Source organism: Miscanthus floridulus, chromosome 11, assembly GCF_019320115.1.
Source record: "Miscanthus floridulus cultivar M001 chromosome 11, ASM1932011v1, whole genome shotgun sequence".
NCBI classification, from domain to species: Eukaryota; Viridiplantae; Streptophyta; class Magnoliopsida; order Poales; family Poaceae; genus Miscanthus; species Miscanthus floridulus.
The window spans coordinates 23,270,104-23,414,282 of record NC_089590.1 but is presented as its reverse complement, the minus strand read 5'-3'; the positions used below and the strand labels follow the sequence as shown (position 1 = coordinate 23,414,282).

Below are 144,179 nucleotides of genomic sequence, written 5' to 3'. Positions count from 1 at the left end.
TGATCTTTTGCCTTTACCTACCATTGAGAGAATACATAGTGATGCTAGAGAGCGTGCTGATTTTATTCATAAGTTGCATGAAACAACTAAAGCAAATATTGAAAGTATGAATGAAAAGTATAGAATTGCTGGTAGTAAAGGTAGAAAAGAGATTAAACTTGAACTGGGTGATTTGGTTTGGTTACATTTAAGAAAAGATAGATTTCCTAAGCTACGTAAGTCTAAATTAATGCCAAGAGCAGCTGGTCCTTATAAGATTATTGAGAAAATAAATGATAATGCATACAAACTTGAGTTGCCACCTGAGTTCGGGGTTAGTCCCACATTTAACATTGCAGATTTGAAACCTTATTTGGGAGAAGAAGATGAGCTTGAGTCAAGGACGACTCCAATTCAAGAGGGGGAGGATGATGAGAACATCACTCCTTTGGATGTACCAACTGATCCTCCAACCGTCATGCAAGGTCCAATGACCCGGGCTCGAATGCGTCAACTCAATTTACAGGTGAGCTTGTTCTTAAGCGATCCTTTTCATACTTTTGAGAATAGACTACTACCTAATGATGTTATCTTGCTTAGGAACATTGGAGAGCATCAAGAGGGACTAAGAGGACATGGAGGAGGTGATGATGACCAGCAAGGACGTCCAACACAAGCCGGAGGCCCAGTCCAACACGAATTCGAGTCTGCCTCGGCCTTTAGGACCAGTCTGCCTTAAACTAGTCGCCTAGGATGCATCCGGACTCCATTTTCGATGATCCACATATGGATGGAAAGCTAATTTGATAAGGAAGCCAATCCAAGTGGTTTCACGTCAAAAGCTATTCGGAATCAACAGGAATCATCGAAACAAGTTAGCATCCAGAATCTGCCAGGGTGCTGCGACACCGTCTTTTGGTCCGTTGGACCATGTATCGAGTTTGGGCCCATTAGGGGTGCATCCAGTAGTCTTGCACGACCCTAGAGTCTTCATAAACAGCCGCCGCCCCTCCATTAGGGTTTGGGTTTTGCTTAGATTATTCTGTCAAGAAATAGTTTCACCGTTCTTCGATTTGTGAGACCCCAACTCGTGAGATTAATCATACATTTGCAATTTGGTTGCGATCTTTCTTGTTCTTGCTTGTGTTCTTTGTTGCACAGGTAGGGATTAGCCTTCTTGGCGAGGTCAACCTGGTCCGTAACTCGGTTGATAACCAGAGGAGCTGTGGTGCTAAGATTGTAGGTTTCGATCTTTCGATCTAAAACCGGATCGGTGTGTTATTCTCTGCCACAACGATAGTTATCATCACCTGACAAAAGATCGGGATCCCCGTCTCCATTAGACCCCTTCATTTTCCCTTATTCAAGCCCATCGTCCCTCTCCTCCTCTTCAACACAGGAAGAGAGCAGGGGCACTGGGGAGGTGACGGGGCTAGCTGGTTGGTGGCCAGTAGTGGTAGGGAAAAGGGCTAGCCAGCTCTGCCATGGACGGATGTGGCTTTAGCCTGACCGTCTAGAGCCAATAGCGGCATAGCTACAGCAGCAACGGACAGAGGCGATGGCAGGGCGGCACACCGGTGGCAGCAGGCGAGGGCGAGCGCTGGAGCTTAGTCGGCTGGTTGCGAAGGAGGTCCGTGGCCACGCTAGGGCCCTGGCTTGGCCAATCGCAGGTAGTAGCAGCCCAGCCATGGCTTGTGTGAGCGGCAGTGGGAGCTGGCCGGTGCCATCAATGGCGTCCGCATCCTGGAGCACGCGTGCGACGCCAGAGAGCGAGGGAGGGAGCTGCATAGCGAGTGAGGGAGAGAGGGAAACACGGCGTCCACTTCAGGAGAGCTCTAGGACATAATAGGGAGGCAAGGCACATGACAGCGGCATGCAGCAATGGTGGGGGCGCGCTCGGTGCAAGGTTGCCACAAAGGCAAATCATCGGACACCTGGTGTGCGTAAAACCGACCTGCTTTGATCCTATTTTTGGCATATTCCACTTGGATCCAGACCTAGGAGCCTATACCAAAGTTGTTGCCCTGTAAGTCCTCTCCAACTTTTGTTAAGGGTAACTGGCCATTAAGGATTGATAGTGGCTAATTAAGCCCCAAAGTGATAGTGTTAGTGTGTTGACAGCGGTTCAGGAAACCCAAGATTGAGGACCAAAACAGAGTCAAACTTAGTCCAACTTTTTATATGCTCTTCTCCACAATGTATGCTCCAACTTTTATCTTTGGACGAAATTGAGTTGCTTCACAAAATTTGGAGAACACAGAATGCCAATGTTGTTGCTTAGTGAAACTCCCAAACTTGAATATTTTTGGACTCTAAAAACAACAGCAGATTCAAAGTTTAAGCCTCGGTTAGACTTTCTTACAAGTTGATCTGGCTCTTGGTCTAAAAACAAAGTTTGTTCTACTCCACTCAAACTTAAACTTTTATTTAAGGTGGAACTCCATACAAGCACTATAAGCAATTGGTCAACATAGGTCAAAATAGTATCATGGTAAAGCATAAATTAGAGTTTTAGACCAATTAAGGCATTTTCTTGACTTCTGCTCAACATCAGCCCTTCATGACTTTTGTTGTAGAGTTCAATTAGATTCATTTGAGCAAGGTAGCAAGGTTTGGTTGATGATCTATAATTCCATTCACTTAATAAAGCAATCCAAGAAAGATTATAACTTATCATTTCATGTGACTTCTTGATTCCAAACTTCATGAAACCTTTCCACAGGTCATGATGGATGCATGTTGATGTAATGTACATGAAATAAGCATGTTTAACATTACTCTAGCATAATCTTAACAAGGGTCCACATGGAAGTAGGGTGTGTTGTCCAAGTTTAAGTTGTAGCTCACTCTTATAGATTTGATCTTGACACCTTCATCGCCACTTAACATGTCATGTTTGGGCTCAAACCCATTGCTTAGCTGGTGACAAACACCTGGGGTGTTATAACCCTCCCCCTTATGAGAATCTCACCCTGAGATTCGGTGCAAAAAACTTTTAAGGGAAGAGAAACATGTCATCCATTTTCCAACATCAGTGATATCCTTAGGCTACTTAACTTCGGAGTATCAGAGAGGCTAATTTGGTCAAGACACTTTCTGATACTTGCTCTTTGTAGTAAGTTTTGTCTAAAGAATTTCCTTCGCTAGCTTCTATGAAGCATTGTTACTTTGGGAGGAATCCAAGATAGCACATCACTTCGTTCTTGAGATATGTAGAGTACTATGGAGTATAAACTAATTACCCATAATCTCTATTTCCCTAGTGAATATAACATGGACCATGTGAACTTAGCAGTAGACTGCAAGCTTCTGAAAACTACTCATTACAATTGTTCCATGTTTATTCACAAAATTCAAAAAGCAGTCCTCTACCAAAGTAGCTTGAGTACAACCTTTCATAAGGGATGAGATCACAGGCAGGGTTAACATTCTCTGAGGTTGTGAGAAACTGAGTAACCAACAGACAATATCTATGCCGATTGTAACCATTCAATCACTCAGATGCCAACTGATGGAAAACTACATAATGTTCCATGTGTGTAGTTCTACTTCTCTAATGATAACACTATATAATCTGAGTCTGTTGAGTAAGTGGTGAATGTGATAGCTGACTCTGTTGACTCAGTGTTTTTGATGATCATTATTTAAGGGAATCCTTCTATCCAATCGGCAACAGTTATCTGGGTTGGATCTGATGCAACCTCATGGGTAAAAACACATACAATGTACCAAGGACAAGTCTGCCTTGGAAAACATTGCTAAAGAAGGATGACAACAAGGTCTGAAGGTCAACAAAAGTTGCAAGTATACACCAACTAGAAAAACAGGTTGAGCACAATTTGCCTTCATGGTGCAGTGGCGTAGTAAGTTGGGTTGACTTGCACTATAGCAAAACTAGCTTTGTGGGACTACTTTTGATATTGAGGCTTCCTTTCTAATGTCAATCAACAACTCATAAACAAAATCTAAAATCTATTGTTTGACACTTTTCCAATTGTTAGCGACTCGCAAAGGCACAAATTGACTTGTAGAACACCTTAACTGCTCAAGCATTGTTGATATGAGACGGCAAAAGCAAGGCACAAGGGGTGCAAGGAGTCTTTTCTAGGGCATCTAAAGTATTAACAATCAACACATTGCCAACATGACCTGAACTACAATACAACCTACTAATATGAGGGATGCAAGTAGTCAGCAGAGAAATCACAGATTTTGTACCTCTCGGTAATCAGTTCATATCCTGCAAACTACTGCTCCATTGTGCACAAATTTTGGTAGGTATTTAGATCCAAGAGTCCTTTAACTACTAACCAAAATTCAGCTCAAACGGATACCATTTGACTATCCAAACAAATCATCTACCAAAACTGCTTTGCTTTGAAATTTTGTGACCAAACTGTCAAAACATCTCTCAAATCTGATGCTTTACTCAACCAATCCTCAAAAAAACTTAAGACATTGAAGTACCTTAAGCAAGGAATGGGATCACCAAGTTTGGTGTGAATTCAACCATTTTTTATCCACTAATCACTGGCTTAAAGATAAACGGTTTAGTGCCATGAAATCTCGATAGATTTTCTGCTCTCCTTTTCCTTTGATTTACACATTGGGAAGTGTGTTCTATGCTCTCTAATTCTCTTTATGATAGTGGTAGATTTATCGCTGAGGATGGAGGCTAGGTTTTTTTCCTCATATGCTTCCAAGGGAACAACTTCAACCATTGATGTAGGCACCAGCTCACAATGCACCAGCATTGGACTGGTGGGCTATTTTTGCAGGGCACAATGCATACTTCATGTGGAGGGGTAGTCCTATAGGATAAGGGATGTCTTTGATTATCCTTCTGTGCTTCATCCAATAAAATCTAGAACAATCCTTTGATAGCACCATATACATAACAATGCTGACCAAAACTAGGGACGTGGTTTCTCTAGCTCTCTACTTAGCTGATATATATCAGCCCCTGCCACCCCCCAAATCAATCAAGAATGAAAACCCTGATCAAGTCATTTGAGAAGATAGAAACCCTAATCATCCTTAGAGCTCCACCATATTCTAGGGCATAGCTAGCTAGGCTAGGTCTAGAGGGAGAAAAGCTTCACTTGGATTCCTTATCGTGTCAAGAGCATGGCTTGGTACAACCTTTGTACCCCCTCTCCTTTGTATCTCTCATTACTTTTATATGTTTGGTACAATTGTTATGACATTATTGTCCAAATCATTCATGCTCCTAGTTATAATGTTCATCGTCTACTTTGATTATATGCTTAGTATAGTTAGATTATCATCATGTTCATGCATAAGTTCGTATAGTGCCCGCTCTTTGGATCCAAGGGTGAGTGGTCGACATTGTGTAAGCATGGTGATTATATGTTGTTTACCTTCGGATGCACCCTATATTCTGGTCCAAGTGGTAGATCATGGATGTGACACTCATGTTGAGTCCTTTGTAGTCCACTCCTCGAATATAGGACAAGTAGGATCTAGTTAAGAAGGAAGACAAGCTCTGTTCTTAATCTTCCTTAGTAATATCCCTTATGTGTAGATATGAAGTTGATCTTAACCATGATTACTAAGTGTAATTGCACTAATCAACGCATGCTTTGACTTGTAATTAAGAATGACTTAGTAATTATTCCTCTAATATTCTACTTAGCCATGGTAATGACATAGAAAGGAGTACTCCGAGTGATCAATGATTAGTTATTATTCACCATTCATATATATTTATCTCTTGACTTACCCCTATTGTGAGTAGAAGTTTGGTTATGGTTTATTTCTCCATCATGTGTCTAAGTTATCAATATATTCCCACTGCCCGTCCTTCTCTATGGTAAAAATATAAATAATGATACCTGGAATACTCCCGGGTGAATTGGTACAATGGTATATTATTTGTGCGCTTGCGGATCCCTTTCATCTTATTATACATATTCTATATAGTCACATGAAATACTAAAAGTACTTCTTAGTGTCATTCCAGAAGCGGTACTAGGTAGCACCAACAAGCATTTCTGGCACCATCGCTAGGGATGACAACTTAGTAAAAGTGATGCTAGGAAATGTCATCTACATTAGGTGGCTACTTAAACAAGTGCAAGTTAATAAAAAACAAGAAGCATTTCTAGCGCCATTGCCGGGGAAGGTAGCTAGGCAAGAAGGAAATATTGATAAATTTATACCTATTGATGTGATCGAGATAACCATTGACCTCTGCTCAAACAGACTTACCTTTGTTCTGTCTACTTTTATATCTTATGCAGGGTAATGTATGACCAGTTTTGACCTTCTAACAAACTATGTTGAAGATCTAGAAGCATTAAATGGAGAACTAGAGCTAAACTCAAGAAAGTCTCTGCTTTAGAATCAGAAGACAACCAGACCAGGCGAAGCTTAACACTAGTTTTTGAAGCCATGGGTGACAAGTGTCGTAGAACCGTCTAATTTATAAGAGCTCAAGAACAAAAACGATCATCGAAACGATCAAATTCTCACACTTGAGCCCATATAAACCCGGTAGTCAACTAAAACCACGAAGGATTTCAAACCAACTCGCATACAACCAAGATCACAGTAGTTCAACATAACACATCACACGTTGCAATATTTCACAAACAGTTCATAGATAGATTACAACACATCAGAGCCATAGTTATTACAAACCAAGTTTTGCAAAGTAGTGGAAGCAAAGAGTTTAACTCAGACACACGAGTTCAAATACAAGTACTAGCTTGCCGACCACATCCCACAAAAGCATACGGATAAGATAAGCAGAGATCATGCCGGTGATCTAGTCTTCGTCACCCGCCGGGTGGAGATAGTACTTACAGAAGCATTGATAAAGGAGGTCATCTGCAACAAGAGGGAATAAACCCTGAGTACGAGAATGTACTCAGCTAGACTTACCCATCGGAAACCAAAATAATTGACACCAAGGATCATGCATAGCTTAATTTAGTGGATCTGGCTAACACTTTCATTTTGTGGAAAAGCATAAGTAATAATGATCAACTCTTAACCTGAGCTAGCAGTGACTTTTAGCCATTAACCTGTCATCTATATTAGTACCTGTGCTAAGCAATCACTTGATTAAGATGCAAACATTATTAACCATAGCAGGTATAAACTGTGGCAACATTATCATCATTCTCCATTTAATCATATCATTAAATTAAGTGAATCTACGTTGTCGCTGCTCAGTCAAGTTCTCACTATCCGAGAGAGATGGCGATTCGAATCGATTCATATCTAGCTGGAGGGGTATTCCTAACACAAACCCTGCTTCCCCCGTTAGGGTCGCAACAAGTCACCTTTGGTACAATTCAGGAGTCGCAGGTATGATCAGTGCCGCAAAACCAGAGAACCACTCTACCATGAGTGCTCGGTGAATTAACTCGCCCTTGGGCTTACGCCAATGGTTCTCTGCACATCCTTACTACCATCCAGATTGCGACCAACTGCTTGTGCTCTCGGCCTGAACCGAGCTACAAGGCTTCACGATCGGAATGACTTATCCGGCCAACTAAGTGTTAAGCAATGTTCAACATGACATGGAGACGTACAGCGTATCAGTCCTTAAATGACACAGACGGAGTCACTATGTCCAAACCTACACAAGACTCTGCCCGATCTTAATTCATTATTAACATGGTTCTTTTCCACGATAGCAAATATAGCCAACCGTGACCCACCTCATCCTAAAGCTCACAGGTGATAGGAAATCACCCGACTTCTACCACACTAAGCATGGCTAAGCATTTAACCCGTTCCTGAACTTAAATTGGATTCAAGTGCGATATCTGGACAAGGATAGATATATAATGCAACAATTGGTTCCAACCAATTTCTATACTTAATGCATCATCAATAATAAAAGATACTCAATATATTTGTAAAACATGGGAGACTTAGAATGCTCCAAGGCTTGCCTTTCAACAAAGAGGATGGGCGGTGATCAGGGCACTCGGGCAACTCCTCCTCGCCAGCTGCTTCGTCAGTTGCCTGAATCTCAGGCTCCTCCTCCTGGCTCGCTCCCTCAAACTCCAGAAGCGTCACTCCCTCCGGCACACCTATTGCATGTATGCACAAGATAAATATCATGGATGCACATGAATAAAGTTAGGGATGCTCGGGGAATGCACATGCTTACTGCAGTCCGCATATTCTAACATAAGCTCCATTCAAATCACTTTAACTTACCAAGTTTATACAACCTAATGTACAATTGCTCATCTTCAGTTAAGGACCTAGTACCTGCATCTATGCATGTTCTCAAGTTAGGCTAGCACCTAAACAATCAACAAGAACATTGCAACAAAGCATACACACAAACATTCGCATTTCAGCAAAACAGGAACTATACAGCGGTACAATAAACTGATCATAACTGGAGATCTACAAATTGAAATGACAAGCAACATGACAATTTGGAAAGCTGATGAAATTGCCTACAATTCATTTTCAGACCTCAAGACATGATTCCAACCTTTACCAGGTCGAATTTACATAACCACATACTCAGGTCCAAACAAGACAGAGAGCAAGCAAAACTGTGATCCAACTTTGAATGACTGTAACTCTTAAACTACTAGGCTAAATGCCACCAAATTTTAACAGGAGATAGATACATAAGTTATTAAAACTTTGGTATTCACGACTTTCCCAGAAAACCAAATTATCATGGTGAACTTTGCAAAGTTCCCAGAACTATCCAGAAAGACATAATGCAAGAAAATAATTATTAACTTATGTTGCAAACATATAAATGGACAAAACCAACTTTACTAACTCATTACACATATCAACATAACAGTAGAAAGTAAAGTGTTCACCACCAATTCATTTCTTTTAATGCCTTTCTTAATTTATTTAATTATTTAAGAGGAATAATAAACATATATGAAAACTGCATCACTTAATCTACAAAAATTACAGTAGGTACTACATGCTCAATGTAGAGTACTGTAAAATTTGATATCATTTGAACAAGTATAACATCCTACACAAAAATGGCAAGGCATAAAGGCTTAAAATAATATAAATAGGAAACCCTAGTGAAATGTGTCAAGCAACATATTTTATATTTTTCTTAGCATCCTTAAGGTACTAGGACAACCTCCAATAAATTTCATAGTCATTAGATTCATAGATTAATTAATAAATTCACACAAGGATCATCTAATGATAAAAGGAAAATCTATAACTCAAAAACTATTCATGCACTGACTCTAAAATTTTGACCAGAGCTTCTACTCATCAAGAAGAACTCACCGTCCAAATTTCGTAATTTTTAGAGAACATGAACTCTAGATATGAATTAAACAAGTTTGCATTCATTTCAAAACACATTTCAAGTTTCATTTTAATTCTTCCAGAAACTCTACTATAAGTGCTAATATTATATTTTTCCTAAATACTACACTTCGCCAAGATCCTAACAAAATTGGAACCACCCAATTGGGATCTACAAAACAAGAGATATAAATTTTACAAAACAGCATTTAAAACTGAAATATTTGAACTAGCTTTCAATCCTTAAGTCACTAACAACCGGGGTCCACCGGTCAGCCGGGTCCACGCATCAATGACTGAAAAGTAGAGCCACGGCGCGGGACGACGTGGTTCGATCGGAGTTCGCCGATGGCGAGGTTTTCCGATGACACCAACGACACGACGAGCATCCCCATGACATTGCGCACCTACCGAGCTACCTAGCTCGGCCTATTGCCGGCGCTAAGCACGATGGCGGCAGTCATGGCGGCACGGCGGTGCGGCTCAACGGCGTGGCGCCGGAGCTGGCAATGAGGGCTCGATCCAAGGGTCGGCCAAGACTCTATAGACCATGACCAAGCTAGTGCACATGCTACCTAAGCAAGTGGCGGTCAAAGATGAGCTGGCCACAGTGACGGGATGCGGTGGCGGAAGAACAGCGAGGCCCGCGCGCGGCACAATAGCTCACCTTGCGATTCAAGCGAGCAAATGTGGGTGCGGTGCGATGGTAGGAGTACGGCAAAGCTGCTGTGGTGGTGATTGAACGACAAGGCGCGAGCAGGGGCCAGCAATGGCGACAGCGGCATGCTCACGCTGCGCTGTGCTGCGGCGGACGCTGCGGGGAGCGAATGGAGGAGCAGGAAATGGAAATAGAAGCACTGGGAAACAAGGGGGGATGCTGGGGCCTGTGTTGGCGCGCAGGAGCCCAACTTGGCCTAGATGGTCAGGCCGGCAGCGATGTGCGGCGCCACGCAATGCTGAAATTCTAAAGTCGGTTGGCTACTGTAGACACGATTCAGAGTCCTCGTTCAGAGCCTGACAACGCAACTTGATAGTGTTAAAACTCCTAAACCGTGATGATCTAGCTCATGGCATAGTTGACAAAGTTGGAGATCTAAATGAGGACTACAACTTTGCCAATTGGAGCTAGAGCTGGTTCGGCTTGGTTAGTGAGATACAAGGTTCCAAACATCGACACATGAAACTGAAAATCAGTTCCAAGACTTAGAAAATTTCTGAGTTTCTAAATAGACCTCAAAACTGACTTGTGGGCCCTTTTTGAGCATGTTCTGCACATTTTCATGAGATGGTCATAAAATAACTTTTGTTCCTTATAAAATTTTCTACAACTTTGCTTTAGGTTGCTCAGACATGCAAATAGACTAAGCTATACTTTTTAAATAGTCAAACAAAAGAGTTCTAGGGGTCAATACAAGTCAAACCATTACTTGAAAGCATAATTAGGCAATATGGTCAACATGAACATTGTTCCTAATGACATTCTAAGTGTAGCTAAGTTGTTTAAGAGGATAATTAGCCACACCACACATGGATCACACAAAAGTCAAGCCTCACATGTATTGAAACAAGGAAGAACAAGTGAAATGTTACTTTTGTTTCAAAGTCATGTTTCATATGTTTCTTGAGTTTGTGGCATAGTACTAACTAACCATGTTTCACTAAAGTATGTGACACATTTCAAGGGTGAACTACACATGTTGCACTTGAGTGTTGCACACTATTCATTTCATAAAACAAACACACATGGAATAGAAAAATATGTTGCAATGTTTTAAAAGCATGTTTCAACAATCCAAGCTCATGAATGGATGAATGATGCTCATGTTTATGAAACGCCAGTGCAAATGTGGAAGCCAAACACATGGGGTGTTATAGCCCTCCCCCCTTATAAAAATCTCGTCCCGAGATTTGACAAGCGTACCATTGTTGATAGAATTCCTTATAACCCTCCCTCAAATAATCTTCTCTTTCCCAAGTTGCATCGCGTTCACTACCCTAATTACTCCATATGACCTTGTAAAACTTGACCACCCAACTTTGAGTCACTTGCTCATGAGTGTCAATTACTCGGACTGGTTTTTCTTCAAAAGTCAAATTAGATTCTAACTTGATATCCCCCAGTGGGACACTCTCTTCAGGGATGCGAAGACATTTCTTCAACTGAGATACGTGAAAGACATTGAAGATAACACTCATCTCAAGAGGTAATTGGATCTTGTATGCTACCTTACCACTCTATCCTATAATTTGAAACGGACCGACATATCTCGGCGCAAGCTTTCGCTTCACACCAAATCGTTGGACACTATTCATGGGTGAGACTTTTAGATAAACAAAGTCTCCAACTTCGAACTCGATAGGTTTTCTATGACGATCAGCATAACTTTTCTACCTAGCTTGAGCTACGGCCATATGGGTTTGGATAGTACAGACTTGTTCTTTAGCTTCTTGAACAAAATCAATTCCATAATATCTCCTTTCACTAGCTTCAACCCAATTCACCGGCTTGCATCGGCAAAGTTCCACCGTGAGTAGCCATGGCACCACCACACATGGCCTCATCGTCTACTGCCTGGTCGAGCCATTTCCAAGCAATTTCAAGGCAGGCGTGGACATCCCCGTCCCTACAGCGCACATGCATGTAGGCATGCTGCGCACAACCCTGTGCCCCTCCCTGCATGAGCATGTGCAGCACCAAGGCCGAGCACCGTGCTCCTGCCTCGCTCCTTGCTAGCTTGCTGACATCAGCATGATGTGTCTTAACTTTATGGTCATTTTCCTTTAGAAAAAGAAATACAATGGAAATACACCAATACAAACCTCTTCACTCATGGACTGGGTCCATGGTGGACTGCTCACACACACTTCCACCGGTCCATGGCCAGCAGACTCGGTCCATAGTATAGTGCATGCGCACTTTGCATTCTAACCCTTATACTTATCTGTAATCGAGCTACTGTTTTGTGAGTCTCATATATCTTCCATGATAATTCCTAGAAGCTATAGTTAATTATGTTTCGGCCCAGTACAGAAATGTTTTCAATTAAATTGACGTTATAAATATTTATTTCCAAAAAATATTAATGATGTATAAATATACCTTTTATATGAAATGTTTATAAATATATTTTGTCTTAGTAAGAGAAACTGTTAAAAACAAATTTACACATGTTTTATATATCTACAAAAATGTTAATACCACGCTTTTCTTTTATAAAACTATTTAGAGACATGCTTTTTCAATATCTTGTCTTCATAAAAATAATTATGAAAATAATCTATTTTGATTTTATGAAGGAATTATAAAAGAGATGTGTATTTTGTCTTCATAAAATGATTAATGATGCCATAAAAATTATATCTATGATGACACTAACGTGTTCCTATTTATAAATTAATTTTAAAAAAAGACAAATGATCTCTTTAGCTTTTATAAAATAGTTTTGGGGTCCAAATATTTACACTTTGGACCCTGTCTTTTGAAAAGTAATTACAACTAAGCTCTTTTAATTATAAATAAATCCCTGAAACTTCAAAAGCTTATAACTTTTTAACGGTAGTTCCATTTTAGTTAGTTCTTACACTCACAAGTTCGTAGCGACAAGTAGTATATGTTAGTAATCTTTAAAGTATGCTTTTTTAATGATTGGTGTACTATTTTTAGGTTCTTGTGATGCTTGTACCAGTGGATTGCTATCGTTAGAAGAGGAGCTCTGCAAGAATATCAAGTTGGATAGCAAGCTTTTGGAAGGCAAGTGTAACATGAGTACCCTTGTTACCTAATAACCTTATATTCACATTTCATGTGCATGTGTCTAATTTGATGAACCCTTAAGGACTTTACCTAGAACTATTGTACCCTATATTCCTTAATTAGCTTAGGGTTTATGCATATGGGTAGTTGCTTAGTCTGCAATCACCAAACTATATAATGTTAAGCTTGACTAATGGATTATGGAATCAATGTTAAAATGATGCTTTTTAGCAACATGAATAGAAGGGGGCTAGAGCAATGGGACTTTTTGGGTGCTCTAGTCTGCCCTCCAAAAAGACTGAATCTTAAAGCAGCAACCCAAGACTTACCGTACAACCATGAGAACTATATGGCTCTGGTCTTAGCCTAGTATCTTGATCTGTTCTAGTTCATCAGTAGCTTACCAAAAGGGCAAGAGGGGGCACTAGTTGGTATGTTTCTTTTCCTGTCAGGGTGTGTACTATGCCATGACCATGAGTGGCACTCCTAGAGGAGGGCTGCATATGGCTAGATGGTAGAAATCTTAGTGGCTACTACTTATTAGAATGACTAGTGAAAAGCTTCGTAGTGATCCCTACCGACTTACCTTGGAAGTGAGTCAAGAGGCTGATCACCTCGGGCAAAGGGCAATCATGGCTCACGGTGAAAGTGTACAAACTCTTAGAGTATAAAACTAATATATTAGTCGTGCTCACAGACACGAGCGGCCTAGATCCTTTTTGAGATAGATAATTCTATGGATGGTTTGGGATATGATCAACCTTGATGTTAAATATACTTTCACCTTGGGAGCTTAAGCATAACCTAGCAACATAGGTTTAACAAATAAAATATGACCAACTAAAAGTGTTTACCGCAGTTCAGTCGTGTCTAGCCTTTTGAGCCTTGCAACCCCTCATGTTATACTTGTTGAGTGTGGTGCATGCACACTTGCTTTATAATCAACAAAAAAATCCTGGATGGGTACCAGATGGTGATTCAAAGGAGTTCCCTAAGATGTTACAAGAGTACTAGGAGAGCGCTCACCTAGTCAACCGTCCCTATGGAGTATGGAGTCTCGAAGAGAAGGTTAAGAATTAGTTTCCGCTATGCTTTTGTAATACTTGTAAGTCCTGTTGTAACTATGTTCGATATATAATAAAGCATTGTCTTTGATAATCTCCATATTTGTCACTATATGTGTTGTGTGGATATCCTAGGCACACATATAGTTAGTGCTTGGTCTTCTTTGGAAAACCAAGTGCAACAGGTACATAGCCTGCAACCAAAAAATTAACAATATTCATGTACCAGGGGTTAGATTTTGTGATCTTGAAGAGCATGTCGTTCCATAGTGAATTGTTGATAGGCAATTCCTGTGGATTTGTAAACTGCATTCTGGACAAATGATTGGCAACAGAAGTTTCTACTCTCTTTTTTATCTTTTATTTCTAAGTCAAATTCTCAGAGTAGCTAAATCCATCTTATAAGTCATGGTTTAGCATCTTTCTTAGTGAGCAGGCATTTGAAAGTAGCATGATCAGTATAACCAATCACCTTAGCTCCTACTAACTAAGATCTAAACTTATCAATAGCAAAAACTATAGCTAGGAGTTCTTTTTCACTTGTTGCATAATTAAGTTGAGGTTCTATCAAAGTTTTGCTAGCGTAAGCAATTGCATTATTCTTCTTATCTTTTGTTTTACCCAAAACTGCCCCCACAACATAATCACTTGTATCACACATAATTTCAAAAGGTAGCGACCAATTAGGGGTTGAATAATTGGTGCAGAGATGAGTGCTTTCTTTAGAATTTTGAAAGATTTCAAGCATGCATCATCAAATTTAGAGGGAACATCCTTAGCCAAAAGATTTGTAAGTGGTTTAGCAATATGTGAAAAAACCTTTTATGAAGCGGCGATAAAACCCTGCATGACCAAGAAAACTACGGATCCCTCTGATATTTATGGGAGGTGGTAATTGTTCAATTACTTCAATTTTAGCTCTATCTACCTCAATCCCTCGTTTGTACACCAAGTGTCCAAGCACTATGCCTTCTCTAACCATGGAATGACATTTTCCCAATTAAGGACTAAGTGCTTTTCTTCAATTCTTTGCAAAACCTTGTCTATTTTTTCAAGACAATCATCAAAAGTTTTCCCATAAATAGAAAAAATCATCCATGAAAACTTCCATGATTTCTTCAATCATATCAAAAAATATAGACATCATGCATCTTTGAAAAGAAGCTAGAGCATTACATAGTCCAAAAGACATTCTGCGATAAGCATAAGTTCCATATGGGCATGTATAGGTCATTTTGCTTTGGTCATCTGGATGGATCAGAATCTGGTGAAAACCTAAATACCCATCAAGGAAATAGAAGAAAGAGTGATTTGCTAATCGCTCTAACATTTCATCAAAGAAGGGCAATAGAAAATGATTTTTCTTTGTTGCCTTGTTAAGTTTTTGGTAATCAACACTCATCCACCATCCAGTGATGGTTCTCTAGGGGATTAATTCATTCTTTTCGTTTTTAACAATAGTCAGGCACAACCTAAATAGGGCTTACCCACTCACTGTACGGAATGGGGTAGATGATCCCAGCATGTAGGAGTTTCAAAACCTCTTACTTAACAACCTCTCTCATCACATTATTAAGCCTATGTTGTGGCTCCCTAGAAGGTATAAAATCAGGATCTGTAGGGATGCGATGGGTGCAAAGAGCAGGGCTAAATCCCTTAAGGTCTTGGAGCGAGTAGCCAAAAGCAGAGCGGTGCTTTTCTAAGATAGTTAGCAAGCAGAGGGTTTCTTTCTAAGAGAGTTTATCACTTATGATCATAGAAGAATCCTTATCATTATTGAGAAAAGAATATCTAAGGCTAGAAGGTAGGGGTTTAAGCTCAATGGTGGGCTTAGGTGGTTCTAGCAATTCATCTAAGGGTTCAGGTTCTGTAGGATTTTCATCTTCTTCTTCGATCAAGAACTGGGCATAATCTTCAAGTTTGGGTTCGATCAAGTCATCAAGAGATGCAACCATAACTTCCTGCGTTTGATTTTCCTCGGGAATTGGCTTAGTCTCAGCATTTAGAGAATGAGTAATGAGTATAGAAATTTTAAAGTTTTTCCTAAGGCTTATTTTTCATTTCCCTATTTGTCCTTCTTGGATAAGTCTTTCAATTGGTTGTCCTATCAATAGGTCAAACTCTATGATATCAAAGATATAAAAGCTCAAATGAACCATGGTTCCTTGTACCTAGATTGGGAGGACATACAGAATTCCAAAACTTGGGAGAATGTGTCCTAAAAGACTTTTCAATAACTTTATTGTTGGGGTTAATGGTATGTCTATCAATAAATCATGAGCAAAAGATGCAGACATGATATTAACACCCACAACTGGACTATAAAGAGCATCTAAAGGAGCTTTGTCAATTTAGCAATCTGGGGTTCCTCCTCTAATGGCTTCTTTTTTACTTCTTTAGGGGTGTTCTCTAGAATTTTAGTAAGAATGCTTCTCCCTGAATTGGTAGAAACAAGAAGGAGCGAGCCTCCTGAGGCGGTATCAAGACACTTCAAGGTTTCCCTATCAAGACCCATGTAAAAATGTTGAAGAAGAATGGGTCTTGAATGGCAAGGTCAGGGCCAGTATTAATGAGAGCATTAAAACGTTCCCAAGCCATGCCTAGTGATTCTTTTTCTTGTTGTTTAAATGATAGAACCTCTAAACGAAGGCTAACAACTCTAGAGATGGGAAAGAAATGCAAGAAAAAGCTTGAACACAAGGCTTCCCAATCTCCCTGTCTACTTCCTATAGTGAGCTTGTACCAACGTTTGGCTTTTTCCTATCAAAGAGAAAGGAAAAAGCTTCCATCGTAATGTTTTGTCTGACATGCCCATAATGCGTAGGCATGCACAGGTTTGCTCAAACTCATTTAGGTGGAAGTAAGGATTTTCATCATCTTCGTCTAAAAAAGATTGATTCTAGACCATGTTGATTAAACACAGGCACAGCTCATAGCTAGGTGTTAGGATAGGCTTTGAAGATTCTAGTGGCTCTAGGTGTGCGCTCGTAGGTGCAACATATTGATGGATAGGAGTGGATTCTAAATCCTTAATAAAAAGAAAGGAATAAAAAGATAAAAGAATAATGATACAAGGTTATGCTAGGTTCAAAGTTAACTCAGCAACCGTTTCCCCAATAACGGCTTCAGAAATGCTTGTTGGTATATATTAACGCAAACAGAATAATCCGCAAGTGCACCGATATTATACCGATGTAGCATTTCACCGGAAGTATCCCAGTTTTATATCGAACTCAAGGAAATGTGTGTGAGAATAACTAAATCTAACTTAACCCAGCTTTGTAACAAGGCTTAGATAACAGGAGTGTAAAGGAGATCGCAAAGGTCTTCTAGTTCCAACTTTGGTAAGCTATGTCTTCTATTGTTCAATTCTAGGGATATTACTAAAGAAAACATAGGCATAGTATGTTTTCTATAGTAACTAAGTCCTACTAGGCCTACAAATGGGAGGTGGACTACAAAGGATTCAACAAGGCTGTAAGAGTCACCCTCGTGAGCTACCACTGATCCGGAAAGTAGGGTACATCCACAAGTAACCGAGTCTAAGCACCACGCTTACACTATGAATACTACTTTAACCTAGGAGCTACATGGATTAAAGTACTCTAAAGAGTTTGAAACCTGAATAACAATATGAACAAGATGCTTACTTGAATTAGAAGTTGATTACTAGAGAAATCTTAGAAGCAAGCTTAAGAAGAACTTGATCGCGCCAAGGTACAAGACGTAGAGAGAGCACCAACAGGCTGACACATCCTCCAAACTCTTCCCTATCACTCTATCTCTCTATTTCTAATACAAGACTAGATCCTATTGAGGACTAATCTTCTCTTGATTCCTAGCTCTAATTTTGGTTGAAATATGAATTAGGGTTTCTGGCCCTTAGGCTCTTAGGATCATTGCCTTCTGTATATCCTAGAGGAGGGGGTACAAGCAGGTATATATTGGGCCCTTTAAGCATCCTAGACCCTTAGATCAAATTGACTTAAAAGAACGGCGTAGATGTGATCCTAGAGGTGGTGGAGAACTGACATAGCGAGGAGAGGCCAATAGGTGGGACCCATAGGCTGGCTAGCCTATCAATGGAGCCGACTGGCCCCACATGGTAGTGGCTTTAGGCCTGCTTTGGTGGAGAGCCTCTTGGAGTCTTCTAGAGTCTACCTACATTGGTCCCGCTGTGAAATTATGTGATTTCCTTTGACGAATAGGTCCTCCTTGGTAGTTTTCTGATTAAATCCTGCTGGAAACATAGATTCTCCAAAACTCATGGAATTTGTTAGTTAAAACCCCTAAGTCTATGTTGGTGATCCATTTTAGTCATTTATGCAAGGTATATTGATAGTTTGTGATTAACATTAACTACCTTCAATAGACCACTTACCTTAAGATGTTACCTTCATCATTGGAGTATGAGGGCACCATGTGATGAAGGGCAGATGACTTGTGGTGATCTTTTCTTGCTTGACTAACTTCGCATCTTGAGATATTCATGAGCATCTTGTCTCATATGGTGTACTCCTTCTTTCTCATCCTCTTGTCATGCCATCCTTTTTGTCCTTCCTTTTTGGATCTTTGCACTTTGTTTGGACCTTATGCTCCTCTCATTGTTTCATTCCTATCAGTGAAGGCTTGTAGTTCATTGAGTAGGATCTTCTCTTTTCTTTGTACCATTCGAGCAGTTACTTGTTCTTCTCTCATCAACCCTTCTTGATTTTTGTTGGTTCTTGGTCGACAAATTGGTGTTCATTGGAGATGCAAATTCAAGTTCCTCCTTGATGGTCTTTGTCTTCTAGCGGCATGGCAAAGAGTTGTTCTTTGTTTGCCAGCTGACTTGATGGTCAAGGAAGGAACCTCATTGGTACATGCATGAAAGCTTCATCTCCAATGACTTAGGGACATCATCTTGTAGCCATGGTTGTTCATGGTGTCACGAGACATAGTGGGTAGTCCACCACTGATTGATGTTTGTTGACACAAGGATACATGCCATGCTATAATGGCATCTTGTCATTCTTGTCCTTGCTGCCAACGTGCAAGATGTTGTCTTTGAAGATAATGAAAGCAGGTCTCAGATTGGCTAATATGAGGTGAGTTGCACCCTACTTCACATCAGCATCCTAATTTGAATTTTGGAAAGACTCAATGCTAGGCTACCTTCAACGTTGCTCATGGCCTATCACTTTGTTCATCAACTTCCTATGAGTGAGTGCTTTTATTGTGGACCTATTTTATGGTACTCATCTCCTTCTTCTTTGTTCCATTGATGAAGTGGTGGTTTGGCAAGTTCATACCAAAACATGAACATGCACAACGTAGATTTATTCTTTCTTGCAAAATGTTAATGGACACATACCTAAAGGAATACAACAAATTTGAAATACAGGTTGTTGTCCATAATTTATGTGTTTTTCATCTATGCTAATGAAAGGATGGTTTTAGGATTATTCAACATAGATTTTGTTTATTGTGTTTTATGTGTTTGCTGGATTCTAGCATGGTTCAAGGCAAAGGTAACTTGCAGCAAAAGAAGTGAATAAACTTTGATCATTATAGTTCTTCCATCCATGAAGGATGATCTGTGTCTTCTTTAAGCAAAGTTATTTTGAGTTTATAATGTGCCTTGCTTCATCTCCAGTGTGAGTTCATCTCTTGACTTACCAAAATTGAATTTTGAGAGTTTTCTAGAGGGATTAGTCTAACAAAATAACCAGTGTCTACACAAGCAATTTTTAGTTCAATAACCAAACTAGACTCCATGTCTAATTGATTAAGGAAGGCTATTTAACCTAAGCACCATGCTTAATTGAAAAGCCTTGGGAAGTATGTCCAGTACTTCCAAACCAAAGCATACTATGGTAGACAAAGGTAGCATGAAAGCATTATAGAGATTTACCCAAATGAAGATGAAAGAGTATGATCATGGTGAGGATTTTCTTTTTTTTAAATGCAAGAGACATGCATGCAAGGAACTAAACATGCTATGAATTTGAAATCAGGAAACATAAACTAAATGGACTAGATGCATGGATTATTCAAAATAAATATGTAGAGGAATGCACAAATTAGAAGATAAATACTCATCAAATTTAAAGTCCATGAGCAAGACTATCTCACCTCTCTTGATCATACTTACCATGACTCACAAGATGGAATTTGTGAGTAGTGCAACTTCTATTTTTGTCACTTGAGATGTGAATTGTATTCTTGTGATGTTGACCTTTTTCTCCAATCTACATATGGTTAGAGAATATATATATGTTTATACAAACCTATGAGATGGCAGGGTTCCAGTGTTGATGGATCTTGAATGCTCAGGCACCCTGGGTTCTTCAATATTTTCTTATTTTCTTGTGGAAGCTTGTCAAGAGGTCAAAACGGCATCTGTTGTTCTGTCTATTTCATAATACAATAGAATAGGGGTAATCTTACTAAAGCTAGTGGTATGTTAATGATCTAAATCTTTACGCCAATTGTTTCCCCAACAAGGGCGCCAAAAATGCTTATTGGTATTTATAAGTGCAAATAGAATATGAAGGATTCCACAAGCGCACAGATCATCATTGTAGCATTTCACCGGGAGTATTCCAGGTATCGTTATTTATATTTTACCATAGGGAAATAATGGAGTAAAGATTATTGAATAACAAAGGAGAATCTACTAATCAACATACCAGCATAGCTAGAGTAGGGGTAAATGTAATGATAGGAATTATGTATAATGACACTCAGTGGATAAATCAATAAAGATAAATAACTAGTCAACTCAGAAGAACAATGGGTGAGGTAGATTCCTATAATATTCTTATTACATGGTCAAAGTATATATACACCTAACTATAGCTAAGACTAACTCTACTCCTATGCACTTCAAGACGTCGCTAGACAACAGAGCTCCACAAAAGATAACTCTATTGACGTGACTACGGTCCTACAATTTAAGAACCTGCTCACATAGGGTGGACTACAGAGGATACATGGGGCTATCACCACCTATTGCTACCACATGGCTAGGGAACATGGTGTGCTCATAGGCAAAGCATCATATAAGCACCATGCTTACACGAGGCTCGGCTACATAATCCAATTGATAAACTAACAGGCTAAGCGCTCTATGAACCCGCATACAAAAGTAAAGATAACCTTAACTAAGCAAGATACATATATTCAAACTAAGCATAGCCATGTAGATAGGAATATGATAAATTGATAATAAGTCTTACAAGATGTAAAAGTGAAGATATAAGGCTTTTTCGAGCCTTCAAGACTAGATCTAGAACTTGAGCATGAGCCCAACTCGACCCTCACTCCCAAGCTATTAATCTACTACAATAGAGAGTTCTAGATCTAATCCTCCTAGTGTGTGTTGATCTGAATGAGAGATTCCTCAGGAGGGGGGTAGGGGCTAGTATATAGGGGGAACCATCAATTCTGAACCCTCAGATCAAACTGACCTTGAGCAACGGCATAGATTTGATCTTCAAGGCGGTGGAGAACCGATATTCGAAGGAGGGGCTAACCTATGGGACCCACTAGCTGGCCGGCCTACACATGGGGCTAGCCAGCTCGCCTTGTCTACCTCTTGGCTCAATCTTTGGTGGAGAGTCTTTTGGAGTGTTTTGGAGTCTTCCTAAGTTGGTTTCGTCATGGATAAACATGATTTAATATGATGATTGGGTCCACCTTGACAATTTCTGAATAAATCCTCCTACAAACATAGATTCACCAAAACTTATGAAATTTATTAATTTAAACCCCTAGACCTATGTTTGGTGATGAAATTAAGTACATATGCATGATATGTTGACGATTTATGATTGATGTTAACGACCGTCAACAATCGTATTTATCCTCAGGGAAGCAATGGTTAAAGAAATTGATAGTTAACCATCATGTATCTGCTAACTAGTATACCGACTAGACTAATGTGGCGGTAAGCCATGAAAGATAGGAGTGCTTGATAAATTGCACACACAGGAGAACTCCATGGTAAGATACAATAGTAGACAGGCTAAGCTGGGTGGACAACGGGAGAGTTCAAGGTTCCTTTATACTTCTCTATTACTTATAGTTCTATTCTAGAGCATACCAGAGGGATAACTAAACATGAGTAAGACATAGCGATCACACCATAACACTTTGGGACAACAGAACACTAGCCACGGATAGGGATGAGAAGGGGACTAGGAAGCACTGACCACGGTCCTATAAACACCAACCCGAACGTGGTGGAATACATCGGCCATCAGGGTTGTCACCACCTGAGGCTACCACAACTATCCGTAGGGTTGGGTGCCATCTCAGGTAACCTATAGACTAGACACCATATCTAGTATATCGATTACTACTCTAGTCATGATCTATAGCTAGAGCACTCGATGTGAGCGGAGATCCCATGCTAAGGTGTAGTCAACTATATTTACCAAGCTTAGCTAAACACTATAGCATGACTAGATAACAAAAATAGACATTCAAGTAATTAGAGAAGATAAATATATATTAAATACTCGAGTCTTACAAAGGTACGATAAAAATATACCAGACCTTCATGGACCACTCTAGAACATGAGCATCTCTCCCTAACTCCCAACTAGCCTACACTACTTTTACATCTTGGAAATGGAAAGAGGGGAGAGCCCTTTGGTGTATCTTTACTAGTGTAGAGGGGTCCTCTATTTGTAGGTGGAAGGAAACTTGAGCATGTGGAGATGCTCCTTAGGATCCGGTGGAATATTCCTAACACTAGGGTAGGAACCAACGTTCCCAAGTCAGTCCTAGTGCCAAAAATCACTCCCACCATATCTCCCACCATCATACGCTGAGAACTAACCAATGCTACTGACCCTACTGCCATGTATGCTGGGCTCTGTGTCTGTCCTCCACGCTAGGCTGCCTATGCCTGCTTACTATGCAAGACATGATTAGCTAAATGGCATGCTTACTATGCATGATGATGACATGATCATGTTTTTAGTGATGCTTAACACCAGGGGTGTTACACCTAATGATGAAGAAGATGGCGCGGACAAGGATCTTCACGGGACTCCTCATCCTCTCGGATGTTAGAGGGAGTTCCATGAGGTGGTTCTTCCCTAGACTTCTTCTAGGCATCGTCCCTGCTCGTGGCAAAGATCTAGAGGCATAGTGAAGGTTTAGGTATGCCTTCATTCGGCTTCTATGCTTCATGAGACGTCCATCGTTGAGTGCAGGAATAAACCTAAGCTCATCGCTGAAATTAGACTTATGCTTATGCTTATGCTGAATTATTGTGAGAGAAAAACAATGTTCGTTCACTGAAAAGTACTACTAGAGTAGTGCTGAAGAATAGGGCCAAGGTTTTGTCATCATAACTATAGTTGCTGATAGATCCAAGTTATTGTACGCCGTGTGAATGAAAAGTGTAACAGAGTTAATTGAAAAAAGAATGTCTTTTGTTGATTTTGAATGTTGTTACCTCACTGAGATGCTGGTGGAGTGTTGCTTTGTATGTGCAAAGCATCGTATGGTACAACTTTGTTATCACCTGTATTGTTATTGTAGAGATCAGTACCTTTATTATGCAACATCAACTGACAAACTTTGTCATATTAGCGTCCATTGTTATTGTAAAAAGTATGTTGTGTGTTCAATAAACTATTAAGCCTCAGCTAAATTAGTATCAACATTGTACAATTCTATCACCATTGGATATAAGCGTCGTTGAAAAAATTGTATCACCGCCGCTATTCGTCGTTAGGTGCTAACATCTTCTTGCTGTAACCTACAAAAATAATGTTCATAATATTTTGTTCCTTTACAACGTTCCATTTTCATATGTCATGCCTGTCGTTAGGTGCTACATACCATCTTCTTTAAGACCCAATCACCACCGCTGGTAGCCTTCACTGTTGATATTGTTAAAATTTGCAAGCCAGTGTGAGACTCCGACGCATTTTCAGAATTTTTGGTGGAAATGTCTATTCCCGCAAGTCCTACTTTATAGTTAGCTTACAAAGACCTCTACCCACCTAGCCACCCTGTCCATCTCCTTCTTAATTGCTGCTATTCCTCACCTACTCATGGGCATAGATCCACTGCTAGTATGCCTCATCGACACACCCACACAGATCCACCAGTGACCAGGCCAGTACTCATCACCGCCATGGCCACTCGAGCTCACTGCTGCATGATCCAAAGGCAAGGGTAATGCTTTCTCGCACTTCCCTTTTTCATGTTAATTTATTGGTGTTTTATTCCCCTCTTATCTCATCTGAGTATGAATCAAGCTTCCATCTGATCATTAAGGAGCCCACGAGCACATCCCTGTAGGCCCTCCTACTCTGACTTAGGCGACAACGCTGCCAATTCCATTGCTAGCCCTGCTCCACTAGATCCTAGTGAAGATGGAGGGGGCCACCAATAAGAGGAACGAAGTAGACATCCTGACCAACGAAGTCTTGGTCCTTATCCTCCACCACCTCGCCACCCGCACCTTGTGCAGCTGCAAGTGTGCCTATCGCTCCTGGTACCACCTCACTCCAAATCCGAGTACCATAAGGAGCTACCCCAATTTGTCGTCGGATTCATGTATGGCAACAGGAAAGGCAAACACTGATTCACCTGCTTCACTGGTGAATACCACTCCTTTTCCTTCTTGCCCTTCCCCATTCAGGATTTAGTCATCTTAGATTGTTGCAGAGGCCTCTTCTCTGCTAGTGTATTGGGCTTCGCTATGTTGTCTACAATCCGATGATAAGCAAATCAGTGGTACTGCTGCATAGCAACCTTTGTTATGGTTTAACTTGCTTGGGGTTCAATCCCACAATCTCCTAGCACTTCCATGTGGTAGAACTATAGGTAAGGTAGCCTAGGGTGTTAGTTATCAGCATCTACTCATCCAAAACTAGAGCATGGATGTGTAAAGGATCTGAATGGGGAGACGATATTCTAGTATGTAAATTTTTAGGAACTATGTTTCTTAATGGTTTTATGCACATACTGGAGGTGTCCCAGATAGTTACTATTGATATGGAGAGAAAGACATGGAGGAAAATTCTTAGGCCACCAGGTGCTACAAAGTCCATCCATGGAGATCAGGGTCAGTTGTGTCTATGTATTGCTGATATTTTCAATAGGTCTGACCTTTCAAGCTGGATCCTTGAAGACTATGGTACTAGTAAATGGACATTGAAGCATACGGTGAACATGGTGCAGCTATTTGGACTGAACAATATTCAACTCGGTTCCAAGGCTACCAATGCAGACTATAAAGTGATTGTAGTTCACCTATAATGGAATTTGATTTTCCTTGTTGGGGAGGACAAAACACTGATGGCATATGACATGAGCCACACAAAAGTTCATGTCCTCCCTGCCCAAGTCGTTCTCTATCCTAGAAGTATTTGGAGTATTTATTTGAATGGACCTCACTATCTGCCTTATGTTCCCTTGTTCATGGGGTCATTAGCAGAGCAGTAAAGGTGCATATGCTGTATTTTGTGGTTAGGACATGTCTTTGTTTAGGTAGGGAGTTGTTTTGAGTCTATATATATATATATTCCAATTTTGTTCAGAGCAATAAAGTTTTGCATTGTGTAGGTTTTGGAGTGTCAGTGCTTTTGAACTATTTTCCTGCAATGGCTATGGGAGGAAGAAGAGGGGTTCCATGGTGCATTGGTTGCCAAGCTGATCAAGGAGTGCCAATCTGAAGGAGCAGAGCACATCTACCTCATTTTAGTTACGTAAGTCTTTAGGGAGCAGAACCTTTATTATGTTATCTATGTACTGCATGTGTTAATTCATCAGTTGACATAGTTATTATGTTAGTGTTGAGCATTGTTTATAACAAGTACTCTGCATTGTGGACATGACGAATGATGTGTAATGATTATATCTGTATGGTGTGTGTTCAGTAAGTTATTAAGGCCTAGTTGAATTAGTAAATACATTGTAAAAACCAGATGCAATTCTATCACCATTGGATGTAAGGGCCATTGGTTGGTTTGTAATCACCATCGTGCCACTCGCTGATGGTGAACCAGATGGCCATCACTATAGCTATTTGTCTGATATGGTAGGGGTCAATAGTGTATCACTACCGAATCATTTAGTAACCCAACACCGACTAAAGGATCATCACCAGCGGATCATATGGCAACACAACGGTGACCATGCCCTATGACTAGATGGTTCATACATAGAAGCAACAGTCAAGTTTGGCTCGATATAGGCAGGTTGTGCTCCATTGTGATAGAATAAGTATCTGATCATGGATGGATCATAAGCCATGTGGCGGTGTTAGTGCATACTCACACAGGCGGGTCATACTCCAATGTCACAGAAGTAAGGACCTTATCACAGATAGATGATAAGCCAATATGGCGGTGTAGTGTACACCCCAGTCAGTCTTAGATATCAATGGTGAATGCTATGAATATCACTGCTGGTAGCTTACTGCCGACGCCAAAATTGGATTGCGATAGGGGTTACGACATGGTTGTGAAAGGTCCGAGTGTAGTAGTGACTGTTAGCAGTGAAACCTTAGTGGAGGTGTAAAATGGGCTTGGAGGGGCTTTGTAAAGGCCTTGTAGTGTGACCCTACTGAGCACCTATGTAGTGTTTAGCATGATAGGGAAACATGACTTGTGGTGATAGTGTGCAACCTCTACAGAGTGTAAAACTAATATATCAGTCGTTCTCATGGTCAATAGTAGCCTAGACTTCTTCATGATTATTGGATCTGTGAGGATGGATGGATTAGATGAAGCTTGGATGGAATCCAAGTGTGGTTATGGTTTGGTTCTCTAAGGAGGTGGTGGTTTCACCTAGTAAATGGTGCTAAGGATTTAAGGTAAACTAGGATGTGTTGCGTAAGTGCTTGTGTCAAACATTGTAAGCCTTTCCTTGCTTTAAGCCTCATGTCATACTTTCTTATAGATGTGGAGTACATTTTGATGTACTCACCCTTCTTCTTTGTCCCCCTTGCTACCCCACCCAACAGTTTAGACTTGAAGATGGAGTTTCATGAAGATGGTGCTGATGGCTAGGCTGGTGTACCCCTAATCGAATGCCTGCAGGGATGGAGACCCTGCTTCGCTGTGACTTTGATGTAATTTTGTTTTAGACCCTCTAGTCATTTTGTAATAAGTATGCTTTTGTACATAACACTATAATGTATCACTATAATTATCATTGCATGTATGAATAAACAGATCCTGGCATACAAGTGATGTTCATTCGGTTTTGTCTCTAAAACCGGGTGTGACATTGGGTGTCGGGCGACGTCCTTAGGTATCAACCAATGTTGGATGTCACCGCCTTTGCATCATAGGGCCTTGATTGCTCCTTAAAGAAGGTTGCATGGTAGGTAGGTTGGTTACATTGGAGAAAGGTAGTTTGTAGGTCAGTTTAGCCCTCCAAGTCAATGATAGTGGTGCCATGTATCCAAAGCAGCTTAATCTTGTCTCTTGAATCAAACCAACATAGATCAATGCTAGTGAGACCTTCTGGAGTCCATCCCATAGATCACTCACATGGCAGGGGCCTGGGTGGCATTGGGTGATGCCATGTAGCATCAACCGACGTGGCCCTATGGGCCCTAGCCTTCTTGCCACGTCCAGTTGCCTCCAATGCAAATATTTTGTAACATTTTTGCCAAAATTCATGCATACAAATAAATCTCCAATTACAAGTGGAACTATGTGAATTATAAAGAAAATTGGACACATGTGATGATGTTTTACCTCACTTTATCTTGCTTTTGGGTGAGATGTTGATGGTCAAAATGGGTGTTAGTGACCATCAACAAAGTACTCGACGACATCCCTCTCACATTGGTAGGCGCTCTTGATGTTTCCAAACACCATGATGACACCACTTGGTCCTGGCATCTTTAGCTTGAGGAGGCATAGTTTGGGACCACCATGAACTTGGCATAGCATGGCCTCCCGAATATGGCACTATAGGGTCCCTAGAAATCAACAACTTCAAAGGAGAGTGTCTCCTTCCAGTAGTATACTATGTCATTGAATGTCATAGATATATCTATCGTACCAAGGAGCATAATGCGCTGCCTAGGGATGATGCCATGGAAGGGGGACTATGATGCATGTAGCTTCCTTATGTCCATGTTAAGCTTGTGTTGGTGCTTCTTAGCATAAGCAGAAAAGTCCACAAATGCATGGAAGTACCGTTGTAGCACTTTACCTAGTGGTATTCAGGGTATCATATTTCCATGAGGAACAGAGGTGTAAGTAGTCTCTTCGCTAGTTTTCTTAGGAGAACTAGATGAAGGACAACTCGGGTAGTGAGGTTCTTCTAAGTGTAGACACCTTAAGCAAAGATAAATTTACTACTACAGACTCACTTTAGGCATTGGATCGCACTTGGTCAGCCAAGTGATGTCGGCCTACAGCTCTATGCTGTATCCAAATGTGGGAGATTATGAAGGACGGATAGGGTTGTCACCACTTGCTGCCTACCTCTCAACCGAAGGACATGAGGCAAACAAAGGTAACTTTTAGCTTAAACACCCCATCTATGCTATCGGTCACTACTCTAGCGTTGGCTAGGAACTTCCGTCTTTATCAGTAGTCCTCTACTAGAGCACCCAACACAAGGATGGATGACGAACCCACAAGTCAGTAGTAACAATGATAACTTTACTTAAAGTGTCAATACCAAAGTTGAACATGAACTTCTAACTCTAAGTAGTAAGACAAACGTAGAGGTACAAATGTAGAGGGAGCCAACAAGTCCTAAACTGCGTCCACCCAATGTACAAGGCTTGTCGAGTACAAGAAGTAGAGGGCACCCGCTACTCCGCTATTCCTCTAACTCTTTCCTCTCTCAGCCCCTACTCTAGTATAGCAAGAAGCTAATGGAATGTGTGTAGCCATTCTTCTTCTCCAAATGTGTATGATTATCCATGGAATGTGAGGAGGGGTCTTCTTATATAGCTTGAGGATGCTTGGTTTGCTAATGTATTTTAGGAAACACCCATGCAACCAACCTCGCCCACATTGAATGCATCGCCTGAGCAAGGTGGGGCTGGGCGGAGCTGGGGGTGGTGCACCCACACCATGGGTACGGCCGCACCCTGGGCCAGTCCTTTTGCCACCGCCTTGCTCTGGTGGGTTGCTAGGTGGGCCTAGACCCCTACCATGCTGTTGTTCTACCCAAAAATGAAGTTGGATGGGCTTTGCTTTGTGTTTTGCTTGAATGCGCCTTCTAAGTTGCCCAAAAATGAAGTTGTGCATTTGAATGCGCCTACAAAACATATACATACCAAAACTCGTGGAGAATGTTAGTTAAAAACCCTATTTCTAAGTTTTGGTTCTCATATTTGTTTAATTTGTTTCAAATGCTGGCGGTAAAAATATGAGTTAAGCATTGCCAACAAGCTCCCCCACACTTAGTCCTTTGCTTGTCCTCGAGTAAAGTTCAATGGACTAAGCAGGTTCATCTCCTTGATTTGAAAAATCTACATACAGGTTATTCCAAGCTTCACCTAAACCTGTGAACTTCCAAGTGTCTACCAAAATATCTTGGGTAATTGAAAAATGGAACAACTTTGATTCAAATCTTCTCACTCTATCCCTGCTCAGAAACTTGGGTTTTTATGATTTTTGAAAACAATAAGATAGCTTTTGTTCCTTGAACGATTCTCTCATGGCTCTCAAATTTGTAGTGGTTCCTTACGAAGGCATATTCTAAAATTTTGCCTTCTCTTTTGATCATCCTACTTCTAAGAAGCTTATATGGAGCTTTGGGTAGGGATGAAAATTGTGAGGCACACTTACCTTGCATATGTTGTCAAGTCAAATCTCGGACCTCACTGGAGAGAAGCGTCATACTCTTAGATCAAAATTGTGCAAGTGTGTGGAATTTTTGGCGGAATTATACTCCTCTTATTTGATATGATCTCTTCTTCTAGCTTTTGTTTTGAGACATGGCTATTTTCTCTATGAGCCTTCATGTGCTCATCAATTTTTTTCTATACTTTAGGACCTTCATGTGTCCCATTCTTTCTTTTTCAATACTTTTTTCCTAGCCTTGCGGTCTCTTTCTAGAAATATGCTAGGAAGATCATATTTTAGAGCATGGAGTATTTATTTGTTGGTGATGGAAAACATGTTGTACTATATTCCCACTGCAGGAATAGCTTGGTTATTTGTGGCGTGTATGTGAGTTTTGATCTTGGGAGCATGAAACATCTCTCAACAGGGGTCACAAAACTTGACCAAACTCCATACAAAGTAAGAGGCATATATGGAAGGTTTTGTCATGTATGATCATATATGGCCTTGGTAGGTATTTGAATGTCATTCAAGGAACATGCTATTTGAATTTTGGTTTGTAAAATAAATCCCAAGTGCTTTTGCAATAAATGAGCGAGTGTCATGTCATCCTACTATATCTCATTTGTCCATTACTTAGATAAAATGGGTTCCCTATTGATAAGTGTTCATAAGTTTTTAGGAATATTATCAAGCAATAAAAAGTATGCAAACTTTCTAATCATAGGAAGACATGGAGATGGAGCATTTTCTTTATTTTCAAATTTATTCAGTTTTAAAGCTTCTATTAAATATGGAGTGAGAGAGAAAGTTGCACAAACTGAATTTGAAATTTGGCCATCTTTTGTGCAACTAAGTCAGAGGTGAGTGCGATTCCTCCCCACACTTGTTTTCTTACCAGTTCTTATTTGAAACAAGGAGAAAAAGAAAACAAGTGCACAAATATTTCTAATAATAAAATCTTTATTATAAAATGATAGGCGCATTACATGATGAAATTCAAACTGATAAGAATGAAAAAAACTTGAAAGATAAAGAAGCGCCTAATTTATTTAGCGGGAGAGGTCTAGAAAGGTTGATATAAAGCATGCTCTACTCCCACCGCTTTTGCCACCCTAGCAACTTTTTCTCCAAAGCTATGGCGATGCTCATTGATCTCATCACTGAGCTCCATGATTTTCATTAGACTCTCGACGAGACGATCATTGGCCTTTTTTATGCTTCCGCGTAGGCTTTTGTTGCTAGTGCTAAGTGAGGCGAGCGTAGGGCCTTGGGGTGGCTGCTCATCCTCACTATCGCTAAAAATTCCAGCAGGTAGCCCTCTAATAGGAGGCTTCACTATCCTTTTGAATCTAAGAGGAGCACCCGAGGATTCTGACTCTTTCCTTGACGGAGCCGGCTTGTTTACTAGCATTTTAGCTGGTTTGCGCATGAGCTCCTTCCCATACCCTCCTTTGGGTTTGTGCACTCCTACCATGGTGTATGAAGGGCTAGGCCTAATAAAAGGTAGGGATGAACTAGTGTGGGAAACCGAATGGCCTGAAGGCATTACAAAAGAGCGCTTGCTAGGTCCGCTAACTTCGGGGACCTTTCTCTTGAGGCCGATGGCATCGATGGTTGGTTGTGCTGGCACCACCTTCTTCTCCTTGGCACCACCAAGGGGTGCCTTGGAACGCACCGTGGTCTTGAGGCTAGAACCACTACTTATGGCATAGCTAGGTGGTGTCATGATAGCGAGTGGCGCTTCGCTGATTAGCCTTGCTTCTTCCCTCACATAGGATCTCTTGGGCACTAGATCGATCGAAGCTGGCACTCTTTCAAGGTCATAGGGAGAGCAGGAGGCCATGTACAAAGCGAGGGCATGGCTGGCCATGCTAAGCTTAGAACTTGAGTGCTAAGTGGAGGGAGAGAAGAATGCTTGAAGCTTGGTATGAAGCAAGGGAAAGGTTTAGAGGTGGTTTATATAGGTGATTTAGACTCTACCGTGAAGGAAACAAACCAAGCACCACCATAGACATGATTCATAGGAGATCAACGAGATGTGGATGAAGATTGGCGGTGAGAGGAGCCACGAGTGGTGTGGGCAAACCACCCCAAGGTCGTCTCTCTGCCCTAAGTTTGTGTCCAGATGCACATGCATGCGTGGGGATCCTAAGGATGCTGGTGCTTGGTTTTGATTCAACAGTATCAACAAGTGATTGAGTGAAGAGTACTTGGAATCCTATTGAATCAAGATTATTCAAGTTGCAAAATTCACATGATCTTCTAATTAAGAGTGGAATATCATGTGATCAGCATGTATCAGGCAAGACTGAGCAAGAATCATGTTTGTCTAGTGAGGGTATTACTGATGGTCACTAACACCTGTTTTGACCATCAATATTTCACCCAAAAGTATGGCAAAGTGAGGTAAATCATCATCACATGTGAAGAATTTTGTTTATAATTCACCTAGTTTCACTTGTGCTTGTAGAATTATTTATACACAGGAAATATGGCAAAATTTGGCCAAAATGGTGACAAACATGGACCAAGGAAGCAAGTGGAGTGGCAGGGCCACTTGGGCCCATTGGGCAGTGCCACCTGGTGTCACCTAGGTGCCGCCTGGCCCCCCAAGGTGCCACCTTAGCACTTTACCATGTCATCGATCCATGGGAGCTCCTCCAAAAGCATTCTCTTGCGCTGATCTAAGTCGGTTTCAACCGATGGACGAGATGGAGTGACGTGGATCCACTGGCCCACCATCATACACTTGGAGGCTCCAATCGACCTTGGAACCACCTAACTGGCCAAGTTTCACCATGTGCTGGCAGTGCAGCCACCTTGGAGGAGCAACTAGCACCCTTGAATGCAAAGGTGGTGCATCGAAGGGCTAGCCGACACCCTACCGCCATCGACTAATGCCCTACTGCTATAGCCCAATGCCCTAGGTCCTCCACTGACCTTGCCACTGCCTACAAATGCCCCCATGCCTCTCTACACTATAAATAGAGGGTGTGGAGCTTGGTGGAGAAGTGCCCCATTCATTTCCAAGCTCTCCAAGCTTCTCTTAGCTTTGTAGCTTAGCTTAGCTATAGAGTAGTAGTCTAGTAGTGGAGTAGAGCAAGAGTGGAGCTACTCTCAAAGTCTGAAAGAGTCTTATGGGTCTGGTATGGCTCCTTTGTAATTCTTTCATTTTAGCATTTATTTTATTCAGTATTTATTTAAGTACTTTATTCTAGTATTATTGGTTTGCTTTACTTTAAGTACTTAGTCATTAGTGTTCATCATTAGTGAGCTTAGGTGCTTGTTGTTTGGCATTAGTAGCATAGGTTATCTTATAGTTAGTAGTCTTTTGTTAGTACTGGTTTCACCGTCTGGTTAGGGTGCTCTGATCTTATTTCATCGGAGCTCAGATTGAAGTAGTAAGTTCATAGATTAAGTGTGGTGCTTAGCCTATAGATTACCTGTGGATACAGCTAGGCCTCCGGATAGATTGTGGTAGGTGGCAAGTGGTGACAACCTTGTCCATCCTCTATATTCCACCACAATAGGTCTATTTATTAAATCATAGGGCTCGTGGCAGACCTTGTCTATTTAACTCTCCTAGTTGGTTGGCGGGCTAGGCCCCAAAGTACTATTGCAATTCTCCTAGTCACTTGTTTACCCTTAGTTACTAAAAAGATAAATCGCTCGCTCTGCCACCTAGCTATCTCTAGGTTAGCTTGTATTTAGTAGTTAGTTTGGGTAGTTTACATTCATCCTTCACTATCGTTCACCAACCTAGGATCAACTTTAGCCTTCCTTTAGCAAATCCTAGTCCAATTATAAATTCTAGCCTTCCACCTTCCTGTGGAAAAAAATATAAATTTGACACTCGGTACTCATCGAGTGGAGTGCTACGTGATAGTTCTATGTGCTTGCAAAATCCTCCAATAGTCATTAAGAAATATCAACAGGCATTTCTAGCGCTGTTGCTAGGGAAGGCAACTGACCTCAGATTTATATTGCTAGATTTGTTAGCTAGGTTGTTTTTAGTTATCCTTAGTAGTTTATCCTTTTTCCTCAAATCCTTCACTACCCTCCACGACCATGGATGACAAGTCCATTCATGATTTTTCGGCACCTTCGGCTGCTAATGTAGCCACTGGACCTAATGTTATCAATGGGGACGCTAACTTTGAGCTTAAGCCAGTGTTAATTACAATAGTTCAAGCTAGTCTGTTTTGTGGGAAAGCCCACGAGGATGCAAATGCTCACCTCAAACATTTCTTGGAGATTTGTAGCACTTTCACCATTACGGGAGTGAGCCAAGAGGCTATATGTCTTCACCTTTTCCCCTTCTCTTTGTTAGGAAAGGCTAAGCAATGGTTTTACTCTAACCACAATGATGTAGACACCTAGGACAAGTGTTCCAATGCTTTCCTAGTGTTGATGGTAGTTAACATTCACCACAAACTATCAATATAACTTGATAAATAGCTAAGATGGATCACCAACATAGACTTAGGGGCTTTAACTGACAAATTCTATGAGTTTTGGTGAATCTGTGATTCTAGCAGGATTTAATCAGAAAACCATCAAGGAGGACCTATTCATCAAAGAAAATTACAGAATTCCACTATGTAAATAGCGTGGGAAGACTCTAGAAGACCCCAGGAGGCTCTCCGCTAAAGCAGAGCCTGTGCCCCTGACATGTGTGGTCCATCTGGTAGCCTCTTGTTGCCATGTCAGTTCTCCACCACCTTAAGGATTGCCTCTTTGCCATTTATTCAAGTTGGTTTGATTTGAGGGCTCAGGATTGATGCTTCGGCCTATATATACCTACCTGCACCCCCCGTCCAAGGAATGCCAAGTTAGATCTTGAGAGCCTAAGGGCCAGAAACCCTAATCCATATTCCCACCAGGATCATAGCTAGCAATCAAGAGAAGATTAGTCCTTCATAGGATCTAGTCTTGTATTAGGGATAGAGAGATAGAGTGAGAGGGAAGAGTTTTGGAGGAGTCCCAGCCTATCGGTGCTCTCTCTACGGCTTGTACCCTAGCAACATCAAGTTCTTCTTGAGTTTGCTTCTGAGATTTCTTTCTCTGGTAATCAACTTCGAATTCAACTAAGCATCTTGTTCATATTGTTCTTTAGGTTTGTGACTCTCTCTGAGTACTTTAATCATTGTAGCTCCTGGGTTAAAGTAGTATTCATAGTGTAAGAGTGGTGCTTAGACTCGGTTACTCATGGATGTACCCTATTTTCCGGATCGGTGGTAGCTTGTGAGGGTGACTCTTATAGCCTCATTGAATCCTTTGTAGTCCACCTCCTATTAGTAGGCCTAGCAGGACTTTGTTCCTATAGGAAACATACTCTCCCTGTGTTTTCTCTAGTAATATCCCTAGAATTGAACAATAGAGATAAAGCTTACCGAAGTTAGAACTAGAAGACCTTTGCGATCTTCTCTACACTCATTTTATCTAGCCTTGATTGTGAAGTTGGGATAAGTTAGATTTGGTTATTCTTACACATGTTTCCTTGAGTTCGATATAAAAGTGGGTACTCTCGGTGAAGTGCTACATCGGTATAATATCCGTACGCTTGTGGATTATTCTATGTGCATTAATTTATACCAACAAGCATTTCTAGCACTATTGCTAGGGAAACAGTGGTTGAGTTAACTTCGAGCCTAGCTTATCCTTGTATCATTATTCTTGTATCTTTTATCTTTTTATCTTTCCTTTTTACCATGGATCTAGAATCCACCCCTATCTACCAATATGATGCACCCACAAGCGCACGCCTATAGCCACAAGAGTCTTCAAAGCCTATCCTAACACCCGGCTATGAGCTGCACCCATGTTTAATTAACATGGTTCATGATCAACCCCTTTAAGGTGAAGATGATGAAAACCACTATTTCCACCTACATGAGTTTAAGCAGACCTATGCATGCTTGCGCATTGTAGGTGTCAACAAAATATCATCGGTAGTCCTTTGAGGGGTATCCCACGAAGGTAGATTGATCGGCAAAGATGCGTGTAATCAAGAACAAGAAGGCAATAGAGACACATGAGTTAGATAGGTTCAGGCTATTAGTATGACGTAATACCCTACTCCTATGGTTTGTTGGATTGTATTGGCTATCGTATGATATTATGTGAGTTTGGAGGGGGTCCCTGTCTGCCTTATATAGTCCAGGGGGTAGGGTTACAAGTTCGTTAGATCTAAGAGATAACCAGTAAGTAATAATAGATTACAGGAATCATGGGATCATATGTATCCTAACAGATCTCTTAGTATCTTTAGGATATCTTCCTGGTGTCTTATGGGAGGTGCCGAGCAGTGTCGTGCCCCGCAAGGCTTTCGTCTTGTGGGCTGGGCCGCCCCTAGGGGCATAGCTCATATGGTCCACCATGGGTATCTAGGGTTGTACCCCCACAGCAAGTCCCCACGTGCCTTATACCCATTGTGCAATGCCGTCTTGAGCTTGTTCGAGCAAGTGCAAACAAAGCCGAGCAGTTAAACTCATGGTCCGACCACCATGATGAGTAGCTGGGTAGTTGTGAGCAGTCGCTGAGCAGCGCGAACTGTCGCCGAGCAGCGTGAACTATCGTCGAGCAGCGTGAACTATCGTCGAGCAGCATGAACCATCGCTGAGCAGTGTGAGCCATTGCCGAGCAGTGTGCACCATCGCCGAGCAATGTGCACCATCGTCGAGTAGTGTAACCCAAGTAAGGCTTGACAAAAGGGTGTAAGGAGCTCAAGTTTAGAATCAAAAATTTCCTCACATTGGACCAAGTGTGCCCACTTAGAGTCTGACCACGAGAAAGGGAGATAGTCTTCTTCAGCTTCAAGAGACACAGAGTCTTCCAGATTAAAGCAAACACACTCGCCGCAAGGTGAAGTGTGCCCACTTAGTCCCTAAGCCTGATAGTAGGTGACGTAGTCATGTGGTGCTAGGGTCCAAAGTAGAAGAAAAGTAGAAAACCAGTCGAGCAGTAGTCGGTCCCTAGGCATAGCCCCAAAATGAGAAAAAGCACATTCACTGCAAGGTGAAGTGTGCCCACTTAGTCCCCAGGCATGATAGTAGGTGACGTGGTCATGTGGTGCTAGGGTCAGAAAAAATAGTCAATTAGAATAAATTCCCCAATGCGGTGAGGAACCGAGATGTAATGCTGACGCAGTCCCCAAGCCACAAGAGGAAATCTTGGAGAAAACAAATCGCGGAGAAAATACCGAAGTAATGGTTGTACAGTAGTAATTACTGATCCATAATAGTTAGCGGAGAAGTCGACAAATATTCAATGAGCAGTAACAAATTGCGGCGAGAAGTGAGCGATATGGGTTGTATTTGTGTGAAGGCCTAGGTAACGGTCCACCACACTATAGTAGAGAATTCGGAGAGGTGCAAATCATGGGAGCGATTTCCCAAAAACCCTCGAATGCGAAAAGGTAGAGGGAGTGCTTTATAACTATGCCGCCGCACCCTACGCTCCCACCTTTGCCACTTTGCCATTTCATCTTCCTCCTCAGCCATCACACTTCTAGATTCATATGCGCTTTCGTTGCCAATCCCGAATCATATCTGAGAAATGGCACCGAAGAAGGGAGCTGTGAAACCAAAGAAGGCGGCCGCCATAGCCAGCCATGATGAGGAATGGGTGCCATCAAGGATGGGGGAGGCAGAGGTCAATAGGATGGTGGAGGTGGGCGTTCTCTCTGACCAAGTCACCGCCAGATGGTAGCTAGCCAGCGGTGAGCCCTCCCTCATGCCTCATACTGATGAAGTAGTGGTGTTTGAGGATTACTTCTGGCGTGGGTCGGGATTTCCTGTTCATCCTTTCCTAAGTGATCTATTGGAGTTCTGGGTAATTAGTCTGTGCAATCTCCATCCAAACACCATCTTGCACAAATCAATCTTTATCCACTTCTACGAAGCATATATGGGGGTTCTTCCACACTTCAACATCTTCAGACACCTATTCTGGTTGAAGAAGAAGGGCGGCAATGGTTCTAAGGTGGTCGGCGACGTATATCTATAACTCTAGGATGGAATGGTGAGTGAGTACATACTATACCGCTAAATACTTCCCTAAAGGGATGGAACGCTAGGTGGTTCTACATGAAGCAGAGCCATCCTACAATCCGCTACAATGTCGACCACATCCTGGAGAGCCAAAAGAGCTGGTCAGAGAAGTCAAGCAGTGTCGACATGGAGCAGGTGAGGGAGCTCCTTGACCTGATAAAAGGCATGGAGATTAATGGCGGACTGGTGGCGGCAAGCTTCATAGTGCACCGTGTCTAGCCCTACAAGGAGAGGGCCCACCTGAGCTTTGACTTCAAGGGCGACGACGGCACCCGGGAGAGAACAGGGAGGCTGACAAGGGATGATGTGCTAGAGCAGGCCACAGAGCTCTTCACTCCAAATGCCTTGTTCAGCGTGTCAAGGCTATCAAGGGCCTTCAACTGTACAAATCCGCCTCCTCAGGTAACCATCCCAATTGTTTTGTTCATGATGCTTTTTATCCATGATTGTTGCCAAGCAGTGAACTAATTCACTTATGCAAAGATCCATTCATAGGAAAGAGTAGTGTACTTCTCGGCCATGCCAAGGGGTGATTGGCCACAGGCAATAGATGCCTAGCCACCAAGTCGACCTAAGGAAGATGCGGCCAACACCTCATCGGAGTCTGAAGGTGTAGATGCTAGTTAGGTGGAGAGTACCCCCCGATGTTAGAGAAAATCCAGGGGAAGAGGGCAGCGGCAGATGAGCTGGCTCGGAAGAAAAGGAAAATGGTGGGTGTTGTTCCCGCAAATCGGGCGGCATCACACTTGGTGGTGACCAGACCACTCGGATACGAAGTGCGGCGATGTCCGAGTGGCCAAATGACGATGGGGCTCTAGTAGCTCCTCCGAGCAATAAAGCTCCCCTACATAGCTCGTGCATGGAAGAGCAACTGAAGGGAGGGGAGGTAGTCCCTGAGCAGTAGGCGACGGGAGTCTTGGAGCGATAGGAGGAGGCGAGGCCAACAATGGAGGCCATGAGACCTCAACCACATGGTGCAGGAGTTGACCCCAAGAACACGCCTAGGGGCTTTGGAAGGCAACGCCAGTTTAGAAAAGTATACCAACAAGCCAACACGTAAGTATCCTTGCCTTGGAGTTATTTTGTTGCCATATCCTTATCTCTTTTGGCAACTGACAAGCTGATCTGATGTAGTGCAAGGCATACGGAGGATCTGACCCCATTCGTCCAGACTCACGAACAGTTGAGGGCTGGTCCTAAGGTGGAGGCAATGTAGGCAGACCATGTCTCGGAGTCCCCGGGTGCTCGGCAGCCTGCGAAGGAGTCAACCGCCGCTGCTGGCATACTTGGCAGCGACGAACAGTTGGTGCCAACGGTAGATAGGTCAGCGGCGATGCCCAAGGCAATGGCGAAAACCACTGTGTCTTCAGCAGCAAATGTTGGAGATGCTGGTGCCGCACCTAAGTCTAGGGTGGAGAAATCTATGGTGCCGAAGGAGCAGACGGCGCGCCCTAAATCGTCGAAGGGCGTAGTCGGACATGCTGTCTGACCATGGAGCCACCTAGTGGTGCCTCCATCTATGGAGGAGGAGGACGAGGTGGAAAAAATTAAGCGTGAGGATTCATGACTTCAAGCTGTCCGAATCCTCCACAAGCAAGGCGGCGAAGTGGTGGTCGTTGAGGAGGAGGACACCACCAGGGAGCTCAGGAGGCTGGAGTCCACCCTTTTTGGAGTGATGAAGTAGATCAAGGTTAGAACTGCACTTGGAATGCTCATCTTTGTCATTGGTGATTGGAGTTCTTCATAATCATTGTGCATTTGCAGGGGATAACTCGAACTGCCAAGCAGCGCCACCAGTTGATCAAGAGGATGGAGACCCTCACTGAGGAGAATGAAAATCTCAAAGAGGCAATGAAGCTTATGGATCAGAACATCCAAAGGGCCTAGCGTGAGCGAGACCTTGATGAGTCCATCGCGTAGGACCTGGAATACCAGAAGGGTGTCCTATCCGAGCAGCTGGCAACCGTGTCCAAGCAGCTATAGGGAAAGTCTGGGCAACTACCCACTGTCTCTGAGCAGGCCACGAGACTTGCCGTGCAGCTAGAACGCAAGTCCGAGCAGCTCAGAAGTGTCTCCGAGCAGAGGAAAGGTATGGCATATCGGCGAACTTGGTTGGCATTGCTGAAGCATTATTGTTGCTGACAACTATTGTACTTGTAGAGCAAGATGCAGAGCTCGGCCAGCTATGCCAAACCATCGAGCAACTCCAAGAGGAGAAGGCGAAGGAATTAGGGCAAGTGGACAAACTGGCTGAGGAGCTGAAAGATGAGTACTTCGTGATCGGAGTTACTGTTGGAGTAATTTCCTTGCTTGATGGAACCTTGTAATGCCTACAGATTACCGTCGGTGGGTTAAGTCATAGTTCGATGTGCTAGAGCAGGAGGCCAGGACGTAGAGGAACAAGTTTGATGCCAGAGTCAAATTGGTGCTCAACTGTGTCGACCTAGACGTGGCTCCTCAACCCGACGGTAGGCGGACCGTGTCTAGACACCATCATCAAAAGGTGCAAGGTAGCGTGGGATAACTTGAAGAGCTTCAACCATGATGCCAATGTCACCGTCATTACACACACCCCGACGGTGGTCTGGTCCCATTACTCGACCATTGACCTTCAAGTAATAGGGGCAGATTTGCCGGTGGAGCAGGCATGACGGAGCACCAGCAGCTATAAGATGAGGTGGAAGACGCGGTGAAGAAGCTGGCCAGCGACATCGACCTATTCGGCGAGATGGATGGTGATGGCGAAGCCCAATGATCTGCTCGAAGAACATGTTGTAATAACTGAATAGAGTAGTTAAAACATGCAAGGTCATAGACAGACATTTATGTACATGTATAAATGTTGACATGTGCATGTTTATGCAGTTTGCTAATAGCGTGGCGAAAAAATCATTGTAGTGTTAACCCTAATGCAATTATACATAGTATAAGTAGCGTCCGAGGAGTTAGTTCATTACAGATCTCTTTGGTCTTAGCTAGCCCATAGTCCATAACATCAAGTGCAGAGCCCATGCACGTGTAGGCAGAACAGGCGTGACCAAGGAACCACAGCCGACCACCCATAATGCAGAGTGCGGAGCCTATAGCATGTGTAGGGAGAGAATGGAGACTGGGTCTTCTCCATAGAGAATAGAGTGGAACGTATGCTGCTCAGCGGTTGGTGAATAAACTTGGAGATATATGTAGTATAAGTGGCGTCCGAGTAGTTAGTTCTGTTACTAAGCTCTCGGCCTTGGCTAGCCCATAGTCCATAACATCGAGCGTAGAGCCCGTGCACGTGTAGGAGGAATAGGCGTGACCAAGGAACCATAGCCGACCACCCATAATGCAGAGCGTGGAGCCCGTAGCACGTGTAGGGAGAGATCGGAGACTGAGTCTTCTCCATAGAGCACAGAACAAAACGTGTGCTGCTTGGCGATTGGCGAAACATTTTTAGAGAAACGCAGCGGAGTGTTTATGGTGATCTCATGTTGGAGATATGAAGAAACGTGGTGGAGCATTTATGGCGATCTCGTATTGGAGATATGGAGAAATGTGGCGGAGCATTTATGGTGATCTCGTATTGGAGTTTGTTAAGGAGTAGCTTAGAGCTCGACGACCGTAAGTGGAGATTAAATCGTAATAGAGAAATAATGGAGACAAATTATGGTGACCAAAACTTTATTCATCATAGAGTGGAGAATACATATCTAGAGCGTTTCAAGGAGAGAAACGTATAAGGTGCTCGATGTGCCATGAATTGGGGATATCGATTATTTCCAAGTCACATAGCCGATAGGACACTAGTCGGGTCACCTCTTTGATGACATAAGGCCCGTGCTCGATGTGCCATGAATTGGGGATATCGATTCCATCCAAGTCACATAGCCGATAGGACACTAGTTGGGTCACCTCTTTGATGACATAAGGCCCTTCCTAGGAGGAGGAGAGCTTATGCATCCCTTTGGTTTTTTGCTTTCTGCGGAGAACAAGGTCACCGACAACAAATGAATGACCTTTGATGTTGCGGTTGTAGTATCTCCCCAAGCCTTCTAGGTATTTGGCTATGTGGACACAGGTGATTAGGCATTCTTCCTCGGCCCTATCGGCGTCCTCTATCCGAATAGCTGCGGCTTGCTCTTCATCATAATTTTCCACCCTAGGTGCTCGGAAGGAAACATCCACTGGTAGTATGGCTTCTGAGCCATAGACCAAGAAATATGGCAACACATCGGTGCTACGACTAACTTGAGTGCACAGTCCCTAGAACACAGCTGGTACCTCTTTGAGCTATCTGCCCGGATGCTTTTCTTCTTTCTAATATAGCCTCTTTTTGAGGGCATCAAGGATCATGCCATTCGCCTGTTTGACCTGGCTATTGGCTCTAGGATGGGCAACGGAGACATATTTGATGGAGATGCAATGGTCTTCATAGAAGTTGCAAAGTGATGACCAGTGAATGCAGTTCCGAGGTCAGTGATATTGCTGTTTGGGCGACTGAATATGTGGATGATATCTTCGAAGAGCTCGACTGCTTTCTTTGTAATGGCCAAAACAAGCAGTTTGTATTCGATCCACTTGGAGAACTTGTCAATGGTGATGTACACATACCAAAAACCACTTGGCACTGGTTTGAAGGGCCCGATCATATCCAGTCCCCAACATGCGAAGGGCCAGGAAGCTAGGATGGTCTACAGTTCTTGTGTCGGCACGTGTATTTGCTTGGCAAAAAATTGGCATCCTTCATAATGTCGGACGAGGTCTTTAGTGTCGGCAATGGCCATGGGCCAGTAAAAACTAGCTCATAAAGCTTTGCCGACTAGGTTTCTCGAGGCCACATGGTTGCCATAGGAACTAGAGTGAATTTTGAGAAGTAGTCTCACTCCCTCCTCTTGGGTGATGCATTTCTACAGTATCCCTTCCTTGGCACTTTTCCACATCAAGTTGCCATCCACCATCATGTAATGCTAGCTTCGACAGATTAGGCATTTAGTTTTAGTCTTGTAAATGGGTACTTCGGCGCTGGTGAGGTACTAATGAACTATTCCCTCCAATCATTGACCAGTGAAGGTACTGTAAGTACCAGCTGCTCGGTGGGGGGAACTTCTTGAACTTCCTTCTCTTTCTTAATGGATGGCGCCAAAAGATCTTGGATGAAGACCCTAAGTGGAATCATGGCATGAGAAGAGCCTATCTTGGATAGGTGGTTGGCAAGCTGATTTTGATCTCGTACCACGTGGTGGTACTTGATACCGTAGAATTTTCCTTTAAGCTTCCTGATTTCGGCGCAATATGCATCCATCTTTTCACTGGAGCAGGACCAATCTTTGTTGAGCTAGTTGATGACCAGCGTAGAGTCCTCATATACCATTAGGTGTTTGACGCCAAGCTCAATGGCTATACGAAGTCCGTGGAGAGATGCTTCATATTTGGTGACATTGTTGGAGGCTAGAAAATGTATTCGGAGAATGTATCAGAGTTTTTCATTGGTCAGCGTAATGAACAGAATGCCCGCACCAACACCGTTGATGTTGAGGGCGCCGTTGAAGTACATTGCCCAGTGCTCAGAGCAAGTAGCGGCCATAGGCTCTTGGATCTCGGTCCACTCAGCGACGAAATCAGCGAGCGCCTATGACTTGATGGTAGGTCTGCTTCTAAATTTGATGGAGTAAGTGCCAAGCTCGATAGCCTACTTGATGATGCAGCCATTGGCCTCTTTGTTGCAGAGAATGTTCCCCAGAGGGAACTCGGTGACCACGACGATCTTGTAATACTTGAAGTAATGGTGGAGCTTGCATGACGTGATCAGAATAGCATATAGTAGTCTCTGAACTTAAGGATAACGAGTCTTGGGCTTGTTAAGGACCTCACTGATGAAGTAGACCGGACGTTGCACCTTATAGGCGTGCTCGGCCTCCTCACGTTCAATGACGATAGCTATGCTAATGATGCGAGAAGTGGCAGCGATGTAGATCAAGAGAGTTTCATCTAGTCGAGGCACCATCATGATTGGAGGCTTTGTTAAAAACAACTTGAGCTGCTCAAAAGCTACATCTACCTCCTCCGACCAGGAGAAGTGCTCGGAGGCCTCAAGGAGTTTGAAGAACGGTAGTCCCTTTTTGCCAAGGCGCGATATGAAGCGGCTTAGAGTAGCCATGCAACCCATAAGCTTCTAAATATCCTTGATGGACGTTGGCCATTTCATGCTGGTGATGGCAAAGACCTTGTCAGGGTAGGGTTCGATGCCATGAGCACTAACAATGTAGTCCAAGAGTATTCCGGATGGAACCCCAAAGATGCACTTTGAAGGGTTGAGCTTCCATCGGTACCTTTTTAGGTTGGTGAACGTTTCTTGGATTTGACAAGCACATCATCGATGTAAGATTCAATGTTGTGGCCTATCTGTTGATCGTGGCACATCTAGATGGCCCTTTGGTAGGTCGTCCTAGCGTTCTTGAGTCCAAAGGACATGGTGGTATAGCAGTACGCACCAAAAGGCATGATGAACAATGTCTTGATCTGGTCTTCTTCCTTGAGGGAGATCTGGTGATAGCTAGAGTAATAGTCGAGGAAGGAGAGTAGTTCGTAGCTAGCGGTGGAGTCTACAACCTCATCTATCCGAGCCAGAACAATGGGGTCTTTAGGGCAGTGTTTGTTAAGATCAGTGTAATCAACACACATTCTTCATTCTTTATTCTTTTTTTGAACGAGAATAGGGTTTGCTAACCACTCAGGATGATACACTTCTTTTATGAATTTGGTAGCTAGGAGCCATTTTATTTCTACCCTAATAGCCTCCTTCTTGTCTGGCGCGAATCGTCAAAGTTTTGGCTTGATCGGTTTGGTGGTTGGTGAGACATACAAGGAGTGCTTGATCTTCTCTCGTTGTACCCCTAGCATGTCTGTAGGTTTCCAAGCAAACACGTCGGTGCTAGCATGTAGGAAGGAGACAAGCGCACTTTCCTATTTGGGGTCGAGGTGAGCCCCAATCTTCATAGTATTGGAGGGGTTGTCGAGGCTGAGGCTGACCTCCTTAGTTTCCTTAGACTTGGCGGAGGTGTGAGGAGGCTCTAGTAATGGGATCTCTATGTCATCGTAGGGCACCATATTGGCATCAGTGACCACACTTGCCATTTGGATGGAGAGGTCAGTGGCTTTGGCAAGGGCGAGACTCTCTATCTTGCTGGCATAGGCGATGGAGAGGTTGGCCTGTAGAGCCAGGATTCCTATAGGCAAAGGCATCTTCAGCACTAGATAAGTGTAGTGCAGTACAACCATGAACTTGGCCAGAGCTGGCCGACCAAGTATGGCATGGTAGGCGGTGTTGAAGTCGGCGATGAGAAGTTGATGTGCTTGATGTGGTAGTTGCTTACCATGCCAAACTATACTGGAAGGGTAATCTCTCCAAGCGGTTTGGATGCCCTGCTAGGTACCATACCCCAGAAGGAGTCGGAGGGTGTGAGATCTGTTATCCCGAGGCCCAGCTCCTTTAGGGCTCCAGCAAAGAGGAGGTTCAGAGCGCTCCCACTGTCGACGAGCACTTTTCTGAAAAGCACTTTCTAGACGGTTGCATCAAGGATGAGTGGGAAACACCCCGTGTAGGGGATGTCCACCCACTGGTTAGCCCTGCTAAAGGTGATAGGGACCTTGGACCAAGGGTGATAGCTGGGGTTGGTGGCAGCATCTTCCGCGGTGACGGCGAGCACTCGGTGGGCGGTGAGCTTCCATTCTCTTCTGCTCTCGGTGGAGGCGAGGCCCCCAAAGATGGTGGCGACCACCTTGTCGTGATCCTGGAAGGCATTGTTGTTGCCCCCAGGTGGTCGACGGCCTCTGGCTCCATCATTGTTGTCGTCGTTCAACTTTTTGGCCAGGAATTCCTTAGCCAAGCTGAGGCAGTCCTTCATCTTATGCTTGGTGTTCTTGTGGAGAGGGCATGGGTTGTTGAGGATCTTCTTGTACTGCTTGTCATAGTTGTGCTTGGCTCGTGGTTCTTTGATGGTAGTGATGATGTGGTTTAGTCAGCAGCGGTGATATTGACCAAACTTGGAACCTTCTTGCCGATCACAGGCACTATCCCTATGGTGACTATGGTTGTCATAGCGGCAGTCGCTGTGGTGCCAGTCATCAAGGCGATCGTCGCTGTGGCGAGTTGTGCAATGAGTGCCCGCATCCTCGTTGAAGCACACCTTGGCTTCCTCGGTGTCGATGTACTAGTTGGCGGTCATAATCATCTCGCTAATCCCCAATGGTGCTTGCGGTTGAACTTTGAGCGGAGATCATGGTGATGGAGTCCTTGGACGAAGGCGGTGATGACCTCAGCTTCCATGATGTTAGGAATAGAATTCCTCATCTCAGAAAAGCATCTAATGTAGCTATGGAGGAGCTCAGACAACTTCTGATAGATGCGGTTCAGATCATGCTTGGTGCCTAGCTGAGTACACATAGCCATGTAGTTGTCAGTGAAGACCTTTTTTAGCTCTTCCCAGGATCCGCTGGAGTCCAGGGCAAGGCTTGTGAACTACTTCATTGCGGTTGGCATGAGCATGATGGGAAGATAATTTGCCATGACACTGGTATCTCCTCTGGCAGTGCACACAACAGTGGCATAAGCTTGTAGCCACTGTGTGGGGTTCATCCTTCCCTCGTAGGGCTCGACCCTAGTGATTTTCAAACCACGAGGCCACTAGAGTGTTTGAAGTGCCCTCATGAAAGCTGGGGGCCCATCAAGGTTGTTGGCACCATGATCTTAGCATTGCCGGTGTTGAGCGGCTCGAGAGCTAAGTCCAGGTTACCGAAATCTTGCTCATACTCTTAGCGGCGGCATACTTCTTCTTCATGGCAACCAAAGCAGTGCTCGTCGATACGTCGTCGTGCATCTCAAAGATTATTGAGGTGCACTGGGATGTCCTAGTCGACCTCCTAGTCATGTTGGTGAAGGTGTTCGATGTGGTTTCCCCTAGCTCCCCCTTGGAAGGGTTGCCTATCGTCGCGGTACTGGTCAGTGAAGTGACTTGGGCGGCAATCAGATCTCAGCTCGACTGATCAGTGAATCGAGCTTGTGGAGTAGGAAGGTCTCTGGTCCTAGTGGATCTTGTTGACCTGGTAGTGCACTGCTTTAAGCATGGCAGCGACCTTGGTGACCTTTGGTGTCTGCGAGAGCCGAGCGAGCTCATTAGCGGCCATGGCCAAGTTGGCGCTTAGAGTCTTGTAGATGTCGTGGCCATCAACATAGACAAACTCATCGACAAGGTTGCATTGGAGCTGGCGTGACCTTACTTGCGAGTAGAGCTGAGCCTCAGCCATCGCAAGGGCAGCCTCATTTGTCCGGCGCTATGCATGGTTGATGTTCCTATTGATGCAGGCAGTGTGGTCCTCCTTGGTTTCCCCTTCCCATGGGGGCTGTCGATGCTGACATTGAAGATTGTGCCTCCATGGAAAGGAGGGAAGGGAGGTTACTCAGAGGTGGTTTTGGCAATAGTCTCCATAGAGCCCTGGGACTCAGAGTCTGAATTCTCCTCCAAGATGGTTTAGAGGGACACTCTAGGGCATCGGCCAATGTGTAGCACATTGACAGCCGGCGAAAGCTGGTCGGTGGGAGGTTGGACATCTCCAACCTGGTTGGTGAACTTGCCCCTTAGGGCATCTTGGTAGGTAGCGGTGATCTTGGTGAGCCTGAAGGGTAGAGCCACAACCCCTAGAGTTTCTCGAGCAGCCTCCGACAAATCTAGATCAGAGAGAGGTTGGCGTTGAACTAGAGTGTCTAGAGCCGATTCTATGATGGAGAGGCAATCAACGAGCTTCTGACCTACCTAATCGATGGATGTGATCAGATCGTCATTGTTGATTTGCCTCCTTTGGTAGCGAGGAAGCGGGCGGTGAGTTGTCAGTGAAGACGACCTCAGAAGCGGTTCCAAGATCAGATCTACAGTCGCAGGTGTTGGGGTGATCGGCACAGTATTGATCTACACCAGCTCGATGAGCTCTCTGACTTCGTCAGTGGTGATGATCCATGAGATCAATTTGACCATAAAGATCTGGTTGGGCTATGGGAGGGATGAAGAGCCTACAAAATGTACCATCTTGTTCGACATGGAAACAACATACACACCCCTACCTGGCACGCCAACTGTCGATAGAATATCATCGACAATCCTCCAAGGGGTATCCCATGAAGGTAGAGTGATTGGTAGAGATGCGTGTAATCGAGAACAAGAAGGCAATAGAGACACACAAGTTAGACAGGTTTAGGCCATCAGTATGACGTAATAGCCTACTCTAGTGGTCTGTTGGATTGTGTTGGCTATCATATGATATTGCATGAGTTCAGAGGGGGTCCCTGCCCACCTTATATAGTCCAAGGGGTAGGGTTACAAGTCAGTTAGATCTGAGAGATAACCAGAAAGTAATAATAGATTATAAGAATCATGGGATCATACGTATCCTAACAGATCTTGTAGTATCTTCAGAATATCTTCTCGGTGTCTTGCGGGAGGCGTCGAGCAGTGTTGTGCCCCATAAGGCTTTCATCTTGTGGGCTGGGCCACCCTTGGGGGCGTAGCCCATGTGGTCCGCAGTGGGTATTCGGGGTCATACCCCATAGTAGGCATGTCCGATGAAACCCTACAATGGAAGCTTTATCCTTTCTCTTTGATGGGAAAAGCAAAACACTGGTACAATCTCAACATAGGGAGTAGACAAGGAGATTGGAAAGCCCTATGCTCTAGCTTTTGCTTACAATTCTTTCCCATCTCTAGGATAGTCAGCCTTTGTTTAGATATTCTATCTTTTAAACAAGAAGAAAAAAATCCATAGGCATGGCTTGGGAACGCTTTAATACTCTGTGATAGAACCGCCCAATTTATACAAGATCAAGTATGGCTACCCCCATTTAACATATTGACGTGCGCATACTTTCACTTATATAAACTCAGTAGTCCACTGAGTGTCATGAAGGACCTCGGTAAATCAACATCATAACCAAGATCGAGTGATTAAATACACATCACATACACAGAGTTGTAGTGGAAATAATGTTTACAATGAGTTCACAAATAATAATACAAGTTTGAACTAGAGCTTTTGGTTACTACTGAACTTACCATGTTGGATCTCAAACCCACTGCTTAACTTGTGACTAACACCCGGGGTGTTATAGCCCACCCGCCTTATGGGAATCTCGCCCTGAGATTTGGTGCGAAAGACTTTTAAGGGAAGAGAAGCATGTCATCCATTTTCCAACATCAGTGATAGCATTAGGCTACTTAACTTTAGAGTATCAGAGAGGCTAATTTGGTCAAGACACTTTCTGATACTTGCTCTTCATAGTAAGTTTTGTTTGAAGAATTTCCTTCATTGGCTTCCATGAAGCATTGTTACTTTGGGAGGAATCCACATCAGCACAACACTTCATTCTCAGGATCCAGAGAGTACTATGGAGCATAAACTAATTACCCACAATCTCTATTTCCCTAGTGAATATAGCTATGAACTTTGCACTAGGCTTCATGCTTTTGAAAGCTACTCATTACAATGGTTCCATGTTCATTCACAAAGTTCAAAAAGTAGTTCTCTACCAAAGTAGCTTGAGTACAACCTTTCATAAGGGATGAGATCACAGACGGGGTAAACATCCTCCAAGGCTGTAAGAAACCGAGTAACCAGTAGACAATATCTATGCCGGTCATAACCATTCAATCACTCAGATACCAACCGATGGAAAACTACATAATGTTCCATGTGTGTAGTTCTCCTTCTCTAATGATAACACTATATTATCTGAGTCTGTTGAGTGAGTAGTGAATGTGATAGCTGACTCTATTGACTCAGCATTTTTCGACGATCATTATTTAAGGGAATCCTTGTATCCAAGCGACAACAGTTATCTGGGTTGAATCTGAGGCAACCTCTTGGGTAAAAACACATGGACGGTACCAACGACAAGTTCACCTTGGAAAACATTGCTGAAGAAGGATGACAGCGAGGTCTGGAGGACAACAAAAGTTGTAGTTATTCACCAAACGGAGAAACAGTACACTACTAAGATCGAGTACACTTTTCCTTCATGGTGCTGTTGCACATTAAGTTGGGTTGACTTGTACTGTAGCCAAACTTTCCTTGTTGTACTACTTTTGACATTGAGGCTTCTTTCTAATGTCAATCAACAACTCAAAATTATAATCTAAAATCTGTTGTTTGACACTTTTCAAATTGTTTTTGACTCGCAAAGGCACAAATTGACTTGTAGAACACCTTGACTGCTCAAGCATTGTTGATATAAGAGAGCAAAAGCAAGCCAACAAGGGGTGCAAGGAGTCTTTTCTAGGGCATCTAAAGTATTAACAAATGGCAAAACATTGACCATGTTGCAACCTTGGCATCAATTACTAACACAACCTTCTAATACGAGGGATGACAGCAGTCAACAGAGAAATCACAGATTCTATACACCTTGGTTTTCAGTTCATATCTCACAAACTATTGGGCCATTGTGCATAAATTTTAGTAACCATATAGATCAAAGAATCCTTTAACTACTGACCAAAATTTAGCTCAAATGGACACCATTTGACTGTCCAAACAAATCATCTACCAAAACTGCTCTGTTGTGAAATTTTAATGACCTGAACTGAAAAAATATCTCTCAAATTTGATGCTTTACTCAACCAATCCTCAAACCAACTTATGACATTGGAGTACCCTAAGCGAGGAATGAGTTTGCCAAGTTTTGTGGCAATCCAACCATGTTTGAGCCATTAATCACTGGCTTAAGGATTACCGATTTAGTGCCATGAAATCTAGACAGATTTCCCGCTCTTCTTTTCCTTTGCCTCCCATGTTGGGGAGTGTGTTCTGCACTCTTTAACTTTTTCTTATAGAAGCAGCAGTAGCCTTCTCACTAAGGAGAGAGACTAGGGTTTGTCCTTACATGCCTCTTAAGAAACAACCCCAACCATTGAGTTAGACACCAACTCGATGATGCACAAGCATTGGACTGGTGGGCTATTTTTGCAGGGCACAATGCATACTTCACGTGGAGGGGCAGTCCTACCAGATAAGGGACCATTTCCAACTACCCTTCTATACTTCCTCTAATAGGGTCTTGAACAAATCCTTTGATAGCACCATATACATAATGATGCTGACTAAGACTAGGGATGTGCTTTCTCTAGCTCTTTACTTAGCTGATATAGCCTCTTGCACTACCCATGCGATTGTCTAAGATGGAATTGACTTGACGACATAGGGCTTGGAGAAGAAAGCTGTACTAGCATCGCTGACCGGCTTTGCTATTTCTTCGTCTAACATTGTTCAGTGAGACATAGCCTTTGGAGCTACCAAAGAGATATTACCTAGCTAGTAATTAACCTTCCTATTGGTAACTAATTAGTTGTCTCTCAACATTTGAGGCTCCAAAACTTCTTTTTTTATGGCAACGATTGTAGTTGAGGTGCAAACAGATAGTCACCATGGAAGTCAGTAGAGAAGGGGTCACACTGAAGAAGGTCGGTTTTTGACTGCATGATCATCTTACACCTAAAGATCAAGAACTTGGATAGAAAGCTTAGGAGTACCAGGTGACCTATTACAGCACATAATATCTCCATCCTTTGTCACTCGACTAATAACTTATCCAATGTTACATGTTGTGTACCTTTTTGATCCAATGGGGATGACATAAGTTGCTCACTAGAAGACCAAGCATAGGAGCAAGCACCATTCAAAGGAGGGATAGCAAGCAGAGGCAGTCACAAGGTTAGCAGTCAATAAGGAGGCGATTCAAAGATCAAAACATAGCACAAGAGAACATAGCTTAATTACCGAAGACAACTGAGTAGGGGACTCTTGCTTAATTTCCAAATACGCCTTGTGTCCACCAAGGTGATTACCAAGTAAAGATTAACATGAGATTTGGTCTTGCCGAGTAGCAACATGAGATCAAGACTAACAAACATCTAGAGAATTGAAAGGGTTGGAGACAAAACAAATGAGATTCGAGGGACAGAGCCAATGCACTGACTAGGGATTCAATTGATAAAGCAATGACATGATCTGTGGGGAAAAGGTTCCAAAGCCAGGGTTGATAGCGATTAGCATGGCACCATATCATTTGTAGGAGAAGGAGCAATGAGGTTCAAAAAGGATTTTTGAGAAGGGTCCTCCCACACACGAGCAAGACATCCATGATACATGCAAGCATTCAAGGGAACTAAGCTTAGGCTTAAGGTCAAGCAAAGTCATGGATATAGGTCTTCATAGTACAACGTTCAAGGGCTAGCAACCACATGTACAGGCTCAGGCTCCTAAGAGAGAACTTAATTGGAGACGATAACCATGAGATTATCAAAACTTGGACATTGTTCTAGGATAGCGCTCTTCAACACTCATATGCTTTCCGAGGACAAAAGGGGTGACAGCTATGGCACTACCTAGATAATGAGCATCCACACATACATCATGGTCTTAAGCAAGCAATTCTAAACACTTAATCCAATTAGCTTAAGCGACTATTACTAAGCACAAATCTCGCACATAACAAGCAATCACCTATAGCAACACCACTACACATATCATGCAAAACATGGTGGTAAGGTATTGTTATCTTTTATTTACTTTTTACTAAGTAGGTGAACATCTCTTCAAAACAAGTTTTACTTATACTTAGCAAATTAGTTTTTGAAGGGGTGAAGTTTTTCCTAACTACTAACTTGTCATCTATTTCCTTTGGAAGCAAACATACAAGGCAAAGCTAATCACACACTATCTTCAAGCATAGCTATTCGGGCGGCATGGAACAAGGCATTTTGCCAAGCTTCACATAGGGATGATAGTAACATCACATGGATCACAAGTTACTTAATATTAGGACAAAGTGAGGAAAGCATGTTTATGCACAAACACAATCCTGATGCATGACCACCCTAGTCGTCCTCACAAATTGCCAGCCTAAGGTGGCAATCACATTTTATGTCGGTGGTATAACACGTACTCTCTCGATCTTTAGCTAGTCATCAGCTACATTCAATCTACGCATTCGTGGTTAGCGTACCTACAAAAGGATTTCATTTCAGCCCAACCCCACAATTATATATGTAGGAATGAAAGTCTGGACTCTAGGTTGTAAGCTAAATAATTCCATATATATATACCCACATATATATACTTCTATATCAAAGCTACCTAGCAGTAAATACGTCTATACATGCACATAGAATATGCATCTATAGCCGTACCAAAGCTAACCCACAATTAAATACTTCCATATATATATACTTAAGTATCAAAACTACCTCTCCCCTTTGACCGCATGCTCACATCTTGCAGTCATGCCACTCATCATCTTACCTAGGCGTAGAGGTATAGTGATCCATACATTACCATTCAAACGAATGACATCCATACAATAGCATGCCATATCGATGACAAAACTAAAACCCCTATGTTAGTACTTAGATAGCCACCTAATAGTCCTTAACTGGGCATAAAGGAGGATGTCGCTAGCAAAGTTTTGCAAATTAGTTTTGACAAATTTGCCTGTAGCTAAAGTTTTAGTCAAAATAGGCTTTTTTAAAACCAAACTTGGCTTTTAAAACTATGTACATGATAGTATTATGCTTAATCTTACTACGATACCAGCTGTGATAGAACCGCCCAATTTATACAAGATCAAGTACAACTGCCCCCGTTTAACACGTTGACGCGCACATACTTTCACTTATATAAACCCGGTAGTCCACCGAGTGTCATGAAGGACCTCGGTAAATCAACATCATAACCAAGATTGAGTGATTAAGCAAATACACATCACATACACAGAGTTGCAGTGAAAATAATGTTTACAATGAGTTCACAAATAATAATACAAGTTTGAACTAGAGCTCTTGGTTACTACTGAACTTACCATGTTGGAGCTCAAACCCACTGCTTAACTTATGACTAACACCCAGGGTGTTACATACTCTTATTAATACTGGCCCTAACCTTGCCATTCAAGACACCATTCTTCTTCAACACATTTATATGGTTCTTGATAAGAAAACCTCAAAGCATCTTAATACGGCTTCAGAAGGTTCATTCTTGCATGTCTCCGCAAATTCGAGGAGAAGCATTCTTACTAAAATCTTAGAGAACACCCCTAAAGAAGTAGAAAAGAAGCCGCTAGAGGAGGAATCCTAGATAGCTAAACTAGAACCTTTGCATAACCCATCACCAACTTTAGCTATCCCAAATCCTGAACCACCAAAAAAGGAGGAAATTCCAATTTTGGATTTCATGGTGAATTCAAGGATGAACTTTTTGATGAATATGGAAAGACCTCAAATTATCATACCATAAGAAGACCCTAGAAGTCTTGGAAATCATCATTTCATGAAAAACCTTAGACCCTTCTGAGGAAGCTTTCCTTAAAAAGACTATAAAAGAGCTAGTATCTATTATAAGCAATGAATGGCTAGAAGAATCAGAGCTTTCCCTGATGTGATTTTTTAGACTCACCTTCAATCTCCATTCATTAACAAATTAACAAAGCTCCTTTTGATGCTCTTTATAATCCAGTTGTGGGTGTTAATATCATATCTGTATCTTTTGCTCATGATTTATTAAAACACATGCCATTAACCCCAACAACAAAGTTATTGAAAGGTCTTTCAGGAAACATTCTCCTGAGTTTGGGGATACTTTATGTCCTCCCTATCTAGGTAAAAGGAACCAAAGTTCATTTGAGCTTCTATATCTTTGATATCATAGAGTTCGACCTATTGATAAGACAACCAATTGAAAGACTTATCCAAGAAGGACAATCAAAGAAGTTGAAGATAAGACTCAGGAAAAACTTTAAGCTTTCTATACCCATTACTCATTCTCTAAATGCTGAGACTGAGCCAATTCCCGAGGAAGACTCAATGGAAGAGGTTAAGGTTGCATCTCTTGATGATTTGATCGGACCCAACCTTGAAGATGATGCCTAGTTCTTCATCGAGGAGGAAGAAGAAAATCCTAAGCCCACCATTGAGCTTACACCCCTACCTTCTAGTCTTAGATATGCTTTTCTCAATAATGATTAGGATTCTCCAATGATCATAAGTGATAATCTCTCTCAGGAAGAGTCCCTACGCTTGATAACTATCTTAGAAAAGCATTGCTCTGCTTTTGGCTACTTGCTCCAAGACCTTAAGGGAATTAGCCCTGCTCCTTGCACCCATGGCATCCCTATAGATCCTAACTCTATACCTTCTAGGGAGCCACAGCGTAGGCTTAATAATGTAATGAGAGAGGTTGTTAAGAAGGAGGTTTTGAAACTCCTACATGCCAGGATCATCTATCCTATGTCGCATAGTGAGTGGCTAAGCCATGTTCAAGTTGTGCCTAAAAAGGGAAGCATGACTGTTGTTAAAATCAATGGAATGAATTAATCCCCCAATGAACCATCATTGGATGGCGGATGTGTATTGACTACCGAAAACTTAACAAGGCAACCAAGAAAGATCATTTTTCATTGCCCTTCATTGATGAAATGTTGGAGCAATTAGCGAATCACTCTTTCTTCTTTTTCCTTGATGGGTATTCAGGTTATCACCAAATACCGATCCATCTAGATGATCAAAGCAAAACCACCTTTACATGTCCATATGGAACTTATGCTTACTGTAGAATGCCTGTTGGACTATGTAATGCTCTAGCTTCTTTACAAACATGCATGATGTCTATATTTTTTGATATGATTGAAAAAATCATGGAAGTTTTTGTAACACCCTAGGTGTTAAGCAAGCATTTTGCATTGGAATTGCATGAGCACAAGCATCATTGATCATTCATGAGCATGAGCATCTCAAATTTTATCTCTATGATTGCTTATATCACATGTGTTTGTTACTAAATGCTTTACATATGCTAGGGTTTACATGTGATCAATGTATAAAATGTTTGTGGGACCCTAGGAATACCTTTAACATGTTTAGAATGTCATATGGAAGAACTTTGGTATTCATGACTTGGACCAATTTAGCCTCTAAGTTATTGTTACAGTGTAAGCTATCATTTTCAAGTTGCATGATTGACCTAAGTTGAACTATAGCATAGAGTGTTTGCATGGCAATGCACCCTTAAGCAAAGTTGTAGTACTTGACTAGAGTAACAACTTTTATTTTTGGGTCAAGACCTAATTCAATGCATGACATGCTCAAAAATAGTCCACAAGTAGCCTAGAAATGTCGTTGCAACACTTAAAAATTTTGGCTAAGTGTTAACTGTAGTTTTAGTTTCAATGTACCCTACTTTGAAGCTTTGCAATTTGAAAACCATGGAAAATTAGAGGAAACTTTCTAAATCAAAAGTTGTAGGTCTCGTGTAGCTCTAAAATTCTTGTTAAAGAAGTTTTTGCAAAGGACAAACGGTTTAGGAGTAATGATTGTGTGAAGTAGCTCTAACAGTCATGTTCATCTGAGTCTGATGTTGTTTCTAGGCTGCTATTAGTGGCCGACCGAGGGCAGGCTAGGTGTGCCATGTGGCGGCCATACGCCAGCACCAGCCCCGCTAGTCAGGCCAATGCAGAGGGATAAGATGCGCGTCTCTGCTGCTCGCTGCATTTCACTCACGCACCCCTCTCTCTCTCGCCCACCCATAGCAAAGTGGAGCACCTCGCCATTGTCATCGCTCCACCATGCCCACTCATCGCATCGCTGCACCACCGCATAATCTAGCTTGCCAATAGCTCCACCATCATCACCTCTTCCACCCTAACCCTCTAGTCCCACTTGTCGAGCCAGGGTAAGGGCGCATTTCACTTCACCACCACTACGCCATCACCGGAGCGCCGCCACGCACTCGGCTCACCATAGTCACACCATTCCACTGCACCTCCTGTCCTCCTCTTCTTTGGTCTATAGCTGCTTTGTAGTCCATATGCTTAGGAAAGAACTAGGTTAGATGCTACTGCGCGGTAGCAATGGAACACACCACCACTCCCGTCGTGGCCAGCCATCTCGGGGTCACTCTAGTCCATGCTCTTAGTCATCTCTGCATGGCTTTATGACCTAGATCCAGTAGGCTAGACAGAGACTCCCCTCTCACCGCTGGCTAGTCGGAATAGAGAGCCCCACCACAGTGCACCATGTGACATCGCATGGCCATGCATGCGGCCAAGCTTTTCCACTACGTCACCATGTCCTAATCCTCATCGTAGTGCTACGCTAGGTCAATAGGATGGAGTAGCTATCCTCACCAAGGCATGCCATGGTTAGAGATGGCCAGTGCACCATTGCACAGCTCTGCCATGCTGCCATGCTTTTTGCAAATGGGGTGAACCAAATTTTTGTTGTGAGGGTGCCCTAGTGCAGCACCAGTCCAATGAGGGGTACCACTAGGTGCGGGGGATCATGAGGAACATGTTGGTGTCACCATCATCGCCAGTGATCTCACTGCCAGCGAGATAACGCTGGCTAAAGCACATCGTCTGCTCTGGTATCGCTAACGCGTGGGTCCTACTGACCAGTAGGCCCTAGCTGTTAGTCTGTGTAGTGATTGATTTTCTTATTTGTTTTCATAGATTTGAATGCATGTTTCAAAAATTCATATCTAGAGCTAGGAGTATCCAAATGGGGTGAACCAAATTTTATTGGATTCATCATGATGTGAAGTATTTGATAAAAATATGAAATGCACTGTTTTTGGTATTTTTGTAAGAGAATAAAATGGAGCTACATAAATGCTTTTTAAATGGTTTCTATCTTGAAAATGCATAACTTGAACTTGGTATGTGCAAAAATTGTGATTCTAATTTTGTTGAGTTTGTATTGACATGCTCTAGCTAGAAAAAAATACTAAACTTGTAGTAAACTTGATTGTATTAGGGTCTTTCTATTTATCTTTTAATAAATGGTGTTTTCTGAGGAAATTCATAAGGATAAAAATAAGTAACATATTGCCATGAAATATTTTTGTATAGTGTTGATGGGTTTTAGGGAAGCTAAGAAAAATATGAAATCTGTTACTTGACACTTTTCAATAAGCTAAACTATTTTTGCTAAAATAAATCTAAGCAACTTGTCATTTTTGTATAGAAGGCTATACTTATCCAATTGGCATGAAATTTGCATAGTAGACTTTTGGGGTCATATGTATGCTACTATAATTTTCTCAGAATTTATAAAGGACTAGAAATATTTATCTCATAAATCATGTTATTATATAAAGAAATTAATAAAGGTATCTAAATACATTAGTTTGGCATAAACATAATGTTTTCTATGGTCCTTGTGATGCATATGATCTGTTGATAATAGTAGTGGTGCTTGAAGTTGATTGGTTATAAGCAGCTACTTAATTATTGCTTTATAATTTCGCTAGATGGCTGCAGGAGTAGTTTCTGTTGTATTGAAAAATTCATGATGATAATTACATTTCCTGTGAAACTTGTTGTTAACAAAGGTGTAGATAACTTACTTATCTTACTTGTGTAAAATTTTTATGGTAATAGACTAAATGGTTTGGGAGTTATAGCTATTCGAAGTCTGCTGTTAGATTTGCTTGTCTTCTAGATAGATCTGGATGATTGAATTGTTTAACCCAGATAGCTATTAAATCATCTTGTGATGACTAAATGAAAGTTGTAGGAAATTTTATGAGATTTCTAGAAAGTTCAAGATCATAGCATTTGGTAGAGTAAAACTTTAGTTATGATCTAAACTTGTAGCTGTTGTGTTGTGGTCCAAAAATGGACTTAGTGTGGATTCTTGAAAATTCTAGAGAAGAGATATGCACCTACTCAGTAAATAAGAATTCAACTTGGTTATAATCTAAGTAACTTGATATAATAATTATCATAGAATCATGCATGTTCTCATGTCACATCATTCACAATCCTTCTTATGCATCCATGATACTTACTATATGCATATGCATGCAATAGATGCAGCTGAAGGAATCACATTGGTGAAACTCAAAGCTAATCCACAAGAGGAGAACCAAGAAGCTCAGCACCAAGAAGCTCCAGGTGAAGGCGAGCCTGAAGTTGATCATCTCCAAGAGTGCCCTGACCACCAGCCGACCACGTTTGTGAAAGGCAAGGCCAGGAGCATTCTAACATCCTATGTGTTCTAATACCAACTTGAGTCCTTTTTATGTTAATGCATTAAGTACTAGGAGTTTATTGGAACCACTTGCTGCATATACTTTCCTTGTCCAGAAATATCTATCTTGAATCCTATGTAGGTCCAGGATTGACCTTTATGCTTAGCCATGCTTAGACTAGAAGAAGTCAGGTGATTTCCTGTCACCTGCGAGCTATATGTCGTGACTTCATCATGGTTGGCTATATTGTGCTATTGTGGAACATAACCTAGTGATGTTGAACAAGTAGAGACCGAATGGAATCTTATATGTTAAGTGTGGTGACTTATAGTGATTCTGTCTATGTCATTTAAGGACTAGCCATTGGAGGCCCTCTTGTCAAGTTGAACACATGCCTCTCACATAGTTGGACGGATAAGTCATTTCGACCGCGAAGCTGAGTAGCTCAACTCAAGCGGGGGACATAAGTAGTAGATGACATAGTCATGTGGTGCCAGGGTCCAAACTAGAAGAATAGTAAAAGACTAGCCAAGTAGGCAGCCATTCCCTGAGCGTAGCCCCAAAAGGAGAAAAAGCACATTCACCGCAAGGTGAAGTGTGCCCACTTAGTCCTCGAGCCTAACAGTAGGTGACATGGTCATGTGGTGCCATGGTTAGAAACAACAGTCAACTTGGAGAAAACAAAATCATGGAGAAAACACTAGAGTAATGGCTGTATAGTAGTAATTACTAAGCCATAACGATTGGCAGAGATGTCAGCGAATATTCAGTGAGTTGTAACAAATTATGGAGATAAATCGACGATATGGGCCACGTTTGCGCGAAAGCCTAGGTAACGGACCACCCTACTATTGCGGAGAATTCTGAGAAGCACAGAAAATGAGAACGGTTTCCCAAAAACCCTTGAATGCGAAAAGGTGCGGGGAGTGCTTTATAACTGCACTGCCGCACCCCGTGCTCCTTAGCCCTTGTATTTCTAGATTCACATCCACACTTGCTTCTGCCACCAAACCCTAACTAGATCTGAGAGATGGCACCGAAGAAGGGAGCTACGAAACCGAAGAAGATGAGCCCCAAGAAGGCAAGCGCCAAAGCCCGACATGATGAATAGTGGGTGCCATCATGAACTAGAGAGGCAGAGCTCAATAGATTGGTGGAGGCGAGCATTCTACCTGACTGCACTATCACCGGATGGCGGCCGGCCCTCGGTGAGCCCTTCCTAATGCCTCAAACTGATGAAGTGGTGGTATTTGAGGATTATTTCTAGCGTGGGTTGGGTTTCCTGTTCATCTATTCCTGAGGGATCTGTTGGAGTTCTAGGTGGTTAATCTGTGCAATCTCCACCCAAATACCATTTTGCACATCTTGATATTCATCCATTTTTGTGACGTGTATCTCAGAATCCTTCCCACTTCAACCTCTTCTGTCACCTATTCTGACTAAAGAAGAGAGGCGGTGGTGGTTCCAAGGTGGTTGGTGGAGTGTACCTTTAGCTATGCGATGGAATGGTGGGTGAGTACCTTATTGTGCCACTGAACACATTGCTAAAGGGGTGGAACGCTAGGTGGTTCTACAAGAAGCAGAGCCACCCTGCTGTTTGCTACGACGCCAACCACATCCTGAAGAGCTAGAAGAGCTGGTCGGAGATGACAAGCAGCGTTGACATAGAGCAAATGAGGGAGCTCCTTGGCTTAATAAAGGGCATGAAGACCAATAGTGGATTGGTGGCGGCGAGCTTGATAGTGCACCGCATTTAGCCCTGCAAGGAGAGGGCTCATGTGGCCTTTGATTTCAAGGGGAGACCGATGGTACCCGGGATAGGACGGAGATGCTGTCGAGGGACGTAGTGAAAGAGCAGGCTACCGAGCAGTTCGCTCCATTTGCCTCATTCAACTTGCTAGGGCAGACAAAACCCTTTCACTACAAAATTTGCCTCCTCAGGTAAATATCTCAATTGTGTGTTCCTGATGCTTTTTCTCATCTATCATTGCCGAGTAGTGGACTGATTCACTTATGCAAAGATCCATTCATAGGAAAGAGTGGTGTACTTCTCGGGCGCGTCGAGGGGTGATTAGCCATAGGCAGTAGATGTCCGGCCACCGACGTAGCCTAAGGAGGAAACCGTCAGCATCTCATCGGAGAGTCCATCCTTGGTGTCAGAGAAAATCCAAGGGAAGAGGGTAGCGACAGATGAGCCGGCCTAGAAGAAGAGAAAGACTGCAGGTGCCACTCCCCTCAAGTCGGGCGACATCTTGCTTGGCGGTGACCAGACCACTTGGACACGGAGGATCATGGTGTTCGAGTGGTCAGATGACGATGAAGTTCTAGTTGCTCCTCCACTAAGCACGAAGGCGCCTCCATGTAGCCCATGCTTGGAGGAACGATCGAGGGGTGGGGAGGAAGTTCCCCAATAATAGGCGACCAGAGTCCCCAAGTAGCTAGCAAGGGGAGCCCTAGAGCTACGAGTGGAGGAAGTCCCCAAGCAACAGGCAAAGGAAGCCCTGGAGCGGCAAGCGAAGGAAGTCCCTGAGCAGCAGGCGAGGGGAGTCCTGGAGCGGCAGGCAGAGGAAAGGCCAATGGCAGAGACCACAAAACCTCCACCCCAAGATGCAGGCGTCGACCCTAAGGCCATGGCTAGGGGCTTGGGTAGGCAATGTCGGTTCAGAAAGATCTATCGGAAGACCACTACGTAAATACCCTTGTCTTGGAGTTATTTGGTTGTCATTTCCTTATCCTTTTTTGGTGATTAACGAGCTAGTCTAATGCAGAGTGAGGCGTACGGAGGATCTAGCCCTACCCGTCTAGACTGACGAGCAACCGAAGGCTGGCCCTAGGGCAGATGACAAGCAGTCGAAGGCTGGCCCTAGGGTGGAGGAGATGCCGATGGACCCCATCCTGGAGTCCCTAGGTGCTTGGCAGTCAGCAAAGGAGTCAGCCGCCACTACTGTTGAACTTGGTGGTGGCGAACAGTTGGCGTCGATAGTGGATGGGTCAGTGACGGTGCTAGGGGCAACGATAGAAACTATTGGGTCTTTAGCAGTGAATGCGGGAGATGCCGGCGGTTGGACCTACTGTCTGGCCACAGAACCCCTAGGTGGTGCCTCTAGCCATGGCGGAGGAGGACGAGGTGCAAGAGATTGAATGTGAGGAGTCTTGACCCTAGGCCATCTGAATCCTCCTAGACGTGGCGACGAGGTGGTGGTTGTCAAGGAGGAGGACACCACGAGGGAGATGAGGAGACTGAAGTCCACCCTTGCAGGAGTGATGAAACAAATTGAGGTCAGTATTGCATCAGGAATCCTCGTATTGGACGTTGGACATCAAAGTTCATCTCTATCATTGTGCGCTTGCAGGGGATAACTCGGACTGCTGAGTAGCGCCACCAACTGATCAAAAGGATGGAGCCCCTCATTGAGGAGAATAAAAAACTCAAAGAGGCGATGATCCTTATGGAGAGAAACATCTAGAGGGCCCAACATGAGTGAGACCTTGCGGAGTACAACACGTGGGACCTAGAATACCAGAAGGGCGTCCTATCCGATCAGCTGGCGACCATGTCCGAGCAGCTACGCGGCAAGTCTCAGCAACTATCAAGTGCTTCTAAGCAGCTAGAGCGGAAGTCCGAGCAGCTTAGGAACATGTCCAAGCAGAAAGCAGGTATGGCATATCGACGAATGTGTTTTGTGTAGTTGAATAGCTATATTTTTGGTGATGTCTATTGTGCTTGTAGAGCAAGATGCGGAGCTCGGCCAGCTATGCCAAGCCATCAAACAACTCTGAGAGGAGAAGGCGAAGGAGATAGGGCAAGCAGACAAATTGGCCGAGGAGCTAAACGATGAGTACTTCCTTATTGAAGTTACTATTGAAGTAGTTTCCTTGCTTGATAGAACCTTGTAATGCTTGCAGACTACCATCGGAGGGTCAAGGCACAATTTGATGTGCTAGTGCAGGAAGCCAGGACCCAAAGGGAGAAGTTCGACGCCATAGTTGCTGGAGTGTCGACAGAATATCGTCGACAGTCCTCTAAGGGGTATCCCACGAAGGTAGATCAATCAATAGAGGAGCGTGAGATCAAGAACAAGAAGGCAACAGAGACACACGAGTTAGATGGGTTCAGGCCGTCAGTATGATGTAATACCCTACTCCTGTGGTCTATTGGTTTGTATTAGCTATCGTATGATATTGTGTGAGTTTGGAGGGGGTTCCTACCCGCCTTATATAGTCCGGGGAGCAGGGTTACAAGTCGGTTAGATTTGAGAGATAACCGGAAAGTAATAACTGATTACAGGAATCTTGGGATCATACATATCCTAACAGATCTTATAGTATCTTTAGGATATCTTCTCGGTGTCTTGCGAGAGGCGCCAAGCAGAGTCGTGCCTCGTCAGGCTTCGTCTTGTGGGCAGGGCCACCCTAGGGGGCATAGCCCATGTGGTCTGCCATGGGTATCTAGGGTCAAACCCCCCACAGCTAGTCGCCGAGCGCCTTGTACCCATTTGTAACACCCTAAAATCTGCCTCTTTTAAAAATAGAGCTAAAACGATTTATTTATGAATTTTTGTGCACATGAAATATAGGAAAATAAAAATTTTCATTAATTTAAAATTGATCATAAGGTAGCAACATGTTTGAGCATACATGCCATTGCATTTGATTTATTCGGTTGAGTGAATTTGAGTGAAAATTCAAATTGGTTAAAACTACTTTTGCAAATGAAATTAATAATGGCTTTGAAATAAAAGAAAAGGAATTAGAAAATGAAAGAACTTAAAAAAGTTATTTTTGAAAAACTTACCCAAAATTTGTTCATTTATGTTTGAATCAAAAAGTGTATTTTAGATCATATTTACATTTGATTTGGTTCATATTTGAAATTGTTTTGAATTAAGAAAAGAAAAAAGAAACTAGAAATAGAAAAGGATTTGAATTTGAAAAAAAATTTGCTTTCTTCCTTTGCAGCCCATCCCTAGAACCGGCCCACTTTTTTTCTTCCTACTTCCTGGCCTGGCCTACTGGCTAGCCCAGCACCCCTCCCTTCCCCTCTTTCCTGTTTACTCGGTCTCGACCCAGCTCATCGCCTGGCCCGCTCTGCTCGCGCCTTCCACCGCACCGCACGTGCGCGTGGCCCAGCCTAGAACCCCGGCTCGCTCGGCCTTCACCACCCGCATGCCCGCCCACACGTGCCGCTCCTCTCCCTCACTGCGCTGCTGGTCCCGCACGTCAGCACCATCTCCTTCCCCTTCCTTTTCTTTCCCCTGCTCTTTCCTTCCGTCATCCCGCCGATGGCAAGCCACCGGTCCTCCACGCATGCAAGGAAGGCAACCAGTCAACACGCTCCCGCTCCCCTTCCTTCTATGCATCGCTGTTTATCCTATAAAGCTCCAAGCCGCACCCCTCCTTCTCCCCTTTCCTCTGCTCATGTACAAGCACTTCCCACCACCAGCAAATCCATCCCTCCTGCGCCTTGAATCTCGTCGCCGACACGCCCGTGAGCTCTGCCATGACCCGACGCATCCGTAGGTGCCTTCCCTTCTCGGTTTTGGTCATTAATTGCTCGGATTTCTCACTCACCCGCACCCCTTTCTCTCTCTAGCCACCGCCATCATTGACTCACCCCTTTGGAGCCTCCCTGGATGCCGCGCTCTATTCCAATCGATTCACGGTGAGCTTCTTCACCTCCCCATGCCTCCATTGTGTTGAACGATGCTCTAGAATGCCGTATCGGTGAGAAATAGTTAAGCCAGCCATGGCGCCACCATGGGCTCGGTACCCCATTGTGTTCCCTCACCTCGGTAGCGCCTCCACCATGTTCGTTAGGCTCTGTAGATCATCCCTGTGCTTCTTGTTTCGATCGAGGAAGTCTGGAACGTCCCCTAACATCCGTCGTCGCACTGCCTCGCCGTCGGCCATGGCGAGCTCGCTGGTGATGCCACGCTGCCGCTGGAAGGTATCCCGAGCGTCCCTCACTGCCAGATCTAGCACGGACGGTTGAGATTAGATCATACCGGTTCGGTCCACAGCGAGCCATGGACCCCGCGCACCGTGCCTGCGTTAGCGCTGGTCCATGCCGTGTGGTGCTCTGCACCAGTTTGCTCGCGCCACATGTTGGATGAGTCAGTAGCCACAGTCAAACATCCGGTCAGCCGTGCTCATTTTTCAGAAAAAAACCCTTCTGTTTTTGTTGAATCAACCCGCGATCCATAATAGTTTAAAATAAAAACAAATCAGCCCTATTTTTATTCGTTTAGGACCCTGTATTTTCCAAAAATAGTACCCACAGTCCAGCAGCCGTGTAATTTAATATTTTAATTGTTTTAATTCAAAAATGAGTTCAACTTATTTTACAGAAATGCCACGGAACCTTATTTCATGCGTAACTTTTGCATTTTAAGTTCGATTTGACCTGTTCAAATTACGTTAGGACCGTATTTATGAAATAAGGTAGTAGTCTATTCTCAAAAGTATGAAAAGTATCGCTTAAGAATGAGCTCACCTCTAAATTGAGTTGTCGCTTTCGAGCCCGGGTCATTGGACCTTGCATGACGGTTGGAGGATCAGCTGGTACATCCGAAGGAGTGATGTCCTCATCAGAACCTTATTTCAAGCATAACTTTTGCATTTTAATTCTGATTTAACCCGTTCAAATTGCATTAGGAACGTATTTATGTTTTCTACATGTTTATACAACTGTTAGACATGTTTTCAATATTTCAAATTCATGGGTAGATTTAACTTATTATTTAACTATAGGAAAATTTGTTTAAATCATAACTTATTCATTTTAACTCTAAAATAGTCTGTTCAAGTTGCGTTAGATTCATAGCGACGAGATCTATGCAATAGTAATAGTATTTACTATATTACTATTTTAGAAAAACCATGGTTTAAATCATATCTTGATTAATGACTATGCAACTGGATTTTATAAATAAAATATGATTTGTTTTACTTTAAGTTTATAATTCAAATATAAAATTGACTTAATTCAATCTATATTATTTATAAAATATTATGTAAATGAATTCATATGGTTAACATAAATGAAGCCTATAGTTTTCTTTTCCACGTATTAAGCAAATCTCTCGGTAGTTGTATCGTTTCAATCTTAGCTCCGATTAGAGTGCTTCTCGCAACTGTGTATTCATAGCGATGCATAGAATCGTATTTCAATCTCTTTTACTTATTTTTCTATAATTGGTGTACTATTCTAATATAGAAGCAATTGTATGCTATGCATGTATATGTATGGATGTTTGTGTGGTGTTCTACGATTACGTTCAGTCGGTGAGATATACATGGTGATCCAGAAGGAGACGAAGGACATGAAGATTAAAGCTTACCAAAGGATCGATGTGTAAGGCAAGTATAGCATGGGACCATCCTTGTTACATATTCACATTTAATCACTTAATTCATATTGCATGTGTCTACCTTGTTGCCATTAAGGATATCCTAGATATTTGATATCTTGTACCTTGATACCTTTGAGATATTGCATTGGGTAGTTTTTTATGCTTTAGATTCCTCTCCCTAAGGACTTATCTGTAAGCGATCATCCGGGACTTATAATACAGCTATGAGGGCTATATGGCTCTGGCTTTAGCTCAGTATGAGGACCTTTTTTAGCTTGTTAGTGGTTACCTTTATGGCGCAAGAGGGTATGTTTCCTTTTCTACTGGGATGTGCGTACCATGCTATGATGCCCATGCGTGCCACTCCTAGAGAAGGGCCACATACACCTAGCGGTCCTAACTTTTTAGATGAACCTTTGAAGACCTTCCTCGGAAGTGGGTCAAGAGGCTGATCACCTCAGGCGAAAGGGTAAATCATGACTCACAGTGAAAGTGTACAACTGATATATCAGCCGTGCTCACGGTCACAAGCGGCCTTGGACCCTTATGGAATAGAGATGATCACTAATGGATAATGGTACTAATAATTAATTGTTTATGCTATACATTATTCATGTTTACCTAATCATGTGTTTATGGGAATGATAAATTCTTTGCCACTCAATTGCATAAAAAGATGACCTAGAAAGCTAATCGCAGTAAACTAGTGTCAGCCTTTTGAGCCTCATGAACCCCATGATCTAATTGTTAAGTATGACATGTACTTACACTTGCTTTACTTTTCTATACTTGGATAAAAATCCTGGATGGGTACCAGATTGCTGGTTTGGAGGAGTTAGGCTTCTGGTCAACTAGTTAGTCGTCCCTGTGGATTTGGAGTCTTCGCCTGAAGATCGGAGTCGACTTTCCATTGTCTATACTCTAAGGTTATATTCCTTTTACTAATATGTTATGTAATAAGTATTGTCTCTTGGTATTACCCTTATTTGTGGCTATATGTGAGATTTGATTTCCTGGGCTCACATATAGTGTGTATCTAGTTTTGTCTTTAAAACCGGGTGCTACAAAGTGGTATCAGAGCAATGCTGACTAGATGTTTTAGCATGTATTCATCTTGCTTAGTTCTTGTGTTTCTCTCCAACCTTGTTGTTTGCTAAAATTTATGCTCACTTCAGCCTCTGTCTGTTATGAAAACTTTGTCTCTATTCTCAATCTTCTTTCTTCGTTTATATAGATGGGTTGTAATGAGGAGACCACCAGCATTAGAGATCAAGAGGAGAAATGAAGGCAAACCGCAAATGCCCAAGAGTTAGTCTTAACATAAAGGGGGTAAAATTTGAAGCAAACCTTATTGTATTAGAGTTAGTGGACATTCATGTCATTCTTGGAATGGGATGGATGTCAGCATGTAAAGAAGTGATCAAGTATGCCCAGCGTCTGGTGCTTCTAACCACACCATTAGGAGAAAGAATTGAGTATGAAGGTATTCCACCTATACCTGAGGATAATGTGGATAAGAAAAGAAAGGAGGTCTCACCAGAGTCAGAATCAAGAAGCAATCAACATTCGAGTTCTATTACATCGTCACATCTAGCTCCAACCCCTGGTCAGATAAACTTAGACTCTAAAGAATTAGAAGTTTCTCAAGCTAAGGTTACTCCACTCTTTCCACATGAGGTATGCATAGGTGGATGGACAATCACCTACAAGGAGTTTCAACCCCAAAAGATCAACTGAGCTAAAAAAGCGGTCCAGACAAACAAAGATGAACTTACAGAGTCAGCAAGCTGACAATACTCTAAGCAACAATTCTGTGGAGTATGACATCACTAAAGATCCAACTAAGAGAAAGTGCTACATTGCAAGCAGAAAGGACATTATGTTAAATCTTGCCCATAGAAGAATCAACAAGTACACCATGGAAGTAGCCAGAGTCATATCACTACTGGACTATTACTAGAAAGTGTCAGTGATACCCAACCCGGAAGAAGCATTTGGTGAAATTGATGAATGGAGAAGTCATGCTAGACTACCCAAGATCCTTAGTTAAGGAATAGGAGTTTGTGCCCCTTATGTAATAAAAACATTAGTATCGCAAGTTGAGTCAATGATTGAGTTGTGCATCTCTACTACTTGTTGAATTGTCATTATGCTTATGATTGTTTTGAATCATTGTAATGATTGCAATGATCTTATTGGGTGTTCCCGCAAATTCATTTAGTTCATAGGTTTAAGGTATAAGGATTAATGAAATAAATAGTTGGGTTATGATTTTCTTCTGTTTTTCCTATCTTGTCTTTTGAGCAGCCTGTCTTTATCGGTTCGTATCTCTGATTGTGGACGATAAAAAATCCTAAGGAAATTCTGGACAACGATAGACTTCAATCATAAGAAGGTGCAAGCTATACTTTGGTGTCCCCTAATTTATCTTTTCTTAAGGGGGTAGCCAAGTTGAGGAAATTGCAAGATGAAGTGTCCTATGTTCTAGTTTGCACAGCGGAAGCATGGTGGTACTCAAGGATGTAAGAGAGAACTTAGAGTATTAAATAATGAGGTTAGGTTAGAGGGAAATTTATCCAAGACCATCAAGATGTTGATAAAAGTTACCAGAGAAGCTTTTAAGTTAGTTTGGATCAAGAGACCTCAGTCAAGTGTTTGAAGGAGTCCAAGAGGTCAAAATAAAACCTAAGTATTAGCTTTGTCAGATCAGGACAAGAGCTTTGTATCTACAATAATGCATCTTGTGAAGGTGTGGGATGTGTCCTTATATGAGAAGAAAAGTAGTGGCTTGTTCATTAATTCAACTAAGGGAGCTTGAGTTGAACCACCTAACATGTTATTTGGAGTTATCCATTGCGAAGCATGGAAGTACCATCTTCTTGAAGGTAAAAGTGACATATAGGAGGATCACAAGAATATATAGGACATCTTCACCAAGTTGGTATTGAGCTTGTGATAACCTCATTGGAATGAGATTGATAATGACTTGGAAAAGTGCTATCACTTCGAGAAGCAAAGTCATGGCCAATGCACTTAGCAACAAAGAATTGTGCTAAGAAGGTTCGAGTGACATGAAGGATTAAGAGTTGTATTTCCAATTCGAGCAACTTCACCAGGATCATTAATGTTTTGAAGATTGGTGGTAGATTCTCTTTCGGACCAAGAACATAAGGAAGCTCTGTTGGATGGTGAACATATGAGGAAAGAGAATTATGGCCTAGTGATTAGTGTTATCTAAGAGTTATTCAAGGTATCTATCAAAATTTTGAAATTAGTTAGGCAAATTACTTGGAGTAAGGGCAATAGGTATGCAAAGTAAAGTGGATCTTTATCAAGACAATGGAACTGCATGAGACAGTAAAGAAGAATCCAAGGATGGAGTATTCCTATCTTTTAGTTGACGTCTTCCAAATCTCGAGGACGAGATTCATCTTAAGGGGGGTAGAATTGTAACACCCTAAAATTTGCCTCTTTTAAAAATAGAGCTAAAATGATTTATTTATGAATTTTTGTGCACATGAAATATAGGAAAATAAAAATTTTCATTAATTTAAAATTCATCATAAGGTAGCAACATGTTTGAGCATACATGCCATTGCATTTGATTTATTCGATTGAGTAAATTTGAGTGAAAATTCAAATTGGTTAAAACTAATTTTGCAAATGAAATTAATAATGGCTTTGAAATAAAAGAAAAGGAATTAGAAAATGAAAGAACTTAAAAAAGTTATTTTCGGAAAACTTACCCAAAATTGGTACATTTATGTTTGAATCAAAAAATGTATTTTAGATCATATTTACACTTGATTCGGTTCATATTTGAAACTGTTTTGAATTAAGATAAGAAAAAAGAAACTAGAAATAGAAAAGGATTTGAATTTGAAATTTTTTTTGCTTTCTTCCTTTTCAGCCCATCCCTGGAACTAGCCCACTTTTTTTTCTTCCTTCTTCCTGGCCTGGCTTGCTGGCCAGCCCAGCCGCCCCTCCCTTCCCCTCTTTCCCGTTTACTTGGACTCGGCCCAGCTCATCGCCTGGCCCGCTCTGCTCGTGCCTTCCTCCACACCGCACCGCACATGCGCGTGGCCCAGCCCAGCACCCCAGCTCACTTGGCCTTCACCACCCGTGCGCCCGCTCGCACGCACCGCTCCTCTCCCTCACTGTGCTGCTGGTCCCGCGTGTCAGCACCATCTCCTTTCCCTTCCTTTTCTTTCCCTTGCTCTTTCCTTCCATCGTCCCACCGATGGCGCTGCCCCGGTGGCAAGCCACCGGTCCTCCACGCATGCAAGGAAGGCAACCAATCAATGCGCTCCCGCTCCCCTTCCTTCTATGCATCGCCGTCCGTCCTATAAAGCTTCGAGCCGCACCCCTCCTTCTCCCCTTTCCTCTACTCGTGTCCAAGCACTTCCCATCGCCAGCAATCCACCCCTCCTGCACCTTGAATCTCATCGCCGACATGCCCATGAGCTCCGCCATGACCCGACGCATCCGTAGGTGCCTTCCCTTCTTGGTTTTGGTCATTAATTGCTCAAATTTCTTGCTCACCCACACCCCTTTCTCTCTCTCCAGCCACCGCTGTTGTCGACTCGCCCCTTCAGAGCCTCCCCGGATGCTGCGCTTCATTCTTTCTCTCTCTCCAGCCACCGCCATTGTCGACTCGCCCCTTCAGAGCCTCCTCGGATGCTGCGCTTCATTCCAATCGATTCGCGGTGAGCTTCTTCACCTCTCCGTGCCTCCATTGTGTTGAATGATGCTCTAGAATGCCGTATCGGTGAGAAACAGTTAAGCCAGCCATGGTGCCGCCGTGGGCTTGGTACCCCGCCGCGTTCACTCGCCTCGGTAGCTCCTCCACTATGTTTGCTAGGCTCTATAGATCATCCCTGTGCTTCTTGTTTCAATTGAGGAAGTCTAGAACGCCCCCCCAGACGTCCGCCACCACGCTGCCTCACTGTCAGCCAAGGCGAGCTCACCGGTGATGCCGTGCCGCCGCTGGAAGGTATCCCGAGCGTCCCTCATCGCCTGATCTAGCACGGACGGTTGAGATTAGATCATACTGGTTTGGTCCATAGTGAGCCATGGACCCAGCGCACCGTGCCTGTGTCAGCTCTGGTCCACGTCGCGTGGTGCTCCACACCAGTCTCCTCGCGCCACATGTCGGATGAGTCAGCAGCCGCAGTCAAACATCCGGTCAGCCGCACGCATTTTTCAGAAAAAACCCTTTTGTTTTTGGTGAATCAACCCGCAATCCATAACAGTTTAAAATAAAAACAAATTAGCCCTATTTTTATTCATTTAGGCCCCTATATTTTCCAAAAATAGTACACATAGTCCAGTAGCCGTGTAATTTAATATTTTAATTGTTTTAATTCAAAAATGAGTTCGAGTTATTTGCAGAAATGCCATAGAACCTAATGGAGATGGGGATCCCGATCTTCCGTTAGGTGATGGTAACTATCGTTGTGGTGGAGAATGACACACCGATCCGGCTTCAGATCGAAAGATCGAACCCTACAATCTTAGCACCACAGCTCCTCTAGTTATCAACCGAGTCATGGACCAGGTTGACCTCGCCAAGAAGGCTAATCCCTGCATACACAATGAAGAACACAAGCAAGAACAAGAAAGAACGCAACCAAATTGCAGATGAATGATTAAACTCACGAAGTTGGGGTCTCACAAACTGATGTACAACGAAACTGTTCTTGACAGAATAATCTAAGCAAAACCTAAACCCTAATGGAGGGGCGACGGCTGTTTATGAAGACTCTAGGGTCATGCAAAACCCCTGGACGCACCCCTAATGGGCCCAAACTCGATACATGGTCCAACGGACCAAAAGACGGTGTTGCAGCACCCTGGCAGATTCTAAATGCTGACTTGTTTTGACGATTCCTGTTGATTCCAAAGAGCTTTTGATGTCAAACCACTCGGATTGGCTTCCTTATCAAATTATCTTTCCATCCATATGTGGATCATCAAAAACGGAGTCCGGATGCGTCATGGGTGACCAGTTTAAGGCAGATTGGTCCTAGAGGCCGAGGCAGACTCGAATTCTTGTTGGACTGGGCCTCCAGCTTGTGTTGGACGTCCTTGCTAGTCATCATCACCTACACCACTCCCTCTAAGTCCTTCATGACCCTCTCCATTATTCCTAAGCAAGATAACATCATTAGGTAGTAGTCTATTCTCAAAAGTATGAAAAGTATCGCTTAAGAACAAGCTCACCTCTAAATTGAGTTGTCGCTTTCGAGCCTGGGTCATTGGACCTTGCATGATGGTTGGAGGATCAGCTGGTACATCCGAAGGAGTGTTGTCCTCATCATCCTCCCCCTCTTGAATTGGAGTCGTCCTCGACTCAAGCTCATCTTCTTCTCCCAAATAAGGTTTCAAATCTGCAATGTTAAATGTGGGACTAACCCCGAACTCGGGTGGCAACTCAAGTTTGTATGGATTATCATTTATTTTCTCAATAATCTTATAAGGACCAGCTGCTCTTGGCATTAATTTAGACTTATGCAGCTCAGGAAATCTATCTTTTCTCAAATGTAACCAAACCAAATCACCCGGTTCAAGTTTAATCTCTTTTCTACCTTTACTACCAGCAATTCTATACTTTTCATTCATTCTTTCAATATTTACTTTAGTTGTTTCATGCAACTTACGAATAAAATCAGCACGCTCTCCAGCATCACTATGTATTCTCTCAGTGGTAGGTAAAGGCAAAAGATCAATAGGAGCACGGGGGTTAAAACCATACACTACTTGAAAAGGACTTACCTTGGTGGTTGAATGTTCCGCCCTGTTATATGCAAACTCCACATGCGGCAAACACTCTTTCCACATCTTCAAATTGCGCTTCAAAATTGCTCTCAATATAGTAGACAATGTTCTATTCACAACCTCAGTTTGCCCATTAGTTTGGGGATGACATGTTGTAGAAAATAGCAGCTTGGTCCCCAATTTATTCGACAACGTGCACCAAAAATGACTCAAGAATTTTGCATCGCGATCTGAAACAATAGTAGAATGCATACCATGCAAACGAACGATTTCTTGAAAGAAAAGGTCAGCAATATGAATAGCATCGTCGCTCTTATGACAAGGAATAAAATGTGCCATCTTAGAAAAATGATCAACCACCACAAAAATACTATCCCTCCCCCTCTTAGTCCTTGGCAAACCCAATACAAAGTCCATAGATATATCAGCCCAAGGAGTAGAAGGAACAGGAAGAGGCATATACAAACCATGTGGGTTCAACCGCGACTTAGCTTTTTGACATGTGGTGCACCGAGCCACATACCGCTCCACATCACGCCTCGTCCTAGGCTAAAAGAAGTGTGTGGAAAGCACCTCCTCCATCTTCTTGGCACCAAAATGTCCCATCAATCCGCCTCCATGTGCCTCCTGAACAACAAAAGATGAACGGAACCAACTGGAATGCATAGGCGGTTAGCTCTAAACAAAAACCCATCATTGATCATAAACTTATTCCATGTACGTCCCTCTCTACAATTAAGCAACACATCCTTAAACTTAGGATCAAGCGCATATTATTCTTTTATTAATTGAAGACCAAAAATCTGACAATCAAGTTGGGACAGCAATGTATATCTTCTAGACAAAGCATTAGCAATCACATTATCCTTTCCTTTCTTATGTTTGATAATATAAGGAAAAGATTCAATAAATTAAACCCATTTAGCATGCCTACGATTCAGATTATTTTGAGAGCGAAGATACTTAAGCGATTCATAATTAGAATGAATAACAAATTCTTTAGGCCATAAATAATGACGCCACGTCTCTAAAGAACGGACAAGTGCATACAATTCTTTATCATACGTGGAATAATTAAGAATAGGACCATGTAATTTTTCACTAAAGTAAGCAATAGGTTTACCATCTTGCATCAAAACACCACCAATACCAACTCCACTAGCATCACATTCTAGCTCAAAAGTCTTACCAAAATTTGGAAGTTGCAGCAATGGTGCGTGTGTGAGCTTGTCCTTCAAAGTGTCAAAGGACTCCTCTTGTACCCCTTTCTTCGTCAACTCATGCAATGGGGCAACAATGGTGCTGAAATCTTTGATGAAGCGGCGGTAGAATCCTACAAGACCAAGAAAACTCCTCACCTGTGTGACGGTTTGGGGAACCGACTAGCTCTTTATGGCTTCAATTTTCATCTCATCCACCTCAATTCCCTATGGAGTTACAACATAGCCAAGAAAAGAAACTCGATCCATGCAAAAGATGCACTTCTCAAGGTTACCAAATAGACGTGCATCACGTAAAGCGTTAAAACAGCACGTAAGTGATCCATATGTTCATTAAAAGACTTGCTGTAAATCAATATATCATCAAAGTAAACTACCACAAAATGTCCAATAAAAGCTCTTAAAACCTCATTCATTAAGCGCATGAAAGTGCTAGGTGCATTTGTCAAACCAAAAGGCATTACTAACCACTCATACAACCCAAATTTGGTTTTAAACGCAGTTTTCCATTCATCTCCAAGTTTCATTCTAATTTGGTGGTAGCCACTTCACAAGCCAATCTTAGTGAAAATTATAGAACCACACAACTCATCAAGCATGTCATCTAGCCTAGGAATAGGATGACGATACCAAATAGTAATATTATTGATGGCTCTACAATCAACACACATACGCCAACTTCCATCTTTCTTAGGAACCAAAAGTACAGGAATGGCACAAGGACTAAGGCTTTCACGTACATACCCACAGTCCAAAAGGTCTTGGACTTGTCGCTGAATTTCCATAGTCTCCTCTGGATTGGTTCGATAAGCAGCACGGTTGGGCAAAGTTTCTCCTGGAATCAAATCGATTTGATGCTCTATCCCTCTCATAGGTGGCAGCCCCAGGGGTATCTCAGCTGGAAAAATGTCCTCATACTCCTACAAAAGGTTAGTGATAGCAGGAGGTACCAAACTAACAATATCATCAAGCGAAAACATAGCTCATTTGCATACCAAAGCATAGCAAACATCATCATCAAAAATTTCAGCAAAGTCACATTTTGTTGCAAGCATAACACCACCCTTCAATTTAATCCCCTCAGCCTTAGAAATAGATGTAGACTTATCCTTTTTAGGTGAGAAAATAAAATTAGCAACTTGCTGATTTTTACATTGAACATCATTCAAACTAGCAGCGCGTTCTCTATCAGCTTGTATAATTTGAGCAGGGGTCAAAGGTACCAAAGTAATTTTCTTTCCTTTATGCACAAAAGTGTATTTATTACTTCTACCATGGTGTGTAGCATCATTATCATGTTCCCAAGGACGACCCAATAAAAGTGAACAAGCTTGCATAGGTACCACATCACAATCAACAGAATCAGCATAAGAACCAATGAAAAATAAAACTCTGCAAGTTTGTGTTACCTTTGCTTTACCAGAATCATTTAGCCACTGAATATGGTATGGATGTGGGTGTGGATGTGTGGTCAAGCCAAGCTTCTTGACTAAATCAGAACTCACCAAATTGTTGCAGCTACCTCCATCAATAATGACATGTGCTCGATGGTCGTTGATGATGAAGAAAATCTAGAACAAGTTATGGCGTTGTAGCTTCTTAGGTTGCTGGACTTGTGAGCTGAGCACCCGCTGTACAATGATGCTCCTATAGGATGTCGTGGCCTCGTCACCAAGGACTTTGCCATCCTCCTCATCTGCATCTTTGTCTTCTTCATCCTCAATGTCAGAGGTGCTGATGTAACCATCTTCTATTGTAATATATGCCCATTGACTTGGGCAGTCCTTCTGCACATGGCCAATGCCATGGCAGCGGTGGCACTGAATACCCGAAGTGTGTCCCATCGATGCAACGGATGAGAAACTCTTGGTAGGCACCTGTAAAGAATTTTTACCAGAATGTGAAGGTCTTGCGGGAGGTGCCTTAGGTGTAGCGGAAACTCTAGAGGTTGTTGGTCGCTTGCTCGCTGGTGGAGGCGCCCGAAAAGTGGTTGGGTTGGTCAGCCCCGAAGATGGTGCCGAGCGTGGCATGTATGTGCTGGTGCTGACCTTGATCTTGCCCTGCTGTTCATGCCCCTACAATTCCTTTTCTATAAGCATAGCAAACTGAAACAACTGGTTGACAGTGTTAAATTCTTTATAATCAACAATGTCCTGAATCTCACGCCTCAAACCCGAATAAAAATGACAAATGGCATCTTTGTTTCCCTCCACAACACTACAGCGCATCAATCCCTTTTGGAGCTCACCATAGTAATCCTATACAGATTTATCTCCTTGTTCTAAATGCATCAATTTCTTATGCAAGTCTCTATGATAAGGAGGAACAAAACAATCATGCATAGCTACCTTAAGTTCTTCCCATGTACTAGGTAAAACATTCTGAGCAGCTAGCCCATTCCATCAAATAATGGCAAAATCCTTAAACTCACTAGTAGCTTGTCTAACTCTATGCTGCTCAGGTATAAGGTGGGCACTAAACTTTTGTTCTACCATCATCTCCCAATCAAGATATCCCTCAACATCATAATGACCCAAAAAGATGGTATTGTGAACTTAATTTTAGCATAAGGATCATCGGGCACACGGTGATTATTACCTTGACGATGGTGGTGGTGGACACCACCCATACCTATCATGTTGCGGCAAAGATGTTGTCGTAATCTCTCTTGTCGGACAGCTGCTCAACCTATGTTCCCATTGGCGTCATACACCATGTCTTGATCATCGGAGATGTCATTGTTGCCTGCCACAAAGGTTTCCAACTCAGTAACCTTGTCGGTTAGCATGGAAATTTGCTTGTCCAATCTCTCCATGCTATTGCCAATGTTGAGTTCAATGAGTGCGTCAGTGACGGCCTCATTCATCCTTTTTTGGGCATCCTCTACAATAGCTTGTATTTGCTCTTGACTAACACACTCATTGAAACCCTTAGGATTGTTATCTCCAGTCTATTCATCTCCTGCCATTGAAAACACAAAAACAGGAACAAACGGTGAAAGTTATCCCTACCAAATGACTACATGGTTGCAGTGGTGTCACTTTTCATAGCAAGTGGAAGCGTCTTATCAAGCTCTTACAAAGTTCTTACCAACACAAGTAGTGGGCGGTACAACCAGCGGCTGGTTCGTGATACCTGTGAGGCAGTGGTACCGAGACTGTAAAGCCTTTTATCTGTACTGATCTAAAGAATTTGTGGAGCTTGGAAGGCAAACAAAGAGTAATATGTATATCTAGCACACAAGTCAGTAACAGAAAGTAATGCTGAATTATAGTCCAAAGTACTTATTCTCGTTGCCGGTCTAAAGTGTTGCAAGTACCAGGTGTGTGACAAAAGTATGGTGGATAGCGAGGTGATAGGTGTGAGAAAAACAAGTATGGTGGATGGAGATAGCAACACAAACAAGGAACCAGACAGCACACGCTAACACAGCTCACTTTGGTCTTCTCTATGTACTCCTCTAAATATTGTTCCTCTTTTGCCCCTCTCTTTTTTCTATTTTTTGGGCTGTTGTTCTTTTTTTGGGAAATTTTGACTTTTTTATTTTATTTTTTTCATATTTTTCCTTTACTTAGGAGCACAAAATAAGTAACCACAGAAAATATGAGCTCAAACAAGTGAAAGACGTGGCCTATGGAATTTTTAGAAAACTGGATCAAAATCGACAAAAACCTTGTGACCACGAACCCTGACAACGCGGGGGATGGACGGATTTGAAATTTTTTTCTGATCGATTTGCATATATGGAACGTCGAAAATGGAGTTTGTATGCGAAAACTAAACCAGTTTTAAGAATTGGCTCCGAATTAGCGGACAAAATGGGAATAATGTGCGCAAAATTTGTCACAACAGTAAAGATTTGATGGAAACGATGGGGGAAAACACACAAACTGGACTCTAACACGACCTAACCAGCAACAAGACCTCGACCAGGACACAAACTCAACACGATGGACTCTGAAACTGAAATATGCAAAGGCTATGGCATGAAAGGTTCTAGGACAGGAAAAACGAGTATGGCCCTGGACTATGGGACGAATACAAAACACTCAAAACTAGGGAATAAAAGTGAACCTGATAGTATACCTTAGCTCTGATTACCACTTAATGGAGATGGGAATCCTGATCTTCCATCAGGTGATGGTAACTATCGTTGTGGCGGAGAATGACACACCGATCCGGCTTCAGATCAAAAGATCGAACCCTGCAATCTTAGCACCACAGCTCCTCTGGTTATCAACTGAGTCATAGACTAGGTTGACCTCGCCAAGAAGGCTAATCCCTGCCTGCGCAACGAAGAACACAAGCAAGAACAAGAAAGAATGCAACCAAATTGCAGATGAATGATTAAACTCACGAAGTTGGGGTCTCACAAACTGATGATACGGCGAAACTGTTCTTGACAGAATAATCTAAGCAAAACCCGAACCCTAATGGGGGGGGGCGACGGTTGTTTATGAAGACTCTAGGGTCGTGCAAAACCCCTGGACACGCCCCTAATGGGCCCAAACTCGATACATGGTCCAACGGACCAAAAGACGGTGTCGCAGCACCCTAGCAGATTCTGGATGCTAACTTATTTCGACGATTCCTGTTGATTCCGAATAGCTTTTGACGTCAAACCACTTGGATTGGCTTCCTTATCAAATTAGCTTTCCATCCATATGTGGATCATCAAAAATGGAGTCCGGATGCATCCTAGGAGATCAGTTTAAGGTAGACTGGTCCTGGAGGCCGAGGCAGACTCGAATTCTTGTTGGACTGGGCCTCTGGCTTGTGTTGGACGTCCTTGCAGGTCATCATCACCTCCACCACTCCCTCTAAGTCCTTCATGACCCTCTTCAATGTTCCTAAGCAAGATAACATCATTAGGTAGTAGTCTATTCTCAAAAGTATGAAAAGTATCGCTTAAGAATGAGCTCACCTCTAAATTGAGTTGTTGTTTTCGAGCCCGGGTCATTGGACCTTGCATGATGGTTGGAGGATCAGCTGGTACATCCAAAAGAGTGATGTCCTCATCAGAACCTTATTTCATGCATAACTTTTTCATTTTAATTCCGATTTGACCCGTTCAAATTGCGTTAGGACCGTATTTATGTTTTCTACATGTTTATACAACTGTTAGACATGTTTTCAATATTTCAAATTCATGGGTAGATTTAATTTATTATTTAACTATAGGAAAATTTGTTTAAATCATAACTTATTCATTTTAACTCCAAAATAGTCCGTTCAAGTTGTGTTAGATTCATAGCGACAAGATCTACATAATAGTAATAGTGTTTACTATATTATTATTTCAAAAAACCATGGTTTAAATCATATCTTGATTAATGACTATGCAACTGGATTTTATAAATAAAATATGATTTGTTTTACTTTAAGTTTATAATTCCAATCTAAAATTGACTTAATTCAATCAATATTATTTATAAAATATTATATATATATGAATTCATATGGTTAATATAAATGAAGGCTATAGTTTTCTTTTCCACGTATTAAGCAAATCTCTTGGTAGTTGTATCGTTTCAACCGTAGCTCCGATTAGAGTGCTTCTCGCAACTGTGTGTTCGTAGCGATGTGTAGAATTGTATTTCAATCCATTTTACTTATTTTTCTATGATTGGTGTACTATTCTAATATAGATGCAATTGTATGCTATGCATGTATGTGTATGGATGTTTGTGTGGTGTTCTACGATTATGTTCAGTCGGTGAGATATACATGGTGATCCAGAAGGAGACGAAGGACATGAAGATTAAAGCTTACCGAAGGATCGGTGTGTAAGACAAGTATAGCATGGGACCATCCTTGTTACCTATTCACATTTAATCTCTTAATTCATATTGCATGTGTCTACCTTGTTGCCATTAAGGATATTCTAGATATTTGATATCTTATACCTTGATACCTTTGAGATATTGCATTGGGTAGTTTTTGCTAGTGCTTAATCAAAACCATGATCTTGTAACTTGACTAATGATATATGCAATAAACATTAAAACATGACTTTTTAGCAACATGGAAATAGGGGGCTGGAGTATTTAGCTACTTTCTAAATGCTTCAGATTCCTCTCCCTAAGGACTTATCTGTAAGCGATCATCCGGGACTTACAATACAGCTGTGAGGGCTATATGGCTCTGGCTTTAGCTCAATATGAGGACCTTTTTTAGCTTGTTAGTGGTTACCTTTATAGCGCAAGAGGGTATGTTTCCTTTTCTGCTAGGATGTGTGTACCGTGCTATGATGCCCATGTGTGCCACTCCTAGAGAAGGGCCACATACGCCTAGCGGCCCTAACTTGTTAGATGAACCTTTGAAAGGCTTCATAGTGAACCCTAGCGACCTTCCTTGGTAGTGGGTCAAGAGGCTGATCACCTCAGGTGAAAGGGTAAATCATGACTCATAGTGAAAGTGTACAATCTCTATAGAGTGTAAAACTGATATATCAGTTGTGCTCATGGTCATGCGCGGCCTTGGACCCTTATGGAATAGAGATGATCACTAATGGATAATGGTACTAATAATTAATTGTTTATGCTATACATTATTCATGTTTACCTAATCACGTGTTTATGGGAATGATAAATTCTTTGCCACTCAATTGCATAAAAAGATGACCTATTAAAGCTAATCGCAGTAAACCAGTGTCAGCCTTTTGAGCCTCATGAACCCCATGATATAATTGTTAAGTACGACATGTACTTACACTTGCTTTACTTTTCTATACTTGGATAAAAATCCCTGGATGGGTACCAGATATATGGTTTAGAGGAGTTAGGCTTGTGGTCAACAGTTAGTTGTCCCTATGGATTTGGAGTCTTCGCCTAAAGATCAGAGTCGACTTTTCGCTGTCTATACTCTAAGGTTATATTCCTTTTGCTAATATGTTATGTAATAAGTATTGTCTCTTGGTATTACCCTTATTTGTTGCTATATGTGAGATTTGATTTCCTGGGCTCACATATAGTGTGTATCTGGTCTTGTCTTTAAAACCGGGTGCTACACCGTTGTGCATTGCTGTCTTGAGCTCGTCCGAAGCAGGTGCGAATAAAGTCGAGCAATCAAACTCATGGTCCAGCCACCGTGATGAGTTGTCGAGCAGCATGAACCATCGTCGAGTAGCGTGACCTGTCGCTAAGCAGTGTGAACCATCACCAAGCAGTGTGACCCAAGTATGGCTTGCCATAAGGGTGTAAGGAGCTCAAGTTTAGAATAAAAAATTTCCTCGCAATGGATGAAGTGTGCCCACTTAGAGTCCGACCATGAACAAAGGAGATATTCTTCTTTAGCTTCAAGCAGCATGGAGTCTTCCAAAACAAAGCAAACACATTCACCGTGAGGTGAAGTGTGCCCACTTAGTCCCCAAGCCTGATAGTAGATGACGTAGTCATGTGGTGCCAGGGTCAGAAAGTAGAAGAATAGTAGAAAACTAGCTGAGCAGGCATCTAGTCCCCGGGCTGTACCAAAAAGAGGCAAAGTGATGAGTACAGGCCCAATCTTCTGAGAGGTAGCCGATAAGTTCGATTTGTGGAGATCTCGACGTTGGCGATCTGGCTTCAAATCAGACACGATTCGAACCCTGCAACCATTACACCACTGCTCCGTTGGTTATCAACCAAGCACAACTTGATTGACCTCACCAAGAAGGCTTTTCCTGCAAGCGAATCGAAGAGCACAAGCAAGAAGGTAAAACACACAATTTGAAATTGCAAATATGAATGACGCGAATATCAATAAAGGATTCAAGAACTCGGTTCCAAAGGACTAATCGACATAGTGGAGGAGATCAAGAACGGGGGCCCTAGATCACTGTAAAAGGATTTGTCACCACAGTTACAATGAACAATTCAGTTTCTCGATGGAAAACTAAACTCTAAACAAATCCCAATTGTGTAGCAGTGGTGGCGGCTGTGTTTATAGTCTAAGACTTGACCTAGGGTTGGGGACGGCCAGGGGTTGGGCGCCCACAACTTGGGCTTAAGGCCCGACATGATACATGGCCAAGTTGGCCCAAATAGGTGACGCAGCACCTTGCCATGGTCACATAGAATGATCCATGAACCTTCTGGAGCTGGGACCAGATCCAAAATGATGGCGTCACCATCCCCTTTCCAACGCATCCATGAACGGCCCATTTCAATGTCGTATGAGAGAGTTATGACCGAAACAGTGACGACGTGTCTGCTGAATCCGAGGGCGACGTAACAGCTGAGTTGGGAACGAATTGCAACTTGGGGAAGACCATGGCGTCGATGTGTCCAGCGTGGCGATGTCCTCATCATCCTCCCCTTCTCGAATTGGAGTCGTCCTTGACTCCATCTTGGCGATGTCCTCATCACAAAGCACATTCATCGCAAGGTGAAGTGTACCCACTTAGTCCCTGAGCCTGATAGTAGGTGATGCAGTCACATGGTGCTGGGGTCAGAAATAGAAAAACAATCAAAGACTAGTCGAGCAGGCAGCCAGTCTCTGAGCTACAAGCGGAGATATCATAGAAATCAAACCGTGGAGAAAAACCCGAAGTAATGGCTAAATAGTGTCGATTGCTGAGTCTCAATAAATGGTAGAGAAGTCGGCGATCATTCGGCGAGTAGCAACTGATGGTGGCGATAAATGAGCGACGTGGGTTGTGGTTGCGCAAAAGCCCACATTACGGCCCACCATGCTATTGCGGAGGATTCGGAGAGGCGCAAATTGCGGGAATGGTTTCCCAAAAACCCTCAATTGTGAAGAGGTGGGGAAAGTGCTTTATAACTACACCGCTGTGTCCCCAGTTTCCACCTTCGCCACTTTGCCATTTCGTCTTCCTCCACAGTCCTCACACTTCTAGATTCACACCCACGCACGCTGCCGGCACTAGCCCCCAGCTAGATTTGAAAGATGGCGCCAAAGAGGAGAGCTACGAACTCGAAGAAAATGAGCCCAAAGAGAGCAAGTACTAGAGCCAAACATGACGAAGAGTGGACATCGTCGCACATGGGAGAAATGGAGCTCGAGAGATTGGTGGCGGTGGGCATGCTTCCTGACCACGTCACCGCCGAATGGCGGCTAGCTAGTGGTGAGCCCTTCCCAATGCCTAACACCAATGAAGTTGTAGTCTTTGAAGATTATTTCTGGCATGGGTTGGGGTTTCTTGTTCATCCATTCTTGAGGGATCTATTGGAGCTCTTGGTGGTTAGTCTATGCAACCTCCATCCCAACACCATTCTTCATATCTCAATCTTCATCCATTACTGTGAGGCATTTCTTAGGGTTCTACCGCACTTCAACCTCTTCAGACATCTCTTCTAGTTAAAGAAGAAAGGCGGTGGTGGCTCTAGGGTGGTCGATGGCATCTATTTGCAGCTCTGGGACAAAATGGCCTATGAGTATATTAACGTACCGCTAAACACTTCTCTAAAAGGGTGGAATTCCAAGTGGTTCTACATGAAATAGAGTCACCCTACAATCTGCTGCGACATCCACCATGTCCTAGAGAACCAGAGGAGCTGGTCGGAGAAACTAAACAGTGTTGAGATGGAACAAGTGATGGAGCTCCTCGACCTGATTAGAGGAATGGAAATTAGAGGCAAACTGGTGGCAGCAAGCTTCATAGTGTGCCGCGTCCAGCCTTGCAAGGAGAGGGCCCACCCAGGTTTTGACTATAGAGGTGATGACGATGGGACCTAGGAGAGGACGAAACGACTGACGAAGAAGAATATCATGGAGCGGGCCATAGAGCTATTTGCTCCCAACATTTCATTCATCTGGCCAAAGCAAATGAGGGCCTTCAATTACTCATATCCGCCCCTAGAGGTAATCATCGTGATTTTTATTCCCAATACTTTTAATCCTGAAACATCGACGAGCAGTGAACTGATTTACTTATGCAAAGATCCATTCACAGGAAAGAGTGGTGTATTTCTTTGGTGTCCCGAGGGGTGATTGGGCGAGGGGAGTAGATGCCCGGTGATAAGCTCGATCTAAAGAAGATGCAGCCAGCGCCTCATCAGAATCCAGAGGCACTGACCCTGCTCGGATAGAGACTTCACACCTAGTGACGGAGAAAGTCCAGGGAAAGAGGGCAGCGGCAGATGAGCTGGCCTAGAAGAAGAGAAAAACAATGGCTACCGCTCCCCTTAAACGGGGTGGCATCTCGCTTGGTGGCGACCAGACCACTCGACCGTGAAGGACCATAGTGCTCAAGTGGTCTGGTGACGATGAAGATCCAGTTGCTCCTCCTCTAAACACCCAAGCACCTCCAAGTAGCACACACATGGAGGAGCAACCAAGGGGAAACAAAGAAGTCCCCGAGCATAGGCGATGGAAGTCCTCGAGCAATAGGTGGAGGTAAATCCAGAGCAACGAACGGAGAAAACCCCGGAGCAGCAGGCGGAGCAGAGGCCGACTATGGAGAAGGCGAGACCTACACCCCAGAATAAGGGAGTCGACCCAACACCACACCTGGGGGCTTGAGTAGGCATCATCAATTTAAAAAATTGCACCAGCAGACCAAACGGTAAGTACTTCTCATATTGGAGTTATTTTGCTATCTTGTCTTAGCTTTTTTGCTAATTGACCAAATGATATGATGTAGTGCAAGTCATATGGAGGGTCTAGACCCTTCTGCCTAGACTAACGAGTAGCCTCAGGCCGATCCCGGAGCGGAGGTAATGCTGTTAGTGAAATGACCCCAATTTCCACGAAGGGAAATCCACAGTGTCGAAGTGTAATACGATCGTTGTAGATCATATTACCCAAATTCCAGTCGAATATCACATCCATACAACGATAATATCAGAGTACAAATAGTGCGGAATTACATAATTTATTACATCGCCGCATTGGTGGAATCAAGAGTAGCATTCATTCAGAACAGCTTGAAGATAAGATTGCCAAACTCGAGCATAGGCACGAACCCCTCATCCGTTAAACTCCTCAGAGCTATACCCCTCAGCAGAACCTATGTGCCAAAATTTATCAGTATGATTTGTACTGGCCACTCCCATCCCTTTGAGCATTTTGTGGAAATTGGATGCAAGTTGGATATAAGCAAAATGAACCTATAAGGCTAGGGTTTCCTATGCAGTAGTATATCAAGTAAATAATAGTTTGTCAAGTTTTAACACCATTCCCACTCACATTCCACTCCATTCCCTTTTCTGAGCCAGGTTTCGATCCTGGGATCGACATACCACCATCTCCATACCATCACCATACCATACCCTCGCTCAGTCGATAGGCCAACTCCCTCTCGACACTGTCTCAAGGCCCGTAGCCCCTGGCTACGACCGACACCCTCTCATGGGGGAAGAAGAGAAGGACTCATCTCACTATCTAGTTTAAGCGAAACCTAGGAAAGGTCCATAGCTGACAAGTTGGCACATGTATCGATCAATCAACCATACACTCTGCAGAGGTTTTACATAACCACAAGATCTGCCTTCCTCGCTGATCGTCGTCAACTAGGCTAATTCCAGCTGCTTGCTAGCCTAGGATAATGCCACTCCACCAGTTAGCCCTAGTTCACCCCAAGTCAAGTCTAGGGTGGCTGAAACTATGAGTCATGAGCCGGGTCCACAAGGTCTCCATGAAGTCTCGGAAGGGTGTGGGGGAAATCCTCCATGCCCCATACCTCCTTACACTGTCCGCTATCAACCTAGCAGTAGTGGCAATATCCTACCAAGTAGTCCAGTCGTCCCGCACCATATAGGGCGAGTGGTACGTAAGGCTTCCTGGTGAATCTGAGTACTAGTAAGTCCTTAGGGGTGACCAAGCTAGAATGTCTCCATCAGGGTTTCCATTTACCGTGCCACCACAGCACCTCCATCCCGGGCTCCACCCGTCATAGGTGCACACCCAGGTCCACCTCATATTCCATTTACCCACCATAGGTATCCATTTCTAGGGGTGCCCAAGTAGCACCCCATGGCAAGACTTGCCCCAGGCTCATCGTATACTCCAACTTGGTTGACACAACCCTCACCCTCCACACACCCAAGTCACACACGCAGCACTCTCCCCATAGTCCAGGTAACACCAGTTTCCACCACGCACGTAGTATAAGTTTAGTAGAAGTATAAGTAATGAAATATATAGCAGTAAGCGTGTGTCTAGCCTAATAGCAGGGTATGCAGGGGTAAGGTTGCGTCAAGGTAAAGGCTTTCAAGCAAGCATACTACCATGCAAGTCCTAGCATAATATATTTGTAGCAGTAAAGTAAAGCAATACAGTTCTATATTAGCCATGCGTAATAGGTGCTATGAGATTGGGTGGGATGTGGCACCTTTAGTGTAGTCATCTTCATTCTCCTCATGGTACTCACGGTCCTTGTCCATCCAGTTCTCCTCCAAATCTGCAAACGACCGCATTATAATCGCGTTAGCGACGTCTATAGAATAGCACAAAGAAGCAATGAAAATTCAAAAGAACCAAATGCACTCAAACATGGGTCCATTGCGTAGAGCTTGATTTTAGATGAATTTTGGTCCTAGTTTTGTATTTTTTTGAGGTCGTATGAATTAGTTATGAATTTCCAAAGATTAAATCTATTTCTGAAAATGGAAAAAAAGCTGAATTAATCCTGGGCTGACACGTGTCATGCTATGGTTGGTCCACGTGGCTTGCTGACGTCAGCATGATGTCAGCATGACATTGTCATCATGGTTCCGAGCTGACAGGTGGGCCCAGCTGACGTCAGCATGACGTCATCAACGTCGTCCACACCGACAGGTGGGGTCAAAGACTATTGGGTCACTAACAGGTGGGTCTGGTCAAAGTCAACGTCAGTCAATGACAAGTCAACGATCAACGGTCAACGGTCAACAGTCACAGTCACTGACATGTGGGCCTGGTCTGCTGACGTCAGCAGCTGATGTCAGCATGATGTCACCTCAGCTGTGCTGGCTTCTAACATGTGGGTCCACGTGATGTCACCATGACGTCAGCATCTAATGTGTGGGTCTAGGGTGTCTGTGTCACTAACAAGTGGGGCTAGGTCAATGGTCAGCGTTGACCAGTTAACGGTCAATACGGGCCAGGTCTGAACTGGGCCAGTTGGGCTTCGGGTTGGGCTGGGCCAGGCCAAACACGTGGCACGCTGTGACACGGCCACGTCACGGCTGTGGGCTCTTACTGGGCCATGGTCCATGGCTGCGGTCTATGGTGGACTAAGTGGTGCTGGTCCATGGACCACAGACTGGTCTATGGTGGACCAAGTCCACCCGTCGCCTCCTAGGCATGGTCCAGGTACTCCGGGTGCACGCGCAGGTGGTCGGCGAGGGGGGGGGGTGTTCCCCTATTTTTCCCGCGGCGGCGCTCCTGCTGGCGGCGATCTTCACTGATGAGCCTCTATGGCGAGGCTAGTGTCTGATTGGTGTGGGGAAAAGTTTCCCTGGGCCACGGCGACTGCGTCTGCGGGGTCAAGGTGGTGACCAGAGCTCCCCAAGGTGCTGGCCATGGCGAGCAGCGGCTCGGCAGGGCTCATCGGTGGCGAGGTCGCGCACGCCGGCTCTCTGGTGGCTAGTGCTAGGCAAATGGGGCTTCTACGGTTGTCCCGTGGGTGCACGACGAAGGCATCCAGGGCTCAAGTAGGGCTTCGGACTCCTAGGTGGCCGTTTGGGGCTCCAGCGGCCATGGTGACGCGGTGTCAATGGCGATGCGCACGGTGGTGCGCTATGGGCTCCGGTGGGGTGTCACGGTGGTCTCAGTGTGCGCATGGGTGCATGTGTTCCAAGTGGCTGAGGCAAGGCACTGGCCTACGCGCTCCAGGCATGGGGCGCCATGGCCAACGGTGAGGTCCGGCGGCAGAGAGAGATCGGAAGAGGGGAAAAAGCTCACCATGGGTGGCGTGGAAGACTGGATGGTGTTGCCGTGTCGATGCGAGGCCGTGTAGCTCCGGTGTGGCCATGTAGTGCCATGCCGAGCCGCATCAGTGACGAAGCGCAGGCACCGCCTTCGGCTCCGATGACCTCCTCCTCTGCGGTGGCTTCGGCGCTTTCTTCCTCTCCTTCCTTCCCCTTCTCCCTCCTCTCTCTTGGTTCCGGTGCGTAGCATATGGCCACCAAATGGCAGCGGGTGATGGACGATCGCTATGGCTCTGGGGCTGGGGCTCTTATAGCCGGAGCTTCGAGCTCCACGGCGGACGGCTAAGGATCGCACCGAGCGCATCGAGCGGCTTGCGGGGCGTGGGTGGTTGGCGTGGGCGCTGCGCCAAGGGGGGGGCAAGGCCATGGCTCAGGCGTGACCCCCTGGCCTGCCCTGCCATTGCTGTCGGGGCTCTGTCGCGTGGTGGTCGTGCGTGGTGTGGAGAAGAGGAATAGTAGGGCTGACTTGCGGGGTCCAGCGGCAGCGGCAGCGAGCAAAGGTGGGGAGATGTGTGGGCGTGGGCGTCGTGCGGCTGACACACGGGGTCCAGTGGCAGCGGCTGCAAGCGGAGGCAGGGAGATGTGCGGGCGTTGCTGGGCCACAAGCTAGGCCGCGCGCGCGCTGGGGCTGGCTGGGCCGAGCGGCTGGGCTACGAGGCTTTCTTCTCCCTTTCTTCTTTTCTTTTTTTTGTTTTTCATTTCCTTTCCATTGTTTAAATTCAAATTTGGTTTAGATTTTGAATTTAAAACTAAGGTAACTTGTTCATTGGAGTTTAGGGAATTTTGTTTAGTAATAAACTTTATAGAATTGTTAGTCATAACATAAAGCAATGAGAATCCAAATCACAATTTAAGTTAATCATGTATGCAACATCTATTTAATAGAAATTAATAATCATAATCAACATATGACATGCTATGCTTATGTATTGACTTAGGTTGGGTTACTTTACATGACACTCATCATCACATGGAGGTTTTGAGAAAAATTTTGTAGTTGGTATTTTTGGTGTGTGGATTTTTGGGTTGTTACAGTCCTGCCCCCCTTAACAGAATCTCGTCCCCAAGATTAAAGCGTAACGTACTCTTCGAAGAGGTAGGGATATCGTAGCCGGAGGTCAGACTCTTTTTCCCATGTTGCTTCTCTCTCAGTATGATTACTCCATTGAACCTTGCACATAGGAATAGTCTTGCTACGGGTCTCTTTGGTATCTCTACCCAGAATTCTGATAGGATGTTCTTTATACTCAAGTGTATCTTGAATGTCAAGTGCACCAGTTGGGACTGCTTCATCGGGTACTCTTAAACATTTGCGTAGCTAGGATACATGAAATACGGGGTGTACACCTATCAATTCCTTAGGTAACTCAAGTTTGTAGGCGAGCTTTCCAATTCTCTTACAAATCTTGTATGGGCCAACAAATCTAGGGGCAAGCTTGCCTTTCACATGGAATCTGACCATTCCATGTAGCGAGGATACCTTGAGATAGACGAAGTCCCCCACATTGAACTCTAGTTCTCTTCTTCTTTTGTTAGCATAGCTCTTGTATTGACTTCGAGCAATTCTCAAATTCTCTCTTACCTGAGCAACTCCTTCTTCTACATCTTGAATCTTAGCAGAATCAAAGAATGATCTTTCTCCTGGTTGGGACCACATCAAGGGTGTCTTACAAGGTCTGCCATACAGAGCTTCAAATGGCGACATCTTGATACTGGCTTGGTAGCTGTTGTTGTAAGAGAACTCTGCATAGGGTAGGCATTTCTCCCAATCAGAGTCGTAATTCAGTGCACTAGCGCGAAGCATGTCTTCTAAGATCTGATTTACTCGTTCTGTCTATCCATCTATCTGTGGGTGGTAAGCAGTACTGAAATCAAGTTTGGTTCCAATAGACTTGTGCAGAGCTTCCTAGAATCGAGACACAAATTGAGGACCACGATCAGATACAATACTAGAGGGAGCTCCATGCAGTCTGAGAATATGCTCAACATATAGATCTGCTAATTTCTCAGCATTGGTCTTGGTCTTTACTGGTACAAAGTGAGCAATCTTGGTCAAGCGATCAACAATCACCCAGATGGAATCATTGCCTTTCTATGAATGGGGCAATCCAACTATGAAATCCATGGATACGTTCTCCCATTTCCACTCAGGAACGTCAAGAGGCTTTAGCAATCCTGCAGGCCTTTGATGTTCAGCCTTGACTCTGTTGCAGGTGTCACAATGTGCCACATGTCCTGCAATGTCTATCTTCATGCCTTTCCACCAGAAGTGTTTCTTTAGGTCTTGGTACATCTTTGACCCTCTAGGGTGAATACAGTATTTGGAATTGTGAGCTTCCAACAGAATTTCCCCTCGTAGTACTAGGTCAGATGGAACACAGATTCTGTTCTTGAACTAGATGGTTCCTTGTTCATCTTCTTGGTGGTTGGTCTTGTAGCCTAGTTTCATCAGACCACGGAGATACTCAATCTCTTCACAACTTTTCTGAGCTTGATGGATGCGATCTGTGAGATCATACTGTATGCGGAGCTCATTCAGCAAGCCATGCGGTAGTATCTCTAGTTGGAAATCATCAATCTCTCCCTTGAGCTCAGGTGGTACTGATTCAGTGATCAAGGTGTGACAGTAACTCTTGCGACTAAGAGCATCTACAACAACATTAGCTTTTCTCAGATGATAGTGAATTTCTAGGTCATAGTCCTTGATCAACTCAAGCCATCGGCGTTGCCTCATATTCAAATCTTCTTGAGTGAAAAAGTACTTCAAGCTCTTGTGATTGGTGTAGATGTCACACTTGTTGCCTATCAAGTAGTGTCTCCAGATCTTCAAGGCAGGCACAACTGCTACTAACTCTAGATCATGGGTTGGATAACGGTTCTTGTGTTCTTTCAACTGTCGAGAAGCATAAGCTATCACTCTTCCATCTTACATCAGCACACAACCAAGTCCTTGACGGGATGCATCACAATAGACCACAAAATCTTTGCTGATATCAGGCAATGATAGCATAGGAGTTGTGGTAAGCTTCTATTTCAATTCTTGGAAGCTTTGTTCGCACTCAGGCGTCCATTCAAACTCCTTGGTCTTCTTCAGTAGATTGGTCATCGGACGGGCTATCTTGGAGAAGTTTTCGATGAATCGGTGATAATATCCAGCCAATCCCAAGAAACTTTGGATTTCTATCACATTACGGGGTTGATTCCATTCTTTCACGGCTTCAATCTTGGCTAGGTCAACTGCAACACCTTCAGCTGATAGTACATGGCCTAAGAAGGCAACTTCCTATAGCCAAAACTCACATTTGCTGAACTTTGCATATAGCTAATGTTGGGCTAGTTTCTCAAGCACCATTCTTAGATGATGTTCATGTTCTTCAGCGGTGGATGAATAGACAAGGATGTCATCAATGAATACCACCACGAACTTATCCAGTTCATCCATGAAAACCTTATTCATCATGTTCATGAAGTATGTGGGAGCATTCGTGAGTCCAAAGGACACCACGGTGAACTCAAACTGACCATACCTAGTCACAAATGCTGTCTTCGGGATGTCACTTTCTCGAATCTTCATCTGATGATAGCCTGATCTAAGATCAATCTTGGAGAAATACTTTGCACCTCAAAGCTAATCAAGCAGATCATCAATTCTTGGCAGGGGGTACTTGTTCTTGATGGTGACTACGTTCAAGTTTCGGTAATCAATGCACATTCTCATCGAGCCATCCTTCTTCTTAACAAACAGAATGGGGGATCCCCAAGGTGAAGCATTGGGCCTGATATATCCCTTCAAGATGAGCTCATCAAGCTATTTCTTGAGCTCAGTCAGTTCATCAACTGACATGCGATAGGGTCTCTTGGCAATGGGTCCCGTTCCCGGTAATAGATCAATGATGAACTCGACATCATGGTCTGGTGGCATACCCGATAATTCTTTAGGGAATATATTGGGATAGTCTCTGACTACTGGCACATCATGAACTATCTTCTCCTCTTTTCATGATTCTGAACTTGCTTTAAGGGCACATAGGATAGAGGTGGACTTTCCAGACTGAGGTTCACATCTAACGACTTGGCCTGATGGGTGGGTCGCTTGGACATATCTAGGTGAACATGATATGATACCTTGGTGAATGGTTAACCAATCCATACCTAAGATGACATGACTGAGCGAGGGTATGGTATGGTGATGGTATGGAGATGGTGGTATGTCGATCCCAGGATCGAAACCTGGCTCGAAAAAGGGAATGGAGTGGAATGTGAGTGGGAATGGTGTTAAAACTTGACAAACTATTATTTACTTGATATACTACTGCATAGGAAACCCCAGCCTTATAGGTTCATTTTGCTTATATCCAACTTGCATCCAATTTCCACAAAGCAATGCTCATAGGGATGGGAGTGGCCAGTACAAATCGTACTGATAAATTTTGGCACACAGGTTCTGCTGAGGGGTATAGCTCCGAGGAGTTTAACAGATGAGGGGTTCATGCCTATGCTTGAGTTTGGCAATCTTATCTTCAAGCTATTCTGAATGAATGCTACTCTTGATTCCGCCAATGCGGCGATGTAATAAATTATGTAATTCTGTACTATTTGTACTCTGATATTATCATTGTATGGATGTGATATTCGACTGGAATTTGGGTAATATGATCTACAACGATCGTATTACACTTCGACACTGTGGATTTCCCTTCGTGGAAATTGGGGTCGTTTCAGTTAGCTCCCATGTCGGGGTCCCCGGGTGCTCGGCAACCGGTGGAAAAGTCAACCACCGCTGTGGGTGGACTAGGAGATGGCAAGAGGTCGGCATTAGTGGGGGACGGGTTGGTGACAATACCTGAAGCAATGGCGGCTACTGCCGGGCCCTCAGGAGTTGAAACTGGAGTTGTCAGTGAAGCACCAGAGGCCGGTCAGAGAAACCAATGGTGCCCAATGAGCTAACGGCACCCTCGGAGCCGTCACAGGGCATGGTCGGACCTGCTATCTGGCCACAGAGCCCCCTAGTGGTTTGTCCCACTGCTATGGAAGAGTAGGATGAGGTGGAGGAGATCATTCATGCCGAACCTCGAACCCAATCCGTCCGAATCCTCCGCAAGTGCGGTGATGAGGTGGTAGTTGTTGAGGAAGAGGACACCCCAAGGGGATAAGCAAGATAAAATCTGCCCTTGCTAGAGTCATAAAACAAATCAAGGTTAGTACTCAATCCTAAGTATTCAGTTTTAACATGGGAGATCGAATACCATTATTATCCTTGTAATTTCAGGGAATAAATCGGACTACCGAGCAGCGGCACCAGTTGATAAAGAGGATGGAACCCCTTGCCGAGGAGAACCAAAAACTCAAGGAGGCGATAAACCTCTCAGAGAGACACACCTAGAGGGCCTGACGCGAGTGAGAGCTTGCTGAATCCAACGCGTGGGACCTAGAATACTAGAAGGGAGTCCTGTCCGAATAGCTAGCAACTGTGAAAGAATAGCTATGGAGCAAGTCCGAGCAGCTGGCCACTGCCTCCACACAACCAAAGGATGCTTCCAAGCATTTGGAACAGCTGCAGAAAGTCTCCGAGCAGAAGAAAAGTACATGTGATTGACGAAAGTGCTTTGCATAGTTGGGTACACTTACTTGCGGTGCTGACTGTTAGTTGTAGAACAAGATGTAGAGCTCGACCAGCTACGCCAGGCCCTCGAGCAACTCCGAGAGGAGAAGGCGAAGGAGACAGAGCGAGCGAGCAAGCTAGCCGAGGAGCTGAACGATGAGTATTCTCTGTTCGGGGTTATGGTTGAAGTAACTTCCTCGCTTGATGGGACTTTGTAATGCTTGCAGACTACCATCAAAGGGTAAAGGCATAATTCAATGTGCTAGAGCAGGACACCTAGACCCAAAGGGACAAATTTGATGCCATAGTCATCGGAATCAAACCAGTGCTTGACTGCATCAAACCAGAAGTGGCTCCTCAGCCGTATGGCAGGCCGCCGTGCCCGGACATCATCATCGAAAGATGCAAGATGGCATGGGAGAGCTTCAAGTGCTTCAACCTCAACGCCATTGTTACTGCCGCTACCCACGCCCTTGCTGTGGTTCGGTCCCATTATCCAGCCACTGACCTTTAGGCGATAGGGGGCGGGGTCACCGAAGGACTGAGCGAGGCAGAGACCTAGCAACTGGAGGATGAGGTGGAGGATGCCATGAAGAAGTTAGCAAGCGATATAGACCTATTTAGCGAAATGTATGGCAATGGCGGAGCACAATGATCTGCCTGGCGGATATCATTTGTAATTTTTGGACAGTGTAGCAAGAACAAGCGAAGGCGTAAAAAACACTTATCTATATGATAAATATTATAAGGTGCATGTGGATGCGATTAGATTGAATTTCGACAAAGATAATCTTCATAATTTTAACCACATAGTGTAAGTAGAGTCCAAGCAGTTGGTTCGCTACTAACCCATATGGCCTCGGCTAGCCCTTAGTCCATAGCGTTGAGCGCGAAGCCCATGCACATGTAGGAGGAATAGGCATGACCAAGGAAACGCAGCTGACCACCCATAACGTAGAGCGCAGAGCCCGTAGCATGTGTACGGAGAGATCAGAGACTAGGTCTTCTCCCTAGAGAAAAGAACGGAACACGAGCTGCACGGCGGCTATCAAAATAACTTGGAGATATATGTAATATAACCGGCGTCTGAGCAATTAATTCTATGCCGAGCCCTCGGCCTTGGCTAGCCCATAGTCCATAATGTTGAGTGCGGAGCCTGTAGACATGTAGGATGAATAGGCATGACCAAGGAACCACAGCCGACCACCCATAACGCAGAGCACGGAGCCTATAGTACGTGTAGGGAGAGATCAGAGACTGGGTTTTCTCTGAAGAGAACAGAAAAGAAAGTATATTGCTCGCTGATCGGCGAAATATCTTGGAGATTTGGAGCAAAATGTTCGGCGTTTTGGAGAAACATTTTGTGATGGTTCAGAGAGAATGTATTCAGCGAATTGGAGAATACGTTCAGCGAATTGGAGAATACGTTCGGTGAATTGGAGAATACATTCGGCGAATTGGAGAGAATGTTCGGCGAATTGGAGAGAACGTTCGACGAATTGGAGAAAACGTTCGGTGAATTGGACAAAACATTCAGCGAATTGGAGAGAACATTCGGTGAATTGGAGAGAACATTCGGTGAATTGGAGAGAACGTTCGGTGAATTGGAGAGAACGTTCGGTGAATTGGAGAGAACGTTCGATGAATTGGAGAAAACGTTCAGCGAATTGGAGAATACGTTCGACAAATTGGAGAGAACATTCGGCAAATTGGAGATTTGGAGAAACATGGTCGGCGACAACGTTGGTGGAGCTCGTCATGAAGTGGCGTAAAAACCCGGTGATTGTAGGTGGAGATTTAAACCATAGTGGAGAAAAAATGGAGAAAAATTATGGAAATCAAAACTTTATTCATCATAAAGTGGAGAGTACATATCTGAGGCGTTTCAAGGATAGAAACATATGAGGTGCTCTATATGCCAGGAGTTAGGAACATCGATTCCATCTAAGCCACATAGGTGATAAGACCCCGGTCGGGTAACGCCTTTGATGATGTAAGGTCCTTCCTAGGGGGAGAAGAGCTTGTGCATCCCTTCATTTTTCTGCTTTCTGCGAAGGACAAGGTCGCTGACAGCAAATGAACGACCTTTTGATGTTGCGGTTGTAGTACCTTCGCAAGCCTTCTAGATACTTGGCTGTGCAGACACAAGTGATTAGGCATTCCTCCTCGGCCCTATCGATGTCCTCTGTCCGAATAGCTATGGCTTGTTCTTCATCAAAATTTTCCACCCTAGGTGCTCGGAAGGCGATATCCGCTGGAAGTATGGCTTCTGAGCCATAAACAAAGAAGTATGGAGACACGCCAATGCTGCGACTAGCTTGAGTACACAATCCCCAGACTACAGCTGGTAGCTCTTTGAGCCATCTGCCCGGATGTTTATCGTCTTTCTAAAATAATCTCTTTTTGAGGGCATCCAGTATCATACCATTTGCCCGTTCGACCTGACCATTGGCTCTAGGATCAGCAATGGAGATGTAATTGATGGAGATACAATGGTCTTCATAGAAATCCCAAAAGTGATGGCCAGTGAATGTAGTTCCGAGGTCGGTGATGATGCTGTTCGGGAGACCAAATCTATGGACGATATCTTTGAAGAGATCGACTGCTTTCTTTGTAGTAGCCGAGACGAGCGGTTTATATTTAGTCCACTTGGAGAACTCGTCGATGGCGACATACACGTACTGGAAACCACCTGGTGCCGGTTTAAAAGGGTCGATCATATCTAGTCCCCAGCATGCAAAGGGCCAGGAAGCTGAGATGGTTTGCAGTTCTTGCGCCGACACGTGTATTTGCTTAGCAAAAAATTGGCATCCTTCACAACATCGGACGAGGTCTTCTACATCAGAGATGGCTGTGGGCCAATAGAAACCAGCTCGAAAAGCCTCGCCGACCAGTGTTCTCGAGGCCGCATGGTTGCTGTAGGAACTAGAGTGAATTTCAAGGAGCAACTTCACTTCGTCTTCTTGGGTGATGCATTTATGCAAAATCCCTTCCTTAGCACTTTTCCTCATCAAGTTGCCATTTACCAGCATGTAATGTTTGCTCCGACGAGTTAGGCATTCGGTTTTAGTTTTATCAGCTGGTACCTCGGCGCTAGAGAGGTACTTGATGAATTGTTCCCTCCAATCGGTAGTCGGCAAAGGTGCCATAAGTACCAGCTGCTCGGCGGGTGGAACTTCCTGAATTGCTTTTTCTTCTTTAATGGACAGAGCCACAAGATCTTGGATGAAGACCTTAGGCGGAACCACAACATGAGAGGAGCCCAACTTGGACAAGTAATCGGCGATCTGATTTTGGTCACATACCATGTGGTGGTACTCGATACCATAAAACTTCCCTTCTAGCTTCCTGATTTCGGCGCAATAAGCGTCCATCTTATTGTTGGAACAAGACCAATCTTTGTTAAGTTAGTTATAACCAGTGTGGAGTCCCCATATACCATAAGGCATTTGACGCTGAGCTCAACAGCTATATGGAGTCTGTGGAGGCATGCTTCGTATTCGGCGGCGTTATTGTAGGCCGCAAAGTGTATCCAAAGGACGTATCAGAGCTTATCCTTGGTTGGCATGATGAATAGAATGCCTACACCAGCACCATTGATGTTAAAGGTGCCATTGAAGTACATCATCCAGTGCTCAGGGCAGGTAGCGGCGATGGGCTTTTGGATCTCGGTCCACTCAGCGACAAAATCAGCGAGCGCTTGAGACTTGATCATAGGCCGGCTTCTGAATTCAATGGAGTAAGTGCTGAGCTCGACCACCCACTTGATGATATGGCCATTGGCCTCTTTGTTGCGAAGGATGTCCCCTAGAGGGAACTCAATGACCACGGCGATCTTATAATACTCAAAGTAGTGGCGGAGTTTGCGCGACATAATTAGGACGGCGTATAACAACTTCTGGACCTGAGGATAACAAGTCTTGGCTCGTTAAGAACCTCGCTGATGAAGTATACCAGATGCTGCACCTTATAGGCATGTCTAACCTCCTCGTGTTCGACCATAATTGCTGTGCAAACGACGCGAGAGGTAGCGGCGGTGTAGATCAGGAGAGTCTCGTCAGACCATGGCGCCATCATGATCGGAGGCTTTGTAAGGAACAACTTAAGCTACTCGAAAGCTATGTCTGCCTCTTCCAACCAGGGAAAGCGCTCAGAGGCCTTGAGGAGTTTGAAGAAAGGTAAACCTTTTTCACCGAGGCACGATATGAAGCGACTTAATGCCACCATGCAGCCAGTAAGCTTCTATATATCCTTGATGCATGTTGGTCGTTTCATCTTGGTGATGGTGGGGACCTTGTCGAGATTGGGTTCTATGCCTCGTGCGCTGACAATGTAGCCTAGGGGTATACCGGATGGAACTTCAAAGATGCACTTTTGAAGGGTTCAGCTTCCATCGGTATCTTTTTAGGTTGGCGAATGTTTCTTTGATGTTGGCGATAAGATTATTGGTGGTTTTGGACTTGATGACCACATCGTCGATGTAAGCTTTGATGTTGCGGCCGATCTATTGATCGAGGCACATCTAGATAGCTCGTTGATAAGTCATCCCAGCATTCTTGAGTCCAAAGGACATGGTGGTATAGCAATACGTGCCAAAAGGTGTGATGAACAATGTCTTGATCTGATTGTCTTTCTTGAGAGAGATCTGGTGATAGCCGGAGTAATAGTCAAGGAAAGAGAGTAATTCACAGCCAGCGGTGGAGTCAACAACCTCATCTATCTGAGGCAAACTGAAGGGGTATTTAGGGCAGTGTTTGTTAAGATCAGTATAATCAACACACATTCTCCATTCTTTATTCTTTTTTGAACGAGAACAAGGTTCGCTAACCAATTAGGATGATACACTTCTTTTATAAATCTGGCAGCTAAAAGCCGTTTTATTTCTACCATAATAGCCTCCTTCTTGTCTAGCGCGAATCAGTGAAGCTTTTGCTTGATTGGTTTGGCTGTCGGCAAGACATTCAAGGAGTGCTCGATCTTCTCCCATGGTACCCCTAGTATGTCTACAGGTTTCCAAGCAAACACATCGGCATTGGCACGTAGGAAGGAGACGAGCGCACTTTCCTATTTGGGGTCAAGGTGAGCCCCAATCTTCATGGTCTTGGAGGGGTCATTGAGGCCGAGGCCAACCTCCTTGACTTCTTTTGACTTGGCAGAGGCACGGGGAGACTCCAGCTCTAGGATCTCCATGTTTTTGGTAGGCACCATCTTGGCTTCGATGACCACGCTAGCCATCCAGATGGAGAGGTCAGTAGCTTCGGCAAGGGCGAGACCCTCTGTCTCATAGGCATAGGCGATGGTGGGGTTGGCCTATAGGGCCAAGACTCCAGTAGGCGAAGGCATCTTCAGCACCAGATAAGTGTAGTGCGGCATGGCCATGAACTTGGCTAGAGCTGGCCAACCAAGTATGGCATGGTAGGTGGTGTCGAAGTCAGCGATGTAGAAGTTGATGTGTTTAACGCGGTAATTGCTTGTCTTGCCGAACTATACTAGTAGGGTAATCTCTCCAAGTGGTTTGGAGGCCCTGCTAGGTACTACACCCCAAAAGGAGGAGTCAGAAGGTGTGAGATCTGACAAACCAAGGCCCAGCTCTTTTAGGGCTCCGGTGAAGAGGAGATTCAGGGCACTCCCACCGTCGACGAGCACTTTTCTGAACAACACCTTTTGGATGGTTGTGCCCTATGTAGGGAATGTCTACCCACTGGTCATCCTTGCTGAAGGTGATGGGAACCTCAGACCAAGGGCGATAGCTGGGGTTGGCAACAGCGTCCTCCGTGGTGATGTTGAGCACCCGTCATGTGGTGAGCTTTCGTTCCCTTCTGCTTTCGGTGGAGGCAAGGCCCCCAAAGATGTGGCAACCACCTTGTCATGGTCCTAGAAGGCATTGCCATTGCCCCTAGGTGGTCGGTGACCTTCGGCTCCATCATTAGCGTTGTTGTCCAGCTTTTTGTTCTAGAATTCCTTAGCCAACCTGAGGCAGTCCTTCATTTTGTGCTTGCCGTTCTTGTGGAGTGGGCATGGGCCATTGAGGATCTTCCTATACTGCTCATCATAGTTGTGCTTAGCACAAGGTTTGTTGACGGTAGCGATGATGTGGTCTAGCTGGCGGCAGTGATTTTGGCCAGACTTGGACCCTTCTTGCCGATCTCGACCACTGTTATAAGGATAACTATGGTCGTCGAAACAGTGGTCGCTGTGGCATCGGTCGACAGGGCAGTCGTCATACCAGTGTGTTGGTCGTTGGGTGCCCGCATCCTCGTTGAAGTGCACCTTGGCCTCCTCGGCATCAGCGTACTGGTTGGCGGTTGTGATCATCTCACTGATCCTAGTAGGTGGCTTGCGGTTGAACTTGGAGCGGAGCTCGCAGTGGTGGAGTCCTCGGATGAAGGTGGTGATGACCTCAGCTTCCATGATGTTGGTGATAGAGTTCCTCATCTCAGAAAACTGTCAGATGTAGCTATGGAGGAGCTCAGACAACTTCTGGTCGATGTGGTTTAGGTCATGCTTGGTGCCCGGCTGAGTGCATGTGGCCATGTAATTATTGGTGAAGACTTTTTTCAAATCCTCCTAGGATTCGATGGAGTCCAGGGCAAGGCTAGTAAACCAGCTCATGGCGGTAGGTGTCAGCATGACAGGAAGGTAGTTTGCCATGACATTAGAGTCTCCTCCAGCTAAGCGGACAATAGTGGCATAAGCCTATAGCCACTATGTCGGGTTCATTCTTCCTTTGTAGGGCTCGACCCCAGTGATCTTGAAACCATAGGGCCACTAAAGCGTTCAGAGTGTCCTTGTAAATGCCGGAGGCCCCTCAGAGTTATCGACACTGTTGTTAGCGTTATTGCCATCGGTGAGCGGCTCGATAGCTAAGTCTGGGTTACCGTACTCTTGGTCGTACTCCTAATGGTGGTGGATTTCATCTTCATGGCGACCAAACTGGCGTTCATCGATGCGCCTTTGTGCATCTCGACGATTATTGAGATGCACCCGGATGTCCTGGTTGACTTCCTAGTCATGTTGGCGGTGATGTTTGGTGTGATTGCCCCTAGCTCCACCTTGGGGGGGTTGCCTGTCATCGTGGTGCTGGTCGGTGAGGCGACTTTGGTGGTGGTCGGTCCTTGTGGCAATGAATCGATGGATCGAAGTGGTGGAGTAATAGGGTCTCTAACCCTGGCGGATCTCATTGACCTGATAGTGCGCTGCTTTAAGCATGGCAGCGACCTTGGCAAGCTTGGGCATCTATGGGAGGCGGGCGAGCTCGTTGGCGGTCACTACCAGATTGGCGCTTGGAGTCTTAAAAATGTCATGGCCATCGACGCGGAGAAACTCTTCATCAAGGTTGCGCTGGAGTGGCCTCCCTTGCGAGTCGAGCTGCTACTCGGCCATCAAGAGGGAATGCTCGTTTGCTCGGTGTTGTGCATGGTTGATGTTCCGATTCTCGTGAGTGGCGCGTTCCTCCTCGGTCTCACCGTTCCGAGGGGGGCTATCGACATTGACGTTGAAGATTGCGCCCCCCTAAAGAGAAGGGAGAGGAAATTGTTCGGCAAAGGTTTCAATGAGGGTCTCTGTGGAGTCTTGGGACTCAGAGCCTAGACTCTCCTCTAGGATGGTGTGGAGGGACGCCCTAGGGTGCTCGCTGACATGGAGCATGTTGACGGCTGGCGAAGGCTGGTCGGCGAACTAGTCGGTGAAAGGGTGAGCATCTCCCACCTGGTCGGTGAATTTGCCCCTTAGGGCACCTTGGAAAGTTGCGATGGTGTTGGCGAGCCTAAATGGAAGAGCCATTACTCCCGAAGTCTTTTGAGCAGCCTCCAGGAGGTCTAGATTAGTGGATGGTCAGCGCTGAACAACGGTGTCTAGAGCCGACTCAACGATGGAGAGGCAACCAATGAGCTTGTGACCAACCTGATCGATGGATGTGATTAGATCATTGCTGTTGATCTACTTCCTCTGGTAGCAAGGAAGCAGGTAGCGGGTTGTTGATAAAGGCGACCTTGGAAGTGGTTCTGAGATTGGATCTATAGTCACAGGTGCAGGGGTGATCGACACAGAATTGATCTACACCGGCTTGAGGAGCTCTCTGACTCCATCAGTGTTGATGATCCATGAGATCGATATGACTGTGAAGATCTGGCCAGGCTGTGGGAGGGACAAAGAGCCTATGGAAGAAACCATCTTGTTCGACAAGGAAAACAGCACGCACAGCCCCTACCTGGTGCGCCAACTATCGACAGAATATCATTGGCAGTCCTCCGAGGGGTATCCCACGAAGGTAGATTGATCGGCAGAGGAGCATTAGATCAAAAACAAGAAGGCAATAGAGACACATGAGTTAGACAAGGTTAGGCTATCAGTATGACATAATACCCTACTCCTATGGTCTGTTGGTTTGTATTAGCTATCGTATGATATTGCATGAGTTTAGAGGGGTCCCTACCTGCCTTATATAGTCCAGGGAGTAGGGTTACAAGTCGGTTAAATCTAAGAGATAACCAAAAAGTAATAATTGCGATCATACATATCCTAACAGATCTCGTAGTATCTTTAGGATATCTTCTCGGTGTCTTGTGGGAGGCGCCGAGCAGAGTCATGCCCCGCAATGCTTTGTCTTGTGGGCTGGGCCACCACAGGGGGCGCAGCCCATGTGGTCTGCCATGTGTATCTGGGGTCATACCCCCCACATGGAGTCAAACCGGTGCTCGACTGCATCGACCTAGAGGTGGCTCCTCATCCCAATGGTAGGCTGCGATGTTCGAACACCATCATCGAGAGGTGCAAAGCAGCGTGGAAGAATTTCAAGGGCTTCAACCATGATGCCATTGTTGCCATCATTACTCACGCCCTTACGGTGGTTTGGTCCCACTATCCATCCATTGACCTTCAGGCGATAGGGGCCGGATTCACCAAAGGGATGGGCAAGGCGGAGACCCAGCAACTAGAGGATGAGGTGGAGGACATGGTGAAGAAGCTGGCCGGTGACATAGACCTATTTGGCAAGATGGATGGTGATGGCAGAGCTTAGTGATCTGCTCAGAGAGTACTATCTGTAACATCTGGAGAGGGTAGTTAGAGCACGCGAGAGTGCAAAAGATATTTATGTATTCATATAAATGTTATGAAGTGCATGTTTATGCAACTTGCTGGTATTTGTGGTGAAAATTCATTGTAGTAATAACCCTAACACAATTATACATAGTATAAGTAGCATCCAAGCAGTTAGTTCATTACTGAACTCTTTGGCCTTAGCTAGCCCATAGTCCATAATGTCTAGCGCGGAGCCCGTGGACATGTAGGAGGAACAGGTGTCACCAAGGAACCGAAGCCGACTACCCATAACGCATAGCCCAGAGCTCATAGCACGTGTGGGGAGAAATTGGAGACTAGGTCTTCTCCATAGAGCATAGAGCGAAACATGTGCTGCTCGATGGTTGGTGAAATAACTTGGAGATAAACATATTATAAGTGGAGTTCGAGCAGTTAGTTCTTTACTAAACTCTCGGCCTTGGCTAGCCCATAGTCCATAACGTCAAGCATGGAGCCCATGCACGTGTAGGAGGAACAAGCATCACCAAGGAACCACAACAGACCACCCATAATGCAGAGCGTAGAGCCCGTAGCACATGTAGGGAGAGATCAGAGACTAGGTCTTCTCTAGAGAGAACAGAACAGAACGTGTGCTGCTCGGTGGTCGGTAAAACAATTTGGAGATATGGAGAAATGGGGTTGGTGATTTGGAGAAACCTGTTTGGTGAAATATGTTGGAGATTTGGAGAAATGTGGTCGGCGATTTAGAGAAACTTGTTTGGCGAAATACGTTGACGATTTGGAGAAACATGGTTGGCAATTTGGAGAACCCTATTCAGCAAAATACGTTGGAGATTTGGAGAAACATGGTCAGTGATTTGGAGAAATACATTAGAGATTTGGAGAAATGTGGTGGGGCAATTATGGCGATCTCGTACTGGAGTTCATTAAGGAGTAGCTTAGAGCTCAGTGATCGTAAGTGGAGATTAAATCATAATGGAGAAAATATTATGGAAACCAAAACTTTATTTATCATAAAGTGGAGAGTAAATATCTAGAGTGTTTCAAGGATAGAAACGTATAAGGTGCTCGATGTGCCATGAGTTGGGGACATTGATTCCGTCTAAGTCGCGTAGGCGATAAGACCCTGGTCGGGTAACCTCTTTGATGACATAAGGCCCTTCCCATGGGGAGGAGAGCTTGTGCATCCCTTTAGTTTTTTGTTTTCTATGAAAAATGAGGTCAACGACAGCAAATGAATGACCTTTAATGTTGTTGTTGTAGTACCTCCACAAGCCTTCTAGATATTTGGCTATGTGGATGCAGGTGATTAGGCATTCTTCCTTGGCCTTGTCGATGTCCTCTATCCAAATAGCTGCAGCTTGCTCTTCATCATAATTTTCCACCCTAGGTGCTCTTAAGGCAATATCTGCTGGTAGTATGGCTTCTAAGCCGTAGACCAAGAAATCTGGAGACACACCAGTGCTGCGACTAGCTTGAGTACGTAGTCCCCAGACCACAACTAGTAGCTCTTTGAGCCATCTACCCGGATGCTTTTCTTCTTTCTGATATAGCCTCTTTTTGAGGGCATCAAGGATCATGCCGTTCGCTCGTTTGACCTGACCATTGGCTCTAGGATGGGCAATAGAGACGTATTTGATGGAGATGCATCGGTCTTCATAGAAGTCCCAAAAGTGATGGCCAGTAAACGTAGTTCTGAGGTTGGTGATAATGCTATTCAGGAGACCAAAATTGTGGATGATATCTTTGAAGAGCTCGACTGCTTTCTTTATAGTAGTCGAGACGAGTGGTTTATACTCGATTCACTTGGAGAACATGTCGATGGCAATGTATACGTACCAAAAGCCACCTGGCGCTGGCTTGAAAGGCCCAATCATATCTAGTCCCCAACATGTATTTGCTTGGAGAAAAATTGGCATCCTTCACAATGTTGGACGAGATCTTCTACATCGGAGATGGCCATGGGCTAGTAAAAACTAGCTCAAAAAGCTTTGCCAGCCAAGTTTCTCGAGGCCACGTGGTTGCCACAGGAGCCAGAGTGAACTTTGAGAAGTAGCTTCACTCCCTCTTCTTAGGTGATGCATTTTTACAGTATCCCTTCCTTGGCACTTTTCCTCATCAAGTTGCCATCCACCAACATGTAATGCTTGCTTCGATGGATTATGCGTTTAGTTTTAGTCTTGTCAGTGGGTACTTGGGCACTGGCAAGGTACTTGATGAACTGTTCCCTCCAATCGGTGGCCGGTGAAGGTACCATAAGTACCAGCTGCTCGGTGGGTGGAACTTCCTAAATTTCCTTATCTTCTTTAATGGATGGCACCAGAAGATCTTGAACGAAGACCCCCGGTGGAATCACGGCTCGAGAGGAGCCTAACTTGGATATGTGGTTGGCGAGCTGATTTTGATCGCGTACCACATGGTGGTACTCGATATCATAGAACTTCCCTTCAAGCTTCTTGATTTCAGCATAGTATGCATCCATCTTCTCACTAGAGTAGGACCAGTCTTTGTTGAGCTAGTTGATAACTAGCGTGGAGTCCTCGTATACCATGATGCATTTGATATTGAGCTCAACGGCTATACGGCTGTACGCCGAGCTCAATGGCTAGTCTTTGTTGAGCTAGTTGGTGTCTGCGGGAGCTAAGCGAGCTCATTGGTGAGCACTGCTTGATTGGCGCTTAGAGTCTTGTAGACATCATGGCCATCAACACGAAGAAACTCATTGTCGAGGTTGCACCGGAGTGGCCTTCCTTGTGAGTCAAGCTGCTGCTCGGCCCTCGCAAGGGCAGCCTCGTTTGCTCGGTGCTACGCATGGTTGACGTTCTGGTTCTCATGAGCAGCGTGTTACTCCTTGGTTTCACCATTCTGAGGGGGGCTATCGACACTAACATTGAAGATTGTGCCAAAGCAGAAAGGAGGGAGAGGAAGTAGCTCGGTGGTGCCGACGGTGGGTGCCAATTATCAACAAAAGATGCTTGGTAGTCCTCCAAGGGGTATCCCACGAAGGTAGACTGAAAGGTGGAGGTTTCAGCGATGGTCTCCATAGAGCCCTAGGACTCAGAGTCTAGAATCTCCTCCAAGATGGTTTGGAGGGATGCTCTAGGGCATCGGCCGATGTGCAGCATGTTGACAGTCGGTAGTGGATGGTCGGCAATCTGGTCGGTGGGAGGATGGACATCTCTAGCCTGGTCAGCGAATCTACCCCTTAGTGCATCTTGGTAAGTGCCGGCAGCGTTAGCAAAACCGAAGGGTAGGGCCATAACCCTTGGAGTCTCCTGAGTTGCCTCCAATAGATCTGGATCAGAGGGTGGTCGGTGCTGAACCAGAGTGTCTAGAGCTAATTCGGCAATGGAGATGCAATCGACAAGCTTTAGACCAACCTGATCGATGGATGCGGCCAGATCATCGTTCTTCATCTGCCTCCTCTGGTAGTGAGGAAGTAGGCAGCAAGTTGTTGATGAAGGTGACCTTTGAGGTAGTTCTAAGATTGGATCTACAGTCGCAGGTGTTGGGGTGATCAACGTAGAATCGATCTACACCAGCTCGATGAGCTCTCTAACTTTGTCAGCATTGATGACCCACAAGATGGATCTGACCATGAAGATCTGGCCAGGCTACAAGAGGGATGAAGAGGCTGTGGAAAAATCCATCTTGTTTGACAAGGAAAACAACACGCACACCCCTACCTAGCGGGCCAACTATCAATAGAATATTGTCGGTAGTCCTTTGAGGAGTATCCCATGAAGGTAGATTGATTGGCAGAGAGGCGTGTAATTGAGAAGAATAAGGCAACAGAGACACATGAGTTAGACAGGTTCAGGCAGTCAGTATGACATAATACCCTACTCCTATGGTCTGTTGGTTTGTATTGGCTATTGTATGATATTGCTTGAGTTTGAAGGGGTCCATGCCCGCCTTATATAGTCCAAGGGGTAGGATTACAAGTCAGTTACATCTAAGAGATAACAAGAAAGTAATAATAGATTATAGAAATCTGGGGATCATACGTATCATAATAGATCTCATAGTATCTTTAGGATATCTTCTTCGTGTCTTGCAGGAGGCGCCGAGCAGAATCATGCCCTGCAAGGCTTCATCTTGTGAGCTAGGCCACCCCTAGGGGCATAGCCCATGTGGTCTACCATGGGTATCTAGGGTCGTACCCCCCACATTTACTTTCGTTGTCCATACGGTGTGCTATTGTATGGGTGCCACTCACTTGAGTGGTAAAGTATGGATCAAATGCATCTACGCCAGGTAAGAAGGTAAGTTGATGAGTGGCATGACTGCAAGAAGTGAGAGTGTGGTCAGGGAGAGCAAGCTGTGATACGGTTGTATATGCATGCTTGCATGTGTGTATGGTGCATATTTAATTGTGGGTAGTGTATTGATCATCAGGTAGCTTTGATTTAGAAGTATATATATGGGATATATATATATATGGAAGTATTTAGTTTACTACTTTCATATATATCTTGCTATCCTTGATATTCAACTTAGAGCATAGATTTACCTTTCTGTACATATAACTATTAGGTTGGGCTGAAATGAATCTTCTACAGGTACACTAACAACAAAACGTGTAGCTCATTTAGTTACGATTATATTGAGAGAACGTATGTATGCCACCGCATATGTTGTTAGGATTTTTTTTCTAAGTTTGTGAGGACGTATGGAACGAGCATACATCATGATACATCATTCATGCATATCATTGCATTGTTCCTCCCCCTTGCAAGATCTTATTGTTAAGTAACTCTTTTCTATAATCGTGTTGTCTCACTAAATTGTAACATTTTGCTATAGATGGTGGCCCTAGGAGCCCCTATTGCAAGCGACAACTTTTTGGCACTGTTTGGGACTCCCACCTTACTATGGAGGGTACTACACTCTGTCGGGTATGCTAAACCACCTCAGTACTTTTGGAGCGAACTGGTAACTAAGGGACAGTGGTGGTACAATGTACGGGTCACTGACCTCACCTGTGTGGACAACCCTTAGTGGCAAGGATGGGGTATTGAGTCAGATGGATAGACCCCTTGGGAGGGTGCCCAAGTGGCCGCTTTTGAAGTTCTTAGCGAAGTCTGTTAGGAATTCAGTGATGAGCTTCTCAATGGGCCTATTGGATCTTTCCCTCAGGTGGATGCATCATAGATTGCTTGGACCTAGCTAGGTGGTAATGCTTTGGTAAGAGAATGGGATGAAAGAGCAAGAAGGAGTAATGCTACCATGAGTGTCATGTATGCAGTTATGAGGATGTTTTACTCTCGCTAGGATAGCTACATGAGCTGTATGCAAGAGCTCCAAAGAGCACAGGTTACACAACGCATGATGCGAGGACATGTGTGTAGGCACCGAAGGGAAGTTAGAGCAACTCAGAATGAGATAGGTATTTATATGATAGACTTGGAAGCTCATTAGGGGCAGTTTGTCCATGCTGTTGCAAAAAGAGATGTAGCTAGGGCTGAGTTATAGGACATCCACGCTGAGAGGGATGACGTCATTCACCTTGCTGAGACTTGGGAGGCAGCTAGGATCCGAACTGTGTTCCAGGATGCTAGGTAGGCAACAGAGTTTGATCACATAGAGTAGGAACTCATACACCAGATTGAGGAGCTTTAGCTAGATCTTCATCATCTCAACAACATGGTGAACCCAATTCTTCCTCTAGCTCCAATGGTTGAAGAAGATCCCAACATGTTGATTGCTAAGGATGATGGCATGGAGGTGGACACCGAGGATGAGCCTGAAGAGGAGGAGATTGAGCCTTTTAGGATGACCACAGTGATGGTGTGTCCGACATTGACAGCGACCACCCCAAGGAGTAGCTTAGCTATAATATCTAGCTAGATGCGTTAGCTCTTTATCTTCGATCCTTATGTAATGAACTCATAATGTAGGTTTCAATTTCATGATGTACCCCTTTAATGTTATTGGAACCATGCATGTAATACTTGTGGTGATTGCACATTTTAATGAATTTCCAGTTGTTTTTTGCAAGAAAAATTTGGCATGTATGGAATGCGTTGCGAGTACGACAAGTGGTTCAATTGGTGATGTTATGTTGTGGAAATGAATTATTGTGCCTCTGTGTTATTGTATGAATTTAAGATTCTCTCCAGTAATTACTGTATGGCATGATTATACAATTCTTCTGCAATCTCTTGACATCATCCAATAATCACTTGTTGCAATTTTGTAGATGACTTGCACTTGCAGAGGGGCTAGTACCAGTTCTGAGGGTGATGATGATCTCCTACCACCACTACACCCCATGCCAGCAGAAATGATGGCCTAGCTCCTGGAGACCCAATGGTCTATGGGGGAAGTACTGCATGGGCTTGCGTAGAACGTCGATCATGGACAGGGATGGGACCAACACCAAGGATCCAAACCAAATCAGTATAGTGAATTCAAGGACTTTTTGGACACTAAACCTCCTATCTTTAAGGAGGCAGAGGAGCCATTGCATGTTGATGAATGGCTCAATACCATTGAGCAGAAGTTTCATCTCTTGAGGGTTATAGAGCATATGAAGGCTAAATATGCCTCACATCAGTTGCATGGTCTAGAAGGCATTTGGTGGACTCATTACCTGTCTACCCTCCCTACTAATGCTCAGGTTACATGGAATGAGTTTGAGACTGCTTTCAGGGGGCATCACATCCCCCTAGGGTTGATGAACATGAAGGCTACTGAGTTTATGAGGCTTACTCAGGGCACCAAAATTCTAACTGAGTACTTGCATGCCTTCAATAACCTCTCTAGGTATGCTCCCGAGTTTGTGAATACTGATGCTAAGAAGATTGCAAGTTTCAAGAGAGGACTAGGTACAAAGTTGATGAAGACTCTAGCAAATAACAATAGTGAGACCTATAACGAATTCGTTAGTGATGCGCTCACACAAGAGAATCATAATAATATTTATGCTACATCCAAGAGCCACAAGAGGGCCTTTGAAGCTGATGCATCTTAGCTGAGAACTGTAGTGGTGGCAAAAACCCAATACCACCCACCTGCTCCAAAATACAAGCCACCTCAGAAGGCCCAGCCAAGCCAAGCAAATAAAGGGTATCATCGGGCATACTCTATTGCTCTAACACCTAAGGATGGTGTAGGACAAGGCAACTCGAAGCTCCGCCTAACAATCAACCATGTTTCAATTACAACAAGACTGGTCATTGGGCGAGGGAGTGCCCTTACCCCAAGAAGAACAATCAGAAGCCAGCAGCTACAAATGCACGCCCAGGGTACGTCCATTACACCACCATGGAAGAGATTCCCTCTAGCAAGGTTGTCACGACTGGTATGTTTCTTATGAACCATAACCATGTAGTTGTTCTATTTGATTCTAGGGCTTCACATTCATTCATGAGTTGTAACACCCTAAAATTAGCTACTTTCTAAAAAGAGTAAAATGATTTCTATTAATTATTTTGTGCTCATAAAAACATAGGTAAAAGAAAATTTTCTTTAAATAAAAATCCAACATAAGGGAAGTGACATGTTTACGCATACATGTCGTTGCATTGATACGTTTGTGATGAGTGGTTTGGAAAATAAATTCAAATCTCAATCTTTAAAATATTGCTTTCAAGTAGTGGTTTAAAAAGAATTTGAAAACTTGCAAAAACAAAAGTTGGATAAGACGCCTTGTTTCAAAATCCAAAGGCTTGGAAAAGGTTTTAAGACACGTTAGAATGATGCCTCTCTTTCCAAGAATCTTTTTGACTTTTTTTAGGATTAAATTCCTATTTCTTGGAGATTTGTCTTTTTCCTCGATCAATGCAAAAGTCTTCTTGGGATCTCAAACCACTTTGGTTGTGTTCCTTATCATTCCAGCTATCTGTAGGATTTTTTATGGAATTTTTCGGAGCTCAGAGATATTTTTTAGAGCCTAAATAGTAATTCCCAAATTTCTATAATTATTTTAATTCTGAAAATCAATTATTTCCTAAAATATCTTGGATTTCCAAAATCTCCAAACCCTATTTATATATATATGCCAACATAGCCCTCGATGCGAGGATTCTAGAAGTATAACCCATTTTTCGAGCCGCCACTCATAGCCCTACAAATCGGACGCTGAAGTTCTCCACAGCTAGGTTTCTAGCGAACTCTCCGATAAGCATTTCTGGCCACCTCGGATGTCTCCGGCGAAAACTGCCACCACCACAAGGTAGATCTCGTCATCCTCTACACCAGCACGTCCTTTGTTTGGCAAATATGCCATCATTTCATCGTTTCCCTAACCCATCTTCCTCATTTCTAGTGAGGTGCACCATGGCCGGCCATGTTCTTCGTCTTCTTCGGCCACCCCGTCGCCCTGTGTCTCTCCTTCAGGCACGTCACACCTCGGGTCGAATAGCCCTGCGCCTTGTGTGTCACCCATGCGGCGTCTATTGTCTGATGAATGTCAGTCACTGTAGCGCGCATTCAGTCGACTTGAACCGCCTGACAGTGCGAATTCAATGCCTTATTACGGCTAATCCAATGACTCTTTGCAAAAATGGTGTACATGAAAAATGTAGATGTATGGTAGGGCTACATCTTTGATTTAGAAATCAACAACTCATTCGACCTAGATCAGAAGTTATATGAAGCCCAAGTTGGCCTGATCCAACTGAAAATGCAGTTTAAGACTTAGACAAAATTTTCAGTGAAATCAGCATGAAATACTAACTTGTGGGCCATGTTTGACCATGTTCCACACATTTTCATGATCGAAACCTAGCTCTGATACCAGCTATAACAGAACCGACCAAACCATAAGAACATAAGTACAAAAACAATCACCGAAGCGATCAAATTCCTGTACTTAAGCTCCCATAATCCCGGTAGTCCGGAAATCACAAAGGATTTCAACCAACTCTCGACATACAAACCAAGATCATAGTGATTCAACACAACACATCATCCGTTACAACATTTCACAAGTAGCATTCGGATTACATCCATCAGAGTTGAAATAGAATATTACAAACCAAGTTTGAGTGTGCGGAAGCAACATAGTTTGGTACAAACATCATAGTTTTCAATTATATTGCCAAGTCTGAGTCATGTCCCACAAAAGCATTATCAGGTACGAGAACTAGTAGAGACCGTGCCTAATGGTCTAGTCTTCATTCCTAGCTGGGAGAAGGCAGTACTTGCAGCAACCAAAGTAGAACTGGTCATCTGCAACAGGTGGGAGATAAACCCTGAGTACAAAAAGGTACTCAGCTAGACTTACCCGTCAAAACCAGAAATAAAAGACACCAAGGATCATGTAAGGCTTTTCAGGTGGGCTAGCTCAACACAGTTGCATAAAAGAGCTTATGATTATAGTAACCAATTTAAACTTAGCATCAAGCTTATCATTATTTACCTGTCCACTAGATTAGCACCTATACTAGAGCACTCACTTATTAGGAGCAAACAATATTAACCATAGCAGGTATAATAAGGCTATCATCATCATATCCTCATTTCCGAACCATTAAGTTATTAAGTGTGTCTACATTGGAGATAAGCCCGTCAAGTTCTCACTAACCGGGAGAGACGGCGACTCGAATCGAATTCCAACTCAGCTGAGGGGGTATTCCTAACTCTCACCCTAGCATACTTAGCAAGGGTACCGCCCATCGTGTGCGCGTGCGCCTGCTCACAGTCGAGCAGGGCCATCGCCAGCCTTTAGGCCCTTGCACTGCCGCCTTAGGGCAGCCAAGTGGGCCCAACCCATCCCGTGTGCGGGCCACACTGCAGTGGCCTTGCGCTGCCCCACCGTGCCTATGGTTGCCCGGCCAGCTAAGCCCTAGTCGAGGCCCCTCTCTCCCCCATCGTGCGTAGCAACAAGCAATTTGGCATGGCTGTGTTCGTATGGGAGTTCAAGGAAGAAGACAAGATATTTACAAGAATACCACTAGTTCGTTAAATCTTCGCCGTTTCTTCATTGTAATTCCATTTTAGTTCATTCAAGTTGCATTAGTTTCATGTTGTGGAGATCTACGTAGTAGAGTTATTAGTTTATATGTCACATGTTTATGGATTTATTTTATTAAAATATTAATTGTGTCTATAATTATTTAATCATTGTTTAATTAAAGTCGATTTATGTTTTTGATTTTGATTTGATTGCGCGAGTTTCATCGCAATGTGTGATATGTGTTAGCAGCGTCCTCCAATATAATAAATGTTTCTAAATTTTAATATAAGATATTACTTTAATTTATATTTATTCAATATCTTTTAATTAAAAGCAACTACATAGGGTTAACTTCGTTCTTGTCATGTTAAATCGTGCCAATGTAAGGTATGCATTAGTAGTAATGTTTATCATGTCACATGTTCATAATTTTATGAGTTATATGTTAATTTGTTTAATAGTTATGCAACTGGGTTTATAATTAAAAGCAACTTAGGTGAATGCATCAGTCTTTCATAAATCACTATCATTAATATCGACATTAATACATTTTTAATTTATAACATGCTTACTTCAACTCCAACACATTATGCTTTCGTATGGCGTTTGCCACATGTCCTTTAATCTTTCTAGTTAAATGTTTAAATGACTTAAATGATATGAGATATTTTTATAAATAAAATATAATTAGCTTTAACTCAACTTTTCAAATTGAATACGTTCTGAGTAACCTGAGTGGGTGCTACTCATATAGTTTTTTCTTAATTAACATGAATCAAGCTCGTAAATCTTTCTTTTGTAATATATATAAAATGGTTCGATAGTCATTTCTTTTTAATGATAGTCCCGTTATCGCTGATTCTTGCATTCCCGTGATTGTAGCGACAATCCCACTCTTTTAGTATATTGTTTTAAAGCTTATGGTTTTCCATTTTATAAGTAAAATCTTCCGGTAGATGTATCTTTTTAACCGTAGCTCCGATTAGCGTGCCTCTCATGACTATGTTCGTAGTGATGCATAGAATCAAATTTCAAACTCTTTTACTTATTTTTCTATGATTGGTGTATTATTCTGATATAGATGCAATTGTATGCTATACATGTATGTGTATGGATGTTGTGTGGTGTTCTATGATTATGTCCAGTCGGTGAGATATACGTGGTGATCTAGAAGAAGAAGGATGTTGAAGATTAAAGCTTACTAAAGGATCGGTATTTAAGGCAAGTGTACCAAAGGCCCCTTGTACCTATCAATTATTACACTTCATATTGATGCATGTGTCTAATTTGATATACCCTTAAGGACTTTACCTAGATGAATACTTGTACCACATATCCTTGTTACCTAGGGTTTGGGTATGCATTTTGGATAGATGCTGCAGCACTAAACATAGAATAATAATTAAACATGACTAAAGACATTATGTAATATGATAACATGAAGCTTTTTAGCAATAGATAGGGGGCTAGAGTATGGGGTTGAGTACTCTAGTGCCTCTCCATAAGGACTTAATCCTGAAGTGGCAACCCAGGAGGTTCCGTAAACCCCGAGTGTCATATGGCTCTAACTTTAACCTGTTAACTAGATTGTACTAGCTCGTCTGTAGCTTCTAGTAAGGGTAAGAGGGTATCTTTCCTTTTTCTGCTAGGATGTGTGCACCGTGCTGCGTTGCCCATGCGTGCCACTCCTTAGTAGCTATGACTTGTTAGTGTGACTAGCTAAGGGTTATATAGTGAAACCCTACCACACTTCCTAGGTAGAGGTGTAGTAGGCTTTGTAAACCCTGGCATTGGGAATCATGGCTCGATGGGTAAAGATGTACAATTTATGTAGAAATATTTGACCTATTATAACAGCCATGCTCATGGATACGAGTGGTCTAGATCCTTCAAGATTAGTGGTTACTGTGGATGGTTGGGAATTGAGATAAACTTGACTATACTTTAATATCACTAGGGAATTGGGACTGTTCATTAAAGTAGTGATTCAGGATGCTAAAATTTGATCAACTAAAATTGCGAACTGTAGTCAAATAGTGTCAAGCCTTTTGAGCCTCATAGATCCCTTTGTTATACTTGCTAAGCATGGTGAGCTTACACTTGCTTTACATCCAATGAAAATCCTAGATGGGTACTAGATTGCGAGCCTAGAGGAGTTAGGCTTGTTGTCAACCAGTCAGTTGTCCCTATGGATTTGGAGTCTTCGCCTGAAGATCGGAGTTGTCTTTTCGCTGTCTATACTCTAAGGTTATATTCCTTGTACTAATACGTTATGTAATAAGTATTATCTTTTGATATTACCCTTATTTGTGGCTATATGTAAGATTTGACTTCCTGGGCTCACATATAGTGTGTATCTGGTTTTGTCTTTAAAACCAGGTGCTACATGAGTCCAACATTTTCATCTAAGTATGATCAGAAAATATTTGTAGTACACAAAGGTGGTTATTGCATAAGTGCAGCCGGGAGTAACATTTCTACCAATCAGACAGTTAAAGATGTACTTATCCAAATAAGTGAACGAGAATATACTGCAAATTTAGTGATATTACTAGGATTGGGTATAGATGTGATCTTGGGTATGAATTGGAGGAAGAACCATGGTGTCCTTATCGATACATTGACTAGAACCATTATGTTGAGAGACCCTAGGAATAACAATGCTTTTCTAGTACCCCTTCCTAGGGAGTTTGATCTCCAAAATGTGGTCAATGCTATCCAGTCTGTGGCCCTTGATGATATTCCTGTAGTATGTGAATTTCTAGATTTCTTTCTTGATGAATTGCCCAGATTACCACCTAATAGGGATATAGAGTTCAAGATTGAGTTAATACCAGGTACAATGCCCATCTCCTGAAGACCTTATAGAATGCCGCCAAATGAGTTAGCAGAATTGAAGATCCAATTGCAAGAGCTCTTAGAAAAGGGTCTCATTCGCCCTAGTTCATCACCATGGGGTTGTCTAGCCATATTTGTGAAAAAGAAGGACAAGTCTTTTGTGGATGTGTGTGGACTATCGACCACTCAATGATGTTACTATCAAGAACAAATATCCCATGCCTCGCATTGATATCTTATTTGATCAATTGGCAAAAGCAAAAGTGTTCTCTAAGATTGATTTTAGGTCAGGTTATCACCAAATCAAGATCAGGCCTGAGGACAGACCTAAGACGACTTTTTCCACTAGGTATTGCCTTTATGAGTATTTAGTCCTATCCTTTGGGTTGACCAATGCTCCTGCCTATTCCATGTATTTGATGAACTCAGTATTCATGCCCTAGTTTGATAAGTTTGTGGTCGTGTTTATCGATGATATCTTGATCTATTCCGAGAATGCAGAAGATCATGCAGAGCACTTGAGAGTGGTGTTGTCTTGGCTAAGAGAGCATAAGTTATATGCTAAATTTAGTAAATGTGAATTCTGGTGGAGGAAAGTACCTTTCGTAGGCCATGTTTTACCTAAAGATGGATTCTGGGTGGACCCATCCAAGGTGCAGGAGGTTCTTGATTGGAAAGCCCCAGCCTTCATTCATGAGATTTAGAGTTTCCTTGGCTTAGCAGGATATTACTATCGGTTTATTTCAGATTTCTACAAAATTGCCAAGCCCATGACTAGGTTTCTTCAGAAGGATGAAAAATTTGTATGGACACTGAAGTGTGAGGTAGCTTTTCACACTTTACAAACATTGTTAACTACTGCTCCTGTTTTAGCACATCTTGACATTGAGAAACCTTTTGATGTGTTTTGTGATGCATCGGGTACCAGTTTGGGGTGTGTTCTAATGTAGGAAGGCCGAGTCATTGCTTATGCCTTGCAGTAACTAAGAAAGCATGAAATCAATTATCCAACCATGATTTAGAATTAGTAGCAGTTGTCCATGCTCTAAAAATTTGGAGACATTACCTGCTTGGTAATGTTTTCCATATCTACATCGATCACAAGAGCCTCAAGTACATTTTCACCAAATCTGAATTGAACATGAGGCAGAGAAGATGGTGGAATTGATCAAGGATTACAACCTAGAAGTACATTATCATCTGGGAAAAGCCAATGTGGTTGTAGACGCCTTAAGCCAGAAGTACCAGTGTAATCCCTTGTTGGAAGATGGTTTCAACTTATTGCATCTAGTAGTCTTACACAATATCACTGTTAGTTGCTCTCTTGAATCTAAAATCATTGAGCTCCAAAAGACCGATGAGGGCATATTCCATATCAAAAGAAAGATGAAAGAGGAAGAAACCAAGAATTTTTGGCTAGACGAGAGGGGTGTGTTGTGGTTAAGGATTGACTTGTAGTGCCAAAAGATAGAGAATTGAGAAACCAAATTCTAGAGGAAGCACACTCTTCCAATTTGTCCATTCACCCAGGTAGCAGTAAGATGTACCAAGACCTAAAAACATGCTTTTGGTGGACAAAAATGAAGAAAGAAATTGCAGCATTTGTTGCTAGATGCGATAATTGCTGTCGGGTCAAGGCCATCCATTTGAAGTCGGCTGGACTACTTCAGCCACTATCTATCCCAAGTTGGAAATGGGATGACATCAGTATGGATTTCATAGTTGGGTTTCCAACCAGTGAAAAGGGTCATGATTCCATATGGGTAATTATTGACCACTTGACTAAATTTGCACATTTTGTCACTGTTAAGGAAAGGTATCGACCCCATCAGTATGTAGAGTTGTACATTGCCCAAATCATATGATTACATGGTGTGCCTAAAAGCATTGTGTTAGATCAATGACCATAGTTTGTTAATCATTTTTGGGAACATCTACATAAATAGCTAGGTACCTAATTGATCCATAGCTCTACTTATCACCCTCAGATAGTTGGTCAGACTTAGCGAGTGAATCAGATTCTAGAGGATATGTTGAGAGCTTGTGTGATTTCTTCTAAGGGTTCATGGGAGAAATGGCTTCCTTTGGCTGAATTCTCCTACAATAATAGTTTTCAAGAAAGCATCAAGATGACTCCTTTTGAAGCTTTGTGTGGTCGAAAATGTAGAACTCCTCTGAATTGGATTGAGCCTGGTGAAACAAGGTATTATGGGATTGACTTTGTCAAAGAAGCTAAAGAACAAGTTCGAATCATTCAACAACATATTAAAGCTGCTCAATCGAGACAAAAAAGTTATGTACATAAAAGGAGAAGTCCCATTGCATTTGAAGTTGGGGATTTTGTATATCTGAAGGTGTCTCACATGAAAAAAGTGCAAAGGTTTGGTGTGAAGCGAAAGCTTTCACCTAGATATGTTGGCCCATACAAGATCATTAGATGAAGGGGACCAGTAGCCTATAAGCTCTAGTTACCTCCAGAAATGAGAGCTATATTCAATGTTTTCCATGTCGATCTCCCAACTCAAGAAATGTATTCGTGTGCCCAAACAAGCTATTGAACCCGCTAGTGTCAAGATCCAGTTGGATTTGACCTATGAAGAAAGACCTATTCGAGTGCTTGAGAGAATAGAAAGAGTGACCCATAGCAAAATCATTAAGTTCTACAAGGTGGAATGGAATAGCCATAGTGAGCAAGACGCTACATGGGAGCATGAGGATTACCTTTGTGAGGTCTATCCGGTTTTCTATAAGAAATGGTTGGTCGTGTAAATCTTGGTATGAGATTTCTTTAAGGGGGGAAGGGTTGTAACACCGTACATGTTAAGCATGCATTTGGTATTGGCATTACATGAGCACAAGCATCATTGATCATTTATGAGCATGAGCATCTCCAATTTTATCTCTATGATTGCTTATATCACATGTGTTTGTTACTAAGTGCTCTACATATGCTAGGGTTTACATGTAACCAATGTATAAAATGTTTGAGGGACCCAAGGAGTACCTTTAACATGTTTAGAATGTCATATGGAACAACTTTGGTATTCATGACTTGGACCAATTTGCCCTCTAAGTCATGGTTATAGTGTAAGCTATCATTTTCAAGTTGCATGTTTGACCTAAGTTGAACTATAGCATAGAATGTTTGTATGGTAGTGCACCCTTAAGAAAAGTCATAGTACTTGACTAGAGTAACAACTTTTATTTTTGGGTCAAGACCTAATTCAGTGCATAGCATACTCAAAAATAGTCCACAAGTAGCCTAGAAATGTTGTTGCCACAATTAGAAAATTTGTCGAAGTGTTAATTGTAGTTTCAGTTTCAATGTACCCTACTTTGAAGCTTTGCAATTTGAAAACCATGGTGAATTAGAGGAAACTTTCTAAATCAAAGTTGTAGATCTCGTGTAGCTCTACAATTCTTGTTAAAGAAGTTTTTGCAAAGGGTGAACAGTTTAGGAGTAACAATTGTGTGAAGTTGTTCTATCAGTCATGGTCATCTGAGTTTGATGCCATTTCGACGCCACTATCAGTGGCCGACCAGGGGATGGCTAGGCATGCCACGTGGTGGCCGCATGCCAGCACCGGCCCAACCAGTCAGGCCAGCATGGAGGGATAAGGCGCACGCCTTTGCTGCTCGCTCCATTTCGCTCTCGAACCACGCTCTCTCTCTCTCGGCCATGCAAGAGAAAAGCGGAGCATCGCACCATCGTCGTCGCTCTGTCATGCTCGCTAGCCGCCATCGCTGCACCATCGCCCAATCCAACTTGCTAGTAGCTCTGCCATCATCACCTTTTCCACCCTGACCCGCTAGCCCCACTTGCTGAGCTAGGGTAAGGGCACATTTTGCTTCGCCTCCACCGCGTCATCACCGAAGCACTGTCGCACACTTGACTCACCGTAGCCACGCCATTCCACCGCACCTCCTATCCTCCTCTTCTTCAGTTTGTAGCCGCTTTGTGGTCCATATGCTTAGGTAGGAACTAGGTTAGTGCTACTGTGCGGTCGCACAGGAACACACCACCGCTCCCACCATGGCCGCCATGGCCGTGCGCTTGAGCTTGCCGCGATCAGCCGTATCGGGGTCACTCTAGTCCCTGCTCTTAGTCATCTCTACATGGCCTTGTGACCTAAATCTAGTGGGCTAGACAGTGACTCCCCTCTCACCACTAGCTAGCCAGAATGGAGAGCCCCACCATAGCACACTATGCACCGCCGCATGGCCATGCACGCAACCAAGCTTTTCCATTGCGTCACCATGGCCTAATCCTCATCGTAGTGTTGTGCTAGGTCACTAGGATGGAGTAGCCATCCTCACCAGCACATGCCATGTTGAAGATGGCTGGCGTACCATTACGTAGCTCCATTGTGCTGCCATCACCGTCGGTGAGGGTGCTCTAGTGCACCACCGATCCAACGAGGGGTACCACTAGGTGCAGGGGATCACGGGGAACACGTTGGAGTCACCGTCGTTGCCGGTGATCTTGCCACCAGCGAGATAATGCTAGCCAAAGTACCTCATCTACTCTGGTATCGCTGACACGTGGGTTCTATTGACCAGCGGGCCCCAGCTATCAGTATGTGTAGTGATTGATTTTCTTATTTGTTTTCACAAATTTCAATGTATGTTTCAAAAATTCAAATCTAGAGCTAGGAATGTCCAAAAAGGGTAAACCAAATTTTGTTGGATTTATCATGAAGTGAAGTATTTGATAAAAATACAAAATGCACTGTTTCTAGTATTTTTCTAGGAGAATAAAATGGAGCTAAATAAATGCTTTTTAAATGGTTTCTATCTTGAAAAATGCATAACTTTAGCTTAGTTTGTGCAAAAATTGTGATTACAATTTTGTTGAGTTTGTATTGACATGCCCTAGCTAGGAAAAATACTAAACTTGTAGTAAACTTGATTGTAGTTGGGTCTTTCTATTTGTCTTTTAATAAATGGTGTTTTCTGAGGAAATTCATAAGGATAAAAATAAGTAACATTTTGCCATGAAAATTTTTGTACAATGTTAATGGGTTCAAAGGATGCTAAGAAAAATATGAAATCTATTGCTTGACACATTTCAATATGCTAAACTATTTTTGCTAAAATAAACCTAAGCAACTTGTCATTTTTGTATAGAGGGATATACTTATCAAATTGGCACGAAATTTTCATAGTAGACTTTTGGGGTCATATGTATGCTACTGTAATTTTCTTAGAATTTATAGAACAATAGAAATATTTATCTCATAAATCACCTTATTATATAAAGAAATTAATAAAGGTATCTAAATACATTAGTTTGGCATAAAGATAATGTTTTCTGTGGTCCTTGTGATGCATATGATCTGCTGATAGTGGAACTTGTGCTTGAAGTTGATTTGTTATAAGTAGCTACTTAATTATTGCTTTATAATTCCGCTAGATGGCTGTAGGAGTAGTTTCTGTTATATTGATAAATTCATGATGATAATTATATTTCCTGTGAAACTTGTTGTTAACAAAGTTGTAGATAACTTACTTATCTTACTTGTGTCAAATTTTCATTATAATAGACTAAATGGTTTGGGAGTTATAGCTGTTAGAAGTCTGCTGTTAGATTTGCTTGTCTTCTAGATAGATCAGGATAATTGAATTGTTTAACCTAGATAGTTATTAAATCATCTTGTCATGACTAAATGAAAGTTGTAGGAAATTTTATGAGCCTTCCAGAAAGACCAAGATGACAACATTTGGTTGAGTAAAACTCCAGTTATGATCTAAACTTGTAGCCGCTATGTTGTGGTCGAGAAATGGACTTAGTGTGGATTCTTGAAAATTCTAGAGAAGAGATATGCACCTACTCAGTAAATAAGAATTCAACTTGGTTATCATCTAAGTAACTTGATATAATCATCAACATAGAATCATGCATGTTCTCTTGTCATATCATTCACAATCCTTCTTATGCATCCATGATACTTACTATATGCATCTGCATGCAATAGGTGCAATAGAAGGAATCACGTTGGTGGAACTCAAAGCCTATCCATAAGAGGAGACTAGGAAGCTCAGCACCAAGAAGCTCTAGGTGAAGGTGAGCCTAAAGTTGATCATCTCCAAGAGTGCCCTAACCACCAGCCGGCCACGTTTGTGAAAGGCAAGGCCCGGAGCATTCTAACATCCTATGTGTTCTAATACCAACTTGAGTTCTTTTTATGTTAATGCATTAAGTACTAGGAGTTGATTGGAACCACTTGATGCATATACTTTACTTGTCTAGAAATATCTATCTTAAATCCTATGTAGGTCTAGGATCGACCTTTATGCTTAGCCATGCTTAGACCGATAGAAGTCGGGTGATTTCCTATCACCTGCGAGCTATAGGTGGTGACTTGGTCACGGTTGGCTATATTGTGCTATCATGGAACATAACCTGGTGATGTTGAACAAGTGGAGATCGGATGGAATCTTATATGTTAGGTGCGATGACTTATAGTGATTCCACCTATGTCGTTTAAGGACCGACCGTTGGAGGCCCTCTTGTCATGTTGAACGCATGCCTCTCACATAGTTGGCCGGATAAGTCATTCCGACCACAAAGCGGAGTAGCTCAACTTAGGCTGGGGACATGAGCAGTTAACGTGTGCACCCTATAGGCAGTAAGGATGTGTAGAGATCCAATGGCATGATTCTAAGCGCGGGTTTGAGTCCCGAGCTTCCTGGCAGATTGGTAGTATCTTTGAGGGTACGACATTGGTCTTACCCATGATTTGGACCTGAGTTTTACTAATGGTGACCTGATGTGACCCCGACGGGGGGAGTATGGGTGTGTGTTAGGAATAATTCCCTAGCTAGGTAGGAATCAATTCAAATCACCATCTCTCTCGGATAGTGAGAACTTGACATGAGCCCCCTTCATCGTAGTAATTGATGAAAGTGTTGGTTATGTGGATTATGGAAATGTTCAACTTGATATGGTTACTATTGTGATGATTTAATGGTACACAACATGTTTGGCATAGGATAGATGCTAATATAGAATGGAATAGGAATAATAAACTTGTTATTCAAAAGTTAAAACATAGTAGATAAATATTGGCTTATAGGCAAAGGATGTCAACCACCTCCACTTATAAGCCTTGCATGATCCTTAGTGTTTCTTATTTTTGGTGTATGATGGGTAAGTCTAGTTGAGTACCTTCTTGTACTTAGGGTTTATTTCCCTATTGTTGCAGATAACATGATGTACCATGGCTACTGTAAGCACTGCTTTGCTCTTGTAGTGGATGAGGAATAGGACCATGGGCATGGTCATTCTATATATCATCTCACCCTTGTGCTTTTGTTGGAGATGACTGTGAAAACTAGCTATGTATCTCAACTACTGTTGATGTCGTTCAGAACTAGGTTGCTTCCGCTACTGTTAAACTGATGTTGAAATAACTAGGTTGGAACTCCAATGTATGACAAACTATTTGTGAACTTATCATAACATGTGACCTTCGTGATACTCGACGAACTACCGAATTTATATGGGCTCAAGTGTGATGGTTTGACTACCTCGGTGGTTGCTATTATACTTGTGCTCTTATAAATTTGATGGTTCTGTTACAGTTTTCATGGATGACTTTTCTATTTATGGAAAAACTTTTGATGATTATATTGAAAATTTAGACAAGGTTTTGCAAAGATGTGAAGGGAATCACTTAGTCCTTAATTGGGAAAAATGTCATTTCATGGTTAGAGAAGGCATAGTGCTTGTACACTTGGTGTCCAAATGAGGGATTGAGGTAGATAGAGCCAAAATTGAAGTGATTGAACAATTACATCCCCCCATAAATATAAGAGGGATCCACAATTTTCTTGGTCATGCAGGGTTTTACTGCCGCTTCATAAAATATTTTTCACATATTGCTAGACCACTTATGAATCTTTTGGCTAAGGATGTTCGCTTTGAATTTGATGATGCATGCTTGAAATCTTTCAAAATTCTGAAGAAAGCACTTATCTCTACACCAATCATTCAATCGCCTGATTGGTCACTACCTTTTGAAATTATGTGTGATGTAAGTGATTATGCTGTGGGGGTAGTTTTGGGTTAAACAAAAGATAATAAGCTTCATGCAATTGCTTATGCTAGCAAAACTTTGATAGGACCTCAACTCAATTATGCAACAACTGAAAAAAGAACTCCTGGCTATAGTTTTTGCTATTGATAAGTTTAGATCTTACTTAGTAGGAGCTAAGGTGATTGTTTATACTCATCATGCTCCTTTTCAAATACCTGCTCACTAATAAAGATGCTAAACCATGATGTATAAGATGGATTATGCTACTCTAAGAATTTGACTTAGAAATAAAACATAAAAAAGGGAGTAGAAAATTTTGTTGCCAATCATTTGTCTAGAATGCAGTTTGAAAATCCACAGGAATTGCATATCAACGATTCGCTATGGGACGACATGCTCTTCAAGATCACAAAATCCGACCCCTGGTACGTGAATATTGTTTATTTTATGGTTGCAGGCTATGTACCACCAGGGGAGAACAAAAGCAAACTCATTTATGAAAGTCGTCTGCACATATAGGATGAGCCATACCTCTTTAGAGGTTGCTCTGATGGCCTACTCAGGAGATGTGTACCAGTAAAAGAAGGCATTAAGATCATAGAATGATGCCACTCATCACCATATGGAGGACATTATGGTGCATTCTGCACTCATTCCAAGATCTAGAAAAGTGGATTCTTCTGGCCAACCATGTATGAAGATATGAGGGACTTCATCTGGAGGTATGGAGCATGTCAGAGGCATGGGAATATCAATTCAAGAGATGCCATGCCACTCACCAACAACATCTAGATTGAGCTTTTCAATGTCTGGGGTATCGATTACATGGGACCATTTTCAAAGTCAAAGAACTATGAATATATCTTGGTGGCAGTTGACTATGTCTCCAAGTGGGTTGAAGCCATGCCATGCAGAGCTACTGATGCAAAGAACTCCAAGAAGATGTTTGAAGAGATAATATTTCCACGATTCAAAGTTCCAAGGATGGTGATTAGTGGAGTCACTCACTTCATTGACATGAACTTTCACAATTACTTGTTAAGACATGGGATCTATCACAACGTCGCTACTCCATATCACCCTTAGACAAGTGGCCAAGTAGAAACATTGAACAAACAAATCAAGAATATTCTGCAGAAGACGGTCAACGTGATGGGGACTACATGGAAGGAAAGACTACCTGATGTACTATAGGCTAGTAGAATAGCCTATAAAACACCACTTGGGATGTCACCGTACCAACTCATCTATAGGAAGACCTGTCATCTACCTGTTGAGCTAGAATTCAAGGCTCACTAGGCCATCAAATGATGGAAAATGGACTTTGAATCTGCAGGAACCAAGAGGAAGATGCAACTCTCTGAGCTTGATGAATGGCGTGAAAAAGCATATCGCAACGCCAAAATGTATGAGGAGAGAACAAAGAGATGGCATGATAGGAGGATCAAGAAGGAGTTCGCCCCATGAGATAAGGTATTACCTTTTAATTTTAGGGTAAATTTGTTCAGGCACAAAAAACTTTAGAGCAAATGGGAAGGACCATTCAAGGTTATAAGCACCTCATCATATGGGGCGATAACACTTCAAAATGATAAAGGTACATTATTCAAGGTAAATGGTCATCATCTCAAGATCTTTCTAGAACCTAAAAAACCACCTGAGGATTTGGATGAGGTAGATTTTATTATTTTTCCATAGATTTACACCACTGCCCTCCTCTTTATGTTTCATAATGCAAGAATATCCTTTTCTAAATTAGTTAGGCATTAGAAACCATCGAGAGAAAAACCCCCACCACGAAGATGACATGTGGGGCTGGCCGACCTCACCTTTAGGCCGACCGGTCCACCTATCAGCCCTCTCACCTCTGATCAATTCTCTCATGTTTTCTAGAACCTTCCCCTCTGCTATCCCATAGTTTTGCACCACATTTGTTTTTCCTTCATTACGAAACCCTAATAGATAAGATGTTGACCCCTATTGCAAGTTTCCCCCCTATATAAACGAGCCCCTGCATGCCTCCATAGCCATTCCATCAAAGCCTTCCATCTCTAGCAGCACCAAAGCTCATCACCTCCCAAGTTCCAATGGCTGGTAGAGAGATCATCCCCTACAGAGTTGAAGAATCCATACCGCTAAGCATCATCCTACCGTGAGAAGTAGCTCCTATTCCCTCCAACCAATCCTACTTCACCCAAGCCATTCATCATCCAGTGATTGCTCCACCACTGCCGCATCTACTTCTTCGAGACAAGCCATGCTAGCCGGAGGCACCGAAGATCAAGGTCCCAAAGGAGATCAACCTCCTTCCTCCAAGGGTGAATGAGACGCTGACCGGGGTGAAGACCAACAAGTTCGGAGACATCACATGCGCCAATTACAAGTAGGTCATGCCTCACTTGAGCACTAATAGTGTTCGTGCTGCTCCTGAGCAAATCAAGGTCGTGCCGCTGAAGGAGAAAAAGAAGAGGGCACCATCCTCTATCCTAGAGAATGATGAGAAGCGCCAATAGCTGACTGTTGCTATGCTGCATGACAAGATCAAAACCCTCACCGACTATACCCATGCTCTACAGTCTAGGGTAGATCAGGAGCACATTTATTACAAGAACCTAGAATATAAGCTTACTATCTTAAGTCACTTTGTTGTCAACAAAGAGAAGTATGAGAGTTATGAGTTAGGTTGTGGATCAATAGGGCACAATTAGGTTAATGTTTAGGTTGTTTGCTTAGCTCAGTTGTTAGGATGGTTGAAGTTTGAGCCAGCTAGATGAAAGTTTGTGTTTAGGTTGGATTGTGTAATAAAGTGCCTTATCAATGAAATCTTATTATTACTACCAGCTCTATACTTCTTTTGTATATGTGTTTGTCTCCACATGTTGTGCTGTTTACACCAAAATTTGTAGAGAAAAACATAGCAACTCAAAGCTTCCAAAATTGTGTCGATCAAGGAATCGATTGCATAAGGATCGATATCAGCTGATTCAGATATGACTCTAGAATCGGATCTCTTTGGATGATGTCAGCAGATAGCGATGATGAGCTACGATTGGTGTTAGGAAATTTCATATTGGACCATACAAAAAGGGAAAGATTAGGGAACAAGTTATCTTAAATTAGGAATGTTTTCTTGTATGCCAAAGATTATAATGAGTCATGCTCGAGTAGGATTCATGTTTAGGCTTCGGGTATAAATATCAGACCCTAGCTATTGTAAGGACACAATCAATCCAATACAAGTTACTTACTTTTTTTGGCTCTGGCCACCCCTTAGGAGTAGGAGTAGAGTAGACCTCGGCAAGTTCTTCAGTGAGTAGGGCTGCATCGGTCTAACCGACCTCTGGCTTGTCTATAAGTAGCGTCATGGCTTATACTTCTATTTGTACGGCTGCATTGATCCGGTCGACCGCCAGTGCAACTCTGGTATAAGCTAGTTATCGACTCTTGTTTAGTTCAAGTATGGCTGCATCGATCCGGTTGACCTCCACTGCTCAAACTAGATTAAGGTCAAGTTATCGGCTCTATCTAAGGGTGGCGTCTTTCGGATAGATTCATTAAGTTACTGATATTGCTTATTGCTTTTATTATTTATTTAATTACAGCAATATCACTTTGCCCGAATGGGATTGATCTAGATCAGCCTTATATCTTGTTTAACCCATCGTTTGTTAATCTAAACTGATCTAATCTGCATCTTAAATGATGAGTTATATTTTATCGGCTATTTTATGTCAATCTTGATCGTGCAAAGTGTGCGGTTAAGGCATGTCTAGTCTTGAATAGATCTATTGGCTAACGAAAACCGTTCCATGGCCCGTTATCATGGCCTGTGTGATTCTGCCTCACACCCCACTATTAGCACCGTGGAGTGGGGATTGTTATTTGGTAGATCTGTTCCTAATAGGGCATGACCTTAACTGTGCGTTATGCCTAAATCGGCACTTTTAGCCGATATCGAGTGCTTTCACATATGCAGTTCACATCACGAGACCGTTGAAGTAAAGATAGGTTGAAAGATGTGTTAGCCCCATGATCTTATTATTGTATTACAGCCTACATAATTCCACCTCATGCCCCACTAATATTAGTAATAAGTTAGGGTTGTCGAATCTATTGTTGTTTCTACGGCCTGCATGATTCTGCCTCATGCCCCACTAGTCATAGTGATAGATGAGATCTAATATTGTAGCACCCGGTTTTAAAGACAAAACCAGATACAAACTATATTTGAGCCCAGGAAGTCAAATCTCACATATAGCCACAAATAATGGTAATATCAATGGACAATGCTTAAATACATAATGTATAAGTATAAAGGATATAACCTCAAAGTACAGATAGCGAAAAGTTGACTTCGATCTTCTGGTGAAGACTCCAAATCCACAGGGACGACTGACTGGTTGACCACAAGCCTAACTCATCCAAACCAGCAATCTGGTAACCATCTGGGATTTTCATTGGATGTAAAGCAAGTGTAAGCTCACCATGCTTAGCAAGTATATCAAAGGGATCTATGAGGCTCAAAAGGCTTGACACTGTTTGACTGCGGTTCGCAATTTTAGTTGATCAAGTTTTAGCATCCTGTATCACTACTTTAGTGAACAATCCCAATTCCCAAATGATATTAAAGTATAGTCAAGTTTATCTCAATTCCCAACCATCCACCATCCACAGTAACTACTAATCTGGAAGGATCTAGACTGCTCGTATCCATGAGCATGGCTGTTATAACAGGTTAAATATTTCTATAGAAATTGTACATCTTTACCCACCGAGCCGTGATTCCCAATGCTGGGGTTTGCAAAGCCCACTACACCTCTTCCCAGGAAGTGTGGCAAGGTTTCACTATGAAACCCTTAGCTAGTTGCACTAACAAGTTGTAGCTACAAAGGAATGGCACACGTGGGCATCGCAGCACGGTGCACACCCTAGCAGAAAAAGGAAAGATACACTCTTACCCTTACTTTTGAAATGTCTCAAATATAGTCTTTTGCAACACCCTAGCAGAAAAATGAATAAACTACGATTATTTAACGACTAATGGCAAACTCGTAAATAGTCCATCTTCTACCTTGGTTCATTCACATGCAGTACATACATGGTTCTGGCCACCGTGGGATTTCCTGCTGCTGCTAGCGGAAGGGAACCGATGCGGGGTAGGGGGTTCAGCCTCGGTGGTGCTGGGGCCCTTGGCGGCAGCGTGCTGTGCCTGCCCATGGGGTCACAGCGGCCAGCGCAGGCTCACATAGGCCGGCGGCGGTGCGCTACTATGCAGGGCGTGGAAGGCCACGGGGCCGGGGATGCAACGCGGCCACAGGGGCACGTGGGTCGATGGTGATGGCGGGTTCGGGCGCCGGAGGACTCTGTGGGATGGCCGGAGACGAAGAACAGAGAACCGGCCATGGACAAGCTCGCCGGAAAAACGACCAGAAAAACGAAAACGAAAGGGAAACAATCAAATGGTGATGGATTCAAGAACATAAGGCCACTACAGTGAAGAGAACAATGAGAGCTACCTCTTGGTGGTGGTAGTCGACGCCGAAACGCGATGGTTTCGCCAAAAAAGCTCGCCGAAGAGTTCACCAGAAACCTAGCTGTGGAGAACTTCGGCATCCGATCTGCGGGGCTACGAGTGATGGCTCGAAAAATGGACTGTACTTCTAGAATCCTCGAGTCGAGGGCTACACCAGCATATATATATATATGCAGGGTTTGTCGATTTTGGAAAGTGAAGATATTTTAGCCATTATTAATTTTCGGAATTAAAGTAATTATAGAAAATGGGAAATTACTATTTAGGCTTCGAAAAATATCTCTGAGCTCCAAAAAATTCCAGAAAAATTCGTAGGGATAGATGGAAGGATAAGGAACACAACCAAAGTGGTTTTAGCTCCTAAAAAATACTTTTAGATTGATCGAGGAAAAAGACAAAGCTTCAAGAAATAGGAATTTAATCCCGACAAAGGTCGGAAAGATCCCCGGAAAGAGAGACATCGTTCTAACGTGTCTTAAAACCTTTTCCAAGCCTTTGGATTTTAAAAACAAGGCATCTTATCTAACTTTTGTTTTTGCAAGTTTTCATATTCTTTTTAAAAAAAAACTAATTGAAAGCAATATTTTAAAGATTGAGATTTGAATTTATTTTTCAAACCACTCATCACAAAAGTATCAATGCAATGGCATGTATGCGCAAACATGTTACTACCCTTATGTTGGATTTTAAATCTTATTTTACCTATGTTTTTAAGAGCACAAAACAATTAACAGAAATCATTTCTCCTTTTAGAAAGTAGCTAATTTTAGGGTGTTACAATTCTACCCCCCTTAAGATGAATCTCGTCCCTGAGATTCGAAGAAGAAGAGCAAAGAAGAGAGGGATACTTCAACTTGGGATCTTCTTCACTTCGTTGAGCAACACCATCTTGATACTCACCTTGTGTTGTATGATAATTCATCACGTGGCTACTCTTGCAGATTCTTGTTCCATCTTATTCTAAGTCCGATCTTGTTGCTTCTCTTAATTCGTTCCAATGAATCTTATTATCCATATGTTAAGCTTCCAAAAGATCTTGCTTAGCTTGAATCAGAACTTTGAATTCTATGGTTCTTTTTTATGCATTTTGAAATGTTTTACTTTTCAAAAGAAAGTCTCTAAATCAAAACCGAACAAATTTTCTTTTTCAACTCCTTTTGAAAGAGCTTTCAAAATATGTTTTATGTTTAGAAATCAAGAAAATATTTCAACCATGTTTTGAAACTCTTTTGAATAAATGTTTTAAGGTTTTGAAATATACCCAACCATTTTCAAATCATTGGAAACTCAGGTAAACATACTAAGCTTTGTTTTTCAAACTCTTTTGAAAAATCGACTTTATAATCAAATCTCAGATAAAGAGTAGACAAATCAACTTAGGTTCTTTTGAAATATGTTTCAAACAATGGATTTTCAAGATTTTAGAAAACAAATGAAACATTCAAACTTTATTTTCAAATCATTTTAAATGAACTCTTTTGGGATTTCTGAAATCAAACCAAATCAATTTCAAAACTACTTTAGAAATGAAGAGAGTAAGTTTTCAATTCTCATTTTCTTTTGAAGTCAAACAAAAGACTTAATACACATGTTCAAGTTCTTTTTGGAATAAGACTTTTGGGGAATCAAATCAAATAATTTTCAACCCTTTTGAACCATTTTGGAAGACCTCTTTTAGAAATACACTTTCGAAGTCAACTCAAACCTTTTCTTTTCAAATTTTGTTTAGAAATCAAACATAATTCTAATTCAAAGTCAAAAGTGCTTAGTTTCCAAATGCAAATTGTTGCAAACTTTTGAACCAAATTTTTTAAACTTTTGTAAAATATTTTCAAAGCATTTTGAACACCTTTCAAATAAAATTTGAACTAAGATAACTCAAATTGTTTTTTTAACGGTCTTTTCCAAACAACCCATTTTAAAAACACTTTAGAGTCATTTTCAAAGTGTTTTAGAATAAAATGGTTGAAAAGTGTTTTTTAGAATAACACTTTGAAGAGTAACCGAATACATTTTACTCTTTTTGAAATTTAGTTCAAAGCAAAGTGGGTTTTCAAATCTGATTTCACTTTCAACTTTTTGAAGTTTTAGGAATAGGATACTTCAAACTTTTTATGAATATCTATTTTTAAACTAAAGCCTTGAGTGAAGCAGCTCAAATCAAATTGTTTTCTTTTGAATGAGCAAAAGAGTCTTTCAAAATTCAAATCAACTTTTATTCTTTGGTGAAATACTTTTGAAATTAAGTTTCGAATACCAACACTTGAAAATGAGAAAACAAACTTAAACCCTTTTTGAACTTAGTTCAAATCAACTTTTGAAGAAGTTTTTTTTAAAAGTTCTTGAATCAAAAGGTTGTTAATTCATTTTCCAACATCTTTTGAAGATTTCATTTCAAGGAAAGAGCTTTAAATAGAAACCAAAACCAATCTAATTGTTTTGAAGAGTTAATCTTAGTCTTGAGCATTCTTGCAACTCTTTTGTATACGTCTATATCCTAGGTACATGAAGATCAAACTCCCAACCATAGCTAGCTCGAAGGTCAATCTTGACGTGGATCCAAACTCCTTGTAGATCACCAACTCGCAACACTCTTAGCTTGGCTACCCCCCTTAAGAAGAGTTGAGATAGGGGCACCAACATCCAACATGAAACTTTCTTCATGGTGTATTACCATCCTTTGACATCCCAGAGAGCTTGTGAATATAGATAAGAATAAGAAAAATTGATCCTTCCCGTAGATAGATAACAGCAGCACAGAAAACTTCCATATCTTGAGTTATGTTTATCCAATAAAGTTGTGCCTTAAACCGTTGGAAAGATTATCAAATTACTCACAACTTTCTTTTAGACCCCTCCTTCAGATTCTGCAATTAACTTGGTCGAAATCTTTGCTCAACAGGAACTGTTCCAGATTCTTGACAGCGTAGATGTATCGTCTTGTGATTTTCATATCTCCCAATCCAGAAATGCTATCAAGGTGACTCTTGCGGGAAAAGAAAGATCTTGAAGTATGCTTTCACCCAGATTTTTCTCAGAATTTTTGGTTGCCCAAAGGTTGGAGACATAGGCCATAGAAGACAGATTGCTCCTGAAAACAGAAAGCAGGAAACAAGTGAAAGAGAACCCATACTATTTATTTCCTTATCCCTTATACTTTAAACCTTTAATGAAATTGTGAGCATAACCCACAAATTCATTGCACTCATAACAAAGATCCAACTCAACCATAACATAAGGACAAACCATCCAAACACAAAATACAAGCACGTTACTAATCGTTCCTTCTAGCTACTTGGTAGGCATTGTAACACCTCGGGTCACTACTAGAAATGTGTTCATCAATGACGATTTAGTTGTGACACTTACAAATTTCGTCACAGAACAAGCGCCTTCTATGACGAAATTTCTAACTTCGTCATAAGTAACAAGTGACGGAGCTTTGGCACGAAGAATAATGACGAAAACAAAAGAATCGTCATAAAACAACAAAACTAAATCATCATAGATCGTTTGGCTTGTGTACCACCTCGAGGACGTGGCGCCGTGGTCCCACCAGCAGGTCCCACCTCGAGGACGTGGCCATGTGGTCCCACCATTGGGTCCCAACCACGAAGATGTGGCGATGCGGTCCCACCAGCGGGTCTCAGCCCGAGGACGTGGCGGCGAACAAGTGGGGCAGCGTGGCCCACACGGTCTAGGTGGACCTGCATCCTTCCGCCTCCCTTTTTTTTGCCAAAAAATAGCGCACGCAGGGAGATTCGAACCCACGACCTACTGCTAGACATGTTGGTGCGTTACCGCTGGAGCACTCGCCGTTTTGTGATAAAGGCATGCATGTTTTTCTATTTGTAAACGTATAACATGATAGTTGATGATTTTTTTCCTAAAATTTTCTAAAATCATTCTCTATCAATTTATTTTGTTGGTTTTGTCAATATATACATATGAAAAGTTTGAGCAATTTAAATTTTGAATTTTAAAAAAATGCAACTTCAGACAAGATTTTGGTTCCCCAAATGATTTTAGCTGAAAAAGTGATAAATACCAAAGTTGAATAACTCATCAAGATCTACAACTTTTGTATTGGTCATTTCTTCATATGACAAAGTGGTAACGACATTGTTCACAAATGTGACACATCTCTCGTAAGGATTTATAAACTATATGAGACATGTGTAAGATTAGTGAACAATGTGTGTTAAGAATTTGTCAAATGAAGAAATGACCAAAATAAAAGTTGTAGATATTCATGAGTTGAACAACTTTTGTATTCATCATTTTTTATGTTGAAATCATTTTGGGTCTCAAATTTTGGTTCGAACTTGTTTTTTTTCAAAAATTCCAATTTGAAAGGTTCAAATTTTGTCAAATGACAAGATGACTAAAATAAATATTGTAGATATTAATGAGTTGAACAACTTTGGTATTCATCACTTTTTATGGTGAAATCATTTTGGCACTCAAATTTTGGTTCGAACTTGTCATTTTTTAAAATTTCAAATTTGAAAGGAGCAAATTTTGTCAAATGACAAGATAACCATAATAAAAGTTGTAGATCTTGATGAGTTGAACAACTTTTGTATTCATAACTTTTGCATATAAAATCATTTAGGGTTTGAAAATTTGGTTTAAACTTGTCAAATTTCAAATTTTAAAATGTGTAAAACATTGTCAGATCCAAGTTTGATCAAACTTAAATGCTGGAGCATGATTTTAGAAATTTTTAGAAAAAAAACCATCACATTTGGAGTTAGTATGAGAGAGAACAACTTGTTACAAAGTTTACCCATAGATTAAAAAGAGAAATCACACAGTTCTAGATGATCCTTACATGATCTTAGTGAAGTGTGATTTTTTTTAATCCGTGGGTCAACTTTGTAACTAGTTTTTCTTACTCATACTAACTCCAAATCTGATGATTTTTTTCCTAAAATTTTCTAAAATCATTATCTATCAATTTATTTTGTTGGTTTTGTCAATATATACATATGAAAAGTTTGAGCAATTTAAATTTTGAATTTCAAAAAAATGCAACTTCAGACAATATTTTGGTTCCCCAAATGATTTCAGCTGAAAAAGTGATAAATACCAAAGTTGAATAACTCATCAAGATCTACAACTTTTGTATTGGTCATTTCTTCATATGACAAAATGGTAACGACATTGTTCACAAATGTGACACATATCTCGTAAGGTTTTATAAACTATATGAGACATGTGTAAGATTAGTGAAAAATGTGTGCTAAGAATTTGTCAAATGAAGAAATAAGGCAAAATAAAAGTTGTAGATATTCATGAGTTGAACAACTTTGGTATTCATCGCTTTTTATGTTGAAATCAATTTGGGTCTCAAATTTTGGTTCGAACTTGTCGTTTTTTAAAATTTTAAATTTGAAAGGTTCAAATTTTGTCAAATGACAAGATGACTAAAATAAAAGTTGTAGATATTAATGAGTTGAACAACTTTGGTATTCATCACTTTTTATGTTGAAATCATTTTGGGTCTCAAATTTTGGTTCGAACTTGTCATTTTTTAAAATTTCAAATTTGAAAGGTTCAAATTTTGTCAAATGACAAGATGACCAAAATAAAAGTTGTAGATCTTTGTGGCCTCTACAACTTTGATGTTTATCAAATTTTCATTTGAGATCATTTGGTGTCTCAAAATTATTTTAGTAGTTTTGATTTTAAGGGGGATGCCACATGAAGAAACAAAAGAACTCCTTTTAGCTTCATTGTTAGAGATTTTCCGGACCCTTTGAGTTAAAAATATACAACGTAGCTTACCAAGGACTCAAGTTCGTGGTGCCGCGAGCATCCCACCCCCTCCCCCCAATCACTCTCTCATCCCCGGTCACTCTCTCGTCTCCTCCGTCTATCTCCTCGTCTTCCCCATCTCTCTCGCCGCCGCCGCCTTCTCCGCTTGGCCCTCGTGCTCGACAAGCGCGCTGCCAAGAACACGCGTCGCCTCCTCTCTCTCTCTCTCAGATCAGACATACTTTGTCCGTGCAGCAAATGTCTTAATCAAAGTTTATGGCCTCAGGATGATGTAAATGACCATATACACATTTATGGAATGTCAGCTACATACTTTGTCCGTGAAAAAAAATTGTGCTAAAAAATATGTATGTTATATAGCATTTCTGATAAATAAAATATAGAGTATATTGCTAGCACCTTCGTAGCAAGCACGTGGAGCCCCCGTTCAGCTCGAACACGTAGGCTTTCCCACGCGTCCCGATCGCCTCCGTCCACTAGCGTCCGTATCCGATCCAATGGCCTCAGAAGATGAAGGTTTTGCCCCAGGCGGTACAAATAGCGCGCCTCCCCCTCCGCGCCGCCAACCGTGCTCTTTCTCTCTCCTCACGATGCCGCCATTGGGAGCCCTGCCCTGGGAGAGCCCCCAACCCTTATCAAACCCTAAATCAAAAACTACCCCAAAAAAATCAGCAAAAACCCAGAAAAATCCCAAAAATCACCGCTTGATCGGAGATGGCGGCGCAAGGGCAGGCGGCGGCTAGATCCACGTCCGAGTCCGGCGGCTCACCGGCTGCCTCAGCTGCGGCGGCCGCGTTCCCGGCAACTTCGCTCTAGGTGGGTGACCTGCACGAGAGCGTGCAGGACGCGCAGCTCTTCGACGTCTTCAGCCAGGTCGGCGGCGTGGTCTCCGTGCACGTCTGCAGAGACATAAACTCCCGCAAGTCACTCGGGTACGCCTACGTCAACTACAACAATCCTGGCAACGGTGAGAACTCCTCTGCAGTATTCTCGATCTATCGGTTAGTGGCTTCATACGGTTAATATTAAACTTATCTCAAAATAAGGAGGTTAGAGTATCTCCAAGAGTTCCCTGAACCTCTCCCTAATCCTTGGTTTTTAGAAAGATGTGAAAAAAGCTTCCTCCAACAACTCCTAATACAATCTCCTAATATTTTAGAAGTTGGAAAAAACCCCTCTCGTCCACGTAACTTTACGCACGGCAGACTCACGCGTATCCTCCGTGGCGCAAAGGTCGCGACGTTTTCTTCCTTCCCGCGCCCTTCCTTTGCCGCGATTCTGTCGTCGTGCCATTGTTCTTCATCGAGGGCAGAGGATCTTCGCCGCCGCCGACCAAGGAAGAGGTAAAAACTCCATCGATCTACTGCGCCGTTCTGGTATTTTGCCGTTCGTTGGTCTTATCCACGCTGCCGCCGCCGTGGACGAGCTGATCGAGAAGGCGGACGGGTTCGCGGGCATGTTCCCGGAGCACAAGTATGAGATCGTTCGGCTGCTGCAGGAACGGAAGCACATCTGCGGGCGCCCGCGCTGAAGAAGGCGGGCATCGGGATCGGGGTGGCGGACGCGAGACGGACGCGGCGCGGGGCGCGTCGGACATCGTGCTCACAGAGCCCGGCCTGAGCGTCATCATCAGCGCCGTGCTGACGAGCCGCGCCATCTTCCAGCGGATGAAGAACTACACCATCTACGTGCCATCTTCCTCTGCTGCTAGCTTGTCTTGGTGGCCGGCAGCCAGCAACTTTTTTTTTTTGCATTGGACTACTTGCCTGCTGCATGGTACTGTGCTACTGCTTGCCTGCATCAGCTCTGCTGATGGCCGCTTCATGGTACTGTCCTCTGCTGATGGTTGCTGATGGTACTGAACTGCTACTGGCCGGCAAATACTGCTGCTCCGCTGATGGCTAGTTCCCTGACTGGTGGCCGCGGCCTGTGGCTCAAGGTCGGGAGGTATGGTCGGCCTGCTGGGAGGTGCCGCCAGTCTGTGGCTGGGAGGTGGTGGCCACGGCCGGTTGGAACTGCACGGCGCTAGGGCATGAAGGAGGAGCGGCGGCGGCCTCGAAGACTCTCGCACGGAAAAAATTGCCGAAAAAGAAAAAACTCAAGTGGACCAAATTTTAATTTTTTTAGGAGTGGAATATTGGGTACTATTGGAGATGAGCTTCTTTTTTTCTCTTAATATCTTTTTAGGAGTTAAAAAATATAGTGTTTTTAGGTGGAAAGTTTAGAAAACTCTTGGAGATGCTCTTAGCCTGCTTCGGTGCCCCCATAAATTAAGGAGGTTGGCCTGCTGGGTGCCCCCAAAAATTGAGAATTACCTTGCTGGATAGATCCTGTGGGATAACTTGAATAGGTGCCAATACTTTAGAGGAGTTGTGTTTTTGTCCTGTGCAAGTGTTTCTTGTGCTGTCCATGTGAAGTTAGTGGGATTTGTTTCATTCTATTGAATTCATGTGGCTTAATGTGCTGTTCGATCATGGGAGATGTTGCCTTGTGATGTTCGATATATGTGTATATATAATGTTGGCTGATTTGTTGCAACCTCAGATTATGTTATGGACGCCAAAGAACATCTGTTTAGTTACCAGAAGATATATTTTTAAAATCTTATTATTGTGCTCTATCCATGCTATTTATGTTATGCTGAAGAGGTCTGTAAAAACCGTACGGGAAATATTATAGTTGCCCTTTGGTCCTCAATTGTGGCCACTTGCTTTCTGACCAACTCTTCTGCATACTACATTTCACTTTGGAGCCCCTCCCTCTCTTTATTCTTTATGGCCTTGTATTGATCAGAGATTTATTGCAGCTGCACGGGCACTTGAACTGCTTAACTTCAATCCTATCAATGGAAAGCCTATCAGGATCATGTATTCTAACCGTGACCCCAGTTCGCGCAAAAGTGGTGCAGGAAATATATTTATTAAGGTGTGTTCCTTGTTTTTATCCTGTTTGCTGAACTCCTTGCTAGGTCATCTGTAGACTACGCCAAGTTGGGACTAGAAGGTTCCATTAGTGGTGTTCTAAATCTTTATAAGCCACATTGACTATTCCAGTTGTGATACCTGACCCCCTCTATTCTAATTTGGCAGAATCTTGATAAGTCAATAGACAACAAAGATTTATATGACACGTTCCGTGCATTTGGGAATATCCTTTCATGTAAAATTGCAACAGACCCCTCAGGAGAGTCAAGGGGCTATGGTTTCGTTCAGTTTGAGAGGGATGAATTTGCTCAGTCTGCTATTGATAAACTCAATGGGATGCTTATCAATGACAAGAAAGTGTATGTCGGACCTTTTGTTCGCAAGCAGGACAGGGAAAATGTTTCGAGCAATTTCAAATTCAGTAATGTATATGTGAAGAATCTGTCAGATACTGTTACTGATGATGAGTTGAAGATGTTTGGAAAATATGGGACCATCATCGGAGCAGGTGGAGCATCTCCTTGAAGATGATGATCAAGGAGATAGTGATGATGATGACACTGAATCTGATGAGCAGCCACAACCCCTGGCAACTAAGGTGTTTCTTCTATCTTGAAAGTACTAGATGGGGAATATTTGCATTGCATTTGAATGTTTTTAATCTATTCTTTAATATATGCCCTTGCTTTTAGATGCATCTTGTTTCTTGCATAATCCAATATAGCTAGACATACTTGCTAAATAATAATCCTATGTTGTTGACTTCTACTTGTATTCAGTTACCTAACAACAAATAAATGACTCATGATTGCATACCTATTTGGCATCAGTTTATGTCAATGCAGCACAGAAGTGAAGAAGCTGAGGAAAAGCTGGCGATGACACAAAAGGAGATGGAGGAGTACAAGAAGCTGACAGAGATAAACAATAAGGCAATGGAGGAGAACAATGCGCTGCTCAAGCGTATCTTGGCCATCAACAATGCTTCTTCGACATGAGCGCTGCTCGTAGCTGCTGGTTCATTAAACAAGGGGTCTGCTGGTGATTTTGTTTATGTAGTAACTTATGTTGCTGGTGGTTGGCAACTTTTTATTATTTCCTGTGATGTTAATGTGAACTGAGATGAAACTAGTAGTTCAAATGTGATGTCTAGTGAGTTATGTGAACCGAGTTTAGAATTATTGATTAAGTTGTTGGTCATTGGAATACTGGATCTGTTAATTTATGGAAGCTTTTGGACATTCCAGTATTATTTGCATTCTGTAATGAAATCAGCATGTGCACTTGTGATGAATTATCTGACCTTTCTGTGACGATTTGGTAATTGATTCTGTGATGAATTTCTATTTACTTCAGTGACGAAAATGAGAACCTATCACAGCAAGCCTTGTGGCCCAATAAAAAGTGGACACGTGGACCATCCACATCACTGGCCACGTCAGCTGCCACGTGGTCGGACACATCACCTACAATGTGGACGCGCCACGTGGACAAGACACGTCAGCTGCCAGCGTGGCAGACGTCGTCTGGCCGCCTAATAGACGGCAAGTCATGACGAAAAAGGGGCTATATCAATGACGAAAATAGATCGTCATAGAAAGAATACACTTCTATGACGACGGCCATTTCATCATAGAACAAATGCACATCTATGACGAAAATAGACATTTCGTCACGGTAGGTAAAATATGACGCGCATTCAATGACGAATACCATATTGTCACAAATTCGTCATAAAATAATATATGTGACGATTTTGGAGTCTTTAGTGACGAAAGAAGAGCATCATTGATGTACACATCCCTAGTAGTGGGTGTTTAAATATTAAAATCTGACATGTCATCATATGCATTGCAAAGCATTTGGCATTTGGTGAAAACTTTGATGTGCATTTACTAAAACAAGTTTATATTTATGTGGTATGTGTTGCAATGTATTGTTTGACTTAAGTTCAATGTTTGTTTGGATTTGGAATTTTTTCCAGAAAACCCCGCTTTTCAACATTTAAACCCTACCCTGAAAATCCATTTCAAAATCTAAGCATATTTTGGGGTTGGGCCCAAAAGCAAAAGTGTAGAGCTTGGCAAGTTATACAAAGTTTGTTTTTGGAGTTTTTCAAGTTGTTTAGAAAATTTTTGAGTAAATCAAAAAGGCGTAATTCGGTAAATTTCCCTATTCAAATTCAAAAGTTCATTTCAAAATCTAGACTGAATTAGGAGATGGTTATAAAAGCAAAGTTGTAGAACTTTTGATTTTGAACAACTTTTATGTTTGGAGATTTTTGAGTTGTTATGAAAATTTGGGAGTAATTTGTGAATTTTGGCGAATGGCAAACTTGTAATTTTGATGAACAGTGTTCACCGCTCAAAGCTACACCGGCGGCGACCTTCGGTTTGCTTCCAGGCGCGGTCGTGGCCGTCTTTGGCGTCGCGCTGGCGCGGTGAAGGCCACAGCGCAGCTTCCTTGCGCTTCTGAGCTGCTCTATTTAGCCCAGGCCGTCGCCGTTGGCCCCGTTCTCTTGCTCTGTTTTCCCGACACCACCGCCATAGCTCCGGCGAGCCCGCACCGTCTCCCTAGCGCCGCGGTCGTCTTGGTAAAGGCCGTTCCAGTTCCGTCTTTCTCTTGCGCATCCACCCAGCCAACTGTGGTCGGCTGATTTCGCCGAGAACTCGCTGACCACGCTCTTCTTCCTCGCGGTCGGCAGAGTCCCCGTCGAGCGAGCGCCGTCGTGGCCAGTACTCTACGGTGAGCTTCTGATCTCGGGAAGCATTGTTTCAGCTTCTCCGTGATGCCGTGGTGCTTAATATCTTGTTGATTGCTCGTTTTGTCCACCACAGCCACTGGAACACCGCCGTCGTTATTGCTCGCACCGCCGTGATCGCTGTGAACGCCGCCCCACTTCACCGTTGCTTCTCCGGCCTTAATTCTTGCTTGAACATGTTCATGGTGAGCTACTGGATCTTCCCATGCCCTCTGTTTCCCCGTTTTTGGCTTCGTTTCGCCAGCGTAACGTCGCCGAGCCACCGCATCCGCCATGGCCGACGCCAAGCTCATAACTCGTAGTAATTCGTCTAGCTAGCGCCTTCAGTCGATGCACCGGGATGATGTGGTCATTTTGGTGCCTTGACCGTCGCCTTTGGACTCGTCGTCGGTGAGTTTGCGCCGGTCAGCGCCGTCGTTGTCGTAGTCAACACGCGGGAGGTAGAAGATGACAGGTGGGGTCACCATGTCAGTGACTCAACGTTCAAAATGAATTTTTCTATTTTCAGATTTGAATGAATAGTGTCTGTTTTTGTTATTTTTGTGTAGATTTATTTGGAGCTCCAAAAATTATGAAAATTTTTGAGTGACTTCTTTGTGAGGTATAGTATTTAAGAAAAATATGAAATAATGTTTTTAAGTAATTTTTAAATGTGATAAAAATTGCTCAATTTATTCATAAATGGATTTCCATGATTTTTCTAAGCTTATTTATTTATCCAAAAATTATGAAATTTGTTTTGCCACTTAGTTAACATGTAATGAACATGTACTAAAATTTTGAGCTCAAATAGAATAAGTTGATTTATTTCATAATTTTGAATTAAATAATTAATTCATAAAAACAAATAGTAACCTTTAATGATTTAGGTTTTTGTTTGGACTTTTGGATTGAGTGATGACCTCGGGTCGTTTGTTGTTAATGATCCTTGGCAGTTGATGTATGTGTTACGAAAAAGATATAGTTTGTTTGACTTGCAACTGTACCGCGAAGGAAAGTTGTATTCAAATTATTAACCTTGCATCCATCATCGAGCATCATATTTCGTATTCCGCATCATGTTAAACATGGCATTGCTATTACGTGTAGTGAACGAAGGTGAACACGTGGTAGTTAATCAAGTCATGGAAGAAGTTTATCCGTCTGTTGAGGTCGGATCGAATACTTGTGAAACGTCGCAGGAATCGGACTTTTCCGTCAACGAAGGCAAGCCCCGGATGCATACAACCCTACCTTGTATTTTATAAATTAATTTCTCTTTTGCTTTCTGTTACTGCATTAAGTGATTAGGAGTTAAGTAAAAGCCTAATTGGTGCATTACCACCCTTGTTATTCCATATTTACCATATTACCTATTTTAAACTCGTATATGCCTAGTTTTGCTTAGCTATGCGTAGAACGATGAAAGTCGGGTGACTACCTGCCATCTGCTAGTTTTAAATGGAACATTGGTTAATTATGTTAGCATGTGATATGAGAATGTGGAGTAATAAATCTAGACCGAGCGGACTCGGTGTGTGTGAGCCACAAGACATGGAGGTCTTGTGAGCGGGTTCTTTCCACCTGTGTTGATTAAGGCACGTCCGTTGTTGAATTGCATGAGGTGAGAATTTGTAGTACTAACCACATACTCCGGTAAGCCTGAACTTGGAAATTCTATTAAGAGAATGGCTACTCGCGCACTGGGAGTGGAGAGATAGCAGGAATAGCGTGTACCCTCGTGGCTGGAATATGGCCGGATTTGAGGTGTGCTGTACTCTCGGGTGGCGCGGACCCGTTCTTGTTTTAGGGGATCCAAGGGTAGGTTGATATATGTGAGTCGGGGACCTACATATGTCGTGTGGTCTGGAATCCCCAGCTGGGCTTAATCGGTTCGAATCGTCGTTGCTCCTCGGTTATGGAGACTCAACTCACTGTTCATCATCGTAGAATTAATAACCAGAACTTGAATAAGGCTTGTGAAGGTGCTGAATATGAAGTTTCATGATCTCAGTGCAGATCGTGTCAGCTTTGTATATAATTCTTGAGAAGTTTTCTATATAAAGAATGTTGTTAAAAGAGCTTTTACGCAAAAGAACTTTGATCATTGTTAAAGCTATACCTTGAATCCCTAAGCCTGCATTACTGAGTTTATCAGTTAATATTTTGGATAAGTCTTGTTGAGTACTTTCGTACTCAGGGTTCATTGACCCCTTGTTGCAGGTGAGCCTCATGAGCAGATCTGTTTTGGATCGTGCTGCATGACTATCGTTCATTCTGATGATGAGAAGTAATGTGTGATCCTTAGGCAGGATGTTTATTTTGGGTGTTATGTGTGTATTAATTATGCCACTCCACTACTACTATGGTTTGTAATAATTAAAGAACTTAGTTTGTAAGGTTTGAAATAACTGGTTTGTAAACTATGTTATCATAAGACTTCCGCTATTGTTACTCTAGTTTTGATATTTGAATAAATGTTGTAATACTGCAATGACTCTGTAACGTGATCCTGCTCGGAAATCGTGGATGATTCGGGGTTCCCTGAGGACACCCGACAGTCTTTTTAAGTTATTGGAAACATATGCATAAATGTCAAAGGTCGTCGGACAGTGACAGGTGCATGTGGGCCCTATAACTTAGGAGGTTCTGCCACAGAATGGTATCAGAGCAATCGTTACAAGGTTTTGTTGTATTGTTTTACAAAAACTTCAAAATGATTTGGATGACTAAATTTAACTTGTTAATTTGGTCCAAATTGCTTCTGACTTATCTTATTTCTTTCTCACCATTCCCTATTTGAGTAAAAAGGTTTTTGTGTGGTGGAGTAGTAATTATACTATGCCCTATATAAAAATAAATGTTGTTTATGTGCATTATAAATTTTTGATGTTTTTGTTCGTAAGAACGATTCATGCATCAGGAATAATTCACTTGTTACTTCCTTCACCTCTTAGTCTAGAGTTAAGTAGTGAGTCTGGTTTGAGGAATATAAATCATCTTAGCTACTTTTTGGATTTTGATCAATGATCTTACTTGGATTAAATTGGCTACCTACAGTATGGCTCGTGCCAAGATGACGCCCCGTAAGTCCACCAGACCCAAAGGAGTTCCTCGTCACCAACTTGCCCCTAGAAATAATGGTGCTAGCAGTAGCAGTTCTAGGCCTAATCCACAGGCAGAGATACAGAGGATTTCCACAGAGTTAGCACCATCTACTAGAGATAGGGCTTTGGATGTTATACAAATAGGTGAATTACAGGGTCAATTGAGGCAGCTCACCACCGCGCATAGGAACTGCGAAAGTATGTTAGTTCATACGGTGGAGGGAAGAAATGAAGCTTGGCACAGGGAAAATGTAGCTAGAGCTAGAACTCATGAGCTAGAATTCTATGTAGAAGATTTAGAAGAACATAATACATATCTACATGAGGAAGTTCATAGGCTTAGCAATCTACTGAATCCGAATCATGAGCCTCAAGCTGATGCCATGGACCCTGGTGTCATCCTTGCCGATGATGATGAATCAGGAGAGGAAGAAGAAGAAGATCCTGAAGAATTAGTAATGATCGATGAAAGCGATGATGAAGGCGGTAATAATTCTGGAATGGATACCGAGT

The 144,179-nt window shown here is 43.0% G+C and overlaps 2 protein-coding genes across 2 annotated transcripts; both read left to right on the top strand.

Moving 5' to 3' along the window:
* The first annotated feature begins 62,511 nt into the window (after positions 1-62,511).
* On the top strand, positions 62,512-95,530 carry LOC136491714 (peroxisomal and mitochondrial division factor 1-like). The gene is made up of 3 exons (XM_066487970.1): positions 62,512-62,614; positions 62,864-62,987; positions 95,134-95,530. Exons 1-3 carry the CDS (start codon positions 62,512-62,514, stop codon positions 95,528-95,530), a joined length of 624 nt encoding a protein of 207 aa, XP_066344067.1.
* Positions 95,531-108,476: 12,946 nt separating this feature from the next.
* Positions 108,477-138,985, top strand: LOC136491713 (polyadenylate-binding protein 2-like). The gene is made up of 5 exons (XM_066487969.1): positions 108,477-108,590; positions 135,712-135,862; positions 137,702-137,820; positions 137,985-138,417; positions 138,650-138,985. Exons 1-4 carry the CDS (start codon positions 108,477-108,479, stop codon positions 138,342-138,344), a joined length of 744 nt encoding a protein of 247 aa, XP_066344066.1. The 3' UTR covers positions 138,345-138,417; positions 138,650-138,985.
* The last annotated feature ends 5,194 nt before the right edge of the window (positions 138,986-144,179 follow it).

Coding starts and splice junctions, on each gene's coding strand:
- LOC136491714 (XM_066487970.1), top strand. CDS start 62,512: ATGTCCGAGCAGCTACGCGGCAAGTCTCAGCAACTATCAAGTGCTTCT. Junction 62,615..62,863: donor CATGTCCAAGCAGAAAGCAG/GTATGGCATATC, acceptor TAATGCTTGCAG/ACTACCATCGGAGGGTCAAG. Junction 62,988..95,133: donor CGTCGACAGTCCTCTAAGGG/GTATCCCACGAA, acceptor GTGATGGTTCAG/AGAGAATGTATTCAGCGAAT.
- LOC136491713 (XM_066487969.1), top strand. CDS start 108,477: ATGGTTGAAGAAGATCCCAACATGTTGATTGCTAAGGATGATGGCATG. Junction 135,863..137,701: donor CTACAACAATCCTGGCAACG/GTGAGAACTCCT, acceptor GATTTATTGCAG/CTGCACGGGCACTTGAACTG. Junction 137,821..137,984: donor CAGGAAATATATTTATTAAG/GTGTGTTCCTTG, acceptor CTAATTTGGCAG/AATCTTGATAAGTCAATAGA.